This window comes from Melanerpes formicivorus, unplaced genomic scaffold (genome assembly GCF_026170545.1).
Source record: "Melanerpes formicivorus ecotype bairdi unplaced genomic scaffold, bMelFor1.0.p_v2 SCAF_40, whole genome shotgun sequence".
NCBI lineage: Eukaryota > Metazoa > Chordata > Aves > Piciformes > Picidae > Melanerpes > Melanerpes formicivorus.
The window spans coordinates 3,694,901-3,839,079 of NW_027142392.1; the positions used below are offsets into that span (position 1 = coordinate 3,694,901).

General features: G+C 44.7%; 1 protein-coding gene across 1 annotated transcript; it reads right to left on the reverse strand.

Moving 5' to 3' along the window:
• Window positions 1-15,603: 15,603 nt before the first annotated feature.
• STMN2 (stathmin 2) lies at window positions 15,604-62,677 on the reverse strand. Its single transcript, XM_068158603.1, has 5 exons — window positions 62,456-62,677; window positions 31,463-31,558; window positions 30,647-30,819; window positions 21,246-21,437; window positions 15,604-17,037 (listed from the first exon to the last, which is right to left on the reverse strand). The coding sequence occupies exons 1-5, from the start codon at window positions 62,472-62,474 to the stop codon at window positions 16,978-16,980; spliced, it is 540 nt and encodes a 179-aa protein (XP_068014704.1). The 5' UTR covers window positions 62,475-62,677; the 3' UTR covers window positions 15,604-16,977.
• Window positions 62,678-144,179: the final 81,502 nt, after the last annotated feature.

Sequence of the window (144,179 nt, forward strand, 5' to 3'; positions counted from 1 at the left end):
AGGTGTTCGAGAGGGGATTGAATGCAGCACTTGGTGCCATGGTCTAGTAGCCATGAGGTGCTGGGTGAGGGGTTGGACTTGATGATCTTTGAAGTCTTTTCCAACCTTGGCTGATTCTATGAAAATATGATCACCTATCAATTGAATGCCATCACAATACAAAGAATCTGTGTAGGTTCAGAATGAAACAGCAATTTCATTGTCATCCATTCTCTTTCAAGAATCCATGCAAATGGTCCATGTTTAAGTAAATGAAGTAAGTCAGATTGTGGTATCCTGAAGTAATTTTGCAGATCCACCTTTGGGTTCTGAGAGGCAAAGCTAACTCTGCACAAAGAACAGCACCTCTGCAGTTTGACAACAAGTGCTGGATTCTGTGCAGCTCCTCGTGTGTGACTGAAACAGGTTTCCACAGAGCCTGGTTTCAAGAGGCACAGATGAATTGATGAGGTCCAAACACTCAAAATGATGTGTTACCTTGCTAGTCATGTTCTTTCCTCCCCTTGTACAAATCCCAAAGAGTCACCTGTGTTTGCCATGAAACTCTTTTACCAGGACTTGTGAGCATCATCTTATTTTATGCTGTCATGGGCAAAATACATTAGATGGAATAAGCCAGACATACTTTAGGAACTGTCTGCCTTCTTCTTTACACATTGCTCTCTAAGATGGCCTCTGAGACCTCTTTGGCCAGAAAGTATTAAGCAGTGTGGGATAAGAGCGAGTGTCCCAAGATGTTCAATAGCACTTGAGAAGTTCATGGATTCACATTCTCCTGTGACTGCTGTACCAGGCTAAGCCCAGTGCCACACACCGGCTTGCTTAGAAGATAGGCAGCTTGGGATGGTACCTAGGGCAGTTGTCTAGAGGACCTGGGTGATGAGAGAGGCCCACTTAACTAAGGTAGGTGGCATGTGGATCACCCAAATTGCTGGTGAGAATATAATGAAGGAGCTGTAATGTCTGCTTTGAGTTGCCTTGAATGTATTACTGTTTATAGGAACAGTGTCTGTGCTGCCAGCAACTTGCCAAAGGAAGCTTTAAAATCTGCCAGTGGTGGCCTGGGTGATTGCAGCTGCCTGAATGCAGGACTTTTTCACACCTATCTTCCTGTTATTTGCAGGAGTGGATATTCTGTGTCATGTAGGAGGCCAGGGGCAATTTCTGGGCAGGACCACAGACAATTTGTGATCTGAGGAGAAGGCTGAGGACTCAACGACTTCTTTGCCTCAGTCTTCACCGGTGGAGTGACAGGACAAGGGGTAATGGCTTCACATGGGAAGAAGACAGATTTGGATTAGACATTAGGAAGAAATTCTTCTCCTTGAAGGTGGAACAGGCTGCCCAGAGCATTGTGGAGGCTCCAAGCCTGGATGTGTTGAAAGGCAGGTTGGATGGGGGCTTGAGCAACTTAGTCTAGCAGGAGGTGTCCATGGCAGAACTGACTAGGTGACTTTCCAACACAAAGCCTTCTATGATTTCTCCTCTTCTGCATGAAGAATCCTTGCTGGGCCCTCACCTAAAAGTGGCTTTTTTACCCCCTGCAGCTTTTTCTGGTAATTGTGTGAAAATCTGTTAGCCAGGAAGGGGTTGGTCTCTTCTCCCAGGCAACCAGCACCAGAACAAGGGGACACAGTCTCAAGCTGCACCAGGGGAAGCTTAGGCTGGAGGTGAGGAGAAAGTTCTTCACCAAGAGAGTCATTAGTCATTGGAATGTGCTGCCCAGGGAGGTGGTGGAGTCACCATCCCTGGAGGTGTTCAAGAGGAGATTGGATGTGGCACTTGGTGCCATGGTCTAGTCATGGGGTCTGTGGTGACAGGTTGGACTTGATGATCCTCGAGGTCTCTCCCAACCTTGGCAATACTGTGATACTGTGAAAATAATTTCCTGATTCCATACAGATTTGTTAATGCTTTGTAGACTGTGTTGCTTCAGTGGCACATCCTACCCAAAGCTCATGAATACACACAGTTAATGGTTTCTCCAGTCACAGGCTGATGGTTGCACTTAGAATCACAAAATTGGTTTTGGTTGGGGGAAAAAAACCCTACCCAATGTGAAGATCATCACATCCAACCATTCTCCACCTCTACCTCTTGCTGCTGAAAGTGTCATTTCATAGTGGACTTGTTCCTCAGCATGAAATGTAACAAAAATACAGGCAGTTACTGACATGGTTACCTCTGATGTGCAGCAGCTACCTCATGCAATGCCAAGACTACCATGAATATTCATAGCCTCCCCCACATACCCACTTGCTTTTGTCTTTCCCAGTCTGTTGCTCCATCCATTGATTTATCTCCATCTCCAGGCAGTTTCTCAGAAATGGCCCTCAAGATTCATGAGTCTTGCCCAACTTTGAGAAACCTGTGGAGTTGTTCCAATTCCTCTTGAGGCATTTTGATGTGTTTCCTTAATAGCCTTTCCCTAAGGCCAGCTGCTGAATAAAGCTGCAACTGCTCTAGCTGCTTGCAGCTGTCTTTTCAGCCAGCCCTTGTCTGCCCAAGTAGAATGGAGATAATTTCATATTTAATTTCTGTTTACTTTCTTTTAAGGCCACTGTAAACACAGTGGCCATTTGAAGAACAATTCAGCTTCACAGTGATGCAAGGATGCAAAAGCACATCTGAAGCCTTTTTCTTCGTGAAACAATGTGCCCTGTGCAAGAGTTTTTCTGTGCTTTCAGACAACTAAAGGGCTAGTGGAGGGGAAAAATGAGTCCCTGTTCACACCATAACAACAAATAAATCCCTGAGCAGAATAAGGAGAAAGATCATGGGTTCCCATGGTACACAAGCCCAGCTGAAGTTTATGGGTAGAGCTTTGCCAGAATTCAAGTCTCAGAGCATTTGTGTTTGAGGGCAAGCTCAGTTCTGTGTTCAGCAGAATTCAAGACACTACTCAGAAACCTGGTGTGCTGCTTTTTTAGTCATACCTTTGTGTTTACATTCCACATCATCCTGCTGTGGGTAGAGAGATTCAAAGCTACAAAATGCATACAGAGTTCTTTAGCAAGTTGGAATGGTACCATAGTACCAGTCAGGGTTGGAAGGGACCACAATACTTAGCTGATTTCTTGGGTTTTGTTCTTCTTTTAAGCCCATTGGAAAAACCATCTGAAATGTGGTGGGGAAAATCCAGAAGGAGAGATACAGGCTGCAGCTATGTGCTTTATTCACAGAGCCATAGAATCGTTTTGGTTAGAAAAGACCTTGAAGATCACCAAGTTCAACCTGGTCTACCCTCTCCTACCCTCTCCTACCCTCTCCTACCCTCTCCTACCCTCTCCTACCCTCTCCTACCCTCTCCTACCCTCTCCTACCCTCTCCTACCCTCTCCTACCCTCTCCTACCCTCTCCTACCCTCTCCTACCCTCTCCTACCCTCTCCTACCCTCTCCTACCCTCTCCTACCCTCTCCTACCCTCTCCTACCCTCTCCTACCCTCTCCTACCCTCTCCTACCCTCTCCTACCCTCTCCTACCCTCTCCTACCCTCTCCTACCCTCTCCTACCCTCTCCTACCCTCTCCTACCCTCTCCTACCCTCTCCTACCCTCTCCTACCCTCTCCTACCCTCTCCTACCCTCTCCTACCCTCTCCTACCCTCTCCTACCCTCTCCTACCCTCTCCTACCCTCTCCTACCCTCTCCTACCCTCTCCTACCCTCTCCTACCCTCTCCTACCCTCTCCTACCCTCTCCTACCCTCTCCTACCCTCTCCTACCTTCTCACTCTACCGAACCTGGTGCTAAACTGTGTCCCTCAGTACCACATTTCTGCCTCTTCTAAAAACAGGATAGGACTTGGGGGAATGGAATGAAGCTGGAGGTGGGGAGATTCAGGCTGGATGTGAGGAGGAAGTTCTTCACCATGAAAGTGGGGAAGCCCTGGAATGGGTTGCCCAGGGAGGTGGTTGGGGTGCTGTCCCTGGAGGTGTTTAAGAGCAGGCTGGATGAGGCTCTGGCCAGCCTGATCTAGTGTGGGGTGTCCCTGCCCATGGCATGGGGGTTGGAACTAGATGATCCTTGTGGTCCCTTCCAACCCTGACTGATACTATAATAACACCTGCAGGGATGGGGATTCAGTCCCTTCCCTAGGGAGCCTGTTCCAGTGGTTAGAATACAGAATAAACCAGGTTGGAAAAGATCTTCAAGATCATCGAGTCCAACTTATCACCCAACACCATCTAATCAACCAAACCATGGCTCTAAGTGCCTCATCCAGCCTCTTTTAAAACACTTCCAGTGATGGTGGCTCCACCACTTCCCTGGGCAGCATATTCCAATGGCCAATAACTCCTTCTGTGGAGAATTTCTTCCTAACATCCAGCCTAAACCTCCCCTGGCACACCTTGAGACTGTGTCCTCTGATTCCCCTGAGAAGCAGTTCTCTTTGATTTAGAAACCTCTGGTTTTCCTCTCTTTGCCTGGGCAATCCATGGAAGGCTACAGGTAAAATAATACCCCAAGGGCTACCTGGCTTTATCATAAAAAGCCAGGAGCAGCCAATCTGGCTGCAGGAAGTAGGGACCCACAGTATGAGCAGCCTTGACCAGAGAAGAGAGGAAAGCAGAGATCCCTTTCCTGTGTAAGGAATTGCTCTCCTCCAACTGAAGACAAAAAAATGCTAGTTTTTCTGAGAAAGGAGTAAAACAGGGAGATGAAAAAATGTTCCCTCTAGTCTGCTGGTCCCAATAAAAGGAGTATTAAAAAGTATGAAAACATAGACAGAAAACTGGAAGAAAAACTGTCTAATATAGGCAGTGCTCCATGCTTAGAGCAGGAAGCAGTAGCATCTCTGGGTGACCTGAGGAGGGTGTCCATGTGGCAGCTTTCAACTCCAGGCCAGAAGCTTTGAAAATATGAAGTGTGCTTTGGGTATCCACTTCCAGTGAGTGAAGAAGGAGAAGACCCCCTCCACTTCTCAGACCCTGGGTGGAGAGAGGCTTCCTCCTGAGGGGAAGGGCTATTTTTGGACTGATGGCAACCACCAAGAGCAGGAATTGGCTTGTGCACATCCATGGTGTGGGGAATGTCTGTTAACAGAGTGGTCCTCAGCAGTTAAGCTACAGTAGAAACAGAATAATGTGGGAGCATGTAGACAAGCAAACTCTACTTGAGGGATAACCCTGTCTCCCTGCTGGTGTTTGAGTAGGGGGTGGGTGACAGGATTCAGAGAGTTGGGGAGCTGGTGATCTGGAGAAACAGAAGAAGTTTGTCCAGGAAATTTCCTGGAATTTGTGACATCAAATTCAAACTTTCTTGCTCAGCTCTTTATTTTTGAAAGAGCTGATGAACTTGGAGATGCAGCAGGTAGACAACCACTACCAGCTGGAATCAAACATACATTTTTCACCTGGGGAGCTCACAGCTGTGGGGCATTATGGATACCAAAAGTGATTGGACATACTAACATCAGGGATGTTAAACTGGACAAAGTACTTCTTGCTCGGGCAGCTTCAGGAGTGCCTATTATTGGAGGCTGGAGAAGCATTGCCATGTGCCTGTACTGTTCTTATACTCATCTTTGACCAGAAGCAGCAGTGGCCAAGTACTGGTCCATCCAGCACAGCTCCACTTGCACGTTCAAAAGATGCAGGATTAATAAAACCTGCAAGACATCATTCCTGCAGTGAGGTGCTTGTTTAATTCAGAGGGAAACAACTGGAGGAGTCTGGAAAAGCTTGAAAAATGTGTTGAGGTGCCCTGTTCAGAGCTACAGGACAGGCCTGCAGGTCTTGGCCCCACCCTTCCCTTCCTGCCCACCTTTTGCAGGGGTGCAGTGAAGGGAGGGAGGTGGCTGAGCGTCTCTTGGAGTCAGCCTCACCATTGCAGCAGCCAGCTGGACTTGCCCAATGTCTCCCCCAGGAGAAAGGAAACCAAATCCCCCTTAGTGCCACATAAACCCCAGGGACTACCTGGCTTTATCATAAGAAGACAGGAGCAGCCCATCTGGCTGTAGAAAGTGGGGACCCACAGTATGAACAGCCTTGACCAGAGGAGCCTTAGCCAGAATTTGGTGGAGGATACAGTGACAGCTCTGCCTTGACTCCAGGGTCTACCTGCCTTCCAGACTGGCTGAGCTGAGTGGTAGTGAGCTGGAGACCACATAGCTGTGCTACAGCAGCTTAGTACTTGCCTTGGCACATCCTGGGTCTCCCAACATGGAGTTGCTGGGCTGGGGAGATCCTGTGTTCAAGCTGTTTGAGCTCAAGCAGCCCTGAGCCCAGGCCAGGGAGCTTAGGGCCATTTGGAGACATCCTTGCACACGGGCTGCAAGAGCCAGCAGATGCCTTGGGCAAGGCAAATCACTTTGTATAGCCAAGGCTGCTTGACTACATCTGTGAACATTAAACACGCCTCAGCTCGGAGACCAAATGGTGCACACAGCCTGTGCCTCAACAAACAATCCCAGTGTCCAAGCAGAGCAGCTGCATGCAGGCTGCTTGGTAGCAGTGTGGCACTCCCCATCCCTGCCTGGGACCTGCCAGGCACAGCAGCAGCTTGCACTGGTCAAAGGTGTGCCTGGCACCACTGGAAATGCTGCATGTTCCAGAGCTCTGCAGGGAGCTGCCTGAGTTACCAACTCCTTGGTAAAATGCCCAGGAAGGGGAGGATGGTATTAGGTGGCTTTTTAATCTGTGGGGTTTTTAAAGCTGTAGGTTACAGTTTTTTAGGCTTTTAAAGCCATGGCTTATATTTACATATGTATTGTAGGGTGGATTTTAGGATTCTCTGTCTTGTGCTCTGGTTCCAAGTGTTGGGGTGAAGGTGGAGAAGGAAATTCCTCAGAGTTATCCACAACTAGACAGCTTTGAAAGAAAGAGAATCCAAACATGTCTTTGGCCTTGATATGAAGAGACTGAACACCTTGGATAACCATGAAAGTGATGAGGAGAGTGTCTCTAATTTCAACCCTGCAAATTCCAGCTTGGTTTGCTGAGGAGCTGCAAAAGCTCCTCAAAAGCAGTGAGGGTTCCCTTCTCCCATCCTGCACTCAGGAAGGCTTGCTTGGACTCCCTGTGGGGGTAGGAGCCAGCCCCTAAACTCCAGACTGAGTGCATTTTAACCTGTTTATTCCTACAGCTACCTGATCCTTTGCCTTTTACACCTGCCCAGAGCTGAACTCCTAAGGAAATCTAGCCCAAGGAGTGAGTTTTACCCAAAGAAAAAGTACTCTGTTATATTGAATATGAACCCAAGTCCAGTTTTTAGAGCTGTGGTGGTTTTAGGCTATGCCTTTAAAATTTAGTTACAGATTTTGAGCAGATTTGAGATTTTCCTCTCCCCTCTTCCTCTCCCCTCTTCCTCTCCCCTCTTCCTCTCCCCTCTTCCTCTCCCCTCTTCCTCTCCCCTCTTCCTCTCCCCTCTTCCTCTCCCCTCTTCCTCTCCCCTCTTCCTCTCCCCTCTTCCTCTCCCCTCTTCCTCTCCCCTCTTCCTCTCCCCTCTTCCTCTCCCCTCTTCCTCTCCCCTCTTCCTCTCCCCTCTTCCTCTCCCCTCTTCCTCTCCCCTCTTCCTCTCCCCTCTTCCTCTCCCCTCTTCCTCTCCCCTCTTCCTCTCCCCTCTTCCTCTCCCCTCTTCCTCTCCCCTCTTCCTCTCCCCTCTTCCTCTCCCCTCTTCCTCTCCCCTCTTCCTCTCCCCTCTTCCTCTCCCCTCTTCCTCTCCCCTCTTCCTCTCCCCTCTTCCTCTCCCCTCTTCCTCTCCCCTCTTCCTCTCCCCTCTTCCTCTCCCCTCTTCCTCTCCCCTCTTCCTCTCCCCTCTTCCTCTCCCCTCTTCCTCTCCCCTCTTCCTCTCCCCTCTTCCTCTCCCCTCTTCCTCTCCCCTCTTCCTCTCCCCTCTTCCTCTCCCCTCTTCCTCTCCCCTCTTCCTCTCCCCTCTTCCTCTCCCCTCTTCCTCTCCCCTCTTCCTCTCCCCTCTTCCTCTCCCCTCTTCCTCTCCCCTCTTCCTCTCCCCTCTTCCTCTCCCCTCTTCCTCTCCCCTCTTCCTCTCCCCTCTTCCTCTCCCCTCTTCCTCTCCCCTCTTCCTCTCCCCTCTTCCTCTCCCCTCTTCCTCTCCCCTCTTCCTCTCCCCTCTTCCTCTCCCCTCTTCCTCTCCCCTCTTCCTCTCCCCTCTTCCTCTCCCCTCTTCCTCTCCCCTCTTCCTCTCCCCTCTTCTTTTTTTCTTTGCTCAGGAAGCAAAATGAAGCAGGTTTGGGTTTTGTGGCATTTGATATATTCTGCTCTGATGGTGATTCTATATAAATGGTACCTGGCTCCTAGATGAGCTGGGGAGATATTTGGCACATAAGATGTTTCTTTGGTTTAAATACAGCTTCATTTGCTTCTAACTGAGTTGGTCTGGCAAAGTTAATGCCGGGGGGGGAAACTTCAACTCACCACAAGAGCGAATCTACCACATCAATCTCCTGGATAGTGCACACCTTGGCAGGCTTTTAGAAACAGAAGTCGTTATCTAGAGCTTCTTAAACAACCAGAGCTTGCCCTCTTCTGGTCACAAGCAGTTGTACATGGGGCTTGCTTTTTTTATTCCTTCTCTCTCCTCCTTCTCTCCTCTCTCCTCCTTCTCTCCTCTCTCCTCCTTCTCTCCTCTCTCCTCCTTCTCTCCTCTCTCCTCCTTCTCTCCTCTCTCCTCCTTCTCTCCTCTCTCCTCCTTCTCTCCTCTCTCCTCCTTCTCTCCTCTCTCCTCCTTCTCTCCTCTCTCCTCCTTCTCTCCTCTCTCCTCCTTCTCTCCTCTCTCCTCCTTCTCTCCTCTCTCCTCCTTCTCTCCTCTCTCCTCCTTCTCTCCTCTCTCCTCCTTCTCTCCTCTCTCCTCCTTCTCTCCTCTCTCCTCCTTCTCTCCTCTCTCCTCCTTCTCTCCTCTCTCCTCCTTCTCTCCTCTCTCCTCCTTCTCTCCTCTCTCCTCCTTCTCTCCTCTCTCCTCCTTCTCTCCTCTCTCCTCCTTCTCTCCTCTCTCCTCCTTCTCTCCTCTCTCCTCCTTCTCTCCTCTCTCCTCCTTCTCTCCTCTCCTCTCTCCTCCTTCTCTCCTCTCCTCTCTCCTCCTTCTCTCCTCTCCTCTCTCCTCCTTCTCTCCTCTCCTCTCTCCTCCTTCTCTCCTCTCCTCTCTCCTCCTTCTCTCCTCTCCTCTCTCCTCCTTCTCTCCTCTCCTCTCTCCTCCTTCTCTCCTCTCCTCTCTCCTCCTTCTCTCCTCTCCTCTCTCCTCCTTCTCTCCTCTCCTCTCTCCTCCTTCTCTCCTCTCCTCTCTCCTCCTTCTCTCCTCTCCTCTCTCCTCCTTCTCTCCTCTCCTCTCTCCTCCTTCTCTCCTCTCCTCTCTCCTCCTTCTCTCCTCTCCTCTCTCCTCCTTCTCTCCTCTCCTCTCTCCTCCTTCTCTCCTCTCCTCTCTCCTCCTTCTCTCCTCTCCTCTCTCCTCCTTCTCTCCTCTCCTCTCTCCTCCTTCTCTCCTCTCCTCTCTCCTCCTTCTCTCCTCTCCTCTCTCCTCCTTCTCTCCTCTCCTCTCTCCTCCTTCTCTCCTCTCCTCTCTCCTCCTTCTCTCCTCTCCTCTCTCCTCCTTCTCTCCTCTCCTCTCTCCTCCTTCTCTCCTCTCCTCTCTCCTCCTTCTCTCCTCTCCTCTCTCCTCCTTCTCTCCTCTCCTCTCTCCTCCTTCTCTCCTCTCCTCTCTCCTCCTTCTCTCCTCTCCTCTCTCCTCCTTCTCTCCTCTCCTCTCTCCTCCTTCTCTCCTCTCCTCTCTCCTCCTTCTCTCCTCTCCTCTCTCCTCCTTCTCTCCTCTCCTCTCTCCTCCTTCTCTCCTCTCCTCTCTCCTCCTTCTCTCCTCTCCTCTCTCCTCCTTCTCTCCTCTCCTCTCTCCTCCTTCTCTCCTCTCCTCTCTCCTCCTTCTCTCCTCTCCTCTCTCCTCCTTCTCTCCTCTCCTCTCTCCTCCTTCTCTCCTCTCCTCTCTCCTCCTTCTCTCCTCTCCTCTCTCCTCCTTCTCTCCTCTCCTCTCTCCTCCTTCTCTCCTCTCCTCTCTCCTCCTTCTCTCCTCTCCTCTCTCCTCCTTCTCTCCTCTCCTCTCTCCTCCTTCTCTCCTCTCCTCTCTCCTCCTTCTCTCCTCTCCTCTCTCCTCCTTCTCTCCTCTCCTCTCTCCTCCTTCTCTCCTCTCCTCTCTCCTCCTTCTCTCCTCTCCTCTCTCCTCCTTCTCTCCTCTCCTCTCTCCTCCTTCTCTCCTCTCCTCTCTCCTCCTTCTCTCCTCTCCTCTCTCCTCCTTCTCTCCTCTCCTCTCTCCTCCTTCTCTCCTCTCCTCTCTCCTCCTTCTCTCCTCTCCTCTCTCCTCCTTCTCTCCCCTTCCTTTTCTGTGGTAAACTACTTGAGGGTTTATGGAAATTACTATCTAAACATCTGTGGCCAACTGCCTGTTGACAAGAATTGATGCCTTAAATGTGTATGATAGCATGGCATACTTGTGGCTGTTTTCAACTGTTGTTTGAAACTCTGTAGCAACTGTAACAGCTAAACCAGTTAATAGTTATACTAACTCAATTTAATGCATACCTCAGCTGCTTCCTTATCTCACACCAGCCTGGGCTGTAGCGTGGATAAAGCCTTCCCATTGTCCTCCATTCTTCAGGAGATGCCTAGTTCTGGGAGCTTCCTTGTTCTGGGATGCATCTGACCAAAGCCAGCCTGTAGCAGTAGGATGATGGTTTCTTCTCCCTGGTATCAGGTGGTAGAATGAGAGGAAGTAGCCTGGAATTGTGCCAAGGGAGGTTTAGGTTGGATAATAGGAAAAATGTCTTTACTGAGGGAGTAGCCAGGCAGGCTGTCTAGGGAGATGGTGGAGTCCCTGGAGGTGTTCAATAAATGCGTGGACATGGCACTTCAGGGCATGGTGTAGTGGCCATGGTGGTCCTACACTGACAGTTGGACTGGATGATCTTAGAGGCCTTTTCCAAATGAAACAATTGTGTGATTCTGTGACATTTTCCAGCAGCTATGTGCTGCCACTCAAAAGGGAGGCTGGCATTATTACATTGTGAACCTGAGGAAGGTGAACGTTTCCTCAGGCACATGGTCAATTACCTGCTTTCCCTTGGTCTTTGTGGACACTGAAACAGGAAAAAAGAACCATCACTAATTTCCTCAGAGGAAAAATTAAAGCTCAGATGCTGCCACAGAATCATACGATGCTAAGGTTGGAAGGGACCTCAGAGCAGCAGAAAAATGCTGATGTCATGAATGGCTGAAGAACAGCATTTTAGTGTAGGTTGGAGAGCCCCATAATCCATGGGGAGTCATCCATGGGGATTCCATAGCAGAGCCTTGTTTCAGGAACAGTGTGGCCAGCAGGAGCAGGGAGGTCATTCTGCCCCTGTACACTGCACTGGTTAGGCCACACCTCGAGTACTGTGTCCAGTTCTGGGCTCCTCAGTTTAGGAAGGAGGTTGACTTGCTGGAATGAGTCCAGAGAAGGGCAACAAAGTTGGTGAGGGGCTTGGAACACAAGCCCTATGAGGAGAGACTGAGGGAGCTGGGGTTGCTTAGCCTGGAGAGGAGGAGGCTCAGGAGAGACCTTATTGCTCTCTACAAATACCTGAAGAGGGGTTGTAGACAGGCAAAGGTTGGTCTCTTCTCCCAGGCAGCCAGCACCAGAACAAGAGGACACAGTCTCAGGCTGCGCCAGGGGAGGTTCAGGCTGGAGGTCAGGAGGAAGTTTTACACAGAGAGAGTGATTGCCCATTGGAATGGGCTGCCTGGGGAGGTGGTGGAGTCACCATCACTGGAGGTGTTCAGGAGGAGACTTGACAGGGTGCTTGGTTGCATGGGTTAGTTGGTTGGGTGGTGTTGGGTGATAGGTTGGACGCGATGATCTTGAAGGTCTTTTCCAACCTGGTCTGGTCTGGTCTATTCTATTCTCCTGCTCATAGAGCTGTAAGTTACATTTACATATGTATTGTAAGATGGATTTTAGGCTTCTCTGTCTTGTGCTCTACTTCCAAGAGTTGGGGTGAAGCTGGAGAAAGAGTTTAGTTTTTCCCAAGGGTGGCAGCTTCAAGGATTACCATCCTGTCTCCTCTGCTGGGAGTTAAAGCTTGCATTTAAAAAGGGAGAATTGCCTCATGGTTCATTTAGCCCTTGATCTACTTATGTTTTTTTGATGCTAGGTGTTCTTGCAGCTCCCTGTATATCTGACACAGCTTTTATCATCCCCCCCCCCCAGTCTCACGAGGTGGTGGCTGTGTATCTGCTGCTTTCCAGGCACGACTGGAGTTTCAGTCGTGCAGGTATTCTGAGTCATGAGAGCTTCTGATGGTAGCATTGCAACGGTTGTAATTCTGTTCCACCCAGGAATAGCAGCGTTCTACTTTCTTTCTTTCTTTAAGTTACAGCTGCTGGTCATCATGCCACTCATGTTACAGTGGAGTTAAACCTCCAAATGCCTGGGCTGGCTCTTCAGATTCAGAGCCCCCATCTACCCTCTCTGTAGATCTGTTGTAAACTCTGCAGCAGACTGCACGGATGTCCTCCCGAGGAAGTCCTGGCAATCGCTGCTGTAGTTAGGGGCAAGCCTGTTATTGAGACTGACCACTGCATGGCACTATTGTACCAGCGGCGCTGTGGCTCCAACCCTGAGGGATGGGGAACCTTCTCTGCAATTCTCCCATTATCTGCCTCTCAATATCCCTTCTGCTAAGTGAACAGCTGCCTCCTTCCACTCCTGGGATATGCTCAGAAGTGGGCATGTGCTGCAAGATGGAGTTAGGACCTGCCTCCTCCCGTGCAATTCTCCCCAACAACAACCTGATGAGAGGGGTTGGTTCAAAGAAGGGAAAAGGCTTACAGCCTACAGCCAAGCCTCCTGATTTGGAAAAGTTTGTTTGGAGCATAAATTTTCTGGCTTCACTAGGACCACGTGAAGTGTGACAGTCTTTACAGTCCTGTAGCAAACATTTCATAGCCCCAAGAAATGTGGGGGTGCCACCTTTACTTCATCTTCTAACTCAGGATGTTTCACTTTGTGCTCTGTTTGGCTCACTAAGAGCTCAGGTTCAAAGCAGGCTCCTGCTCCACCAGGGAAAGTGTCAGGAGCCAGTGAATTGTTCCCGTTTGAATGCTTGGATTGTCTTCTCAGAGCAGACTTGGCATAACTATGGGTTAGCTAATATGAAACTGAGCCCTTCCTACTCTCAGAGGGGAGTCCTGGGACCTGTGGAGGCCGCAGGTTGGCTATGCCTTTCTTGATGTGGTGCTGCTGCTAAACCTTCATTGTGTACCTCAGTGAGAGGAGGCAGCATCTGCAAGTTGACATGGCAGCATTCCAGGCTCCCTCCAGTCCTGCAGAAAAATGCTCTCCAGCTCAGCATCAGCTGCTCAAGGTGTGTTGCCTGGCATCTACAGTTCATCAAAGTAAAAGTCCTGAGCACTCCACTTGCCTTTGAAATGAGGACAAAATACATGGAGGTACTTCAAGCAGCCAGCATGGCAATACTCTAAAAAGGCATGTTTTGGATACCTTACTATTTTTCATGGAGGTCCTTGCTCTATAAGCCCACATGAGAGGCACATGCCACCAATAAGCTTTTGGTAGCTCAAGCAGGGAGAAGCTAGGAAGGCAATACTAAAGCAAAATAGAATGAACTGGGGAAACAGGAATAATGTAAGGAAACAACCATGCTGCAGCTCTGCAGGTATTTCCCTTTTTCTTTGCTATTGTAGATTAAATGTGCAGTGTGCTTGCAAACAAGATTTCAAAATGCATAGTCATACCTTGGGTTCATAACATGAACCCTAGAGCCACAACTCTTTGAAGGTCTGATGGAACCTGAATTTGCCAAGGGAGGTGGTGGAGTCACCATCCCTGGAGATAGTTAAAAGATGCATGGATGTGGTGCTTGAAGATGTGGCTTAGTGGTAGTAGCTTAGCAGTAGTGGTGGGATTGTGAGCTCTGGGTGAGTGGATGGACTTGATGCTCTCAAAGGAGTGAGCCTTGAAACAGGAGCAGAGCATAGGCTCTGGCATAAGTCAGCATTGTTCACACTGTCTTGCTCTTCACTCATTTCTCTGGTGCAGACTTGGAGCTTGCTGAGAAGCATTCCTCAGGCAATGCTCAGGTCTGTGCTGGGGTAGGTCTGTGCTGGGGGCCATTCCAATGGGCACTTTGGATGTGGACACTCTTGTTTGGGGGGGAAGAGAATTTAGCTTCACAAAGGTGAGGCAGGCTGCCCTGCTTGGTCTCAGCACCAAAGGTTTGTCCTTAGCCTGATCCCCAAGCAAGTGTAGCCAGCAGGACAAACAGGAGAAGGCCTTGAAGCATGACCAGAATGTTTTAAGGAAATGTACAGGGCAAAATGTAAGTGACTTGCTATTAGGAAATGAAACAAGAACACAAGAGCCCTCAAACCAAGATCTTGGACCTTAAATTGAAGTATAAGCTTGATTGAATGACCTTTTTCATTGGGACTTTTAGCAATACACAACTTTGAAAGCTTAGCAACACTGAAGTCCATGACATCCAGATTAAGTTTGCTCTTTGGCTTCTCTGCCAGGTTTGCTCCTGGTAATTTTGGGAGAAAGCCAAGGAATTTAGATAAGGAAACACAGATGCCATAACAAGTTGGAGTACTCCTGCAATTCCTCGAGCACAGAGCTTGCAGCCTTGCACCTGGATCAGCTTCTACTGTTTTCTGACCCCAAAGCAAAGTCTTCCAAGAACATAACATGGCTCTGAAATAATTTAGAGAGTTTGGCTTAGAAAATTGCTGTTGCAGATCTGGAGCTCTTGGCCCACCTCTCTGAAAGAGCAAATAAAAGATGCTACTTCTGTGGCTTTAACTTGGAAAACTAATCCTAGAGGTAATTCTTGATCACCCATCCAGTTCTAAATGGGCCTGATCCGGTGTTATAGCTCAGCTCAGCAGCTTTCCTAGTGATTTGGGTAAATCCTGTAAACCCTAAAAATCAGGGGGTTAACAGCCAGAGTCTTGTTGCAGATAGCTGAAAAGGAGGTTGTGTCAAGGTGGTCACTTCTCCCTGGTAACAAGTGATAGGATGAGAGAAAATGGCCTTAGATGCACCAGGGGAGGCTTAGGTTGGATGTTAGAAGAAACTTCTCCAATGAAAGAGGTAACTGACTCCCCATCCCTGAAGGTGTTTCAAAGAGGCAGAGATGTAGTGCTGAGGGACATGGTTTAACACCAGCCTTGGGAGAGTTAGAGAGTGGTTGGACTCAGTGTCCTTGAAGTCCTTTTCCAATCAAAATGATTCTATGATTCTATGTATGCACAGTTACATTATTCACTTTTCTTTCCCTAGATTCCTTTTTGTTGCCCCCTCAGCCCCCATACTGAGTCAGGATTAGGGGTGCATGTGTGTGTAGCTAATTCTCCTTTTAAAACAAACTCAGTGCCAGAGGCCACATTTTAAGGCTCAGTTGATACAGTAATCCTTAAAAACAACCAGCCCAAGCACCGCTGGGAGAGCACACAGCAGGGGTTAGTCCTGTGTTAACAGGGAAATAGGCTTGGTTTATTAACAGGTCTTATTCAAGTCTCATTTCCATGCTCTTATGACCACATTAGGTTTTCACCTCAGACGGGCACATGGCAGAGCAGTAATGGAGCAAGAGAAGAGACAAGCCCTTTTTCAGTTCACAGAACCCCAATTCTTTATTAATCACAGCTTGCTCACAATGACATACAGGAAAATAGCACTAATGAAGAGTAGAATATGCAGGCAGCAACCTCCAGGGGGGGCAGGGACAACTTCAAAACTGCAGCTATTTTGGGGACGATGTGTTAGGTTTGGTGATACTGTACTTGGCACAAGCACCCTGTCTAGTCATTCCTCCTGCTTCAGCCCTCTTAATCCTAGATGTCTGTCACTAGGTAGGGTTAGATAACACTGAAGAGTAAAGTTCATGATGAATGGAAGTCAGCAGTGTCAAAAAACCAAGAAGGTAGTAACTGGCTCATGGGTTCCAGGTGAAATATTTGGTAGCCTCTTGTACTATTACACACTTAATGTGGCAGCATCAGATAAGCATCATAGATCCTGGCACCTACAGATAAAGCCACTTGATGCTATCTATTGGTTGCTCCATCGATAAATTTTTCAAGTGGTGGAAGCAGCTCACTTTTACAATTAGCATTTGTATGGCTGTTTGGCATTGCCCAGGATTTGTCACAGCTGGATGGTTACAATGTGCCTCTTAAATTTGCCTCGAATGGGTCCCATTTGCTCGTGTTCTGTTGCACGGATGGATTGGTTGCACTGCCTGGGGCAACCCAGCCTCGACTTTGACAGCGCGCCGCAGGGTCCTGCAGCGCCTGAGTCGCCTTTGAGGAAACTACACTTTAAGAGCCTTTTGTCTCGGGCAGCAGAACATGAAGTCACGATTACCTGTGATCTAGTCACTGTTTCAACAAAGCTCATTGATGGCAAAGCAGCCGGGGTCGTTAGGCAATGACTGGTCTCTAGCACCATAGAACTACTACTGACCTCGTGGGTTGGGGAAGGGAAGGCGCAGGGGGATGGGGTTAGACGTGAAGTGCTTCGAATGAACAGACCCAGCAAATTCAACCCGGTGGAAGTAGACAACATCAGAAGCCTGTTACAGGACATGTAAGATTATGAAATAACTTGCATAATGCAATACTTGTATTTTTTAACAAAAATGTAAGTATTTACAAAATAAGATCCAAGTTTTTTGTTTTTTAAACATCAAGCAAATCATTCTGCAAAGAGACCACATTGGGTTTGTGTTTTCTTTTTTTTTTTTAATGGGTTTTGTTTCTTTCTTTCTTTCTTAAAGTTGGTTTTGTGGTTTTTGTGTTTGTTGTTTTTTTTCTTTCTTTCTTTGAGTTCTTGTTTTTGTTTTTTTTTTATTCATTCATTTATTTATTTATTTATTTTAAACCATGTCATACATTTCCCATACTGATATCTCATGATCCATAATATAGGCAGGGGGAGTTTACTAATGGTGGGGATGGGTCACATCCGCCATTGGTGCTTCAGCCAGACAGTTCCACCTGCAGCTCCTTGTTTCTACGGACCTCTGCGGCATGCCTCTCCTGGAAAACATCAAGAAGGAAGGAAAATAATGATCAAACCTCTGCCTCACTCTGCCTGCCCAGGGAGGCTCCTGATGACAAACAGGGAGCCTGCCCAGGGAGGCTCCTGGAGAGCTGCCAAACAGAAAGGGACCTGGGGGTACTGATTGACAGCTGCCTGAACATGAGCCAGCAGTGTGGCCGAGTGGCCAAGAAGGCCAATGGCATCCTGGCATGCATCAGGAACAGTGTGGCCAGCAGGAGCAGGGAAGTCATTGTGCCCCTGTACTCTGCACTGGTTAGGCCACACCTTGAGTACTGTGTCCAGTTCTGGGCCCCTCAGTTTAGGAAGGACATTGAGACACTTGAACATGTCCAGAGAAGGGCAATGAGGCTGGGGAGAGGCCTTGAGCACAAGCCCTACGAGGAGAGGCTGAGGGAGCTGGGATTGTTTAGCCTGGAGAAGAGGAGGCTCAGGGGTGACCTTATTGCTATCTACAACTACCTGAAGGGTGGTTGTAGCCAGGTGGAGGTTGGTCTCTTCTCCCAGGCAACCAGCACTAGAACAAGAGGACACAGTCTCAAGCTGCACCAGGAGAATTTTACGCTCAAGATGAGGAGAAAGTTCTTCACAGAGAGAGTTGTTAGCCATTGGAATGTGCTGCCCAGGGAGGTGGTAGAATCACCATCCCTGGAGGTGTTGAAGTGGGGATTGGACGTGGCACTTGGTGCCATGGTTCAGTCATGAGGTCTGTGGTGACAGGTTGGACTTGATGATATTTGAGGTCTCTTCCAACCTTGGTGATTCAATGTGACAACTCAGGTTGTGCATTTGATGCTCTTGCACAGCTTGTTCCACAGCACATCCATCTTTAAAGGGTGCAACTTGGGAGGGATGTCAGCCACCAGACCAACCTGAGGCCTGTTGGATGTTTATGTTCTGCTCTGGAACTCAGACTTTTCTTTGGTATGGCCTTATGGTCCTCAACACCTGACAGAGTAATTTCAAAGGCTAGCACAAAATGTCCCACATGCTCACGTCTGCCCTTTGTATTCTTAGCTGCTTGACTAAGCACAGGGAAGAAAGAGTGGGGTTGAATTAATTACTATATGCGGTAGAATAGAATAGAATAGAATAAACCAGGTTGGAAGAGACCTTCAAGATCATTGCGTCCAACCTATCACCCAACACCACCTAATCAACTAACCCATGTAACCAAGCACCCTGTCAAGTCTCCTCCTGAACACCTCCAGTGACGGCGACTCCACCACCTCCCCGGGCAGCCCATTCCAATGGGCAATCACTCCCTCTGTGTAAAGCTTCCTCCTGACCTCCAGCCTGAACCTCCCCTGGTGCAGCTTGAGACTGTGTCCTCTTGTTCTGGTGCTGGCTGCCTGGCAGAAGAGACCAACCTCTGCCTGTTTACAACCCTCCTTCCGGTAGTTGTAGAGAGCAATAAGGTCACCCCTGAGTCTCCTCCTCTCCAGACTAAGCAGCCCCAGCTCCCTCAGTCTCTCCTCATAGGGCTTGTGTTCCAAGCCCCTCACCAGCTTCGTTGCCCTTCTCTGGACTCGTTCCAGCAAGTCAACCTCCTTCCTAAACTGAGGGGCCCAGAACTGGACACAGGACTCGAGGTGTGGCCTTACCAGTGCAGTGTACAGGGGCAGAATGACCTCCCTGCTCCTGCTGGCCACACTGTTCTTAATGCAGGCCAGTATGCCATTGGCCCTCTTGGCTGCCTGGGCACACTGCAGGCTCATGTTCATCCTACCATCGACCAGCACCCCCAGGTCCCTCTCTGCCTGGCTGCTCTCCAGCCACTCTGACCCCAGCCTGTAGCACTGTATGGGGTTGTTGTGGCCAATGTGCAGAACCCGGCACTTGGATGCGTTAAATCTCATGCTGTTGGACTCTGCCCATCTGTCCAGCCTGTAGAAGTGTTACTTACTGTCTTACCTGAAGCACTTAGGAACCACAAAGACCAAAGAGTTCAGTTGCACCAAGGTGAGTTAGTAGGGACGTCTCAAACATCCCCATAGACCAGAAGGTGAAGCTGTTATTTGGTGATGGAGGAAGGACATGGTTGTCCTTCTGTCCACTTTCAGACAGGCTGTTCTTCCCTTTTACAAAAGCAGCCAGAACTAATTTAGAGTTGCTTGAGCCCATGTATATTCAGCTGCTTCTGTGGAATTGGGCCTGTGGTCAGGCTGACCAGCTGTCGAGTGGATTTAGCAATGTTCTACTTGGGGTGTTTATAAAACTATTTTTTGGCAGCTTCTGGATTTTAGAATTTTGGGTTTATGCCTCTCTCAACTGTCAGACAATCAGACTTTTACCTCTTTGTGTCTGAAAACAACCCCAGACAATCAAAAGACAAGCAGAAGGTGACTACAGAAGCAAACATCTATCCCTTTAATCTGATTTTCAGGCACTCCTGAGGTGTTCCCAGGCACTAAAGGGTCTTCTATGGTGAAATATTCATAGAAGGCAGGAGTTACCTTTTTTACTGTATGGGTTATACTCTGGGTCACAGACCAAGACAGTTTATTGCATCAGCTGAACCTGCAAATCTCAGATCTCACAAGATCCACCATTCTGGATGCTAGACTTTAGAAGGGACTTATTCTCCAAGGCTCCTTTTAACTGCTGGTTGTAGAAGTAGTCTGTGATTGCAGGAACTTCTAGCCACCAATACCTCAGGCCACCCACAGTTGAGTCACATTCTGGACCCAGCTATCTCACTCCTTTTCCTGCACATACAAGGTTTGCTCTTTTGTGTGGGCAGATCTGTAGGGTCATACAACTTTTAATTACTGGTCTGAACAAATGTTCCCAAATGAGTTACTGCCATCGTTGTTCAGGAGCCTCCTCTGGATTTCATGCATGTATGACATGGTACTGCTGTGGCTTTTGGACTTCAAGGATGGCTTATTGGCTTTTCCCTTTGCTTTCATAAGCTTTGGGATATATGCCTGCAAATTAATCTAATGCAGAAATGTGAAGGAATCTGAACATGGTTCTTAAGGTCAAGAACTATCCCATTTGCATGGTTACTTGTCATGTTATCCTTCGGTGCCTGCTGTTTCTTTCCTGCTCTCTGAGACGTTTGTTGCAGAGGTGCTTAAGGAGATCTCAGTGAACACCCCTGAGAACTGTCTTCTTTCTGCTAGGCAATTTACTAACATATTGGCATTCACCAACAAGTGGTGACTCATGCAGAACTAACTGATTTTTTCCTTAACACTCCTGAATCTTTATCTCCATGTTTTCCTCTGTTATATGGAAGGGTTATTATGGAGAAGGGTGTTCTTGGTCCTGCCTGGTGCTTATGATTTACCTGTTTCCTCTGGCTGTGTTAGCAATCTCCAAAAGAAAATACTCTCTCTTTTAGTTGCAAGACTTAGGGAAGAACAGACCTCCTTTGAGGTATAGAAAAGATTTTTGTTTCATTATTATTTCCCCTCCCCTCCGTCTATTTTCATCTTTTTCCTCCGAGAAACAAAGAGCATAGACACAGGGCAGGTTGTTTGATTTGATCCATGGCTTTTCTTAAAAGCTGATATCTAATCATAAGTGACCTTTCCCTTGTTCTCAGGACTTAAAAGCTAGAAAATCAAACTCCCTTTGGAGAGACTCTAGCAAAGGGCCGTGAAGATTAAAGAAATGGAGCATCCCTCAGTCTCTCCTTTGAGGAAAGGCTGAGAGAGCTGAAACTCTTCAGTCTGGAGAAGAAAAGGCTCCAGGGGATCTCATAAATGTGTATAAATACCTGGGGGCACAGATCCAGGATCTTTTCAGTGGTGCCCAATGACAAGTCCAGAGGCAGTGGGCACACACCGAAACACAACAGGTTCTGTCTGAACTTCAGGAAACAGATTCTTGCTGTGAGGATGATCAAGCTACTGGCACAGGTTGTCCAGAGAGGTTGTAGAGTCTCCATCCTTGGAGATATTTAAAAGCTTTCTGGACAAGGTCCTGGGCAACCAGCTCTAAATGGCCCTGTAGAGTTGTAGAACAGGAGGGTTGGACCAGATGATGTCCAGAGGTCCCTTCCAACTTCACCCATCCTGTGATTACAGAAGTTTTTTCAAAGGTGGTGGCTTAGATAGGTGTCAAGGGCTCTAACCTAAAAGTTACTCAAGGGCAGGAACAAACAGAGCTACCCACAACACCTCTGTTGATTAGATTTTCCTCTCTAGGCTAAGGTGAGGAGTGATGGTGTGGTTACCTTCTCTTGGAGACGTTCGATAAGAGCAGCTAAGTTAGCTTCACGGTTTTCTTTGATCTGTTCCATTTTCAGTATCAGCTTTTCCTCTGCCATTTTGCTGAAGTTATTGTTCTCCTCCAAAGCTTTCTGAAGCACTTCTCGCTCATGTTCTCTCTTCTCTGCCAGATGTTTCAGCACCTGGGCCTCCTGGGACTGCAAACAGAGAGACACGTGGCTGAAACGTAACCCTCGCAGGGCAATAGATCACTGAGTGTGGCAACTGCCTGCAGCTTGTTGCTTTGCTGTCACATGCACTGTTTGGGAAGATCACTTCTGTGTATAAACCAGATTAGCTTCAACCAGAGAGGCTTTGAGTCACTGCCCTAATGTGGGGTATGTGCCTGAGGTAGCAGCAGAGAGGAGTCCGAAGCACTTCTGCTAAGAACCACCTCTGCCATGTGTTACTGCCTTGGGTTGTTGGAATTACTGCAGTGCTTGCTCAACCTCTGACAGCTGCAGGCTTTTAGCTATGAGCATTTCATCTGCAGAGACAAGGGACTGGGGGCTGAGGGTAGGCACAGTGTTAAAAGGGAGCTTTTTCCATTTTTCACCCAGATTGCACTATTTAACATGCTTGGATAGTTACTAACAGACTTTGAAGCTTGCTGTTGTGAAAGAAGCAATTTAGGTAATGGTTTGGTTTGGCTTTTTTTTTTTGGTGGTTTTGTTTTTTCCCCCATGTTATTTATGTTTGGCTTCATCTCACTGATTAGAAAGGGAAAAATGGTTTTATTCTGTGGAAAATAATAAAACCTGATTTTTACTCAGAAGTTCAAGTTTCATTTTGCAAGGCAGATGAAAACTTCAGGTAGGAATTAGAGGTGCAACCCATCTGCAAGGCTGTGGTGTTCTTCTTTGCAAACTCAGTGCTCAGCAGCAGCAGCCTTGTTATTTATTTGACATCCCATTACTAGCACGAAACCACCGATCCTAGGAGAGAAGCCAAAGAGCTTGCAGCATTGGGGCCACCCTCTAGGCAAGCCTAGTCAAAAAAGACAATATGTTTCAGAGGGGTGATTTGGAAATGATAAACAAGCTGTATGCTTTGGGATACAACAAATTAGAGGGAGCATGAGAAGCAGACAGAAAACAGGGGATGAAAAATGGTTCCGGGAAGCTAAGTGCATTATTTCAGCACAGATCACAATGAGCTCTTGCCATTGTTATCTGTAAAAATGAATTCATTTAAAGCCTGAATTAAGGGCTTTAGCCAATAATTAAAATTAGCAGCAATGAATCCCATTAAATTCTATCATGTGGAGTCTATCTGACATGAGCAAGGTCCAATGAGGAGGAGAAAAATGGTATTTTAATGAAGGGTAAGATACACGCAGAGCCAAATGTACTGATGAGGCAAATGCAGCAGATTCTAGAAGAGGCTGAGAAAGCCAAGCAGGACATCTTGCAGCAGGGCACTGCAGTAAAACATATCTGGCCTTGAAAGACTGTAATGGCTTGCTTGAGATCAGAGGAAAGAGCTACTTTCATCCATCTTGGTCACTTAATGTATTTGCTTTTACCTCTAGCCTGGTTGCAGTTAAGGGCTTATTTCTCATAATTGTGGTCCCTGGAGCACTTCCTGATGGGAATGGTCTGCTGAAATGGTTGGTACCTTACAAAGGCTCTTTCTGACTCCCACCTCCATTATAGTGTATTAAAAGAGCAAGCAATTTTCAGGAAATAACTGTTGTGTAGGACAAAAGATGTTGCAAATGTGACCAGAGAGCTGAATCTGGGTCTGAGGCATCCCTGCCCATGGCAACAAGGTTGGAGTCGATGATCTCTAAGGTCCCTTCCAACCTAAAGTCTCAAGCTGTGCCAGGGGAGGTTTAGGCTGGATGTTAGGAAGAAGTTCTTCACAGAAAGAGAGACTGGCTATTGGAATGGGCTGCCCAGGGAGGTGGTGGAGTCACCATCACTGGAGGTGTATAGGAAGAGACTGGATGAGGCACTTGGTGCCATGGTTTAGTTGATTAGATAGTGTTGGGTGATAGATTGGACGTGATGATCTCAAAGGTCTTTTCCAACCTGGTCTGGTCTATTCCATTCCATTCCATATTCCATTCCATTCCATATTCTATTCCATTCCATTCTATATTCCATTCCATTCTATATTCTATTCCATTCCATTCCCTTCCATGATCACCAGTTCCAACCCCTCTGCCATGGGCCAGGACACCTCCTGCTAGAGCAAGCTGCTCAAGGCCCCATCTAGTCTGGCCCTGAACACTTTCAGTGTTGGAGCCTCCACAACTTCTTTAACTGTTATGTCCTTTTCCATGAAACATTTAAGTAGGGAATTCTTAATTTGACAGACTTCTTAATTTGAAACATTTAATGGTGTTTAAATCATAGGATCAGGATTGGAAGGGAGCACAAAGATTATCTAGTTCCAACCTCCCCCATGTCCCCACCATGGGCAGGGACACCCCACACTAGATGTGTATATAATGTGTTATACAATCAAGCCTTTTCAGAATTGGACACTTCCAAGGACATGTGCAGGGCCTGTGGAGATGCAATAAAAAAAAATAAGAAAAATGACAAGAAAAAGATTTGGAGCATGCCTGTAAGCAGTATTTTCTAAAAGAGCATTGGCTTTCAACAGGAGGTAGCAAAATGCCTTGGAGACTTTGGGGCCCTTGCCCATTTTTCAGCATTTGTTTACTTCTATTCGAATCCTTTGTCTTCTGGAACAGCTTCTTGTTATCATAAATCCAGGAGAACTGTGGAAAATTAGAGTTTTGCATCAAAGGACCCACGGCTCTGAAGGCTATGCTGGCAGATAATACATTAAAAAGTAATTTCTCCACTAACTCATGATGATGATGAAAATCCTTATACTCCAAATCCAGCGATTACTGGATGCAAATTGTGCTGGCGCCAGCAAGAGTCTGAATGGAAGCTAAAGCAGACCTCAGGAACTGACTTCACACCCCTAAAGTGGCTCTTCTTTGGAATATGCCTCAATAAGCATTCCTTTTCCTCCCTCAAAATGGTGAAGGTCTTGAACATATGGCACGTCCAAGGGTTCAAAACACAGGGACCCCCTTGCTCCCCACCACAAGACATCCACATGGCAGAGTCCCATTTAGATGGATGTCTCTCTTGTGATGCTGCTGCACCCCACCCAGATGGCAGTCTGCCTGTTTCCCTTACACAAATGGTGTTCACACCGTTTCTGAAAGCCCTTAGGACGAATTTGGAAGGCAGTTGATGTTTTTGGTACTGGATTGCCAAACCATTTTCTGTTTCCAACACATTTGGAAAAAGAACTTGGCCACCTATGTCTGTTCAACGTCTACTACACATCCAGAGATGTGTAAATGAATGACTCCAAATATCTGGTGGGGCTGGGACTAGCAGACTCCCTTTGTGGTTTGTGTTGGGTTTTAACTCCTGTGTTGGCACTCCAATGGTCTTGACACGGGACTCCAACATATGTAGGAAGCTTTTTCTTCCAGGTTTGTTTTCAAGATTGTGTTTGAAGTGCTAGAAAAGATATTTTCCAATCTTTGGTAGTCCATGTTCTTATACACTTTTAAATGGCTTATGGTAAGTGCATCTGGTGGGAGAAAATGAGTAAAAAGGGCTGGAAATGGGAGGAAAGATAAAGAAGGAGAGAAAAGTATGAAATGGTGGAGGAAAACCACCAATACTTCATAGCCCTTTGTTTTACCCTCTCAAGCAGCTCCTTGTCCTCCTTAAACCAGGGAGCCCAGAACTGGGCACAGTATCTTGCACCATTTCATAGTAATGATATCAAAAACTCCTGTAGCTATAAATGATATTAAAAACTCCTGTGGCTATAAATCATTATCCAACAACATGGAGGTTAGAAACCATGGCTGTTCTCTTGCTTGCATTGTAGCCCTAAGCATGAGGGTTGTGCTGGATTAAACTTCATTCCCATACAAAGCCATTAAAAGGATTTAATTACATGCAACTTGCCTCCCATAATCCAAAGTCTAGCAGAAATGTGCATCCCTTTAGTGCTTAGTTTTAATGCTAGTAAGCTGAACATGGGCAATAAAGATGTATAATTCAACGTGTGGCTCTCAAAGTCTGTACAATCAAAGGATATTAACTGCTGAACATTCAAGGGAATGGGTAAAAATTGATGGCTGTTAAAGATTCTGCAAGAAATAAACTTCTGCTGCTTACAATGTCACCATGCTCTAATTTCTGAAGTGGGAAGGATGAAAAGATTTTTCTGAGCATCCATCAAGGTGGGGAAAACACAGCTCACACGTGCCAAAAAAATAATGGGCTGCTAACGACATGCTGTAAAGGGGAGTCTATAAATGGCAAGGGCAGATCTGCAACCGGCCCAAATGGGTCTTGCTGTGTGGTGCAGAAGGAAAAGATGCCTCAGGTGAAACCCTGAGCTTGGTCTGGGAGCTTGAGGTCATGACTGCCAAGTGAAGTAGAGAAAAAAGGAGAAAAGGAATGAGTTTTGTAAAATCTGGTAAGGGAATAGACAAGAATGATGACCAGAAACCAGCATAAAGGCAATGAAGCCCTAGGTGTTCTTGTCAGTTTGAACATTTATTAATGAACACTACCTGGTTAGCAGAGTAGAAACTAATTCTTAAAGAGTGTGGGATCAATTAGTATTTTTTGTCCCCCCAAAAGGCAATTCTTCTCCATTCGCTATACTTGATTTTCATTAGAACAGTGCTGAAAGGACACGATCTAGAAATAGTCATGCCTGTCAGTTGTTGTGCACAGACTGAAAAGCATGGCAACAACTGCCACAGTGGATGTCAGAAAAAGTCCAGCTGGTTTGCCTGGCAGCAGAATGTGGAAGATGCTCAGGGAATGTGCAGATGCTCTGTACAACTGCCTGAGAGGAGGTTTTGGGGAGGTGGAGATGGGTCTCTTCTCCCTAGTAACAAGTGATTGGGTAAGGGAGAATGGCCTCCAGTTGTACTGGGGAGTTTTAGATTGGATATGAGAAGAAACCTCTTCACTGAAAGGTTTCTGGAACAGGCTGGTTGAACCCCCATCCCTGCAGGTGCTTTTAAAAGAAGCAGAGACGTGGTGCTGAGGGACATGGTTTAGCACCAGACTTGGTAGAGCTAGAGAATGGTTGGACTCAATGATCTTAAAGGTCTTTTGCAACCAATTCTATGAAGTTGAGCAAATCTGCCTGGTCCTTATCTATCTATTTACCTACCTCCCTCCCTCCTTACCTCCCTCCCTCCTTACCTCCCTCCCTCCTTACCTCCCTCCCTCCTTACCTCCCTCCCTCCTTCCCTCCTTCCCTCCTTCCCTCCCTCCCTCCCTCCCTCCTTACCTCCCTCCCTCCTTACCTACATCCCTACCTACCTCCCTACCTCTTCCTGTCTTTCAGCAGTCACCAAGCTACATATTTTCCAAGCCAGAGGCTGAATTAACCTAATCCCTTCCTACAAGACACTGCTCTATCGATTTTGCTATTATCTCATGGAAATGATATTTTAATAACCTCCAAACAGTCTGTGACAACAAATACAGCTTGATTAAGCAACACATGAAAAGGTGATTCCCTTCTCTGTTTTGAAATGGCTGTCTGATAATTTCATTGAGTGCTTTTTCCCCTTTGGATTGTGTGAAAGAGAATATAATTATTCCTACTAATCTCCTCATTACTATTCATGACTTTCCAGGCTTCTATCTTATCTTTCATCTGTTGTCTCTTTCCAAGCTGAAAAGTAGACTATTGAATTTATCTTATGTAAGGCTTGCTATTCCTCTGACTGCTTTTTTATCCTTCTTTGCACTAGACTCTCTATGTTTATTTTTTTCAGGCCAAAAAATGGAGGCAACAGTTGAGATGTGAGAGCAACAGGGATTTTAACATGGATGTATCACAGTATCACTAAGGTTGGAAGAGACCTCGAGGGTCGTCAAGTCCAACCTGTCACCACAGACCTCAAGACTAGACCATGGCACCAAGTGCCACGTCCAATCCCCTCTTGAACACCTCCAGGGATGGTGACTCCACCAATGAAGGTTTGTTTTTCCTCTTCTCTTTGTTCCTTCCTCAGCAATTTCTGCTGCAGTGCTAATGTGGAGGTTCTTGTCAGTTAAAAGAACTCAGTTATAGATTCATTCAAAATGAACAGAGTACCGAGGGGACGAGATGGGCAGGTGTCTGTGCTGCTGTCCCTGATTACCAGTTTATGGTGTAATGAGTTTTTCTTTAGGAAGAAATGAGCAGTAATGAAATCAATGCAATGAAATCTCTGGGACATTCAATTTCTATTTCCCACCAAGAGCATGCATAATGTCAGGCTTCTTAATTGCTGCCATTTCATTCTGTGTCCGTATCTCGACACGAGTATTTGCACTTGGTGCAGAGGCACTTCACAGATTGAGTCTTTGGGGTGTATCATCATTTGGGTGCGTGAGAGCTCGTATTTCTGGGCAGCTGCTTGTGCAAATGCCTATTCCTTTGTCATGTAGTCATGTCCTTTTGCAGAAATGAATACCTGATGTGGTAGTTTCAGGCTATGTCTAGGAAAATTTCCACAGACTTGAGCAGACAGTAGTAGAATGGAAATAAATCACCATTGGATGTGAAAGGGAAAATAATGATAAGTTCTAAACTTTTCATCTAAACATCAAGAATAGTGTGGCCAGCAGGAGCGTGGAAGTCATAGTGCCCCTGTACTCAGCACTGGTTAGGCCACACCTTGAGTACTGTGTCCAGTTCTGGGCCCCTCAGTTTAAGAAGGACTTTGAAACACTTGAACGTGTCCAGAGAAGGGGAACGAGGCTGGGGAGAGGCCTTGAGCACAAGCCCTATGAGGAGAGGCTGAGGGAGTTGGGGTTGTTTAGCCTGGAGAAGGGGAGGCTCAGGAGAGACCTTATTGCTGTCTACAACTACCTGAAGGGTGATTGTAGCCTGGAGGGAGTTGGTCTCTTCTCCCAGGCAACCAGCACCAGAAGAAGAGGACACAGTCTCAAGATGCACCAGGGGAGAGGTTTAGGCTGGAGGTGAGGAGAAAGTTCTTCACAGAGAGAGTGATTGCCCATTGGAATGGGCTGCCCAGGGAGGTGGTGGAGTCACCATCCCTGGAGGTGTTCGAGAGGGGATTGGATGTGGCACTTGGTGCCATGGTTTAATAGTCATGAGGTGTTGGGTGCCAGGTTGGACTTGATGATCTTTGAGGTCTGTTCCAACCTTATTAATTCTATGATTCTAAACGATCCCATTGGATGGATTACAAACATAAGCTGGCTGTACAGGCTAACTTTTTCTCTCTTTTTGGCTTCCTTGCTCTGGGAGACACTAACTTGCTTCTGCTTGGCTTTGCTGACCTTGGCTGTGTACTTTGTGGCTGGGTATCCTAACAAAAGCAACTCCCTGCTCTTTCTCTTCTCCCTTTGTGTCCAGGGGGTAAGGAGGGGGCAGGGAAAGAGAAGCTATTAACTCCCCTGGTTTTTGGTCCAAGGGGGTGGGGTTCTTGTGCTGTTTATACATTGCAAATGCCTATAAATATAGTAAATACTGTGTGTTTTGTACATAATCATTGCATTTCATTGTAGATTGTAGTTTTGCTTGTAAATATAGCTACATTTGCTTCCAGCTGGGCTGGCCTGGCAATTTAATGTTGGGGGAAATTTTCAACCCACCACACCTGAGGAGGATTGCTTTGAAAGAAGCAATAGTGCTGCTGATGTGTGTGCATTAGAAGCATAGTCTCCTGGTAGCGAGGCAGCAGGAACGGCAAAAGTGGCAATGCTTCAGCGCTCATCTTAGTGAGGTTCAGGCTAGTCAGACTTCACTGCAAATCAGAACTGAGGGCCAGGTTTTAAGGACCTGTCAGTAATCTAGATCTTCTGACTTCAATGGATTTACAGCTTGCTGTACACCAGTTTCCACTGCGTTTCTTGGAGGCAAGTCTGCCAGGAGTGAAAGCAGAATGGAACTCCTTTTGTTGGAGCTGCTCCATGTGCTGCCTGTGGTGTATTTGCTGCCTCTGGACTTCTGTATATGTTTTTGTCCCTATCTTGCACAGATTCTGTGAATGTCAGTTTTAGTAACAAGTCACATTGTTTAAGAGAGAAATGAAAGGCTTAGAGACATCTAAGCCTATTTCTTTTTCAGATACCCTCTGCTAGGGACTCCATGAACAGGTGGAAGGGGCTTCTAACTCCATTTTAACTGGTGCAAGTAGATTGGTCACAAAATAACATCAATCACCGGGCTGAAAGACACAGGAAGTCCTTCCATGGCTCCTGAAGCATCTCTGATGTCTGTGGCTCTCCTTGTGGGCCACAACAAAAGGAAACATGGGCTAACCAGGACAATATATTACCATACTTTGACTTTCCTGTGGCCATTGCAGCCAGAAATGGTGCAGCACAGCACCACAAACGCTGGGCCCTCACAAAACACTGCTCATTTTCAGGTTGGCAATGCAGGCTGCCTTTGGCAGTGTCTCACTGGCATTGCCTGTCATCCTACAATTTATCTGAGCTGGAATTCATCCTTTTGTCTTCTGAAAAAAAACCCTCCATCCAAATAAAAGCAAAGCAAACCAAACAAACAATCAAACAAAACCAAATAAATACCCACCCACCCCCAGCTTAGAGCAAATAAAGACCTCTTCAAACACATCAGTCACCACAAACCCCAAATAAAATAGTTAATGTGGACTTCCTGCTGTGCACACCTTGTGAAGAAGGTGTAACAACCCTTCTAAACCCTATGTGACCAACACTGGTTATGAAAAAGGGTTTTACCATTATGGGTAAGGTCATAAAGAAGGGAAGAATTAGTCTATAGATCACCCCACAAAGCCAACTTTCAGCACTGCTGAGACTGTCTGCTAGAAAAGCTTCTCCTGGTAGCTGCACCGTGCTAGCATCTTCAGTCAAGTGTGAGGTGAATAGTCCAGAAGGCTTTTTGTTCAGTGCTCACATGCCTCCATACTGCATAAATAGGACATTTTAGGCAACAGGCATGCTTTGTGGGCAATTTCCATGAGCACTACCAGCACTCAAGATCTGGTAGCCCAGACCATTTGAACTGCACATCCATCTCTTAGACACCAGAAGAGCTGCACTGGTTTTCAGAGGCTATGATAGATGCTCTGCATGACCACTCATTTACACAGTAAGCATTTATATTTGAACCTCCTGCCTGAAGCTATCTGTATTTTGTGATGCATGCTTCCTAAGCATCAAAACCAGTGAGGTTTTTTTGCAAGCTCCTGGAAGGAGATAAACTTTCAACCGTGTTAGTAATTTTTGTCCATGTGGGCCACTTTGTGTCAGCAATGGCAGACACAGAAATGGACTGAAAACTTGGCTGTTGTTCTGTGTGGTAAGTCAGGTTTAATTGCTAGTGTTATTTTAAGGAATGATACCTTTCTCCTCTCCTCTGCAGCCTCCAGCTTTTTCTGGATCTCCTCAAGAGAGAGCTCTTTCTTCTTTGGAGAAGCTAAAGTTCGTGGTGCTTCTGAGACCGGAGATGGAGGCTTTAAGATCAGTTCAAAGGCCTGGCCTGAGGCACGTTTGTTGATTTGTTTCACTTCCATGTCTGCAGAATAAAGTGAGAAATGGTAAGCCCTTCAGTATAATACTTCAGCAGTTTGCTGAGGAGAGCAGCAGCACAGACCTTAGCGTAGGATCAGAAGCACAAACAAAAGATTAAGCATCTTTGCCATGGGCGTTTGAAAAGCAGTGGTGGATTATGGCCTGAAAACTGTTCTCAGGAGAAGTGCATTCCATTTTATCTGTAATAGCTTAATTATACCTTAATCTCATAAAGATAAAAATTTACAGCAGTTTTGGGAGCTTATTGGGGGTTTTGTGCCGTTTCACACCCCCTGCGAGCAGTGCCCAAGCTGATTAATTTTTTAAGCGTGCTTTCATCTTGTCTTGGTTTCCTCGGGAGTTATGTCAGTTGTGAAGAGTTGGAATTCTCAGATGGGGAGTAGGAAAAGTACAGCTCAGTAGGAGAGGGACAGCTTTAAGAGTTGAGTCCTTAGGAGGAAAAAAATCCAGTATCATAAGTAATAACACAAACAGTAGAAAGTAATAGATAAAACCAGCAAATAAGAGGTTAAATCAGCAAAATATCCACTGCCTAACACCATGGCCTGGGGTGGTGAACTGAGTCATTTCCCAGCAGTAGCCCTGCTGCCTGACCTGCAGGATAATTTCCAGTGAAAGTCACTCACCATCATATTTATAGATGTTCATGTTGCGAGGTTCCGGGTAAAAACAGGAGCAGATCAGGGAGAGCATGGACAGCTCCTTCATCTTTTCCTTGTAAGCTGAAAGGAGAGATCCTGTTAGTATGTTTCACTTCCCCAACCCCTCCTTGGCTGCTCTAGCTGAGGTGACTGGCTGGGGACCAGCAAATCTGCTCTATCACCCAGCCTGGCAGATTCCTCTAGAATGCCTCTTGTGAGCATTGAGTGAGCCTTTATCAAATCACACACCAGACACTCAGCATTGCAGAGACCGCTTCTGATCTGCATGACCTCAGCCTCGCGTGTCGGGCAGAGAGTCCTCTCTGGTTTACAGAAAGTGAAGCTGGCTACCAGGAAATGGATTTAGTGTTGGAAGAGGGCCAAGACTCCACTCTCCCCTGGCAGGTGGAGAGACATGAGGCTCTTACAAATTCTCTGACGTATCCAAATGCAATTGAGAGCAGCTCTGAAACGCTGCCCATGTGTTGCCATGGGCAGATGCTAAAGACTTTATCTGTTACAAAGGAAAATGTCACCCAGATAATTAGAAAAGAAAAAAAAAAAAGGCAGAAATCAGGATACATTTATCAAATCCATTCCATGGTGTTCTTACTGTGCATAACCGCTTGAAGCAAAGCTTTTCCTTCCTCATTTAGTGGCTAAAATATATTGCTTCCATACTCAGGTCTGATGCATATGATGCAATATACAATAGCTGAGGCCATAAATACCCTTGTCATTGACCTTTACAGTCTTTATTGACTTTGTAATGCCTATAGAATCATAAAATTGTTAGGGCTGGAAGGGACCTCAAGGATCAAGATCCAACCTCCCCCACCCCATGGGCAGGGACACCTCACACTAGATCAGCTTGCTCAGAGCCACATCCAGCCTGGCCTTAAAAACCTTTAATGATGGGGTTTCTACCAGGCCCCAGACATGGCCTGAGGAAAGGTTGGTCTAGAAATGGTGACACCAGCACCTAAACACTACACAATGTTCTGCATTGACCCCTGCTAATTGCCATTATCCCAGCATGTAAACAGGACACTGGTCTTGCATCTGGTCACTTGGCAAGTCAGTGACAGAGCCCAGACTACAGGCTGCCTCCTGGGTCCTGGGACAATACCATAGCCACTGCCCACACATTTTTTGATGGGGGGTTTTGCTTCAGAATTCATTTTGGCAAACAGAAATCCCTTCTCTCCACCAAAATCAGATCTGCAGAGGCAGACACACATTTGCTGCCAGCATGTGAAAACGTGGCTTAAAATATAACTGCTGCTGAAAGATTTGTATCTAACAGAGTAAACCAAGTTAATTTTCATGTTACTAAAAGAAAATCAGACAGCCCTTTGATCTTCTAGTTGTGGATACACATGAGACTGTCATTCAGCCTTTCTCCTGTATGCTTTTGAGTTTCTTTAATTCATTTTTTTTTCCTAGCCAGAAAGGTCCCCAAGGTTTATGAGGGCTTGAGAGCCTTTGGGTACTGCTCAGCATGGTCATATTAGGAGGATCCATCAGCTCAGGAATGAATTTCTAGCAGCCAGTGGATGGTTGATCATGGACACTAAATAACCTACCAAAAGGACATACAGCCTTTCAAGGAACCATTGGTGAAAGGTAGCATCTCAGGTCAAGAATGTACTGAAGATTATGGTTTCTGTGAATTGAGGTTGTCAAGGAAGCTTGGTTTGAAGCTTGAGTGCCAGCTCACAAGGAATGACTTAGAAATCCTCTGAAGAGACAAATCAAGATGTCTGCTAAATAGTCAAACAAAATGGCATGTCCACCCAACACAGCATTTAACTCCAAGTCTATTTCTAAGCACACAGATGTGTTTGTCCAGACTGTCCTTTGAGGAGGGCACCACCAAAATCACATCCTTTTCAACAGAGAGGTTCTGGAGTGGCTGCACATGAGACTCTGCATGCTCCCTGGGGTCTGCTGAACATACAGAAAATGGACCCCAGGTTGCATGGTAATGACAAGGACACTGATGACACAAGCTGGAGGCTGATGGTTCTTGTGCAAGCTCTGCCCCAATGCCTACCTTGTAATATTTTTGGAAGAAGAGGCATGCAAAGCAGCTTCCTAGGAATCCTGCATTTTGGGAGCTTTGCTATTGTATTTTTAACTTTGCTTGACATTGACCATGTCTTGTTTTCTAACAGCATTTCAAACAGTCAGAAGGAAAGTGTTTGCTCTCCCAGCTCGTCGGCAAAACGTGACTGCAGAAAGATAAGGACGTGCTCAGCTCTCTTCCCTTTCAGTGCAATCACTGCACTGAAAGCACACTGGTGAAATCACTGTCCTGTTCCATTCTGGACACTGACAGAATTAGGGTGGCTCTCCACGCTTTACAAGCATTACATTCTATTTCTTCACGGTACTGATTTAGTCTCCGTTTGCCCTAGAAAGTCCTTCAACCGTGCCAGGAGCTCGACTTGAAGACTCACAGAAAGTTCTGCAGACTGCTGCAAACCTGGGAACCAAATGACCTGCCATGATGACAAATACTGTTTCTCCTGTTGGAAACATTAAAGGCTGAAGGCCTCAAAGGGACTGAAGATTTACACACCTCCTCAGGCATCTAACATCAGCCTTGTGATCACCTGGCCCCTTTGACCAGGCAAAGAACAGCTTATTTGGCAGCACTGAGTAGCAGGAGCCCTGCTCTGCTCAGATGTCCTTTCTTTGAACTGCCACACATGGAAAAAATAAGCAGTAATGTTAGCTCAGTTAGTGGCTTGAGGTGAGGAGAAAGTTCTTCACCAAGAGTGTCATTCGTCATTGGAATGTGCTGCCCAGGGAGGTGGTGGAGTCACCATCCCTGGAGGTGTTCAAGAGGGGATTGGATGTGGCACTTGGTGCCATGGTTTATAGTCATGAGGTCTGTGGTGACAGGTTGGACTTGATGGTCTTTGAGGTCTCTTCCAATCTTGGTGATACTGTCATCTAGTTAGAGTGGCTGTCCCATGTCAGCCAGGTTGAAGAAGAAGATAACTGCTTTCCCAAAGCTTGAGTGGATTTGGGATTAGCTATGGAGACCTGTTGTCTCGAAAAATATTGGTGCTTCAATTAAAAAGGCAACACTCAGGCCAGAAAGCACTGATGAAGTCTGCACAGGACCTCTCGTGTTAATTGAAATAGGCCTGTAATTACCTGCCTTATAGTGGAGCTTTTAAAACTCTTGAAGACAAGCAGTGACTGCAACAAAGTTGGCTTTCCAAATGTGTTTCAACTGCCTTGCTAATTACATGGCTCCTTGTGCAGCCAGGTAGGGTACACATCATCCTATTAAACGTGCAGGTTAAATGAGGGGAAGGAAATGATGGTAATTGGGAGATTCCAAAAGCTCTGAGAGGGAAATTGCCAGGAAAGAACAGTGCTGACAAAAGATGGCAAGAGAATCTGCTTAGTTCAACACAGCAAGGTTGAAAGGTTCATATACATTGAAAGATTCAAAGTTGAGCAAGAGCAGAACACTGGTTTTCGCTAAAACCAGAAGCGAGCTGCTGGAGCAGGTCCAGAAGAGGCCACAAAGATGATCAGAGGGCTGGAGCACCTCTGTTACAAAGACAGGATGAGAGAGTCGGAGTTGTTCAGCTTTGAGAAAAGAAGACTCCAGGAAGACCTAATGGCAGCGTTTCAATATCTGAAGGGGATCTACAGGAATGCTGGGGAGGGACTGTTTAGAAGAGCTCCTAAAGGCAGGATGAGGGGCAATGGTTTGAAACTGGAGCAGGGTAGATTTAGGCTGCACAGCAGGAGCAAGCTCATTACAACTCTTCATAGTCAGAGTTGTAGAGAAAGCTTTGGAAATATTATCTAATGCCTCTAAAAGCTTTGACAGCTTCAGAGGAGAGGAAACTCATGTAGCTTTGAAATTCAAGACTGCATTACTTCTAAGCAACCCCAGCTCCCTCAGCCTCTCCTGACAGGGCTGTGCTCCAGACCCCTCCTCAGCTTTGTTGCCCTTCTCTGGACACATTCCAGCAAGTCAACATCTTTCCTAAACTGAGGAGCCCAGAACTGGACACAGTACTCAAGGTGTGGCCTAACCAGTGCTGAGTACAGGGGCAGAATGACCTCCCTGCTCCTGCTGGCCACGCTGTTCCTGATCCAGGCCAGGATGCCATTGGCCCTCTTGGCTGCCTGGGCACACTGCAGGCTCATGTTCAGCCTACCATCAACCAGCACCCCCAGGTCCCTTTCTGCCTGGCCGCTCTCCAGCCACTCTGACCCCAGCCTGTAGCGCTGCATGGGGTTGTTGTGGCCAACGTATAGAACCCAGCACTTGGATGTGTTCAATCTCAGAAGAGTGCTATGGCTGTCATTAGAGATCAACAACCACTTCCTTGTTGCTGGGAGGAACAGGAAGAGTAGGGAAAAGATTGGTAAAACCGCCCTGTCTATTCTCATCTGCCACCCAATAGCTATTAGGATTTTTGTATTGTTTTTCACAGTTTGCACTGTAAAATGGAAATCTGTCCTGGCTGATGGACCATGGGCAATTTGGGTCACATTTCGTTCCTTGGCAAAGCACAGCTAGGACAGATTGCTGTGTCACAGCAGAGCCTGTTACTCATAACCAAAGGTATTTTTAACACATAAAACCAAAGAGATTAATGGTCAATGTTACTTATAATTAACACATGATGAAGGGAGATCTGTGGAGTCTTATTTTTTTTTTATGGCCTCACCAAATCCAGTTATAACAAAGTGTTCCTCATTTTTGATGCTTCAAGTCCCACCAGCCAACTAGTGCCTGAAATTCCACACAACTGGAAGGAAACAGAAACTGGCTTGTTACCTGTGGTCAAAATGTGCAACCCGTACGACACGTTCTCTTGCCAGCTACCTGTGTGACAGCTTTCTGAGACTGAACCAAAATCTTGTTTGTTTTCTGCTTTGGTAAAGCTTGCAGGAGCAAGAGGTAAGATTAAGTGAAGCATGAAATGCAAGGTAGAGAAGACCACCCATGGCTATCCTCTACAACCATTTTTTGTTGTCTGTCATTGACAAGGCAGTTTGTTATAGATTCCACTTTGTTAATGTTCTTTTTGAAGTGCTAGAGCTTTGGGCTTGTTGAGACAATGCTTGAGCTCATGAAAAGCCATGCCATTCTGTGAACATCAGCAAGCACACTCTGCTGGACAGCAGTGTTGGGGTGTTTTTGTACACAAGCAAGGTGTTTGCTCCTGCAAAGGCTGCCCAGTAATGATTTTCTTGCATTGGTGGTGTGTAGGCACAAACAGATGCAAACACACACACCAGAGGGTGACAAGTCTAACTAAAAAATTGCTCCCAAATTTGCAGCTTAATCACTGATGTGACTGTGGATTCTTGGACTACAATGGACTACACCACATGCCATGTCTGTGTCTCCCTCTCTACCTCCACACCCCATCTCTTTCCCCCCAATTTTCATTCCACAGAGCTTGCTTTGTAGGAAAGGATGTGAGCTACTAAAGCAAAGCTTGAAGAGTGAGGAATGAACAAGAGTGAGGCATGAACTCAAAAGACTACAGTACTCCTCAGACAGCTTTATTTCCTCCTGGTTAACTGAAAATGACTCCTTCATGTCTTGCAGTGACAAGTGCAACCTCTGTTCTTCAGAAGCTTTGACAGGATGCTGATGTTTAAGATGCTGAACTTATGCCTACCTTTACAAGAGGCCACCACAGCCACAGACAGCTCCTGATACACTATTATCTATCACTTAAGTGTGAAAGTCAGGTAAGCATCAATAGTTTGTAACTCCTTAAGGCAGCCCTATCCAGTAATCAATCTGCTGTCTCCTGTATCTGTGGAAGCACAAAAGACTGTGGAAATTATGTCTGGGATGATGTGACCAAAGAGATTTTCCTGAGAAAAGGGAATAAGCTGCAGCAGCTGCACCAGGAGGAACTAAACCTCCTGACTGGGCTCATCTTACCTGCTTGAGAACTGTTGCTGGTTTTCTTGCATACCTACACAAAGGGAAGAGTCTCTTTTGCTTGGTGTTGTAGCAAGCTTGGCTCTGTCATGTCTCATAGGAAAATCCTCAGCTTTCCTTTCATTCAGGACTACTGATAATGTAATAGCAGTGATTCTGGGTCTGATTCTATTGTTACTTTTCCTGTTCCTGAGCTTGTATGAATGATTTGAGAACCAAACCCTTGAGCTCTGGAATTTTTGAGTGGATGGATTTGCTTTCCATGATTTAATGGTCATTGTGTGCAATGCATTGCCTTCACATTGTGTGCCTGAAAGGTGGAGACAGAGCTTTTCCCAGCCCACAAAGGCTTTTTTCTCTTTTTCCTTCTGAGATAGGTTACAGATAAAAAGGCTTTGAAAGCCTCATATTTCACTCCAAAATACCCACTAACATGGCTCTGAACATGCCTCTGGTAAGCTACACTTGAGCTAGAACCTCAGCCTTCATGTAGGCTAAAAGCAGTGTTTTCAGGAATGCTGCTGTTCATGTGTGAAGGCCAGAGAAAAAGGCTTCTCAGAGACTATCCCCAGCACAGTCCTGCTGAACACAGATTGTCTTACCTCAGCATTTCTGAGACTGGGGCTGCCACCTCTACTGGCTTGCCATAACAGCAGTCTAGTAGAGTTTGGACTTCCTTGCATCAGGACAACCTCCAGATGTCTGATCCTTCCCTCTGAGTAGTGCTTAGGAGAACCTCTGAGCCAGGCTGTTTCCTGGGTTCAAAACCATAGTATTTGGCTTAGTCCTGGGTCCACACTAGTGGCTAAAGCACCAGGGAAGGACTTGCAAATTAAGTGGCACTTCTTCAGCGTTGTTTAAGTCTGGGGTGGATTGAGTTACAGCTTGGCAACCTCAGAGCCTGCAGTCAGCCTGCCTGCCCCCAATGGCCCTGGCATGCAGATATCAGTCACCAGAACATCAGCATGTCCACAGCTTGCTGCTGATTCAGGCATTCATGGAAAGTACAGTTTTGAGTCTGTGTTAAGCAAACCTCGAGCACCCAGCAGTCAGGGACTAGGCTATCAGAGATGGCTGCTGTTGCCCAGTACACTCTTAAGGTCATCTCATTACTGTAATGCAGGAGCATGCAGAGGCCCAGCAGAGAGCTGTGCTACTTTCTGTACAGACATATCAGATGTGAACACCTTATGCCAAAGAGCTTATGGAGCAAGTAACAAAGACAGGCAAGGGATGCTGGGGGAGCAATGACCTAGACATGAAAAAAACTACCTCAGGTCACTGATCTACTCTGTATGAATCATAGAATCATAGAATCAATAAGGTTAGAAAAGACCTCAGAGATCATCAAGTCCAACCTGTCACCCAACACCTCATGACTAACTAAACCATGGCTTCAAGTGCCACGTCCAATCCTTTTCTGAACACCTCCAGGGATGGTGACTCCACCCATCTGTCCAGCCTGTCAAGGTCCCTCTGCGGAGCCCTTCTACCCTCTAACAGATCAACACCTGCTCCCAACTTGGTGTCATCTGCAAACTTACTAATGGCAGACTCAATCCCCTCATCTAGATCATCAATAAAGATATTGAATAGGATTGGGCCCAGCACTGATCCCTGGGGGACACCACTAGTGCCTGGCTGCCAGCTGGATGTGGCACCATTCACCACCATTCTCTGGGCTCGGCCCTCCAGCCAGTTCCTGACACAGCACAGATTTAATATTGAAAACTCCCCTATCTCATGGTAGCTTATAGAGAGCAGGAGTGGCTGAGGGAACTGGGATTGCTTAGTCTGGAGAAAAGTAGGCTCAGAGGAGACCTTGCTTTTTGGTTGGAGTCAGGTGGGTGTTGGTCTCTTCTACCTAGTAACAAGTAATAAGATGAGAAGAAATGGCTTCAACTTGTACCAGAGGAGGTTTAGGTTGGATATTGAGGAAAATTTCCTCACTGAAAGGCTTATCAACCACTGGAACAAGCACCCCAGAGAAGTGGTTTTATCATTGTCCCTGGAGGTATTTAAAAGGTGTGGTGCTGAGGGACCAAGCAGACTGGATGGTGTTGGGTTAATGGTTGGGCTCAATAATCTTGAAAGTCTTTTCCAGCCTAAATGATTCTGTGGTTTCTATGTGAGAGATACCTCCATTGGCACAGGCTGTCTCTTTGAGAGCACTGCAGGCAATACTGGTGCTGGCTGGTGGAACAACCCCTAGAGGGAGGATGAAAATCAAGTGCAGTGAAATAGAATGGCCACGGTGTAGTTATGTAGTCTACTATGATCAGACAGCATCTTCTCAAGATAGGAATGATGCTGTGAGTTCTGTTTTAGCACAACAGGACCAGGTTACTAGAGCGCAGCGTGACAGAGCTGGCTGCCAGCATTGCTTTTATTTTCCTGAACTTCACCCTCAGCCCTGTGTGTTTGCATTGGTGGCATTTATTCACATTTTCCTATTGATCTCTTCAGATGTTGCTACTGACTTAATTTTGCATCACCCTGACCCCTTTATGTAGGCTTGACTAACCCTTTCCAGTCTTGCATCACTCACTGATGCTGGATGCCATTTCATTCGACAGTAGTTGTGTGTTATCACACCCAGAGAATAATGACATAGCCTTGGCATATTGTCAGTCTTCACAACTGAAATAAGAGTTCTGCAACTGTTTCTTTTCATCAGGACACAGTAGGGCAGAGAAAAGGAGGCTGAGGGGAGACCTTGTCGGTCTCTGCAACTCCCTGAAAGGAGGCTGAAGCCAGGTGGGAGTCTGTCTCTTCTCCCTAGTAACAAGTGACAGGACAAGAGGAAATGGCCTCAAGTAGCACCAGGAGTGGTTTAGGCTGGATAACAGAATAAACTTCTTCACTGAAAGGCTTCTCAAACACTGGAACGGGCTGTCCAGGGAGGTGGCTGTATCGCCATCCCTGGAGGAGTTTCAAAGAGTTTCAAAGATGAGGTGCTGAGAGACATGGTTTGGCAGCAGCCTTGGTAGAGTTAGATAATGGCTGGACTTGATGATCTTGTGATTCTATGCTTGTATGATTCACTTGTATTATGAAATCACTCCCCCCATCTTCAAACTGCAATTACAGTCAAATTGTTTTAAGAGCCATACTGAGCTTCTCAAGAGAGCAAATTTATAGCAGAATTACCCACATGTTCAGAATGCAAGCAACTGATAACAACACAGAGAAAAGGAATGGCCCAAAATGTTTCAGCAAAGCAGGCAAATTAAGGAAGAATGGGTAAAGGATCCAACTTTCTCTGTTTTCATCCTCAAGAGAGTCTAGGCTACTCCTCAATCAAGGACTCAGAGATGAACTACTAAAGTGGCAGTTTCCATTAACAGAGAGGATGGTCCTTGGCATTTTCCTGGAATCAGATAAACATGGTTATAACAGAACTGTATGTCAGATATAATATGTGACTGTTTTTTACAGCTTGCACAGGGCTTGTAACCACAGCCAGCATTGCTGCACACCCTGTGCCATTTCCAAGTGCAGATACCTCTGATAACTTCTGACATTTTAAAACCTGTGCTTTGAACTGGTGAAGGACAAAATATTAGCTAGTCATAACTTCAGGCTCAGAAAACAATCAGCAGATTCAACTGTAAGGTGCCTTTTGGGGGGGCGGGATTTGGCAAAGAAAATACAGGAGCAATCAGATGAGTAGAAATTTGTCTTCATGTTACATGGGATAAATGCAATTCTAATTTGCAGTGGGGGTGGTCTCTTGATCTTTACATTCCAGTAATTACATGTATTCCTTGCTTGCTGAGTCATTTCCCTGGGTGCAGAACCTGCTGCAATTATTTTCACACCATAATTACCAGGAGAATCCATTTTAGAGACAATGTGCTGCTGTGGGGGCTGTGGAAGGCACCCCTCAAACCACTAATTTCATGTAGATTAGAAACCCTATTTTATACTGTCTGAAGGGTAAACACAGAGAAGCATTCACGATTTAGTTCATAGAGATGTGTATGCACAAAGAAATGTCTACAGCTTTTCCTGCAGGTTTATTGGTTGATTTTGGGGCAATCTGCATGCATTTAATGTGCTTAACCCAAAGCCAAATATCTGCAACTGCATCTTTGTGCTACAGAATCACTCTTCCTGGCTGCCATGACTACCGACTAAAAGTCAAAATGCAAAAGACAATGAGAGAGTCTGAAAAATCCATTTTTTTTTTCTTTGGGCTTTTGAATGGAATTTTAATTCTCTGTGACATTAAAAAAACAAACCAAAACCCAGTCCCAGTCAGCTGTCTCATAATGAAGGTTTTGGTTTGCTTTCTGTCCACAATCACAAATGACTTATGGAAGGAGATTACTGAAAAACGAAGGGTTCCTATCCTTGTGATAACGCAGACAACATCATGCACTTTCATAGTTTCATAGTTTCATTCAGGGTTGGAAGGGACCACAAGGATCATCTAGTTCCAACCCCCCTCCCATGGGCAGGGACACCCCACACTAGATTAGGATGGCCAGAGCCTCATCCAGCCTGCTCTTAAACACCTCCAGGGACGGGGCCTCAACCACCTCCCTGGACAACACATTCTGGGGTTTCACCACTCTCATGGTGAAGAACCTCCTCCTCACATCTAGCCTGAATCTCCCCACCTCCAGCTTCATTCCATTCCCCCTAGTCCTATCACTACCTGAGATCCTGAGAAGTCCTTCCCCAGCCTTCCTGTAGGCCCCCTTCAGATACTGGAAGGCCACAATTAGGTCACCTCGGAGCCTTCTCTTCTGCAGACTGAACAGCCCCAACTCCTTCAGTCTGTCCTCATAGGAGAGGTGCTCCAGCCCTTATAACTGTGTTAATTAACAATAGTATTGAAAACCATAAAGCCAGAGCAAAACAAGCTCTGGAGTTTCTGTATGCATTTGAGATTAGAGTTTGCCTTTCGACATATTTGTGGAGGATCTTCTTTCTAAACTTAAGGAGATTGGACGTGGCACTTGGTGCCATGGTCTAGTCATGGGGGTCTGTGTTGATAGGTTGGACTCGATGATCCTCGAGGTCCTTTCCAACCTAAGTTATACTGTGATACTGTGTGAGATGTGGTCATGGAAATTATATGCAGATGCCCTGATACTCTGGTTTAAAACCCAGTGCTTTAATTCCCTTTTGATTTCACAACAAAGACCACAGAAATGTCAATGCTTTTATAGAATTTTAAGAGTCTGCTCAATCTGGTATATGTTGGAGCAAGGAGTTTATTTCATTACAAGGCATTCAAAAGGACTGAACTTCCGGCACATGCTGGAGCAAGGGGCTGTATTTATTTAACTGCAAGCTATTCCAAAGGAATGAATTTTTGGGTTTAGGGAAATATAGGTTCTAATTTAAGAAAGCCTCCTGTGTGGGAAGCCTGTCAAGGGAGTGTTTATCCGTGGTGAAATTCTTTCATGTAAAAAGAATGTCCTTAAGTTTTGAATGATTCTGAAAGCACTGCACAGGGTAAGGAAAAATCAGAGCAAATCCCTGATCAACCATGTTGATACAAAGCAGATCCTGTGAAACTCCTCCTTCCATTTGGTGTTGTCTTCTAACCAGTGGGCAGCAGAATGTCTAGGAAAAGTATCTTTTGGCAGGTCCCCATGTTTAGACTGGAGCTAATTCTAGACATTCCAATGTTCAGCATGTTCATTGTGAAAATCTATTTTCACAGCATTTAAAGACATAAAATAGTGATCTGCTTGCCTTCTGCACAAAGAGTACAAATGCCCAAGTGAGATCTCAGATGATGTCTCAGCATTTGGCTACATAAACTCTTCACCGTCGGTGCTGGAAGATGACGTTTGAGTGCCAAAATAGGAACAGATTCTGGGGCAGTGACTTCTTTTAAAGCATGAATGCACAGAAATAAATGCACATATGTAGGCTGGCTCTGAAAATCCCACAAGGAAGAGGTGTTTTTGCTATTTCTTCCACCTTCCTTTTGCAGGAAAATGGAGGAAGGAAGCAGGCCAGAAGCAGAGGTGTGTGTGAGTCAACGGGAGAGGAGGTTGGGCTCATCAGCGGTCGAAGGTATTTGGTGCTGCATTCAGTTTTGGGGCCACCCAATTTAAGAGGGATGAGGAGGAACAGGTCATGTGGAGGGCTACCAAGGGGGTAAGGGACCTGAAGCATATGGCCTGTGAAGAGTGGTGGAAAGGGCCAGGTTTTGTTCAGTTGGGTTAAAAAGAAGTGGCTAAGGGACAGTATACTAGCTGCTTACAACTACTTGAAGATAAGGTCAGTGACATGAGAGAGCCAAATTCTTCCAGGTAACAGAAAAAGGAAGAACAGTCTGTGGTAGTTTTAGGCTATACCTTCAAAATTTTCCATGGATCTTGAACAGAAAGTGGTAAAATGTAAACAAATCACCATTGGGTGTAAAAAGGAAAATAATAGAATAGAATAAACCAGGTTGGAAGAGACCTTCAAGATCATCGTGTCCAACCTATCATCCAACACCACCTAATCAACTAACCCATGCAACCAAGCACCCTGCAATCCCATTGCCCAAAAAATTAGACGTGTACACTAACTTTCTCTTTGGTTTCCTCGCTCCATGAGATACTAACTTGTGCTTCTACCTGGCTTTGCTGACCTTGGTTGTGTTCTTTGTTGTGGCTGAATATCCTAACAAAATAACTCTCTGCTCTTTTCTCTTGTACCTTTGTGTCCAGGGAGGTAAGGGGGGGCTGGGGAGCACAGAGTAGGAAGCTATTAGTAGCCACCCCTGGTTTTTGACCAGGGGGGTTCTTGTGATGTTTATACATTGTAAATACCTGTAAATACTGTTTATTTTGTACATATTCATTGCATTCCATTGTAGATTGTAGTTTTGCTTGTAAATACAGCTACATTTGCTTCCAGCTGGGCTGGTCTGGCAATTTAACGTTGGGGGGAATTTTCAAGCCACCACACAATCATAAACGGTGGCTTGGGAATTTGTGAGACCATCCATTCAGGAGCTGGCTAGACAAAGTGATCCTCACTGAAGCAGAAAGACAGGCCAGGTAACCTTGAGACATACTTCCAAGCAGTTTCTCCACAGTTCAATTCCCAGAGCAAGTTCAATTATATGTGTGCCTTTGTGAGAGGGAGGGCTTGCTAGCAACTCCCAGCCTCAGCTCCACTCCTCCTTGTCATTAAAATCTTCACAGAAAGAATCACAGATTTGTCAGGGTTGGAAGGGACCTCAAGGGTCATCTAGTTCCAACCCCTGCCATGGGCAGGGACACCTTCCACTAGATCAGGTTGCCCAGAGCCACATCCAGCTGTAAAAACTCGCTGGGATGGGGCTTCCACCACCTCCCTGGGCAACCTGTTCCAGTGCCTCATCATCACTCTATGGTGAAGAACTTCCTAACGTCTAATCTAAATTTTCCCTCCTCTAGCTTGGATCCATTCCCCCTAGTCCTATCACTACCTGGCACCCTAAAAAGTCCCTTTTAGTGCTTGCTGTGCCAACAAAAATGCATCTCATCTCACTGGACCTCACTGTTGCTACCGTTCAGGATTTGTGAGGCCTCTCAGTGAGCTCATCCCTAGCACATTATAGCCCCAAATCCCTTGGGCTTCTTTCCTGGCTCTATCCCCAACCACTCACTCACTTGCTGCCTTCCATATAACCTGTCCATCTGTTTAACTACTGGACTTCAGTTGTGGCCATCTCCATAGGCCACTTCTCCAGACATCCCACCTCTTCTCTGAAAAGCTCTCTTCCAAGTACCCTTTCAGATTTGGTTAAAACTCTCCCAGCAGTTAAGCTGGCTTGCAAGGTGTGGTGGGTTGAAATTTCCACCCCCATCCCCCCCCCCCCAACATTAAATTTTGCCAGACCAGGTCAGTTGGAAGCAAATGAAGGCTGTATTTACAGGCAAAACTACAATCTACAATGGAATGCAATGAATATGTACAAAATACACAGGATTTACAATATTTACAGGTATTGACAATTTATAAACATGACAAGGAGGGGAGCTACTAGCTTCTCCCTCCTTGCCTCCCCATTATCCCCCCTGTACAAAAGGGAAATGAGAAAGCAGCAGAGGGATGTTAGACTTAGCCAAGGTCAAGCAGAAGCAAGTTGGTATCTCTCCCAAAGCAAAGAGGTGAGAAGAGAAATTCTTTTGGTGCAACTAGTTTTAGTCCCTTATCTCTTCCAGTGGGATTGTTCAGGATGATCTTTCTTTTGCTTTTCACAGCCAGTGGTGATTTATTTACATTTTACTACTTTTCTGCTCAAGATCTGCGAAAAAAAAATGGTGAAGGCATCACCTGAAACTATCACACAAAGCAAGCAAAAAGCCACACAGAATAGACACAGACAATGTGTCTGTTTAGGAAGGAGGTTGACTTGCTGGAACGTGTCCAGAGAAGGGCAAAAAAGCTGGGGAGGGGTTTGGAACACAAGCCCTATGAGGAGAGGCTGAGGGAGCTGGGGTTGCTTAACCTGGAGAAGAGGAGACTCAGGGGTGACCTTATTGCTCTCTACAACTACCTGAAGGGAGGTTGTAGACAGGCAGATGTTGGTCTCTTCTCCCAGGCAGCCGATACCAGAACAAGAGGACACAGTCTCAGGCTGCACCAGGGGAGGTTTAGGTTGGATGTTAGGAAGAAGTTCTATACAGAGAGAGTGATTGCCCATTGGAATGGGCTGCCTGGGGAGGTGGTGGAGTCACCATCACTGGAGGTGTTCAGGAGGAGACTTGATGGGGTGCTTGGTGCCATGGGTTAGTTGTTTAGGTGGGTTGGATTGGTTGATGGGTTGGACACGATGATCTTGAAGGTCTCTTCCAACCTGGTCTGGTCTGGTCTATTCTATTCTATTCAAAAAAATATAACAACATCTAAGAAAGAGAATGATCATCACAGTTCTTTCAAATTTGGGCTTTTGCCTCACTGTGAAGATTTTGTATAGCTTGAGGAGTCTAACTCCTCATTTCACTCTTGGAACCCTTATAGATAAAGTAGCAGTCTGGTCATCAGTGGGCAGCATGGCAAACCTGGTGTCTCTGCAAGTTTTGTTACTGAGCAAAGCCATTAGGCTGTGGGAAGAGGGTTGGTTTTGGATAGCTTTGGAAGGCTATGAAGATTTACCTTTGCTCGAGTTAGAGAAAGCTATGCTTTGTCTTTGAGAATAGTGTAAACACCTTGTAACTGAAGGAGAGAAGCTGGGCAATATTGTTTTGTTATTTTGACCTCTTGTGTGCCTTAATTACACATATGCCAGTAGAAAATGACCAACTGAGAGGTGACACATGTGCCTTCTGACAGACTATATCACTTTGCTGTATAACGTAATAAACATCTTCACCTGCTTACATCCTGTCCTGAAAGCATTGGTCGAGGTAATTAAAGCATCTATACCATTGCATTAAGTGGTGCTGGAAATAGAGCATGTGGGTGTAAGTGTGACCATTTTAACCAGAAACTGGCCAACTGAAAGCATTCATAGAGGCCAAACTGAAGACTTGCTGCAGACCATAACAATAAATCTGAAAGATTTATTTAATTGGACGTGCTTTGAATACTGGTTTGGGCAGTGACTAGAGGCTATGTGGTGACTTGTGTGAAGTGATGGATGAGGTCCCCAGTAACCTTGACCCCTGCTATGTGACAAACATTTTCCCATTTGTCACATCCTTTCTTAGCCTGACAAAAAAGACAAGTAAAGCTCTGAGCTGTGACCATTTATCAGTGGTCCTCTGGAAGCCCATCTAGAAGATAAGGTCCATATACTGCATCATTCCACTGCCATGAACTTCTCCTAACTCCCAATATAATTAATTACAATAGAATCATAGAATTGTTTTGATTGGAAAAGACCTTTAAGCTCGTTAAGAGTAATCATTATCAAGCTCTACCACGGCCGGTGCTAAACCATGGCTCTCAGAACCATATCTCTGCCTCTTTGAAACACCTCCAGGGATGGGGATTCAGCCACCTCCCTGGATAGCCTATTCCAGTGTTTGTGAACCCCTTCAGTGAAGAAGTTTATTCTCTCATCCAACCTAAACCTCCACTAGTGCAACCTGAGGCCATTTCCTCTCCTCCTATCACTTGTTAGTAGGGAAAAGAGAGGAATGCCCACCTGCCTCCAGCCTCCTTTCAGGGAGTTACAGAGAGCAAGAAGGTTTCCTCTCAGCCTCCTTCTCTCCAGACTAAACAACCCCAGTTCCCTCAGCTGCTCCTCACATGACCTATTCTCCAGACCCTATAGTCTAATAGTTTGAAGGTTTTGATATCCCTGCTCTTGAGCTGCTTAATATTGTTTTTCTAACAATCAGATTATCTGTGCATGGATTCCTAACCCTGTTTCAAGTCAACCAAAAAGCTCTCTTTGACTTTGGTGTGCTTATGCTTCTTGATCTAACTGATGCTTTCCAGGTGGCTTTCTAAGCTGGAATTTTTGAGCTAATTGTCACATATTTGTTATTCTCTGGCTTTCAGATATTTCTGTATGCTATCTATGCAGTTATTACTACTAATTACCTGAGTTATACTTCTACTATTGTATCCTGCCATGTCTTTATGCATACATTGAAACTTTTGATTGCCTCCATTAAGAAAATAATGATACCACTCGACAGCACATTGCTAAAATTGATCATATTTAGGCATAGATTATAAATATTATTGAGTGCTGTAATCAGAGGATGTGTCGAATGAATGAGGGAAAAAAAAAAAGAGTAAGATAAATATGACAGCTTCTTCTTTGAATCACAGAATCACCAAGGTTGGAAGAGACCTCACAGATCATCAAGTCCAACCTGTCACCCAAAACGTCATGACTAAACTATGGCACCAAGTGCCACGTCCAATCCTCTCTTGAACACCTCCAGGGATGGTGACTCCACCACCTCCCTGGGCAGCACATTCCAATGGCTAGCAACTCTCTCTGTGAAGAACTTTCTCCTCACCTCCAGCCTAAACTTCCCCTGATGCAGCTTGAGACTGTGTCCTCTTGTTCTGGTACTGGTTGCCTGAGAGAAGAGACCAACCCCCACCTGGCTACAACCTCCCTTCAGGTAGTTGTAGAGAGCAATAAGGTCTCCCCTGAGCCTCCTCTTCTCTAGGCTAAACAATCCCAGAAATTGGTAGCTTATTCAGAACCGATTAACTGGGTGAGAAAGAACATTTGTTGGGATATTTTTGTTGGTGGATGCTACAATAAAACTAGAACAAGAGCTACTGTTCAGAGTGAAGTGAGCTGTGTTTTAGGTGGCTTAGCTGCTTAATAAAAGAACATTCACTTTCTAAAGAAGCAAAATTAATGATAAATGTTGGTGCTATAACAATTTATATCGACTTACAGTAATGTAACTGCTTCCAGTTAAGTCTTTCATGACTCACCTCTGTTTTTCATCTTTCTCCTCACCTTCCCTCTTTTATATTCTTTCTGACTGTGGTGATTTTCCTCCTGTTCTGAAATATTACTGAAGGTTTCTAGAATTCATTTGCTCTGACAGGATCTTCGTCTCTCTGTATCTATCTATCTATTCATCTATCTAATTATCTATCTATCTATTCATTCATCTATCTAATTATCTATCTATCTATCTATTCATTCATCTATCTAATCTATCTATCTGTCTATCTATCTATTAATTCATCTATCTAATTATCTATCTATCTATCTATCTACCTATTCATTCATCTAATTATCTATCCAACTATCTATGTATTCATTCATCTATCTATCTATCCATCTATCTATCCATCTATCTATCTATCTATCTATCTATCTATCTATCTATCTATCTATCTATCTATCTATCTATCCATTCATCTATCTATCTGTCTGTCTATCTATACATTCATTCATCTATCTGTCTATCTATCTATCCATTCATCTATCTGTCTGTCTGTCTATCTATCTATCTACCTATTCATTCATCTATCTATCTGTCTGTCTATCTGTCTATTCATTCATCTATCTGTCTGTCTATCTGTCTATTCATTCATCTATCTAATTATCTATCTATCTACCTATTCATTCATCTATCTATCTATCTATCTATCTATCTATCTATCTATCTATCTATCTATCTATCTATCTATCTCTGCAACACTTGCCTCCACTCACACAGAAGACTGAATTCTCTTGATGAATTCTGAGACACAACTCTGCTGCTAAATTAACCACATGAGGAGTTGATCCCTGCAGAGATTCTCCACTGATTTCTGTAGGGCGACTGTGAGGGTGCTTGGCCCACTTAGAATAAAAAAGGATCTTCACTTGGTATATATCTAGATTTTCAGGGCACTGTGCCTCAGCAAATCCCAGCCTCAACAGTGTGTCATTAAATGAAAATCAGGATTTCTTCTGTGTCACTCAACCTGCCCTTTATAGCACACTTATCAAAGTTCCAGGACTGGTTTGGCTGTCATATTTTTCAGTATGTTCTAAAATAAGAAGGTTCTGGAGATATCCAAATGTCAACTTACAACAGCTTGTTTTTTTCTCTTTTGTGGCATAATTGAATTGGGTTTCCTCTATGAAAAAGTCTCTTTTCCTGTATAATCAGATTCTCATTTATTAGTGTAGATGGCTTTTATATGACTTTTCAAAATAATAAAGGAGATATTTCCTTCCTAAGCTGATCCTTCAGGAGACTTACAGGGAGGGAAATGATTCATTAGACATACTGGATATTAGGAAAAAAATCCTTTACTAAAATAGTGTGCAAGCACTGGAACAGGCTGCCCAGGGAAGTGGTGGAGTCACCATCTGTGGAAGTATTCAAGTACTCAGGCACCTGGGGGTACTGGTTGACAGTAGGCTGAGCATAAGCCAGCAGAGTGCCCAGGTGGCCAAGAAGGCCAATGGCATCCTGGCATGCATCAGGAACAGTGTGGCCAGCAGGAGCAGGGAGGTCATTCTCCCCCTGTACACCACACTGGTTAGGCCACACCTTGAGTCCCATGTCCAGTTCTGGGCCCCTCAGTTTAGGAAAGATGTTGAGTTGCTGGAACGTGTCCAGAGAAGGGCAAAAAAGCTGGGGAGGGGTTTGGAGCACAAGCCCTATGAGGAGAGGCTGAGAGAACTGAGTTTGCTTAGCCTTGGAGAAGAGGAGGCTCAGGGGAGACCTTCTTGCTCTCTACAACTACCTGAAGGGAGATTGTAGACAGGTAGGGGCTGGTCTCTTCACCCAGGCAACCAGGACCAGAACAAGAGAACACAGTCTCAATCTGTGCCAGGGGAGGTTTAGACTGGATGTTAGGAAGCAATTCTTCATAGAGGGAATGATTGCCCTTTGAAATGTGCTGCCCAGGTAGGTGGTGGAGTTGCCATGACTGGAGGTGTTTAGGAGGAGGCTTGGTGCCATGGTTTAGTTGATTAGATGGTATTGAATGATAGGTTGGACACGACGATCTCGAAGGTCTCTTCCAACCTGGTCCATTCTATTCCATTCTATTCCATTCCATTCCATTCTATTCTAGTCTAGTCTAGTCTATTCCATTCCATTCCATTCCATTCCATATATGCAGATGTGGCTCTTTGGGACATGGTTCAGTGTGTGTGGTAGTGTTGGGTTGCTGGTTAGACTTGATGGTCTTAAAGGTCTTTTCCAACCAACATGGGTCTACTACCATAGATTTCTGCTGGTTTAGGATTTAATTCCATCAAGACTGGTGTTCCTGGCTGTTGCATATCTCAGCTACTTAAATGTGTGACTGCGGTGACCCATTGCTATTTCCCATCCAGTGCCACTATTTTTCCTTCCACTGCAGTAGAAAATATGGGAGTCCTCCTTCCACTGAACACCACTTTGTTAAATTACAACAACTTGGCCCACAGTATTCCTGGCTGGAGGGCTGCCTCTTGCTGATTTTTCGAGAAGCTTTTAGTGAAAAAAAATGATTTCACTATTTCTGGTAAGATGACTGGAGAAAAGCACATGCATGTGGCAGGCGAAACAAGTGCTTATTGTATTGGTTTGAAAGGCTTTAGTGCTTTGTGCTAGGAAATCATCCTTCATTTGAAAAATCTGCCCAGGCCTGGCCTCTGAAATTATAGGCTTCAACCATGGCTGGGAGGGACATGTCCAAGCTTCACAGAGAGTTTCTCTGAAGACACTTTGTGCTGGACATGACTGATTCCACATGGGCTGAGAGGGATGCTTCAAGCACTGGAGTGCTGTAAATTGGAAATAGTTGAAGAAACAACTCTCCTGTGGTCTTAATTTCTCCCTTCTGGCTCTGCAGAAGTGTGGAGGATTATGAGAAGGAATATGATGTGTGAAGGGACAAAAACTGAATCTGCCTGGTGGAAGAAATTGCTGACAGCAGATGAATTAAAAGAAAAAAGAAGAAGAAGAAGAAGAAGAAGAAGAAGAAGGGGAAAAAGCAAAGTCAGTCAGGGGAAGGGTTGATTGAAACTAGATCATGACTGAGGGTCACACTATGCCTGACTGGATAATGAGATTGGGTTAAGAAAAATGAAGGAAAGGCTACCAAGGAAATGGACTGGGACTGGAAATCAGTAAGTGGTGGGGATGGAGCAGATAGGAAACTCTGATTAGGATGGGAGATAGTTCACAATAAAGCTTGAGGTGATCTGAAATAGAAATGTTTCTGACTGCTAGCTCAGACTTTCATCTAGTATGTAAATGATGCTTCCAATACTACAAAAAATACTCAAGTAGCAGGTCAGGGACAGGCTGAGTTCCACCTGATAGAATATTCTGTTTCCAGGATACATTTTTAAACATTTTGTTTTAATCTAGAATGTTGCAAGCCTATAGCTACTTGGAAATGTATTAAATGGAATGTTGTAAGCTTTGTGTAATAGATTGCCTGTTTCCTTCTTTAAATGCCTTGAAATTTCTGTCAGGGTTCACTATTTATCATTATATCTTCATTTTTTGTTACCTTGGACAGTACCTGTCCACATCTTTTGTGCAGAAAGAAGGATGTGGGGAGAGCTGAGACCTCCAGAACAGCAGTGGCAAGCTACACAATCTGAGAACTACAATTTTGCAGAGCAGGTAAAAGCACCTCTGTCAAGTTTGACTGTGTTTTTCAGGCCTCCCTCCACTAGAAGGTGAAATTCTTTGCACTGTTAATCCAATGCAGTATGATTCTCTGTTGGGGATTGTTTTGAGCAAGGGGGGACATGGGTCCCAGGAACACCTATGCAATTCAGGCCTTGAAGAATTCTCTGTTGATAATATAGTGGTGGAATAGGAGCTGTGGGAGTGTTGATTTCTTGGTATGCTAAAGTCCAGCTGCCCCTGAGAAGGGAGGCAAGCAAGATAAGGAGGAGGCAAGATCTGGGAAAAAGAGCAATTAGACTGAGTAGAAAAATTCCACAGAGTTGTGAAAACAATGATGTAACCTTTTAGAGAGAAACCAATAGTATGTGTTAAATTAGAATAGAATTAACTATGCATAAGACTATAAATAATGAAGTGTGGAAGAATAAAGTTGGATGATTACTATCACTCTTATTGAGTGCTGTCATCCCTGTCTCCGTTCTCGTCAATTCTCTGAGCAGGATATTCTTCTTCTTAGTGTTGGGTTGGAAGGGACCTTAAAGATCATCTAGTTCCAACCCCCTTGCCATGGGCAGGGACATCTTCCACTAGACCAGGTTGCTCAAAGCCTCATCCAACCTCCCCTTGAACACCTCTAGGAAGGGTACATCCATGACCTCTTTGGGCAACCTGTTCCAGTGTCTTGACTTGTCACTGCAGAAAATGTGAATGTGCTTCTAAAGGGAATAATTTGAGTCCTCAATGCAGAGTAAAATAAGTATCTTGCTGTTACTTAAGAAGTCATTCTTGATATTTTACTTAGAAAATAAAGATGTTTGGAGGTAGAACACTGTTTCCCCAGCAATAAGCTGTTTGCCTTGAGAACAAGGGTTTTGTTGGGGACTATTAAACATGTTAGTTTTTAAACCACAGTTTCCTACCTACATCATAATATAATGAAAGCTCCCTGGCTGCAGTCTTGACAGCATCAAAAAAATGTATCTAAATACATAGAAAAGATATTAGCTTAGGAATGGTCTTTTGTATTGCATCTGCATAATAAATTGAATGCATGCCAGTACCTGGAGATGAAGGCTGTGTATTCAAGCCTCTGTAAACATGACTGCTGAGTGACATCAGTTGCCCTTTCTTTTCACAGGAGTGGTGTAAGAAACAAATATATCCAAAGAGTTAAATGAAATATTGAGTGGAGGCTAATAAGAGGGCTTGCAGAAATTAATTTCACTCCCAAAAAAGAGGTCTTTGAAAAATTATAAAGCTTGAAGGATGCATTCATTTGAAATTACAATATTTCCCAGGAGCATGCAAACATACATTTTTTTTTACAGCTCCATTCAGGTAAATGGATAATTTTCAGCACAAAAGTACTAATAAACCCCCAAATGTAGTCATTTAATTTTGTATGCAAATATAGGTAAAAAAAATTAACAATATTGGGCATATTTGACCTGGTTGTGGTCTTTACAGTCTTTTGAAAAGGGCAACAAGGCAGGTGAGAGGCACAAGCCCTATGAGGAGAGGCTGAGGGAGCTGGGATTGTTTAGCCTGGAGAAGAGGAGGCTCAGGGGAGACCTTGTTGCTGTCTCTAACTTGTAAGCCAGGGAGCTTGTAGCCAGGAGGGTTTGGTCTCTTCTCCCAGGCAACCAGCACCAGAACAAGAGGACACAGTCTCAAGCTGCACCAGGGGAGGTTTAGGCTGGATGTTAGGAAGAAGTTCTTCATAGAATGAGAGATTGGCCATTGGAATGGGCTGCCCAGGGAGGTGGTGGAGTTGCCATGACTGGAGGTGTTTAGGAGGAGACTTGATGGGGTGCTTGATGTCATGGTTTAGTTGATTAGGTGGTGTTGAATGATAGGTTGGACTTGATGATCTTGAAGGTCTCTTCCAACCTGGTCTATTCTATTCTATTCTATTCTATTCTATTCTATTCTATTCTATTCTATTCTATTCTATTCTATTCTATTCTATTCTATTCTATTCTATTCTATTCTATTCTATTCTATTCTATTCTATTCCATTCCATTCCATTCCATTCCATTCCATTCCATTCTGAAATATCCACATAATTGTTTTTTTTCTCTTTTCCTAAGAAATTCCCTAAGGATTATAAAATGTCCCTGAACAGTACAGAATGGTAATACAGCTTTAGCAGGTAAGTCACTGTCTTTTCTGATCTGATCAATATGGATTTTTGGCAGCTTCTGTAACATCAGAGCGTTGTTACAGTATAGAACATAACCTCCCATCACCACTCTGAGGTAAGTATGTAAGCTTATCCCCATCCTAATGAAGAGAAAGTCAGGTCATACAGTGATTAATAGACAAATCAAGTAAAGAAGTTAAGTGCTTAACATGATAATTGAGAAAAATCCAGACTTCTAAATGCCAAATGTGGATGCTGCAAATTCCTGCACGGCTGCAGAGAGGCAATGAAAATCCATAAATACATCAACTTGTGCTCTTCAAATCGGTGGTGCATTGTAGGGTGCTATTCTGTTTGTGCAAGCAAGGGTGCCTCAGAGTTGGAATGTTTCATTCCCTAACAGTGGGAATCGGGTGTTCTTTCAACCCAGACCTTGTCTTCTGAAGAAATTCCTGTATCCTAGCTCCTAAGAACATGTGGCACACACAGACAGAACAGGGCCCTTCATAAATGCAGAGGCAGCCACTGCTTGCTTTTAAAATGCAGCTGAGGGGAAATGTTGCTAGCTGGTTTACTTCTGCCTTTTGAGACAATATAGACTGGGAAATGCCAGAGCTGGGTGCAGTCTCTTTCAGACATGAGGGGATTCAAGCTGAAAGGTCCTAACTGCCACCCAACAAAAAGTCACATTTTATTTTCTGCTCCCATAATTGTTTCTGTTTTGCTGTATCATGCAAAATCCAGACATGGGTCTGTAAGTCAGGGCTTCCCAGTTACCAGGTGGAGTTAACCTTACTGTGTGTACTCCATCATGATGCTCTCCCCACAAAAGGGTGGGCAGTGGCCTCAGCTCAGTGGCTCTGGGGAGGGGGGACACAGGGACAAGGGTCACCATATCCCAGCACTGCATTTGGAGGCTCTCAGCTGTTTGGCTGAGGGGCAGCACTGCACCCATTGTCACTACAATGGAGAAGACCGTTGCTGATGCTGTGCATCAGTTTAACTGCACATCCTGGCAGAAAGAGCTTAAATTCACTTCATTTGTTAAATTATGTATTAAAAGACAGGTGTGGTGGGTTGAGGAACTGCCACAACAAGAGAAAGAACAAAAGGGGGAAAAAAACCCATAACAAATGGAAGAGAGAAGTCATTACAGAGCAGCTTTATATGCTGGTATTGTTCAGACACACAATGTCTTGAATATTTTGTTCCCAGGGGTCAGTGTTTCTCCACCTTCTTTCCTTTTTTCTCCTGAGGATGCAGGTATGTGCAGATTGAGCTCTCCAAAGCACTTCTTCCTGGATTGGAAAAGTGCTGAGCAACTAGACCAATAGATTCTGCATGTACTGTAGCTGTGAGCACCCAGCACCTTGCAGGATGGAGGTGAATGTCCCTGGTAGAACTGCTGGCTGATGTTGCCACTTCCAAGTGGGATCAACAGACTTTTTAAATTGAATGAAAATCAACACTGCCTCAGACTGCACCTACAGAATTCATAATTTGAAGATTGTGTCTAACCTAGAAAGAATTGTGAGTGGCAGCTGCCAATTTCTGTCCCCCCACGGGCTAAGGATTAGCTGACAGTGCTGAGGCCAGTGGCTGAACTCTGATGGCTTCAAGTGAGTCAAGATTCATTTACAAAGTTATTCCATCTATCATCCATTTTATGGACACTGATGAAGAAGACATGTTCTCTGCAGGCCACCTGATAACTGCACCAGCTTTTGTGGATGAAGGTGGCTCGTATGGAGAACTAAGATTGTATTTTTGAAGGCAGTTGCTGCAGAGGTAAGCAAGCACTGTTGGTTCATGTGTGACACCTGCTCCCTCCTTAAAGCATTGGGCAGAACTACTTAGAGTGCCAAGATAACAGGCTTTGAAGCCTGACAAGATAAGTTTAAAAGCAAATGTGTTTAATATATACACTGCCTGAGGGAGCACTCTCTATGAGAAGAACTTCCAGTTGTGTTGCTGTCCACTGGTTACAAACCCAGGAGTGAATCTCAGCCCCTTCAATTGTGGTGGCTTTCTTCCCTTAGCTAAGCTTTTAGTGAACTGATTTTCCAACTGCTCCAGTTAGTTGGAGTGACACCATTTTAGGATGCCTACTTGGAGATGCTGCAGGTTTGATGCTTTTCAGGAATGCTGAACATCCCATGTTCCTTTTGATTAGCTAATCAGATGATTAAATAAGACCTGCATGAAAATGCCACACAGGTCAAGTACTGCCTAGACCTACCTGTGTTGGGAACCCTCTGATCTCTGTTTCAGATGATCTAATAATGCCTACTTCTCATGGAAGGCTCTTAGGAGAATTAATTAGTTAATTTCATGTGGTTTTTGAAGGCTAAAATGCTATCTGAAGATCTTGCTGGGTAGAAGAGTCCAATCTCTCTTCTGTAATGATGTTTTTTGGGGGGGTTTATTGTTTGTTTGTTTGTTTAATTAATGCCATTAATTTGAAAATGGAGAATTCTGCTCTAAAGAAATGGATACAAATGTCACCTGAAATTGCTCTAACTATGAGGTTAGATTGCACCTATATTTATAGTAATAAAAGGGGGGCAAAATGTGCTCTAGAGAAATGGGATAGTGTAGTACAAAAATCAAAGACATTAAAACAAAACAACAAAAAACACAAAACACCAAAACCACAACAAAAAAAGACAACAAACCCACAAACCCCAGGCTTAATTAATTAATTAATGGGAAGTCAACTTGCCAAATCAATGTGAATGAATTACAGGAACACATTATTAAAGAGGGAAGCTTTTAGTCTCAATAGAGCTTATACTGGGACAAAGAAGTTGGGACTCTCAACAACTGCAGAAGGCATTTATGGATCTTGGAGGGAGTGGGATTTTCTTTCTGCACCAGCAGCCTGGAGGTAGTGACAGAGTGGTCTGAGGACCCTCTGGGATCTGTGTGTGGACTTGGCAGTGCTGGGTTAACAGCTGGACTTTAATATTAGACTTCTAAAGGTCTCTTCTAACAAAATGATTCCATGATTCTAAAGAGGCGATAGAAGTGGAGATGACAGAACATTTTGGAAGTTCTCAAGGTGAGGGAGTTTATTTTCACAGTGTGTTATGGAATCTTTTCCATAAACTGATGGAACAGATGAGGCCCCATCCTCCTGACTGTCCACTTCACAAGGTAAGTGAAGAAGAGCCATGGGGCAATAGAAATTCTTAGCCTTATAGAATTTATAAAGATCATTACTACCTCAATTCTCAACAGCAGGGAAAGTAACAGGCTTTTTAAAGCCAGGAAAGAACATGAATAGGTGTTAACCTTTAGTTCTTGAGTGAATTGCATTCATCAACAGCTGTGTTGTAGCTTAGCAATCAAAATGATCAGGAAAAAAAAATAAACCAATTGAAGTGTTTCTTCTGCTAGATCTTGGCAATAATGGTGTCTCTGTCAAGTCACATTTCTGTTAGCATTATGAGACAAGAAATGCTTTTTATGACTCTTATGTTAGCTTAGTAATCAAACTTATTAGCAAAAAATAAAGCAGTTGAAATGTTTCTTCTGCTAGATCATGGCAATAATAGTGTGTCAGTCAAATCACACTTCTGTTAGCATTATCAGACAATAAATTCTTCTTTGAATCTTGTCTGCATTCATTCTCATCTTAATTTCCCATTTGTCTGTTCAGACAGGTAATTTTCTGACAGTTTAAAATAACTCAGGGCTGACTTGTGTTCATTTATTTCTAAACCAGGATGAACTGTATTTGTTTGTAAAAAGGGGGGGGGGGGGGGAGGTTTCATCCTTTTGCTGAAACTGCATAATGGGGAAAGGAGCATGTTGAGTCCAAACTCAGCCTGGCGCTTAGTCGGCAGCGGTTTAACTTGAAGCCTCTCGCTGCCATTGATGTCCAGATGACTTCTTGTGTGCAGTTGCTGAAGATCAAGCAATTGTTTAAGTGTACTGGAAGATCAGAGGCAGAATGCTTATCCTTTTGCAGCAAAAAGAAAGCCTCATTATTAAAATACCCAGTTAAGCTTGACAACCATACACTTGCTTATGACTTCATGTCTATATTTACATACCAGATCAAACAGTAATGTAACACTCAGTTAATAAATTTAGCAGTAACATTGCATCCATCAAGCTAAGTCTGGAGGTCTGAGCATGCAACTAGAATGCAAATGACAAAGGAGAAGAGCAACTCTAAAACAGTTTTATAGCAGTTTCATCAGTCTTACTGAGGTACACAAAGGAGGCAGCATGGGGCTGCCTGAATTACCATTTGTCACCTCACAGAGCTCCTGACTAGCTCAAAAGGAGTCTGAATTAAAACACATCTGTAGCCCATGTCCTTCTGTTAAACAGCTTGCTAGAAATTAAGCAAGAACCTTAATCAGGATCTTGACTTCCTGTATGATAATTGCCTGAAGATGCTCTCATGATAAATTTTCTTTGAATGAAACACTGCATGGGAAGAACTTTCTGTGGTTCTGTGAATGAGATGATGGTTTCAGGCACCTTTCATAGTTTCAGTGGTATTAATGACTGCTTCACCCTCACACTGCCATGTACAGACCTCAAGAAAGTTTATCCAACCAGGTTTATCTATCAGGTTTGTAGTGACCACCACCTGCAAAAGCTGTTGCTTTATAGAACACCCATCCTGTATGGTATGGAGCATAAGGTATGAAGGAGAACAAGGTATATGAAGGAGCATAATTTATGTGGATGGAGTCCATTCACAATCCAGAGTTTATTTGGAAGGTGGCAGTGAGGGGAGGATGCAATTTAGAAGCCCCTAGAATTTCTCTACAGTCATATTCCATGGATTTTTCAAACTAAGACACACTTAACTATAAATAAAGAGTGAATAGATGTGAGTGTGTGTGTGTGTGTAGTGTGCATCAGTTGTACACAATGTAAACTATACAAAAAGAACCTGATGGGCATTGAGGGTTTACTGAGCTCCAGAAGTTCTTGCAGCTGTTGAAATCCCTGCATAAGTCAAAGCAGCTTTCCTTGGAAACCCTTTATTTAACAGAGCCTAAGAGAAAATGAGGCTTAATTTTGCTTTCTATAGCAGAATATAAACACAGGCTTATGAAGGTATTTAGCATCTGTGGATCCTGAGTTATGTGAAGATTTCTGTCCAAAGCCAGCAGGACTATTCACATGCTCAAACTCAGACACCTACTTAAGTGCCTTGCTGGAACAGGGCCAGAAACATAATAGCAGGCCAGCTTAAGCTGATTAGAAATGTTCTGCTGGCTCCAGTGGCAGCAGGATCTAGCCTTTATTGCCACTTTGCAAAATACAGTGCTCAACAGGGGGGAAAAAAAATCAGGCACTCTGTAGTTCTCTCAGTGGTCTATTGGGTAAATTTCGAGTACAAAACAAATGTAGCTTATTTAGCACTAACTGGAAATGTGTATGACAGAGAATGCATCAATTTTTCCACATGAAGATAATATTTGTTGCCTTGAAGAACCTCTTGAAACAGAGTGGCTTGTTCTAATAGGCTGTCCAGCTCCAGATTTCCTCTACAAATGACAAGGAAGAGTAAGATTGAGAGAAATGCTGAAGAGAATCCTTAACCTTTGTCAGTTTCAAGAGAGAAGATGCTTCAAATAATATCATCCTTCATTTTTTAGTTGACTGCTGTTGTAGTTAGTATCTTCAGACACCTGGAGTAGGTAGTTAGTGTATATAGCTTGTTAACCAGGTACTAATAGGCAAACTGGCATGATGGAGTCAACCCATCTGGGGCAAACCTAATGATTCCAGGCATCTCCCTTGCTGCAGAAACCTTTCCATTTGTGTGCTGTGAGGCAATTAACCAAAGGCTGCTGAGCCCTTTCCTCCCTGGAAGCAGAATACCTAACAGGGCCTTCTGCAGTGCTAAGTCTCTGACTGACTACAAATTATCAATACTGATTACCAGATTGCTGCAGTGGGGAGGGGACGGCGTGCTCGGCACTGCAGGGCTGGCCAGACTCCCACAGCCCTTGTCTCCTTCCTCTCTTTGCACCTACAGCTGCTTCATGCTTTGTTCCTAGCGGTGCCACAGCCAGGTTAAAATGCTTCCCATCCTCGGGAGTGGGACAGCAGCATTCAAATAAATAAACGTATACTGCCTTGGTTGCAGCCAGCACCAGGAAAAGATTCAGGATAACTTTGTGTAAGGTGATTAAGAGTGAGCACAGAGCCTGAACAGAATGGGAAATTGAATGGGATTTGCTTCTTGGAGAAGGATCTTAATTGTGTTGGAGCTCTCCACCCATATTTTGCGGGATTTGTGCATGTGTGACTTTAACGAGGAATGATTGGGGAAACTTGAATTGGAATGTGGCAGGCGTAGGTCCTGCCTCATTTCCACCCCTGCCTCGCCCCACCCACCCACCCCCCCCCCCCAAAAAAAAAAAGAAAGAAAAAATAATTTAAAAACAAAAGAAAAAGAAAAAAAAACGGAGAAAGGAAGAAAAAAAAAAAAAAAAAGGAAAAGAAAAATCAGGGAGCGATGCGGTCACTGGGATCTGGATGCTCTCAGCAGGATGACCCCACAGTTCTTCTCCCCCGGCTCCCACACCCTCCACTGCGACTTTCCGCTCCCCACCCACCCCAGCAGCCTCCCTCGAACAAAGGGGCCGGGCTGCTGCTACCGCTCGCTCCCACGGCTGGCTGGAGGACAGGAGCCCCGTCGCCAGACGGGACCCCCAGGGCAAAGTGCTCCCCGAGGAGACCCGGAGACTGCCCGGGGCCAGGGCTCTGGCGGCCGCTCCCGGGGGCCTTGCGGGGGAGATGGGTGGGTGGGCGGTGGCAGGGCGCAGGGTGCGGCTCCTGGCCGGGGGGCGGGGGGGAACAGGCGAGGGTGGGAGGATTCTTTCCTTGCAGCTGAAAAACGCAAGATAACAACAGCCTTGCAAGATACCCCCCCGGGAGAGAAAAACAGGGTGGGAACGGCTTAGAAGATACTAGCTCGCCATGATGCAGTGACCTACTTCAGCACACCCCACCTCCCGTCCCTCCATCCCCCCCTCCCCCTCCCGGCAGACTGCAGGTGCTGGCAGCAGGCAACCGGCGCATCCTCCTCCTCGCTCCCTGCAGCTCCTTGCGCCGGGCTGGGCGCGGCCCTCACCTCATTACGCGCTACCCCCCACCGCCCCTTCGAACCCCGGCACCGCGAGTACCATGCTGCCGACACGGCTTCCCCAGTACCGCCGCCCGATCCGCCCGCATCCCCTCGCTGCCCCGGTGCGGGATTTGGCAGTGCATTCCTCCCCTCTTTCCCTCTTTTCTTCTTCCCAAGGCGGTTCGGTTCCGAAGCTGAGAAGAGGGCTGGCTCTTGGCCGACGGGGGTAGGAAGGCGGTGGGAGGTGTATTTATAGCGAGGATAACTTCCCAAGTAATTTTCTTTATCCTCTTTTATTTTTTTCTTTCTTTTTTTTTTCCCCTCTCTCTCTCTTTTTTTTTTTTTTTTCTCTCCTTTCTTTCCATTAATTTCATAATATAGGTATTCATCCTTAAAATAATGGCTCACAGAATCACAGTGGTAGGGGTTGGAAAGGACCTTTGGAGATCATCTAGTGCAAATTCCCCCCCCCCCCATTTCAGAGAAGGCTGAAATGGCTGAAAGCCGTTTAAAATGATTCTGTGCCCATGTGCTGACCTCACCCATCAGTAAATCATTCCTCTGATCACAGGCTAAATCACTAAAAGAGCCTCGGCATCCCACACCCTCTCCTTTTTCTTTTCTCTTCCCCCCACCCCACCCCCCATCAGTTAAAGAAATTTAAAAGCTGCTTAGCATTGTCTTGATTTTTTCCTAAGCTTTGGGGATGCAGAGAAGAGCACCCATGTAGGCAGCAGTCCCCGTTGTACTGGCTGAAGAAAAAGAGATGCAGTTTCTTACCCATTGCTGTTTTAGCCATGGTGGGATGTGCAGCCTCTCAGAGGTGGTGAAGGCAAAGGGGTCCGGCTACAGCAGTGGAGAGAGGAAGAGAAGACTGAATAAGGCACTGAGTCAGCAGAGTGGGGCTGTGCAAGAGAAGGAGCAAGAGGCAGGAGCCCATGAATAATTATTGCTCCTCCACCCAAGCAGATTGGCTCTAGAGGTCCCCTGACATGACTCCTGCAGAGCCAGAATCTCCAGGCATTAAATATTGATCCACCAATGGTGCTTGGAGTACAAAGTGCCAGAATGCAGTTTGAAATGGAAATCAGTCCTAGGATGCCTCTCCCCCCTCGGTCTGGCTTGAATAGTACGTTCCATGTCAAATGTTTTATGTCTTACATGAAAAAAGCCTATTGGTGTTGAATGCTCTGCTGTTGCTACCTGTAAAACAGGCACAAATTAATTTCATTCCAAAGATATGACCACAAAATGGGCCAGTGCAAGGGGTTTTCTAAATCACTGCAGTAAAGCAGCTGCTCAGGTTATTTTTTTTTCCTCTGCATCCCATTTCCTACAAATGTACACAGCATATACAGTTGGTCTGTACCCAACGTTTCTGCATTATGGTGCTTGTTTTTGTCACCCCCAGACTGAACCCTGGACAACTTGAACTCTGTTCTAAAACTTGGGGACTGGCAGCTGGACCCACTCACACTCCGCAAGGGCTCTGGAAAGCCAAAACCAGGGTAAAAGTGAAGTCCATAATCACTTCCCTGATGTGCCATAACAAGTGCCACTGGGAATCTGCAAACTTAATTCACTTGATAACATGTGCAGAGCAGAACCTGAAATGATTACTACACCAAAGAGGATGGACACATTTTAAGGATTCTCTACAATAATCTGAAGGGTTCTCTGTCCCCAGCGAGAGGAAGACCAGTGAAGTGACTAACAGCCACTAAACAAATGTGGGTGGTTAAGGCTCTTGCTAGAAACATGGCAGTAATGGGACCCATTTGTACACCTCCAAGGGCTGGAAGCTGTTGCCAGCCTAGAGAAGACAGTGTCTGAGACTGTGTTAGAGGAGGACACTCCATCTTTAACTTCTCATCCTGCAGCTCATTTGCCTCTCCCAGGGGAAAAAGCAGCCTTATTGCCAAAAGCTTGCAGTGATAACAGACTCTTGCACTGCTGCAAGCACAAGGGGCATAGAGCAAGTTTTCAGCTTCAAGTCTCATTTCATGATGTATATGGGTGGGTGGAAAAAGTAGGATAGTGAGGGCAGAGGTCTGCAAGCTATGTTCTTCCAGAGGAGCCAGAACATTGGAACTGTCCTTCCTTCAGTGGTGCCATTTGCAGGTGTTCAAGAGGGGATTGGACGTGGCACTTGGTGCTGTGGTCTAGTCATGAGGTTGGTGGTGACAGGTTGGACTCGATGACCTTTGAGGTCTCTTCCAACCTTGGTGATACTGTGATACTGTGTGATACTGTGATACCATGTGGCAACACTGTCTCTGGTGCTCTTCTTCTTTGTGTACACTCTTAGACCAGTTAGTGCAGGATTCTGCTTTTCAAGGTTTTTTTTTTTTTCTGAGGTCAGGAAACAGCATTTTTTAGGGTTGCTCAGCTTTGACAAGAGAAGGCTCCAGGGACACCTTATAGCAGCCTTCCAGTACCTAAAGAGGGACTACAGGAAAGATGGGGAGGGACTGTTTATCAGGGAGTGTAGCGACAGGACAAGGAGTAATGGCTTTAAACTGAAAGAGGATAGATTTAGATTAGATGTAAAGAAGAAATTCTTCCCCATGAGGAGGATGAGGCACTGGAACAGGCTGCCCAAAGAAGTTGTGGAGGCTCCAAGCCTGGAAGTGTTCAGAGCCAGGACTGATGGGGCCTTGAGCAATCCAGTCTAATATGAAGTGTCCCTGTTCATGGTAGGGAAACTGGCATGAGATGTTCCTTCTGACCCAAACCATTCTATAATTCTGTGATCTTTGAGTAAAACAGGGCTGAGAGTAAGAGTCAGAGGTCAGTTTTCCCTTTTGAGTTACTATTGGTGATTTCTGAATTGAGGGAACTAGTGAGTTGCTTCAGTAAAGCCTGTAGTAAAGTTGTTTCAGTAAAGGCTGGAAGTGAGCCTGGGGAGAGAAACGCTACCAAACCATGCAGCATGCACAGTGAGATGCACGTGGCTCTCCATTGTGAGAGCTGCAGCACAGCAGAGGCAGTGATGGCTCTATGCTGAGGCAGCTTGCCTGTTCAGTGGGGGGAGCATGAGGCAGGGTACAAACCACCACGGGCACAAACTGGAACCCAGGAAGTCTGACCTAAACATAAAGAAAAACTTCTTTACTCGGGGTGCTGGAGCCGTGGATCATGGCTGCCCAAAGAGGTTGTTGAGTTTCCTTCGCTGGAGACTTTCGACCCACATGAACATGATCCTGTGCAACCTGCCCTGGGTGGTCCTGCTTTGGCAGGTGGGTTGGACTCGATGATCTTTAGAGACCCCTTCCAGTCCCCGCCATCCTGTGATTTCTGGAAGGACCTGCCCTCGCCGGGGAGCCCCGGGAGTTCTGCAGCCTATTTCTAGTGAAACCATTCTGGGTCTTCACCTGTGTGAGATCGAGATCTAATCATGCCAGGATGTCTGTAGTGAAAGGAACTTATCCTCGATAGCAACGGTGAGAACCCACCGTGCACTACTCGCAGAAGGGCGGAGCCCAGAGAACCTCGCCCTAATCCCCCAGACACAGCCCCGCAGCCCCCGGTCCTGCGGTAGGGACGTTGTACCCGGCCTTAACAGGGAGCACGCAGTGCGGGGCTGCGCGGCGCGGCTGGCGGCGGCGGGGCGCGGGAGGAGCCCGTCTGTGAGCTCTCCGTGGTGCTGGACCGGGCGGGCAGGGAAGGGACAGGACACCGGCGGAGAGGGAGGAGGACGGAGCAGGCAGCGTGGCGACAAGCAGGGGCTAGGCGCGGCAGCGGGGCGGTTCCTTTCCCGCGCCCCACGCCCCGCGGAGCAGATGAGGGGCGGTGGCTGGGAGGGAGTGGCCTGCGGCTCGGCTCTGCGGAGCTCAGCTGCCCCGGTCGTGGAGGGGGGTGAGGGAAGACACCAAGAGTGTGCTGCTATAAAGAGGCTCGGCTCGGCTCGGCTCGGCTCCCCCACCCCCGAGCCGCGGCAAGCGGCACGCCCAGCAGGCAGCAAACGCGCCCTGACATCTGTATTTTTTTCATTCAATTCCGGGGTTTTTTCCTCCCCCGAGCTGAGGCAGCAGCAGTGGGGTGATCCCCACGGCGATGGGTTCCCGCAGCCCCGGGCAGGAGGGAATTGCCTGTCGCCTTCGCTGCAGCCACCGCCGCAGTGACGGCAGCCTCTCCCCGCTCCCTTCCACGGCTCCGCCCGCCCTTGCCGCATCCCTGCCCGAACCACCAGGGTGCCCTCGGCTGGAACCGGAATCAGGACTTTCTGTAAGCCCCTTCCGAAGGAGCTGGGCGAGTTGTCAGACTGGGAGCTGCGGTGAGTGGCTCGGTTGTCTCTCAAGAATGGTGGACCAGACTCCTGGGGGAAGCAGCGCAAAAAATTGTGCGGCAATCACTGTCATGTCTAACTCTCGGCATGTACCAAAGCAGTTACCAGACACTCCACATAGCGCTTCCGATCCACTGCTGCCTCTCAGTGTTGTGTTTCACGCACATTTAAGAGGAACATTCACTAAGCTCCAGGACATCCTGGCAAGGCAAAGATTTGTTCTCTTTCACAAGCTGGGCCTTCTCTTAATTGACATTATAATGCACTTGCAGCCCAGGTGTGTGGATGCATGGGCTGTAAGGATGCACAGGCTGCTGAGCAAAGCACTCATTAACTTCTTCTGAATACCAGGGGAATATAATTGAGGCTTTCACCCTACTTGTTTGAGGATTCTTCTGGGGCCTTGGCCAGATCATTGAAAACTGTTCTTTTTCCCCCTTTCTATTTCTTCTTTTCTACATTTGTTGGAACCTTTTACCTGCCCCACCCATACCCCAAGCTTCCCCTGGTGCATTTGCAGCCATATCCTGACTGCATCAAAAGAATTGTGACCAGCAGGAAAAAATAAGATGATTCTCCCACTCTGCTCTGCTCTCATGAAACCTCACTTGGACTGTTGCATCCAGTTGTGGGGCCCTCAATGCGAGAAGGACATTGAACTGCTGGAATGGGTCCTGAGGAGACTGTAAAGATGATCAGATAGCTGGAGCACCTTCCCTGTGGAGACAGGGTATGAGCGTTCTTCAGCCTGGATAAGAGAAGGCTCTAGAGAGACCTTACAGCAGCCTTCTGGTACCTGAAGGGGACCAACAAGAAAGCTGGGGAGGGACTTTTTACAAGGGCTTGTAGTGATAGGATAAGACGAAATGGGTTGAAGCTTGAGGTTGGGAGGCTTAGACTGGATAACAGCAAGAAATTCTTTGCAGTGAGGGTGCTCAGACACAGGAACAGGTTGTTCAGGGAAGCTGTAGATGCCCCCACGCTAGAGGTGTTCAAGGCCAGGCTGGATGAGGCCTTGAGCAACCTGGGCTAGTGGAAGGTGTCCCTGCCCATGGCGGAGGGGTTGGAACTGGGTGATGTTTAAGATCCCTTCCAACACAAACCATTGTATCAGGGAAAGCAATCCTGGAAAGATCAATGTTTACACTCACTTTGAAGACTATTGTTGGTAGGTGAATTAACTACATTGGCACTGAAATAATACAAACTGCAGACGTGGGAGCAGGCTGTGAATCTCACGCTCTCCGCCTGTGCTTTGTTTCTCTGCTGCACAGGCTGGGAGTCTGTGCAGCCTTGTTTAACTTTCTTAAATACCTTGAGAAATTCAGTTTCTCTCATTGACTTTTGGGAGGCTGGTTTACACTTAACCTTTGTCATTAGCAAATATAATGGCCTTAATTAAAGCAGCTCTTTTCTTTCTTTCTTGCCCCTCCCTCCCCCCCTTTGGTCACTCTTACTTCTTTGGGCCTCCTGGAGCAATTTCTCTTTGTGTCTAGGTAATTTTAGAAAATTAATTAGTAATTAGTTCATGATTAGCTTGTCTTCATCCCTACTGCTTCCAACTCCTCTCCAAAACCTGTGGTAAAAGATACTATTCAGACTGTAGGATGAAATCCTCGAAAGTCAAAGAAAAATGGTGCCTGTATAATCTTAATTACCCTTCTTCTGCATACACACAATGAAACACTTTTAAATGATATACTCATATGCTGGCTTTTTTTCCCCCACCAGATTCTCCTTACATGCACAAGAAGATGGATGGTACTGCCTTGGTGAGTACTGCTTGATATTTTAGTTCCATTCTTTTCTCGTAAAAGCAGACCTTGACACAGTCCTCTGTGCCCCTGAAAGCATGGCTATACTGTATTTTTCTTGCAGGAATGTGTGCCAGAATGTTTTCCTGATGTGGGTGATAAAACCCCATCATGTCCAGCCTTATTCTTCAGAGCAGGTTAAGTGTAGACTGGAAAATGTTAGTGCAGTTTGTTGTTTCAGTAAGCAGCTAAACCCTAAGTATAGTGCTGTAACATTTAGAGGAGACCACAAACATATTCATGTGTGATTTTGTAGTATTTTGGCTTTCTTATATCCTCCCCCCTGCCCTGAAATTTCCTACAGGATGCTATAAATGTACCAAGCAGATGAAAAGACTGTGTGCTGAAAGCACCAGGAGAAAGAAAGAGCACTGATGCACTTGCATAGCTGTGTCTTGTATCTAAAGCTTTGTCACCATTTTCACCTCAAATTCATCTCTTCTCTTTCCTGTGTAACACTTGAGTTATAGACCAGTGTATGCCATTACATTGCTGTTAGCTTCTGAAATGGTGCCCTTTGTTGTTGTTTGATGGTTTTGTGTTTGTTTCTCCCTGGGCATGGCCTATCTAAAAGTCATCTTGTTAAAAGTCATCTTGTTAAAAGCTTGATAGTGGCTTGATAAGGCAGCTGCAAACAATGTCACCATTAGGGCTTTCAGCTGCTGCTCATTCCACACGCAGGGTGGAATAGTGCAGCTTTAGCGCTCGCCTGGTTTCACGCAGGCTTTCATACTTGCATGGCTGCACGTGGCGCTCCTTTCAGCAGCGTTCAGGATCTCTGTGGGGAAGCTGAATAATGGTATTAGGGTATTTGTGGGTATTTTTTTTTCCCCTGGAAATCTGTCAGCGATGGCTTAATGCTAACACAGGGATTGTACACAATGAGATCTCCCTCAGTACCCTTGACCATGACGTACGAGCTTGAGCTGTGCGAGGCTGCACAATGGGAGTGACTTAGGCGCATCTAGGCTGCCCTGTGCTGCAAATGCATAAACCACCAGAGGAACTGTGGGGGAACATGGGGCAAATTGAGGTGGAAAGCAGTTGTGTGATTATCAATGAGGACAGCATCTTCATGAGACCATGAGAACCTTTGTGTGGGATCAGACCAAGGGGGTAGCCAAGAGGGGTTGGTCTCTTCTTCCAGGCAATCAGCAGCAGTACAAGAGGATCCAGTCTCAAGCTGCACCAGGGAAAGTTTAGGCTCGAGGGGAGGAGAAAGTTCTTCACAGAGAGAGTTGTTAGCCATTGGAATGTGCTGCCCAGGGAGGTGGTGGAGTCACCGTCCATGGAGGTGTTCAAGATGGGATTGGACGTGGGACTTGGTGCCATGCTTTAGTAGTCATGAGGTGTTGGGTGACAGGTTGGACTTGATGATCTTTGAGTTCTCTTCCAACCTTGGTGATTGCATGATTCTATCTGTCCAGTAGCTTATAAATTATATATCCTCCCATGCCAAGACCACACCAGGTAAGAGGATTCTCTAGTCAGTGACATCTTGCCTAGGGTGAATGTTAACTAACATTAGTAGAAAAACGCTTGGAGAATGAAGTGTAGGAGAAATAATAATGATGATGATTCTAATAATAATATTTCTGGTCTTGCTCTTAGCCCATTGAAAGTTTACAGGAAATTTCATTTAATGACCATTTTTGCTCACAGTTTTGCCAGACTTCGTCTGCCGGTCTCACTGTTGCGTGCCCCTCGATTATTGTTTGTGTTTGAAAAACGTCAGCTGAGATGCTTTAGCTGGTTTTGAGGATACATTTTCTGCAGTATGACAATGTTTTGCTCATCCTGGTGATTCTTTACCCCCCCCCCCCCCCTTAGAAATGCAGTAGCTGTTTTGCAATAGGCAACTGAAATCTGGCAGGCAGTTTTGGTTGCAGAGAGATGGACTGTCTTTTCACTGCTTAAACCTGGTAACACTTTAATGCTTTAGGGGGGAAAAACCCAGCCCTGTGTTTATACTGCTTTTGGAGACACCTGCTAAAATCTTAAGAGCTAAAAATCTCTGAAGCATTCTCAGAGAGGAGAGAAACCTTTTTTTTTTTTTTAACACTGTCTGTCTCTTCTTTTGGGATTGACAGATGGTCAGAGAAGTAGGAAATGGGATGGACTAAATACTCATTATGAAGAACACAAAGACAGAATAACAACTGGAGTAATGAGGGAAAGCTGGTAGGGGCTGGACAAAAGAGCTGTAATGAAGAAGCCTTTGGGAGCACAGATAATTAGGGTCACAGAAGCAGACCAAGGGGAGAGTTGGGTTGCGAGACAGGACCTGCCTTTTGTTTGCTGAAAAGATGAGGGACAAGGATTTGAGGCATAACGTGGTGAGATGGTTGCTTGGCAACCTTAATTCTGTCCCCTCACCATACATGTGTGATCACATGTTGTTTTTATGCAGGGTTTCTGGCTCAGGCGTGGTGCAGGATTGACTTGCCCTAGGGATGTGCTAGGGCTGTGCAGGAGAGACAAGTTACGCCCAGGTGACTTCTGCTTCACTTGCTGCTTCAGCTGGGAAGCCATTCATGGATGAAGCAGAGAGTAAAGGAAGTCCTTGTCACTTTTGCCTTGGACTTTTCCTATCTAGTGCTGATACAGACACTTAAACTAGATCTGTTATCTCTTTATGTGGAACCTGTAATAGTCTAATAGCTTCTAATTATCTAATTTTCAATGACCACCTTTGGAATCTTAAATCCAACTTGCCCAGCAGTCACAGCTGCAGATGATGCTGCAACCTCTGTGCCTGAAATACTGTTAAATACTTCTAAATTCCATCTGGGATGCCTCAGGATGTCTAAAATCACTGAATATCTCTGCCTTTATTTTTTTTCCTGTGCCTCCACAGCCTGTGTTTCAGACATCAGTTCTACCTCTTCCTTACCGTTGTGAATTTTTGTGAAGCTAAATTAATTTGCATTTGTGCAGCACTCAGATATTGAAATGATAAGCACCACTGAGAAGCCCTGGAGGAAATTAATAATTCTGCCATCATAACACAATTGAAGAATGGGCAGTAAACAAATTGTGGGCCACACAGGGAGTTAGGAGGTGAAAGCAAAGTATTGATTAGCTGTTGGGTGAATGAAAGAGTGATCCTATGCAAAAGGAGAGATTAAAGACTGTGTCAAAATACACAGATACAGGATGTTATTATCACCCTTGTACAGGAGAGACTTCCAAGAGAAGGGTTAAGCAATGATTTGATGCCCCACCTGCTTTTTTGTGTCTCTAGGGCAGGGTGGGTTGTTTGGGTAGCTTGGAGTTTCAGGTTTGTGATGAGTACTTTCATGGTTATATTCCTATTTTCAATGTGTAAGGTTCACAAGTGAGACTAGAAGGTGATGGAGCTTTTGGAGGTTCTTTTCTCCTTGGGGACTTTGCTTCACACTCTGCCCCATGTAGTCACTGTCTCCAAATAGTATGGTTGGGTACACTAAGGGTAAACAGTTAATTGGCGCCAGGGAAGATAGTGGCAATGCTTAACAGCTTCTGCCTGGAGATTAGATAAACATCTTCAATGCTGCTGTTTGCAAGGAAAAAGGTGTTAATAGTAAGAGCTCCTGCAAATAGGGACCTACTGACTTACTAACAACAAAAATCATTTAAAGAGAATAAAGAATTGTTTCCTTTTGACTTTATTGGTTACTGATACAAAGTGGGGTTTGGTAGTGTCTGCTTGTAGATATTGTAGGTATGGGGATCAATAGCAATCAGCTGGGTCACATAACATTTCTCCCCATGTTTGTTGGTTTAGCTCTGAACTTGCACAGCTCCTGAGTTCCCACCTGAGCTGCTGCTCTGTGACATGGGTGATGGTTCTGCCAGCTGGCATGCATCTGTTCTGAGCCTTTTGGCCTTTTCTTGTTCTTATTATTTGTATGCAGCTCTGCAAGGCCTGTATAGTGCAGTCCCATATCATGAAGTGCCCCCTCAGTTTTTGTCCTGTGGCATAATTACAACAGACCTTTGTGTCTGCCATATGGAGAAGGTGGTACAAAACCAGTGTAATCAGCAGCCTACACTCTTTATGCTTTTTGCTCTGCATTGCTGTTTCTCTCCTTCCCCCCACCCCATGTCTGGAATTTGAGTGTAATCATTATGTCCACGAGGAATGAATCTTTTCCTGAAAATCTTCAGACAAAGAAGTAAAAGGGAATCTTATTAAGCCACAGAACTTGAAAAGACCGTGAGCTATTATTCATATGAGTTAATTCAACAGCCAATTAAAGCAGTAACACACTTTTATCTTTGCTCGGGCTCAAAAAATCCTGCCTGAGTTCTGATTTCCTATTCAGTCAAATGCTGTTAAGTCAAGGGCTCTAACTTTAGCCAGAACATTAAAAACCCCCAAAGAACAAAAGCTGCCTGCTTTTGTCGATGGCTCCATGGTATAGAGCCATTGTAATAAGCAAACAGGGAGAAATCACATTAGATTAAAACTTCCAGTTCGGCTTCTGAGTGAGCCTGCCTGGAAATGTGGTTTTATGCTTATTTTTAAACTGAACTTCAAATTGCTCAAAAGCCCTTTGAAGTGTGAGGGTTTTGGGTGGACTCACTGTGTTCCCCTGGAGCAGCTGATCGGTGGAGAAGTCTGGGTGGATCATAGTGTTGGTAACCTACACATGATACCTTCACTCAATACATGAAAGCTGTTTTTATCTGAAGGGTGAAAAGGAAAAATGATTGATGGAAGTTTCTGTGGAACAAATGATGCTGTAAGCTGAAGAATCTTCTGGGGCAGATTCAAGAATCTGTTGGCAGACCAGAATTTACTGCTGTTGCTAGCTACAGTTGTACTCCACAGACTTCTGTAGGATATCAGCTTCCATAGGCTGGTAGCTTTTGGAAGTCAATCTCAGGCAGAACTATTTCTCTTCTTTATGTGCAGTAGAAAAATCCAGCTTCTTGCTGTCCTCGACATTCTAACATATCTCTAAGGTTTAAGCAACATTTTGGTGCTGACTGAATCTCACAAAGCCAAGAAAGCTGAGGCTGTAAACTCATCTCCTTTTGAGGTTGTTACATTTATATTATGGCAGGGTAGCTGCGACATGAGATCATGCAGTGCGGGGAGGGTGCTACAGATGTAGCAAGGTGATTTAGAGGATGTCACCTCTGAGCTCTTGGATTTCCAGATTGAATAGCTGGGCAAGGATCAAACTGTGTCCTTTCAAAGGGTGGATAATCTGAAATTGCTTATTAGATGCCTGGTTTGCAGTGAAATTCCGGAAACAGGACTCACAGAGCCAGCAATCTTTGATCTCCTTTAGCTACAATCCTTACTCTGCTGACCTTTCTGTCTTTGCAGATGGGCAGAACAGAATAAGAAATTAGAAAGTCTCTTCATGTATTGAACAAACACTCAGTCACTCTTACATCTAACAACTATGTGGCAAAATGGCTCACATTTTCCTAAAACTTTTCTGGAAAGAATAGAATAGAACAGAATAGAATAGACCAGGTTGGAAGAGACCTTCAAGATCATTGCGTCCAACCCATCAACCAATCCAACCCACCTAAACAATCGTGTCCAACCTATCATCCAACACCATCTAATCAACTAACCCATGGCACCAAGCACCCCATCAAGTCTCCTCCTGAACACCTCCAATGATGGTGACTCCACCACCTCCCCAGGCAGCCCATTCCAATGGGCAATCACTCTCTCTGTACAGAACTTCTTCCTAACATCCAACCTAAACCTCCCCTGGCGCAGCCTGCAACTGTGTCCTCTTGTTCTGGTGCTGGCTGCCTGGGAGAAGAGACCAACCTCTGCCTGTCTACAACCTTCCTTCAGGTAGTTGTAAAGAGTAATAAAGTCACCCCTGAGCCTCCTCTTCTCCAGGCTAAGCAGCCCCAGCTCCCTCAGTCTCTCCTCATAGGGCTTGTGTTCCAAACCCCTCACCAACTTTGTTGCCCTTCACCTGAAGGGACTGAGATACAAAAGAAATCCACTAATCTTTGTGAAAAATGGCTATTTTTTAAATGTGAATTTCTCTGCCAGCTAAGTCCATCTTCTGTTTTCCATTGTGCCTTTTGCTCTTTTAGGTTCCAGTCTCTTCTCAGTCATTTTCTTGAGAAAACAAGAGGCTCTGGCCCCTGCAGTTTCTTGCTGTAAGGCATTATCTTAAGCTTGAGCTTTATGGCTCTTATTCCATTTCTGTCCTTTTTTTCACTCTTTTTTAATTTTATTTTTTATTTAAGGGATGTAGGCAGGAGCTGCCCAGGGAGGTGGTGGAGTCACCATCCCTGGAGGCGTTCAAGGGGGGATTGGATGTGGCATTTGGTGCCAGGGTTTAGTCATGAGGTCTATGGTGACAGGTTTAGACTTGATGGTCTTTGAGGTCTCATCCAACCTTGGTGATTCTGTGATTCTGTGAAAATAGGCTCATCACCAGGCAGAAGCTGCTTCTGCATTTGCTCATTTCTTTTCATGTGTTCAAAATGGTATTAACTTTTCTTGCCATAATAGAGTTGCTTAAAAGGTCATACCATGTCCCCACTGGGACTTCTAGATGCCTTCTAGACTGCCTTTCCAGGTTACTGTTTTCTGTTATGCTAGACTGCCTCTGTCTGGCTTTACACTTTTGTGTTGGAACATCTTTAAATGCAGATATTTATTATTTCCAAATATAACACACTTATTTTTTTCATATGTGACACACATTGGAACGGGTTGCCCAGGGCGGTGGTTGAGTCACCATCCCTGGAGGCGCTGAAGAGGGGGTTGGACGTGGCACTTGGTGCCATGGTCTAGTCATGAGGTCTGTGTTGATAGGTTGGACTCGATGATCCTCAAGGTCCTTTCCAACCTAAGTCATACTGTGATACTGGTACTGTGACTCTATCTTAGACACTACAGCAATGATTTAAAGCTAACTGATAAAAGCACAAACCAAGTATTACATTTTTAACAGATTTATTTCATCTAGTATCAGGCCCTGCGATTTACATGTCTCATAAGTAGTGTTGTGTCCACATGTAAATAAGCATAAGATCCCTAAGGTCATGAAAACACTCCCTGCCTTCACTAGGAGAGGAGGTAGGCTCCTCCTTAGGTAACTCTGTGAGCATGAAAATGTTTGACTGTGATGTTTGCAAAGTGCTGGGGCAGAGTGTCATCCTGCTAAGCACCACGTTTAATTCCGTGAGCAGTTTCATGAATTGGAGCTATTGCAGGTGCAGTAAATGCTCCAATCAATAGTGTGTCATCAGTTCATTAAGTTTTAAGGCTGGAAAGGACTATTGCTTTCTCTGAGTCATTCTGCAAATAATTATTTTTTGAAGTCACAAATTTTATTAGTATATTCATATTAGCTAGGATCAGTTTAATACTCCTGCTCAGATTGCTGCCAAATACTGCTTCACGTTGAGTTTGTGCTAGATCCTGCTTGGGGAATCTGCCTAGAAAGTACCTCTTTGGATAAGGATGCTGAGCTTTTTCTTGTTTTCTTTAATCTCCGTGGCTAATCAGCCTTTAGACATTTAATGTGATCACATTTAGGGCATTTCCAAAAGACCAAATGAGTTCAAGTGTATCTTGCAGAAATCTGTTACATGAATATAACAATTTTCTATCCCTCATGAGCTTTTCCATAAGCAAACACTAGGTATTATATGGATCAATGAAGTGTTCCTGTATTGCCAAACCAGTTCTGATTCCTGTCATTGGGTTTTACTTGCAGTCCTTTCTCTGGCAATAGATTTTACAAATGGAAGAAATTAATTTTTCTGAAAGGATGATAAGAATCCAGAGGGGCAAAAGGAATGCAGCATCCATCACTTCTGAGAAACTGTGTGTCTCTCTTGCTGAAAAGCAGTCATTTTCAAAGTAAATAGGGCACATGTTGGAGAGCTCAGCTTTTCAATTCAGTAATGCATTTAATTTGGCATTATTAAACATCAGCTATGGCAGCAGTGACCCTAAAGTGTGTCCAGTGCTGGGCCCCTCAGTTTAGGAAAGATGTTGAGTTGCTGGAACGTGTCCAGAGAAGGGCAACAAAGCTGGGGAGGGGTTTGGAGCACAAGCCCTGTGAGGAGAGGCTGAGGGAGCTGGGCTTGCTTAGCCTGGAGAAAAGGAGGCTCAGGGGTGACCTTATTGCTGTCTACAACTACCTGAAGGGAGGTTGTAGACAGGTGGGGGTTGGTCTCTTCTCCCAGGCAATCTGCGACAGAACAGGAGTACACAGTCTCAGGCTGCACCAGGGGAGGTTTAGACTGGATGTTAGGAAGAAATTCTTCATAGAGAGAGTGATTGGCCATTGGAATGTGCTGCCCAGGGAGGTGGTGGAGTCACCATCACTGGAGATGTTTAGGAAGAGACTGGATGGGGTGCTTGGTACCATAGTTTAGTTGATTAGATAGTGTTGGATGATAGGTTGTACTTGATGATCTCAAAGGTCTCTTTCAACTTGGTTAATATTCTATTCTATTCTATTCTATTCTATTCTATTCTATTCTATTCTATTCTATTCTATTCTATTCTATTCTATGCAAAATTCAGTAGGTTTGAAGTAATATAGTACTGTCCATACCCCTTTGTTATCTCAATAGTCATCTATCTCACCATTGGAGCAGTAGGATAGTAGTTTTTCCTACGTCTGCAGTGATTCTAGGGGCTAAGGATTTGCCCTGGGCAGCCCCATGAGAAGAAAGGACTGTAGCATAGCATCCATTTTTTAACACTAAGGTGACACAGTTACTTGAACATTTCAGTTGTGGTGACGAATGGAACTGCTCTGACAGTAATACCAGCAAGCTTTTTTAATGTGTTGGGTTTTTTTGCTTCTTTTTCCTGGTGTGTCAGGCTTAACAAGATTTTGTTCCCATTTTGTGGGCTTTTTTTTGGTAGTTATGGAAACTGAGGTAAGTTGGTAATGTGCCTTTTGAAAGGCCACAGCTTGCCAGTCAGCATGTTTCACTAAGAAATGTGTTTGCTTTACTCAGGAATCCAGGTGTTCAACTAAACCTTTGTATAGCAAAAAGGAAAAAATCCCCTCATACAGTAACTGTCAATCTTCTAATATGATTTCATTCCATCCAAAATAATCCAGTTTGCATGCTCCAGTCAATGGTAGGATGTCCATTGGTAAATGGATTCCTGATAGGAGTGTGGAAATCTGTTACTTCTCAGCACAGAAATGGAACATTGTGTCCACTTTATACACACATTTTAAACACTGTTCAAGGATTTGAGAGGGCAATGGAGAAAAAAAAAAAAAGAACTACCAAAATGATTCATGAGCTGCAAGAAATACCTCACCCCATGAGAAATAAAGGAATTGGTATGTTAGTGAATTAATAACAAGACTCAGAGGTGACCTCATTACGCTACGTGAGCGTAGTCACAGTAAGAAAATCGTGAGTCCTATAGAAGCGATGGTTGGAAGCTGTCACCAGGCAAATTCAGATTAGGAATTCTGTGCCTGTTTTTAACAGAGTGATTAATCATTGAAATACATGATGAAGGGAAGAGATGGATTCCCCATCCCTCATTTTCAAATTAAGATGGGGTGTCATTCTGAAAGATGTACTTAAATCAGACACAAAGTTATTGAGCCCAATACAAAGGTAATGGACTGTAGTAAGCAGATCAGATGAGGTGCTCACAGGTGGCCTTTCTGGGTTTGAACACTGTAGTTCCATGAGATCGTGTCCCTGCCAGGAGCTGGGTGAGGAAATAGTGGGTTTTTCATGTATCATAAGTTGCATCTCTTGGAAAACACAGGTTGCCCAGCCCCTACTCTGCTATTCAGGTGTGTGGAGTATCCTCTAGAAGAATTTGTTTGTGATAATCCTGGCAAAATGAGCTAGCCCAATTCACTGTCCAAAGAAAGCTATTGAAGACTGTTGGCTTTAATATATCATGGATCAGGTGACCCAGTTGTGTCTATTGACATAGTGTAAACACTTCTGTGCCAACTTAAGTGTTTGTGATGCCAGCTAGGATGCAAACAGTATAAGAAAAGAGTGTGTCAAGAGGGATGTAGCACAGCCCAGGGTGGAAGGCACCTGAGGACATGTCTGGACCACCCAACTGCCCACAATGAGAACAAACTTTGTGGAAAGACAAGGTTTCTCAGGACTTCCCAGCTTCTGGTGATCACTAGTCGGGAGGTTTCTTAAGCAGCACCTGGAACGCTGTGCTTAATGTCCTGCCCCCTGAATTGCCCTAGAGCTATTTGTGTTGTCTACTCTAAGATCCAGTGATAACAAGCCCTACAGTTTAATAGTACACTGTACAAAAAGCCTCACTTCACTTTAACCCAAACCTGCTCTTTACCCACAGTTTACCCAGTGAGAAATAATGAACGATCATTTTTCCTCTCCCACGGTCACTGTTTTACTAAAGATCTGGCATAGTTCTGTTCTTTTACCCCAGCAGTGAGATGCAAATATGTCTTTGTGCTCTTCCTGCTTTAAAGCATGAGATTAAAATGTGATGCTGATGACATTAAAAATAATGGAGCAAACACACGTTGCACCTAAAGGTCTTAGCTATAATGAGTTTTGGCTTCACTCAGTAAAGAAAACCCTTTGACAAAGCAGAGCCTATTCAGGCCTGAGCAAGCTGTGGAAAATCAATTTTCCATGGCTGCTTTGGCCCTGTGCAAAAGCTTAGCGGTTTTTATAGTGAACCAAGCCTTTTGTTTTATGATTTGTTCTGCTTATAAATTGGGGGGATTGAGCTACTAATTTGCAAAGGACAAACAAATCTTGTGTGACAGTTTAATCGCCTAATTAATATCTGAAGTCAGAAGTTTTATTGTGGCTTTGCGGCTTTTGGGGGACTTTGCATATTAACACCTGAGCAGGAGAGTGGGGCAAAACATATCATGAATCTATCAAATGTCAAAAGCTGTGACACAGCTTGAAGTGAGAATTTTTGCAAGGAAATGATACTTGAATAATTGCCACGGTGTTAAAACCGCAGCCCTGTGGAGGCTCATGGAAAAACTTCTTTTCAGCAGAGTTCCACAGCACTGCTCTCAATGCATTAATAAGGAAAATTACCACTGGCTCTGTTGGGATGAGGTTGGCTCCAGTTTCTTGGAACAACAGTCTGATTCTGTTATGCACACTCGTGTGCCATGAATCTTCTGCATGTTAGGGTTCTAACTTTCCAGTCAAAGTGTTGTACACCGTGAATAACCCAGGTTCAGTCTTGCAGGCTGTAGGTATTGGTACAGAGTCAAGGGCTGAGGAGAGAGCAGGTGTCTTTATCAATGATCTGGACAAAGGAATTGAAGGCATCCTCAGTCAGTTTGCAGATGATACCAAGCTGGGAGGGAGTGCTGATTTGCTTGTGGGTAGGAAGGCTCTGTGGAGGGGTCTGGACAGGCTGGATCAATAGGCTGAGGCCACTTGTATGAGATTCAAGAAGGTCAAGTGCTGGGTGCCATACCTGGGTGTTGTACCTGCATCAGAACAACCCCATGGATGCTCCAGATTTGGGACAGAGTGGCTGGAAACTGCCCAGCAGAGAAAGACCTGGAGCTGTCGGTAGACAGGTGGCTGAATATGAGACAGCATGTGCCCAGGTGGCTAAGAAGGCCAACAGCATCCTGGGATGCATTTGGAACAGTGTGGCCAGCAGGATCAGGGCAGGGATTGTACCCCTGTACTCAGCACTGGTGATGCCACACCTTGAGTGCTGGCTTCAGTTTTGAGGCCCTCACTACAAAGAAGAGCACTGAGGTGCTGGAGCATGTCCAGAGAAGAGCAATAAAGCTGGTGAAGGGTCTGGAGAACAGGGCTGGTGAGGAGCAGCTGAGGCAACTGGGATTGTTTAGCCTGGAGAAAAGAAGGCTGAGGGAAGACCTTCTCACTCTCTACCTCCATTTGGAGGTTGTAACCAGGTGAGTCTTGGACTCTTCTGCTTAGTAACAAGTGATAAGATGAGAGGAATTTGCCTCACGTTGCACCAGGGGAGGCTTTGGTTGGAGATTAGAAGAAACTTCTTCACTGAAAGGACTCTCAACCACTGGAAGAGGCTTCCTAGAGAGGTGGTTGAATCCCCATACTTGGAGGTGTTGAAGAGAGGCAGAGATGTGGTGCTGAAGGACATGATTTAGCACTGGCCTTGGGAGAGCTGGATAACGGTCAGACTCAATGATCTTGAAGGTCTTTTCTGACCAAAATGATTCTATGAGCATAGTTGTCAGCTGTTGGGGCTTGATCTGATTCCTAGTAAGAGGTGATTAGATGACCTGGCCTCCTTGGCTAAGGCCTGCAGAGCTAATCTCTGAAGAATTTGGTTTTAGAAGGATTTTGGCAACAGCATCCCAAAATGCCAGTTGTTGAACATCCCAAGGCAGATGCTAGGCTCAGCTGTCACAGGTCACCTGTGTTTGTTTCCCTCATTTTACTGAGCTGGAAACAATTAATTGTCATGCTCAGCAGCCCCACTGGTTTCTCAGCAGTTTTTTTAAAGTGAATTTGTTGACTCCCTGAATGACATAAAGTCCTGTACCATGACTGTGACCAGCTGCAGTTAGCAGATGGAGTTCCATAGCTTCCTCTGGCTTTATACCAAAGATTAGAGTGGTGGTTTAGGTTAGAGCAGTGATACCAGTGTTGCCAATGCTTACAGTGGTTTCTGAAATGAAAAGCTTGGCTAACACTGGTTTTCATTACCAACTTCTGTCAGCTTTTCTGAAAGCTCCACTCATGTTTAGGAAACTCTCATGTTTGTGCCTGAAGCATACCCAAGCTCAAAGCATACCCAGATGAAATTCAGTGCTTACCCCTGGGTATTGCTTTGAAATGTGGAGTTCATTTGAAGCTTCCTGCAGGTGCTTTGGAAAGTCACAGTATCACAGTATAACTTTGAGTCCAACCTATCAACACAGACCCCATGACTAGACCATGGCACCAAGTGCCACGTCCAATCTCCTCTTGAACACCTCCAGGGACAGTGACTCCACCACCTCCCTGGGCAGCACATTCCAATGATGAACGACTCACTTGGTGAAGAACTTTCTCCTCACCTCGAGTCTAAACCTAAAGTCTGCAGTGTGGAAACAACAGGAGTGACAAGCCTTCAAGTAATAGCAATGGGATCCATCCAAGATCCTTGTAGCTTTGGGTAGGGGTTATTACACCTTTCAGAAGAGCTTAGAAGGCATGCAGGTGCCAGTCTACTCCTGTTACTGCAGTGGTGCATTGATTCATTCCATAGTGTGTCTCAGAGCAGGATTTGTGCATGGCTGAGAGAAATAGAGGCTGAAAATGTCTGCTTTTACACCTTTTTACACCTAGACCTGTATTGTGTTATTCTTTTAATGGGATAAACCCAGATTACATATTAATACACACATATAACCTTAAGAGTGGAGGAAAACACAAATGCTTGGTTCAGTCAGTGTTTTGTCTCAGATGGTCTTGAATTTAGGATGGCAGACCATGATGTGTGTTTATACAGTCATCTTCCAGGTTTTCTTCTTGAGATTGTCAGTAAATGTGTTCTTCCCATTCACAGAGCAATGATTGCTGTAGTGCTGTCAGATCTCAGAAGTAATTGTGGGCCTGTTACCATGGTGTGCCCTGCTTCAGCTGCTGGAGTAATAAGTACAATTCAAGCGAGCTATTATGTAAATGTCCTTGAGGAAACATCAAGTGGTGAAAACATCAACAGCTGTAAGGGCAGGACCCACTTATTAAAAAAAATAAGGTCAACAAATCCACTGAGCTCCCTGAGGAGGATGAAAAATGACTTCAGGGTAGCTTTACCTGAGGAGCCCACAAAGTTTGATAATGGGACTTTCATTTTAGCAGGCCCAGGTCGCTAATAATCTCAGATGTTTCTCAAAGGCCCTGAAGGTTTTACTATCACTGGCAATTTTATGAGTCAGTGTTTTCTTAGCAATATGTTCTTAGCCAAACATAAATGAATAGGGGAAACATCTATAGCTGTAGAAAAACTTGTGCCACTTTGTCCCAGTAGTGTGCCACTTTATCCCAGTAGTGTGCCACTTTATCCCAGCACTCTTGGATTGCTTGGCAATTGCTGAATAACTCACAGGTTTTGACCACAAAGGACACAATGACTTGACGTGCACTGACTTGTGATTTTCTGCTTGCTTTTGCTCAGATGCATCCTGCACTTCAGGGTGGGCTTTAGTGCTCATGGTGGTCTTAGATTGGGGGCTGGACTTGATCTTAGAGGTCTTTTCCAACTGAAACAATTCTAGGATTCCTTTCTTAGTCACTAGTAATCATTCCAGTCACAAAGTGCAGTATTCCATCCATACAGCATGTACATGTTCTATGCACAGCAGAAAAGGTGAGATTTCAATGCCTGTGTGTTAGACCTTCATCTAAAAAGCTAACATAGGCTGAACAGACAGTCATTGTTCTATTTAAATTATCAACAGCAAGGAGAGATGGGAGTTAGTCCACAATTGACTTGATGGTACCCTGCAGAATATTCTTCTCTTACAAGCTCTCTTTGATCTGACATGATTGCTTTCTCTCTTTCTGTTCTGCAGGGACTCATCTCCAGGCCTGGTAGGTTTAGAATTAGTCCCATTAGTCTATTATTTTTTCCCTTTCAGCAATGACAGCATCTTTAAAACAGGCCCCTTTTGTAGAGATTGTAAAGGTTTTCTGTGGCTTTTACTGAAGCCTGACAATTACTATACCATCAGTAAATTAGCCCTGCTGCTCTCCTAGTAATTGTGCCATTCTCAGGTTTTTGCCTTCCCTTCAAGGTCTTTCAGGAATGACATCTCTTGCTGCCTTCCTCCCCAGCACTCCCAGGTCCTTCTCCACAGAGCTGCTTTCCAGCAAGTCAGGCTCTCACCTGCACTGGTGCACAGGGTTATTCCTCCCCAGGTACAGCACCCTACACATGACCTTGTTGAACTTAATGAGGGTTCCCTCCACCCAACTCTCCAGCCTGTGCAGCCTCACTGAATGACAGCACAGCCTGACAGGGTGTGAGCCATTCCTTCCAGTTCTGTATCATCAGCAAACCTGAAAGTACATTCTAGCCTTTCAACCATAGATGAAGGTGTTGAACAAGACTGGACCCAGTCCTGACCCCAGGGGAACATCACTAACTGCAGGCCTCCAGATAGACCCTGCACCATTGATTACACTCTGAGCTCTGTTTTTCAGCCAGTTCTCAATCTGCCTTGCTGGCCACGCATCTAATCCATGCTTCTTAAGCTTCCCTATGAGGATGTTAGGGGAGACAGTGTCAAAAGGCTTGCTGAAGTTGAGGTAGACAACATCCACTGCTCTGCTCTCATCCACCCAGCTGGTCATGCCATCATGAAAGGCTATCAGATTGGTCAAGCAAGCATGATTCCCCTTTGGGGAAGCTGTGCTGACTGCTCCTGATAATCTTTCTATTTTAAATTATTTCTCAGCATTTCCAGAGCACCACTTCCTTGTCGAGGGGAAATACATAATTTACAATAAAAATGAAATTGTTGTATCAAAACAACACTGAGCTTCTACAGTTATCTTGGGCAGTTTAGTTGGTTGGGTTACATTTGATTACATAAGAGAGCGATGCCCGCAAAGCGAGGGAAGAGAGATTACTTTTGCTGCCAGTTGCAGTAATGCTTTTAAGGTTTATTAGTTCCCACTGAGGATGGTGACTCTTTGTTAAAGTATAGCATGATAGGCAGTTGTCTTTTCATCCTGTAAGGTATTTTGGTGCTTTTTCTGCCAACTGTCTTGTTTCAGAGCAATTTGTACTGAACTGCGGTATGAAGTCCAATTCTGTGCCAGTGTGAGGTACAAGGTGCATCTTCACAGTATCACAGTATCATTTAGGTTGGAAAGGACCTCGAGGATCATCGAGTCCAACCTATCAACACAGACCCCATGACTAGACCATGGCACCAAGTGCCACGTCCAATCTCCTCTTGAACGCCTCCAGGGTCGATGACTCCACCACCTCCCTGGTCAACCCGTTCCAATGACGAACGACTCGCTCGGTGAAGAAATTCCTCCTCACCTCGAGTCTAAACCTCCCCTGGCGCAGCTTGAGACTGTGTCCCCTTGTTGTGGTGCTGGTTGCCTGGGGGAAGAGGCCAACCCCTTCCTGGCTACAACCACCTTTCAGGTAGTTGTAGAGGGCAATGAGAATCTTGTCACCATTGGTGCATCTCTGGAACATTGCCACAGCAGGACCCCATGGGTTTTCATTTAGGCATGTGCTTGAGAAGCACTCCTGTTTGGAGGGACAAAATGTTTCATTATTTAGATCACACACATCAGGGCAGTGCACGCTCCAGAGTCACTATGCTCAATCAACTAATGATGCTGGCAGCTGCAGCCTAACCTAGGATCCTCCTTGAGTCACATTAAAATGCAAAAGGACATTGCTAGGAATTCCTGCAAAAACAAAAGCACGTTTCTGGGAGTAAAACAGTAATCAATTTAAGCAAATAACTCTCTGCATTCAGCTGCATTTTGATAGAGAACAAGCATGTATCATAGTATTAGTCAGGGTTGGAAGGAGACCACAATCTTTGGATACCTCCCTTTGTGTCTCCCTAGGTTCTGCAGAACCCCAGGAAAAAGGAAACCATCCCTATAATTAAAATGTATTGTCTCATTTTTAGTGGTGTTCTAAGTCTCAACTCTAAGCAAAACCAAATCAGGGAATAAATCTCATTAGGAGTAATCCATCTTCCCCTGCATCTTTTCTGTAAGATAATCTTGTCACTCTTTCTCCTAATTTTGAGCATGCCAGCCATTTGTTAATAGGATCCCTTTCCTAAATAATTTTATATTGCCCATCCCATCTGTGCTATGCTGTCCTCAGTGCTTCACCACAGAAAACGTATTTCATGATAACAGCTCAAGTGGGAGACTGCTGTGAAAACATTAGGAGCAATTCTATTTGCAGTTGAAATGGAAATGACAATAAAAATTACTTACAGGAATTGCCTGTAGAATACTTTTGCAGTTGCACTTCTGTATACAATAAAGATTGATTGAATTCATTGTAATGAATATTCAGTGCTTTGTAATCTGATTGCAAGAGGCCTCAGACACTTAGGCGAAGCACCTGAGGGACTCCAAGGCTTTCTGTTTCCCTTGGCATGATAGCTAACATGTCTGCATTAGCCAGCTCTGCAGTCCAGAGGGACCAAGGTCTGTGTGGGGAAATGCTGTGAGACCTCACTGCATGTATTTCAAGAGTTTTGACTTTGGACTAGTTTTTATTTGGTTGTGAGCACTGAGATTACTGTTCTGCTCTCAGAAACATCACTATCTGGAGCCCCTATTATAAGAGGGATGTGGAGGTGCTGGAGTGTGTCCAGAGAAGGGCCACAAGGATGATCAGAGGGCTGGAGCACCTCTCCTATGAGGACAGACTGAAGGAGTTGGGGCTGTTCAGTCTGCAGAAGAGAAGGCTCCGAGGTGACCTAATTGTGGCCTTCCAGTATCTGAAGGGGGCCTACAGGAAGGCTGGGGAAGGATTTCTCAGGATCTCAGGTAGTGATAGGACTAGGGGGAATGGATTGAAGCTGGAGGTGGGGAGATTCAGGCTGGATGTGAGGAGGAGGTTCTTCCCCATGAGAGTGGTGAAACCCTGGAATGGGTTGTCCAGGGAGGTGGTTGGGGTGCTGTCCCTGGAGGTGTTTAAGACCAGGCTGGATGAGGCTCTGTCCAGCCTGATCTAGTGTGGGGTGTCCCTGCCCATGGCATGGGGGTTGGAACTAGATGATCCTTGTGGTCCCTTCCAACCCTGAATGATACTATGATACTAATTTCATTTGGCTGCTTTTCTGGAGTATGCCTTCTTGTTTAGCTTCAAACTCATTTCAGTTCAAACTTAGAATTTGTGTTCCAAAACCCTTCTGTGGTATCAGCCAAAGTGAGGTAGGTGGGGGATATTAAGACATTGACTATAAGAAGGACAGTCCTGAACTGAACTAAGGCTCACTTGGTGCCATGGTCTAGTCATGAGGTCTGTGTTGATAGGTTGGACTCGATGATCCTCGAGGTCTCTTCCAACCTTAGTGATACTGTGAAGGTTGATGTACCACTTCAGGTCTGCCATCACATCTAAAAGCAAGTCATGTAGAGGTGTGTGGCACAGGGGTGAGTGTCAGGCTGTAAGGGATTTTGTTCCTTGGTTGTCCTCCGTTGCCATATTTACTTTGGATCAATTCCCCATTACTGCTGATAGGTGCAGCCTCATTTGTATGACAGAGAAGCTTTCTCAAGGTTCAGATAAATATTTGCTCTATTATATGAGTTTTCTGAGCTATCCTACCTCCTATCACAGGCTGCAGTTCCCAAGAGTAATTTTGGGTTTTTTTCTTTACCAGGGCCTGGATTGGGTCAAGTGAGTTGCAGAAGCCCCCAGCTTGTTATTGAGGGTTCAGAACTGTGTGAATGTAGGGGTTTTGCATCCAGCCTTCCACACTGCCAGATAATCCAGGAAAACAGTGACAGCAAATAGATGTATTAGTGGAACTCATCTTTAGAGTCTCTATGTCTCCTTTAATGACACTTCCTAAGTTTGCTCAATGTCAAGATGTCAAATCTTATACGGTGAGGTTCATGCAATTGGCATATGTTTGTTGGCCAAGCCATCTGGGGTCAAATTCCAATCCCAGTGAGACTTCTGCACTATGACTGGAGGAAAAAAGTTAGTTTCTGGAATATTACTCTCAATTTTCTACTTTTATTTGCATTTAAGCTAAGGAAAAAGAGGACTGCAAGCTACTATAGATCTCTTCCAGTATGGCCCCTTTCCAGTACCCAAAGGGGGCCTACGAGAAAGCTAGGGAGGGACTGTTTACAAGGGCTTGTAGCACCAGGACAGGGGGCAATGGTTTTAAAATACAGCAGGGTAGATTTAGATTGGACATTAGGAAGAAGTTCTTTACAGTGACGGTGGTAGAACATTGGAACAGGTTGCCCAGGGAGGTGGTTGGAGGCTCCATGCCTGGAGACATTTGAGGTCAGGCTTCATGGGGCTCTGAGCAATATGCTGTAGTTGGGAATGTCCCTGCTTACTGCAGGGGTGTTGGACTAGATGATCTGTAGGGGTCCCTTCTAACCCAGTGTGTTCTATGATTCTTCTGGTGATTTTTTTAACCAAACTTCACTTTTTCACATGCTAACCATGTTGGAAGGAAAGGTCAGGCAAGTCCTTATTCTGCTCTAGGTTAAGGAAAACTGGATGTTAATCCCTCTTCTCTTTATGTCCTCTTCTGCCATAAACCCTAACCAGTGAAAATGGAACCTGTTGTTGAAGTGAGAGACATGTACCAGAACACGAGGACACAGTCTCAGGCTGCACAAGGGGAGGTTTAGGCTGGATGTTAGGAAGAAGTTCTATACAGAGAGAGTGATTGCCCATTGGAATGGGCTGCCTGGGGAGGTGGTGGAGTCACCGTCATTGGAGGTGTTCAGGAGGAGACTTGATGGGGTGCTTGGTGCCATGGGTTAGTTGTTTAGGTGGGTTGGATTGGTTGATGGGTTGGACGTGATGATCTTGAAGGTCTCTTCCAACCTGGTTTATTCTATGTATTCTATTCTATGTGTCTGGTCAAGCTTGGCATCCAGCCCGTCAGCAGAAGCTGGAGAAAGAGAGAGATCCCCATTCATATGTGGGGTGGGGCTTTTCCTTCACATCTAATGGATGATACAGGCAGGATGCTGCCTACCTTTTATCTTTATCTGAAGCTGCAGGAGATGCAGCTTCAGAATACTTTGAATACTTCCAGGTTTGGAGCCTCCACAACTTCTCTGGGCAATCTGTTTCAGTGCCTCAACGTCTTATGGGGAAGAATTTATTCTTAATACCTAATCCAAGCTGCAGGAGATGCAGCTTCTGGCTTTTTGAGGGATGTAGCACGTCTGTGCAAGCAATTGTGTTTAGTTGGTTTGTTGGTTTGTTTGGTTTTTCTCAAGTTCAGTCAAGTTGCCAAAAAATGGAAGTGTATGAGAAGGAACAGGTAATTAAGGTCATCCTCAAATGACAACATTAGAAACACAAAACAAAGCAGGTCAAATAAATCACACAGAACAGCTCAGCAAGGGATTTAGTTTTTAGCTCTTTTTATCCCCCCTTTTTTAAACACTGAAAAAAAGGACAATATTTTTGGCCTAAAACCCCTAAATTATCTCATTTAGGATTTTTGAGCAAAGTTATTTATCAAACTAATTCTTCACGTGGAAAACATTCCCTTAAAAAAAGCCAAGTCTGTATTAGTTGCTTCTCTTTCCACCTCTTTTTCTTTGATCTCCAGTCCCAACTATTGTTATAATTGGCAGGTGTCATAATTGTTTAAGCTTTTGTTGAAAGCTTAAAAATTAATTTAAAATGAAGTAATTGCATTGGGCAAAGATAGAATCCTAGAATGGTTTGAGTCAGAAGGGGCCTCAAAGATTATCTAGTCCCAACCCCTCCCCCCCTGCCATGGGCAGGGACACTTCTTACTAGACCAGGTTGCTCAAGGTCGCATCCAGCCTGGCTTGGAGTACTTCCAGGCTGGGAGCCTCCACATTTTTTCTGGGCAATCTGTTCCAGTGCTTCAATGCCTTATGGGGAAGAATTGATTCCTAATGCCTAATCCAAATCTAGTTTCATCCATTTTGAAGCCTTTACCTCTTATCCTATAGTTTTTTCATCTGTTCACAACATTGGTATCTTAATATGTTTTTTCATAAAGTAAGAAACTAAGTCATCGAAGACTTAGGAAGGACTTAGGAAGGAGGTTGACTTGCTGGAATGAGTCCAGAGAAGGGCAACAAAGTTGGTGAGGGGCTTGGAACACAAGCCCTATGAGGAGAGACTGAGGGAGCTGGGGCTGCTTAGCCTGGAGAGGAGGAGACTCAGGGGTGACCTTATTGCTCTCTACAACTACCTGAAGGGAGGTTGTAGACAGGCAGAGGTTGGTCTCTTCTCCCAGGCAGCCAGCACCAGAACAAGAGGACACAGTCTCAGGCTGTGCCAGGGGAAGTTCAGGCTGGATGTTAGGGAGAAATTCTTCACAGAGAGATTGCCCATTGGAATGGGCTGCCCGGGGAGCTGGTGGAGTCACCATCACTGGAGGTGTTCAGGAGGAGACTTGACAGGGTGCTTGGTTACATGGGTTAGTTGATTAGGTGGTGTTGGATGATAGGTTGGATGCGATCATCTTGAAGGTCTCTTCCAACCTCGTTTATTCTATTCTATTCTAAAGTGGCACTGAAGGACACTGAAAGTCTTCTGGTAAGGTGGTAAGGCTAGGGTTAAGTATGATCCAGGTGATCCCTGAGATCCCTCCCAGCCTTGTAGTCAATGATCCTAAATCGCTTTGGTACAATTCAAAATATTTGAATGTGGACCTTGATCTGCTCAGATCTGCTGCAATAAGTAAACTCCAAAGAAAGTGTATTGCACAAAGCTCCACAGGTGAAGTTGATGGAGGATGTCTTGGGCTCCAAAAACTGAAAAGATGAAGGAGATTTGGATGCCTCTCTGGTTAGGCAACAGCCAGGTGCAGTTCAGCTCTCCTTCCATTTCTGCTTTGCTTGCAGAGGTTAATTTGAGAACGTTTGGTCCAAAAGACAGCCAGGCAGCCATGCCCTGTTCTGAGGCTTTGTTACACTGGTCTTCATTTGTGAAACACAGATAATAGCATAAATCTTTGTATTGTTTGCTTTGACACATCAGGTAACACTTTGAGTTCAGTGTGGAAGGACCAGGCTTAGCAGCACCTCTGCCAGTGTTCAACATCTACAGGAGCAGGTTGTCCTGGGGACTGCCCAGCTCCCTGCTAAACAATAAAATACAAATTACAGCCATTCCCTAATGAGGACAACTTTCCAAAGCTTTGACCAAATAGTACCATCACTGTATTTTATCTCTTTTTGACATCCATTTTGGCATGTCTGCATTTCCTTTTAAGGAGCACAATGGTGGAAAGACAGACCAAGAGATTCTTGAACAGTGATCTGCTCTTAGTAGTCCTCCCCAGATACTATTCTATTTGCTTTACATATGAATGACTTTAATCACCTTAGGGATGGCTTCTTAGTGCATATTTCTATTTTGCATTAGGAAGGGGGGGGGGGGGGGGGGGGGGGGAAGTATAAATAAAACTCCCAAAGGTGGAGAAAGGCTTATCATTTGAATTGAGAAATGATGGAAGGAGCACTGTGGACAAGGAAGAATAAAAATACACACCAAAAAGAATATTAAATCAGGGATTATGACATGATAAAAACCCAAGACTTGTACCTTCTATTATTCATCACTTACTATTATGGAAATGTATGCAGTGGCTCCACCACTATGCATGCAAATCCTTGACCCATTCTTCTGACATTCACCATCTGCATGATTTTCATTAACCCCACCTTTAAGGTCAGCTTCAAGTGCTTCTGTGCTCTTGCTTAAACTCAAAAAAATACCAACAAAAAGAGAGAGTGAGAGAGAAGAAAAGTGTGCCCAGTGTGATGTAGCATCATGGTAGCTGTTACCAGAAAAGCCTGTATGCAGGAACTGAAACCTGCTTATGTATGCCTGAAGTGCCAAGGCTCAAACAATAGGCTCCAAACCAAAGCTGACCTCTAAGTCAGCATCACATCCCATCTAAATGTCTCCTAGAGAGGGATTTTGGAACTCCTACTGTGTCCAGCTCTGAAGTCCTCAATACAGGATGGATGTGAACCTGATGGTGCGGGTCCAGAGGAGTGCCATAAAAATGATCATGGGTTTGGAGCATCTCTGCTATGAGGACAGGATGAGGGAGATGGGCTTGTTCAGCCTGGAGAAGAGAAGGCTCCAGGGAGACCTAATAACAGCTTGCCAATGCCTGAATGGGGCTTACAAGAAGGATGGAGTGAAACAGTTTACAAAGACCTGTAGTGATAGGATGTGGGACAATGCCTTCAAACTAGAGAAGAGCAGAGTTAGATTGGAAGTTAGGAACAGGTTCTTTAATATGAGGGTGGTGGAACACTGGAACAGGTTGCCTAGGGAGGTGGTTGGGGCCTCAGCTTGAATATCTCCAGGGATAAGGTTCAACAGGGCTCTGGGCAACCTGATCTGGTTGAGGATGCCCCTGCTGACTGCAGAGGGACTGGACTGGATGACCTTTGAAGGTCCCTTCCAACTCAGAACATGCTATGATTCTATGAATGACCACTAGCCAGTGGGAAATATATTCTTAATATATAACCATTAGCTCATTAGTAAAAGATGTGGCTCAGGCGAAATACAACATGCATTTAATTTCTTTCTTTAGTAGAGTATCAAGGAAAGTAGTTGTTGCTTACAATTTATTACTAGTATCTGGTCATTAACAAAATATGTGTGCTTATTAGTGAAAAATGTAGCTTAGACAGAATGTAGTCATGAGAAATCTGAAGAATGTATCCAGCTTTCCTATTTAGAGACAGACCATCAAGGCCATGCAGTCAGATGTCCAGCCTTGTGTGGAGGGGAGTGATCAAAGCCAAATAGATAAGAACACTCCCTTGATTTCTCCTTGGGCCCCAGCCAGGCTCTGGGAAAATTCAAGGGGAGGATGGAGTCAGAGGTTTCTGCATTTAGAACCACATAAACTTGTTTATTCAACAGTATAAAAGCTGGACCCTCTTACAGTGACTTTGGAGGCCTCACCTATGAGTGGATGCACTGCATAAGATTTCCCAATTACCAGGAAAGGTTCTCCAAATCCTCTCTGTGACTGTGGGTCTGGATGATGGTAAAGAATTGGGGCAACTGGTGTTCATCACAGTGGCTTCATCACTGCAGCTGACCTTACATAGTAATGATTAGGTGAATTACCTTGATATATTTTGCCTTTGTTATATAATCACTACTAATCCTGGTTGTACTATCACTCTTCTACTTGCTTTCTTTTGTTTTATATGTAAGTGGAATATAGATTTACCTCTTTCACTCAGTGTCTCTGTCCCTTGTGCTAATCCCATCAATCAGCAATGCATAAACTGGCATCATGGACAGGACCCAAAAGATAAATGTGTCGTGTGAAGGTTGGGGTTTGTGCTTCAGCAGAGATAAAATCTCTTGATGTTTTCTTTGCAGAGGAGACTCTTGATGTTTAGCAGAGGCAGAACTTCTTAGAAAATCCCAAGTGAGATTTTTTTTTCTATGTTTTCCTTGGAATCCCACCATTCAGCAATACAATGTCCAAGTCTCCCAGTGGCATGGTGAGAAGGCATGAACCTGATGCTGTGTGCAATCAGTTTTTAACTTCATTTCTTTGCTATTCTGTCTCCCAGCTCCCTGATCACATAGCTGCTTGTATTGGAGGGGTTGGTGGGAGGGAGGGGGAGGTGGGAGGGATGGTGTAGTGGGGAGGTAGCAGGTAAGCACCAGCAGTTTCCATCTCCACAGTTTTTCTGAGTGTCTTGTTTAGAAGGGCAGACCTCCCTTCATCACCTTGCTTTGTGGATCAGGGACTTTAATCTGTCAACCCCAGGGACTTTACCGAGAAATAGGATTCATAACTTTTCTGCTGAGGTCCTGGTAATATCATTTCCCCCCCTTCCCCTCAATTCAGGCATGTTGGGATCCTAAATGGTTTAAGTTTTATACACGATTTTGAACAAAATTTATATAACTGCCCTGTGCTGAGCTTTTCTTTCTTGAATCAGTACAATGGAAAGGGACACTGCATGAAAATTACTCTCAGGCTCAATTACAAGCATCCCTAAAGTAATTTCCTCTAGTCTTACAGGAAGAAGAGATCCACACCCACCTCACTGCAACCTCCTTTCAGAGAGTTGTAGAAAGCAAGAAGGTGTCCCCTCAGCCTCCTCTTCTCCAGACCAAACAACCCCAGTTCCCTCAGCCACTCGTCACAAGACCTCCTCTCCTGACCCTTCACCAGCTTTGTTGCCACTCTGTGGACCTGCTCCAGTAGCTCAGTGTCTTTCTTGGCCCCAAAACTGAACCCAGTGCTTAAGAAGTGTGACCTCACTAGAATTTTGAGCAGGAACATTCTAGCTGTGTCTTACAGGAACAATGACACTTCCCAAATGCACCCACAGGCTTGTTTCTGAGAAATGTCATTAAAGTGGCACTGAATTCCTACCCTATAGGAGTTGCTGAGATGTCATTAATTTTGCCCCACAATGAACTGGGCAAAAAAGCAGCCTTTTGAAACTTCACAAATCTGAGTATTCTGCAGCCTTGCTCTGCTTAGCCACCCACTTTGGTCACTCCCACATGTAATCAAAAGGCTCTGCTGATCAAGTCCAAGTGGAGCATTCCAGTAATGTCCTTAGAAAATATCTGGGTTTTGCACAGATTCCTGCAGGTTACTTTATCTGAGAACTTGGGGTAAACACTCACATTGGTGCTAAATACTGTGTCCAGTTCTGGGCCCCTCACTTTAGGAAAGATGTTGACTTGCTGGAACATGTCCAGACAAGGGCAACAAAGTTGGGGAGGAGTTTGGAGCACAGCCCTGTGAGGAGAGTCTGAGGGAGCTGGGGTTACTTAGCCTGGAGAAGAGGAGGCTCAGGGGAGACCTTATTGCTGTCTACAACTACCTGAAGTGGGGTTGTAGCCAGGTGGGGGTTGGTCTCTTCTCCCAGGTGGCCAGCACCAGAACAAGAGGACACAGTCTCAAGCTGCACCAGGGGAGGTTTAGGCAGGATGTTAGGAAGAAGTTCTTCACAGGAAGAAAGATTGGCCATTGGAGTGGGCTGCCTAGGGAGGTGGTGGAGTCACCATCACTGGAGATGTTTAGGAAGAGACTGGATGGGGTGCTTGGTGCCATGGTTTAATTGATTAGATGGTGTTGGATGATGGGTTAGACTTGATGATCTCAAAGGTCTCTTCCAACCTGATTTGATCTATTCTATTCTATTCTATTCTATTCTATTCTATTCTATTCTATTCTATTCTATTCTATTCTATTCTGATGGCTCTTTTAAACTGGAGAATTCTGGGGGGTGGGTTGGTTTGTTAGTTTTGTGGGTTGGTTGGTTTGTTTGTGGTGGGTTTTTTTTTTGGTAAATTACATGGTGGTTGGTGTTTTGTTTTGTTTGGTGATGAATTGTGATGTACTGTGAGTGATAGAAATCTGAGCAGTCCAGAGTGCACCTGAATACTTCAAATCCTAATTATTCAATATGAATTTAATTCTAGGGAAATTGTATAGGCATTGGTGCTTGGTGCCATGGTTTAGTTGATTAGGTGGTGTTGGATGACAGGTTGGACACGATGGTCTTGAAGGCCTCTTCCAACCTGGTCTATTCTATTCTATTCTATTCTATTCTATTCTAGCCTGTAAGAATGCCCTTAGGAATGGAATGTACCTTTATTTATCTTCCCAGCAGTGCTGTTGGGGGGAAAAATAATAGAATGTGAGAGACTTGATCATATAATCAGCAAAATTGGAAATTCTTGTAATGACGTGAAGCATTTCCTAGAAATAAACCTCTGAGGGTGTGTGGCTGCCTGGGTGATGCTATAGGAGGGAGTCAGAGGTGCATCACCAGTTACTTTATGTGGATGTCTGTATCTACATACTGCTGAGTCCCCATGTGTGAGGTACCTTTCTGAAGCATATTTCTGTTTGTATTGGCTGGCAACTCTTCAGAGGAGGCTGAGGCTGAAGAGATTCTCAAGACTGAGATTCTCAACTCCCTCAGAAAGCCCTCAGTGTTTCAGGGAAGTCTTGGATCCCATCCAATCTGCAGTACAGGGCATGCTGCTGATGCAGTCCCATGAGTACCAGCTCATGATGGTTTGTTTGGGAGCACATTTCCAGCAGACCAGGGCTGCAAGGGGACAACCTGCTTCGCCATGGTTTCCCCCAGAGGCTGCAGGAGAATCTCTGCTCAGGTGCCTAGAGCACCTCTTGCTCTTCCTTCTTCTCTGTGCCTGGAGTCTGCAGGGCTGTTTCTCTCTTGTGTACATAAATGTGCTTATATATAATGAGACTGAGATAAGGGAGCAATGCTTTGCCATCAACATCTCTCACAAACAGCTTTAGGAGCATGTGAAAACCAGCTAATGCCTCAGGGAAAGATCTCTAACTTAACATTTAGAGCACTGGATGAGTGGACTGGAAAAACTGTAATTTTCATTTGAAGGGAATGTTTGAAGAAGTCAAAGAGCCAAAATCCTTTCAAGAGTGTTTCTGGATGTCTGCAGGTATGATTAGCTAATGAGTGGGTTTCTGTGGAGCAATATATCAAAACAGGCACAACATGGTGCCTCTGTGAGTGGCATGGGCAAGAAGATAGTGTGGTTAGCACATTCACAGCAACACAGAAATACAGAGTATAGAGCACTAGACCCATTTTAGAAATGAGGAAACTAAACTTTCAAGTCCCTTTATGGACCTTGCTTTTGTTCTTTTCCCTTTAGTTCCCTCAATGAGTCAGAACATGCTTCATAAACAGAATTGAAGGCCTAAGGGGATACTCATCACCTACATCCAAAGTTCTTAGTGGTCCTCATAAAATTGCAGTCCTGTTTCTGAGTTTCCAGGAGAAATCAGATTCTTTGGACACAGCACATTTTCCTGGTTAAAAGCAAGCTGGAGCTCCTGTGCTAGCACCATTGGTGACTTAGAATAGATTTGAATAGAATTAAGCAGGTTGGAAGAGACTTTTGAGATCAAGTCCAACCTATCATCCAACACTGTCTAATAAACTAAACCATGGCACCAAGCACCCCATCCAGTCTCTTCCCACTTGTGTGTTTTATTTACTGGCTATTTAATGTTAAATCCTTAAATGGTGCATTTTGGTTTGATCTTAAGTAAAACTACCTACAGAAGATGTAGGCTTGAGAACCCTGACTAAATGGATCCACCTCACAGCACTTTAGTTGCTCTGCAGTCCATGGGGAGTGGTAGGGTTTGGAATTCACCCAGCTTTGCCTCCTCTTAGCTAGTCTTCACAAATGCCAACCCTTTGCTGTCTTCACACCTGACCCAGAACAGGTGGAGTGCTGAGGGCTGCCAATGCCCCTGCAGGGAGCAAGTGCACGAGCAGCATGACTAAAACCACAGCTGGAAGAGTTGCCAAGAACTCAGGCAAGAAGGCAGGATCCCAGATGGGCCATTTCCCTGTCTTAAACACAGAAGCATCTTCACAGAATCACCAAGATTGGAAGAGACCTCAAAGATCATCAAGTCCAACCTGTCACCACAGACCCCATGACTAAACCATGACACCAAGTGCCACGTCCAATCACCTCTTGAACCCCTCCAGGGATGGTGATTATTTTTACTTCTTTTTTGAAATAATACTTTCTTCATGACCTTTGTTTTTGTTGTTGTTGTGCTTGTTTCTGGTTTTTAGGTATAAATATTTAAGAGATCCTTTCTCTTTTACCTCTAGTTGTTTCCTGATGCATAAAATCATTCCAAGTAACAAGCCGGCTGACAAATTGTTGCAAGAGCAAAGTTTAGATCAGGGGAAATTTTGAAACACTTTAGGACCTGACAAGCAAGCAGATTTCCTTCCTTAAGCTAGGAAATACTTTGCAATGAGAGCAGTGAAACCAAGGAAGACCAAATTTTAGTTTTGCTCTGAACCACGTGGGATCAGCTTTGTGCTGTCCTCTGTACAGGAGCAAAGGCATCCTTCACTGACTCTCACACTGGCTGTGTAGCAGTAGGAGGAATGAAATTTGAGCAGTAAGGCAAAGCTAGCCCAAGATAGCCATTATGTGCAAAGAATCTGACAAACTTGGTTAAAGCAAAGCAGGTGTTCTGAGTTTTGGAACACGATGGAAATACAGCTGTGAAGCCATCTGCCATTTTAGCCTCAAACAATGCTGCAGGCCATGACAAAATTGGGAAGATGTCCCCTGGAAAAGCAAACTTGTTGAACAACCTAGCAAGGTGTCCTTTGATCCTGGTAGATTGACTGTCATTTCCATTAAGAGCCTTGAAGAAAGAGAATTTGGAGGAAACTGGACAGTGACATCCTGGCTCCCTGTTTTGCTCCTGTGTTTTGGCATGGAGCAAACTCTGTTTCTTTATCATGTACCTTTAAAATAAAAAAGGTCAAAGCATGTAGTATTTCATGCTACTAAATATGCCTACAGTCTGCACTCTAAAATGGGTTGTGACACTGATGCCTGTTATGTTGGTAAGGGTGTTGCCAGTCTTGTTGGTTTCGTCAGACTAAAGGACAAATCTCCCAGTTGTAGGCTGGCAAGGCCTGTTAGGAACTTGATTTTCCCTGGCTCAGTACCACTGAGAGTTGTCCAGCTACTTTTAGAACCAAGTGGTGTTTTCAGATGGATTGGCTGAGTCTGCTTATCTGTGAAACCAAAAAGTGATGAGATTGGCTTACAGTTGTCATCACCTTTGAAGAGGAAGGTATGCCCTTATGGAATCTGCTCTGGATGCCAGTCTTTCATGCTTTGGCTTTTCACTCTTTTTCACTCTTTTGTACCTGAAGGTGGTCCTTGGCAAAGTTTAATGTTGCCTCTGTGCCTCTCTAACTTTTGCTGAATAGAATAAATTTAACCAGGTTGAAAAAGACCTTTGAGATTATCGAGTCCAACCTATCATCCAACACTATCTAATCAACTAAACCATAACACCAAGCGCCCCATCCAGTCTCTTCCTAAACACTTCCAGTGGTGGTGACTCCACCACCTCCCCAGGCTGCCCATTCCAATGGCCAATCTCTCTTTCTGTGAAGATTTTCTTCCTAACATCCAGCCTAAACCTCCCCTGGCACAGCTTGAGACTGTGTCCTCTTGTTCTGGTGCTGGCTGCCTGGGAGAAGAGACCAACTCCCACCTGTCTACAACCTCCTTTCAGGTAGTTGTAGAGAGCAATGTCTCCCCTGAGCCTCCTCTTCTCCAGACTAAGCATCCCCAACTCTCTCATCCTCTCCCTTACCAGAGCAGAGAGGTAAAAAGAAAACAAAGCTGTTGCAGGTGATGAATGCAGCTGCCAAAAGATCTATGTTTGTACTTGAGGTGTCAGCACAAGTTGCTCAGTTATAGACCATACCTGATGAAATGTTAGGCTAGTGGATTTGAGTTCTGACAAATTTGCCTTTGTTAGCTACTCAAATACAGCTTGTTGGCAAAGGGGAATGCAACAAAAGGGGGCAAAAGGGAATGCAGCACAAGGGGGTCTTTACACTGAAAGAGTTCTGCTTCTAGCTCCCAGGGCCCAGTTTGCATTTCCCTTCTCATGAATGGCAGTTTTCACTGTGTTCTTTTGTGCTGCCTACAGGGAATGTATTGGGGACAAATAATCATCCCAGTGAAGAATTACAGTTAGAATCTCACTAAACACTGTAGTATAGATGTCATGTAAGGTTAATTTTCCTTCTGCTAGTAGTTTTTAATGCTATTCTGCACAGTTGAGGGGGACAGCAGAGGTATGTGTGAAGGACTCATTGCTGAAAGTGGTTGTCAGCCACTGTACACAGCCAAATCAAGGCCCCTGGCATGTATGTTGATCTGCTGGAGGGTAGAGAGGCTCTGCAGAGGGACCTCGACAGGCTGGACAGATGGGCAGAGTCCAACGGCATGAGATTGAACACATCCAAGTGCCAGGTTCTGCACATTGGCCACAACAACCCCATGCAGTGCTACAGGCTGGGGTCAGAGTGGCTGAGAGCAGCCAGGCAGAGAGGGACCTGGGGGTACTGGTTGATGGTAGGCTGAACATGAGCCTGCAGTGTGCCCAGGCAGCCAGGAGGGCCAATGGCACCCAGGCAGCCAGGAGGTCCAATGGCATCCTGGCCTGCATCAGGAACAGTGTGGCCAGCAGGAGCAGGGAGGTCATTCTGCCCCTGTACACTGCACTGGTTAGGCCACACCTCGAGTACTGTGTCCAGTTCTGGGCCCCTCAGTTTAGGAAGGATGTTGACTTGCTGGAACGAGTCCAGAGAAGGGCAACAAAGTTGGTGAGGGGTTTGGAACACAAGCCCTATGAGGAAAGGCTGAGGGAGCTGGGATTGCTCAGCCTGGAGAAGAGGAGACTCAGGGGTGACCTTATTGCTCTCTACAACTACCTGAAGGGAGGTTGTAGACAGGTGGATGATGGTCTCTTCTCCCAGGCAGCCAGTACCAGAACAAGGGGACACAGTCTCAGGCTGTGCCAGGGGAGGTTCAGGTTGGATGTTAGGAAGAAGTTCTATACAGAGAGAGTGATTGCCCATTGGAATGGGCTGCCCAGGGAGGTGGTGGAGTCATCATCATTGGAGGTGTTCAGGAGGAGACTTGATGGGGTGCTTGGTGCCATGGGTTAGTTGTTTAGGTGGGTTGGATTGGTTGATAGGTTGGACGTGATGATCTTGAAGGTCTCTTCCAACCTGGTTTGGTTTATTCTAAATAAAGGTTTATTATTCTAAATGTTATATACCTGGCAGGATGTGAACTCTGTATTCTAGTGGGTGCTGTTGATAAACATACTGTTGATCAAGTTATACCTAATTCTGTATATTTAGGTACTAACCACTCAGCTCCTTCTGTTATGGTTGGTTTCTCAATCAATTTAATTTATTTTTGCTGTGAAATGCAGGCTTGTAGTTAATTTTGTAGAATTATGACTGGCTTCAAACTGGAAGAAGCTGGATTGGCATTAGACATTAGGAAGAAATTCTTCCCCGTGAGGGTGGTGAGGCATTGGAACAGGTTGCACAAAGCAATGGCAGAGGCTCTAAACCTGGCAGTGCTCCTCCCCACTGCTGTGGCTGGCTCCAGTGTTGCATCAGGTGTCCTGTGTTTCTAAAAGTGATGGAATAAAAAACCCTCACATCAATTGTCCTGACATTTTAAGGAGAAATGACTCTTCTGGCTTGGCTCCCTAATGCTGACTGTATGAACAAGAAGCAGGAGGGGATTAGCAACTTCAGCTTTTGGCTGCAGTGAAGCAGAAGTGAGAAACCATGAAACAGATTGTAGAATCAAACTAATGGAGAGTTTGTTGGAAGAGTAAGAGCACAGATAAGGACTGGAGAAGTAGAGAGCTAAAGTTACACAGATGTGGTTGAAATGTTGTAAAATCATAGAAGGGTTTAAGTTGAATGGGACCTTGAAGATCATCTAGCTCTAAACCTGCTGCCATGGGGGGGTCATAATCATGAAGCAGAGCGTTAAAAAAGACTCCCAGAGAGCTGCTCTTCCCTAGCAGTATGATGGCTTTTAGTTGTCTGCCTCCATGATAGAAAAAAAGCTGGGGCTTGAAAACTGTGACAGTTCCAGACAGTGACTTCAGTTTTGATCAAGGCTAAGTGAAAGCAGATGGAAATACAAATGATTCTTCTACGATGACAAAGAGAAATGCAGCTGGTGACACAGGCTCAGATCTACTGACATGAGAGTGGGGCCAAAGTGATAGGAAGACAAGTCCATGAATAAACATCCTTAAGGTGTCAGGGGAACAGTAACAAGACAGCTAGTGGTGATTATCTTTAGGTGCATATTGAGGGGTTCAGAGGTGCGAATCAGTTGTCACATATATGACCATGAATGCAGGTGCTGATAAATTATGCTGCATGCTATCCCAGCATGTGAACAGCAAAGCCAAGCTATTTCCTGAGTCTGATTGCATAAAGAAATGTCTACTGATTGATGCACTAACTGTGCATCATGCCTAGGATAAGAGGTATCTGCTCTTCTGAAGAGCAGACTCCTCTTTATGTGCCAAGGATATCAACCTACCATGCACAATTGATGAGTAGGTTAGAGTGTATTAATCAGATGTCAGAGGAAATGACAGAGCACTTATTAATTAGACCACAGCCATTGGGTCATTTACTGAGACTCTTTGTCAAGGAGGTGGAGGCAAGGTTGCAGCCAACAACGTTTGGGTTGGAAGACTGGGGTGAAGAGAAAGAGGAGGAATTTCCAGGTGGACTTGCTGTACAGGGTCTGTACCTTGAGAGCACACTCAAAGAACAGGGGACAGAATTCCAACAAAATTCATGTATCACAGGCAGGTTTGGAGTACAAGGTGTTTGCAAAATGGATCCATGTGAAATACTTTGAAATAGAGGCTGGCTGGGCTAGGTGCAAGAAATAGTTTTGCATGGGCAGGGGGGAATAGCAAAGCTTTTAAGCAGTGCCTTATCTCTGTAAACCCAAGCTGAGCCTAATCACCTAAGTTATCAGGGGAAGTGCAAATAGGAAATCAAAGGACAGTACAACACTGTAAACCTGTAGATTACATGCTACAGAAGTTGGAGGATGTGTTTTCTCAAGGATGAAGGAAATGCATCTGTTATCACATCTAAACACTGCCATTAAAAAAAAGGAGGAAAGGAAAAAAAAGTCCTTGAATTAAGGTCAAAACCCAGAGAAGCTGCTAGCTACAAACAAGAGCTAAGTGAGATGTGAAAACAGGAAATGACAAAGGAGTCTCATATCCTGAGGGAAAGGCAGGTAGTGATGTCCTAACCCAGGTGGCTTTCTGGTAGGTAAATGTGAATCCAACCTAATGCATATTTGATGAAGGGCTAAATTTGCTCATTTGCCACATCTGTGTCCTCACTGTTTTTAACCAAGGAACCTTTAGTGTTCCCCTCTGACCAGAAGGGTTAACGTGGGGCAGCAGGGAATCTGGGCTTTCCACACCTGGAGTTCAGAATCATGCCATCAAGTCAGGGGACCGAGTTGTCTTTCAGCACGCAGTTCCTCTGGACCCACCAGGAATGTAGAAAGACATACTGAGATGGCACTGACTTTTGGTGAATGATGAGAAGACCAGCCACATGTGATCAGCACTTTGCTTATTAATTTTTTCCCCTCCTCTGAGTTTAGAATTTGATTAGGAAAAAAGATTAGAGCAACCCCTGGGTAGTTCTTGCAGGCTGTAAGTGAGTTTTGTCCTTCGGACTTAAAGGGAAGAGGCATATAAAACATAGGATGGGACAATGTCCAGATGCAAGGCCAGACAGATTATCACAAATGGAGAAAGAAGACAGATGTATGCATTCTATTTTTCCTCTCCCTGTCTGTCCAGCTCTATTGGGCAGTTTGTATCTAGGTTCTTGGAAGCAGTATCACTGCTTCCAGAATCAACAGAGAGATCAGCACTGCTGCTGATGGTGCCAGATTTTCCAAGCCATTTGTACTCTAGACAGATGCCTCCAGCAAGGTGAAGGAACTGCATTATATTGATAGAATGTTTGAGTATACTTTTAAATACAATATTAGCCTTAAGAACAAAGCTATCAGCATGAGAGGAAGCATATTTAGCCATTGAGAGGGTGTCCTTGCCAGCTGGTGGGAAATTAGGAGCCTGACTCAGTATCTACTAAGCACATGCTTGTCTTTGATGAATTCTATGTACCCTATCAAGGGCTGCAATTATAAATTACTGCCATCATTCCTCATTCCACAGCTCTTTTCCTTTTTCATTTGGGCATGGCCTTGGGAAGCTACAAATACAGATGTCTTTTCCTCACAAAGAGGACCCTCATCATGTGTTTGGGACATGGGGGGAGGTTGCAGGAGGAGATGAAGAAGCCTATATTAATGCTCCCAATACTTCCAGCAGACCTGAGTGTGTCTTTGGTCTGTCCCCTGGGGAGCACTGCCCACTGAAGTAGCCCCTCCAGCTAGGGGAAGGAAAGCTCTGGTTTGAAGTGGAAAAGGTCCTCTAGGAGAAGAGGGAAGTAGAGATCTCCTAAAAGCTGGACATGGCCAAGAATAAACGGACAGAGATGGCAGGGCAGGTGTGACAACAGCAGGTACAAGATGCAGCCTCATGGGGTAAGAAAGCATGGAAAAGACAACCTGTCATGGGCTCAGCTGTGTGTGATGTTAAGAAAACATTAATAGTGGCATGAAGCTGAGTCCCACAGAGACAGTCCTGGTGATACAAAGCCCATGTGCTCTCAGAGGCCTTCTACAATGGGCAATCTACAATGCTGATGCTCTTAAGGTGATAAACAGCAGTAATATCTCTGCTTACTCCATGCTGTCTGTAAGGCAGATGCCCAGATGTTGGCACAGAGCATTTGGGCAAGGCTGTGTGGGCCTCATTTTCAAATGTGCTCATTCACTTACAGCTGAGACTAAAGTGAAAGCAAAGAGCAGCTGGAAATTTGGTGGTGGCATGTAGTAAATTTACGAAGGTAAAAATAACTCCCACCCTTGGCCATGGGAATGACAAGGCATTCCTCATAGCCAGTAGCAGTGTCACAGAGAAAGGTAAAGTCAAGGCACAGATGGAAAGACAAAATCTGGTGTCTTGAGAAGTGAAAAAGAAGCCACATGTGTCCCAGAATGTGATAAGTGATGGGAAGAGATTATAAAAGGAGAAGTAACAGCAATGGCAGCAAAATGCTGCTACAAAGCAACAGATCTACTGTTCCTTTAAAAACAATCTGCTGTCTCATCTCCCAGGCTTCATGCTTCTCAGAGCTATTTACAGGCTTAGAATTTGCAGTGGGGATCCAGGATCCAATAGTGCCACCTTAACATTAAAACTGTGTGACACAACCCTGGAGAACCCTGTCTCTGTAACACTCCTTAAAACACTAGATACAGGTGTTGGTCACTGCAGAGTTAAGGCTACTTTGGCATCTACCCATGCTTTTTGCTCTTGAACCATCAGGCTTAGTAAGAGAAGTTCAGCCACAAATCAGCATTTTTCTTGCAGAGGTCTGCTATTTGCTACTACTTAATTCCCTTACTCCTAGTTCTTCTGCCTTGCATAGCTTTCTCTTTGCCATTTGTCTCAGTTCTTTCTGCAGCAGTAGCTTTGATTGTCAATATGGTCGTGTCTGGGACACTCATAGTTATTTATTTCTGGGTTCAGAACACCAGGTTTTAGGGTCTTGGCGTATAGATTTTCTGCTTCAAACAAATGCATGACATCTCCTGCTGGGATATGTTTCTGTCCTAGATGTACAGGGTTCAAAAGGATAAATATCACAGCCTACTTTCCTTTTCTTTGAATGTCATTTCAAAGGCTAAGTATTTAAGGTCATGGACAGCATAGTTTCCCTTACAACCACCATGCCATCATTTTGCAGCAGCAGAAAGAGTAAATGTGCTACATTCTACTACACTTGTAAGTTACATAAAACCCCAATCACGAAGATGTCCAAGGGACCCAAGATAAACTCTTGGCAAATTGAGTGTTGCTCTTGGAAGAAGGTAAATTATGGGGATGGGAATCTGGACCTTGATGGAAGAATTCTCTAAAGGAGAGAGTAGCCTTGTGATTACCGAGGCATTTGTATGAAGTAAAACATCCTACTTAATTTCCACCCTTTATTTTTACCATGAGGGTGGTGGAGCACTGGAACGGTTTGCCCACGGAGGTAGTTGAGGCCCTGTCCCTTGAGATATTCGAGCTGAGGCTCTGGGCAACCTGATCTAGTTGAGGATGTCCCTGCTGACTGCAGAGGGGGTTGGACTAGATGAGCTTTGGAGGTCCCTTGCAACCCAAACCATCCTATGATTTTGCTCTCAGATGATACCATTCATCTGCTCTTTCTTTTACTTGCCCCCTCCTTGGCTCCAGGGGTGGCATTCCATTCCCCATGCAATTTAGGTGAAAATTAACCTTTACACACTGGAATGAATCCATGTGGTTGGAAATTATGAGGTCTATATATTGCCCAGTAATGAGAGGCTTTTGAGCAGGCCCTGGAAGACATTCAGGAAAAACTAATTTACTGTGCTCTCTGTAATAGCAGATCCCTTCCTAAGGCTCTTCTCCTGCCAGGTGTTGCTGTACTGAGTCAGTGTGGATTTTAAGGTTTTTATGAACTGTTACCCCTGCATCCAGAAAATATTTTCTCTAAACCAACAACAAAATCTAAAAGAAATCAATAATTAAGCCCCTCCCCCCACCCCAACTTTTCGGAAAGAGGTAAAGCATGGAAGAAAACCCAAGGCCTTAATCCATATCCGTAGAGGAGACAAGAATATCTGCAGCAGGTAGCAGCTTCCTGAGGGATTGCTCTCGCTTATTTGCATTCTTCCACCAAGCAGTGAGTTTAATGGATAGGATCCTTCCAGGTGGGCAGTCACAAAACTATTGTTTTTATTTTCCTGACAGAAAACCGCAATTTTTTTTCCTAGCAGAAAATTTGCCTTAGGAAATTCTGATGCCTCCGCATCAGATTTTCCTTGTCAGAGTCTCTCTCAGAAGCAACATTTCCCACTGGTTTTACAATCTAGGTAAATTCTTGAGCAAATTGCTCTTCTTCACTCATTTATTTTTAGTTAGCATGCTGCTCTGGCAGCACAGCCTCTCCTCAGGTAGCCTGGGGAACAGGTGGAGACCATAATTCCTCTGTCTTCAGTGCTACCAGATTGTTCTGAGGGTAAGAGAGATGACTTACAGATGCCTTTGTTCTGTGTTTGACTGATTAGGAAAAGTGTCCAACAATTCATTAGGAAGAGTAAACCCCTTCTCTGCTTAGAGTAATGACTAAAGATGCTGGAAGTGGTGAGGTTGTAGTAGTCTGGTCCCCGTTTCATGGATGCAACCGTCTATTCTTACTGATAGAAGAACAGCTCAACTAACTAAAGATTAGTTTGTTGTAACTGTCTTTCCATACCACAGCTGTAACAGCTCTTCATTAGGCTTTGTCCTGCCCAGCCACCAAAGCTCATCCATGCTTTATGAAATGCTTTGTCTCTTACTAGCAACTTTCCTCCCTTAAAATGTGGGTATCAGCAGCATTTACCCAGTGCAATTAAGACTCTGTTTTACTTTGGGTGTTTCAGAGAGACATATTTCCTAAGGTATCTTTAAAAAGAGCTGTTCAAAGGAGATTCCTCTCCCTCCTGTAATGCTGCAGTGGTGGAGTCACCACTCTGCTTCAGGTGGAGATTTGATAGGGTGCTTGGTTGCATGGTTTAGTTGATTAGGTGGTGTTGGATGCCAGGTTGGACACGATGATCTTGAAGGTCTCTTCCAACCTGTTCTGTTCTATCCTATCCTATCCTATCCTATCCTATCCTATCCTATCCTATCCTATCCTATCCTATCCTATCCTATCCTATCCTATCCTATCCTATCCTATCCTATCCTATCCTATCCTATCCTATCCTATCCTATCCTATCCTATCCTATCCTATCCTATCCTATCCTATCCTACCCTACCCTACCCTACCCTACCCTACCTCACCGGTGCTGAACCACATGCTGACTGCTGCTCCTCATCATTCTTATGGATACACTCTCTGAGTAGAGGCTGACAGTTGGTCACAATCCTCCCTTTGTAGTGAGAGGGCAGCTTCAAAAAAAAGACTGTTCAAACCTGAAAACTACAGTACAGCAGAGCATTGGTCTGTTTTTGTTTACACCACTGCAAATGGTGGCAGTCATAGCTACAGCTACAACCTTAGATTTTACTCTGTTTCCAGCCCTCAGAATCTTTGTTCTTAAATTCCTAGTCATAAAAAGGTGGCAGAACTGAATGTGGATGTCAGTGAGGAACAGCATCAAGGTCCTAACTTCATTACTATTTACTTTTCACAATCAAGTTTCTATCAGACTCTTGGTATTGCTTAAGTAGATTATTTTTTCCCTTTTAATGTTTAATGCTCTTATGCACAGGTTTTATATTTAACAGGTCTGTGCTCAATGGACCTTGAAATTAATTAAAGACCATCATTCATCTACATCATTTCAGACAACCTCTTTTGCGCCTTACTCTCTTTGATTCTTTAAACATTATCCTTTTGTCAAGACAAGTTGTTGTGAAGTCTGAATTCATTAATAAGGAAAATCCTCTCAGCCATCTGTGAAATACTCAGGGGTGAGCATTTCACTGTCCTCTGGAAAATCTTACCAGTGTGATGGTTTGGGGTGCGCAGATGTTTCCAGTCCCCTCAGGTTGCAGGTGATAGGTGACTCCATTTGCTTGTGCTAATCGAATTGCACTTGCATTTCCCCTGGGTTTGGCAGGGAAAGCATCTCTGGTAAGGACTCATGAGAAGGATAAAGCTCACATGCTGCTATCAGCTGTTCTGCTAGAAGAGAGAGGAAGAAAGAGGCATTTCCTGCACAGGTCCAGAACCCGGAGCTAGGCAGTGAGGTTTACTATTTATGGCCCTGATGTACAGAACTTTTAACTGAAATCCAGCCCAGGCTGCCCTGGCCTCTCTCTTAGAATTTAATCTTTCTTTGAGAGCTGGAGCCTGGAGAAGAGGAGGCTCAGGGGAGACCTTATTGCTGTCTACAACTCCCTGAAGGGAGGTTGTAGACAGGTGGGGGCTGGTCTCTTCTTCCAGGCAACCAGCACCAGAACAAGAGGACACAGTCTCAAGTTGTGCCAGGGGAAGTTTAGGCTGGATGTTAGGAAGAAGTTCTTCATAGAGGGAAAGAAAGAGAGATTGGCCATCGGAATGGGCTGCCCAGGGAGGTGGTGGAGTCACCGTCACTGGAGGTGTTTAGGAAGAGACTGAATGGGGCATTTGGTGCCATGGTTTAGTTGATGGTGTTGGATGATAGGTTGGACTCGATAATTTCAAAGGTCTCTTCCAACCTGGTCTGGTCTATTCTATTCTATTCTATTCTATTCTATTCTATTCTATTCTATTCTATTCTATTCAATACCAACCTCTCTACAGCATCCTTTCAGGTAGTTTTAGAGTGCAATGAGGTTCCCCCATAGCTTTCCTATCTTCAAACTAAACAGCTCCAGCTCCTTCATATGTTGCTCTTCATGAAGTTTATTCTCCAGGCCCTTCACCAGCTTCCTTGTGCTCTTCTGTAACTGCTTCAAATTTCATGAGGGTATGACATTTATCTTGGCACTGCTGAATACATGTGGGTTTGTTTAGTCCTTTCTTACATAGTTCTCTCTTCTTTTAACCTTATAGATATTTATTTTGTAGTTCCTAGTTTGTTAGCTGCAGAAGAGGTAGATAACTATTTGCTGCATTGCTGGGAACTGCTTCCTGTGATGCGTTCTGAGCTTTGGGAAAAAAGAAAAACATTTTGTTTGAGGGAAGCTGGATACCTCTGAGTGTTCTTGGGCTTCTCCATGGAGAGCAGATTGATTTGTAGAGAAACGTTGTGCATTTTAGAATGATCCTCACCAGCAGTGCTTGATTTTCAAAGACTTCAAAAAACTGAATCAGTAAATGACCTGTTTAGAATATGCTAGGAAGTCAGAGAGCCAGAACTGTCAAGTCCTGGAAATTCTGAGATGTGCAAAAGTTAGAGACTTTCACTGCTGGAAAAAGTGGCTCTTACTCTCACAGCAATTGGCCCTTTTTATCTGGCAAGTATATATTACCTGAGAGAACTCTTGTGTGCTTCTGTGCTCAATGCACAGTTACAGTGATCAGGGAGAACAGAGCTGCGGATGCTGTTAATAACTGGCTTGGAGTTTCACTTCAAGGTAGGAATGATAATCCAACCTTTTCTGAGTTGCATACAAGTTCAACTATTTTTAGTTCTCTTTTGTCTTACCAAAAAGTCATTGCTGCACAGGGGACTGTTAATGTTATGGGTAATTTGAAGTATTTGGTTACATCAGCCCAACAGCTCAGAATTATGCAACCCTTCAATTTTGGGACAGGTATTCAGATGGGGATTTCTTCAGAAACTCCCTTCTGATCTCATCTTTCATGTCACCTGTCAATCTGCTGAAACAAGCTTAAGATCAACTTCAGTCATTCAAATAACCTCAAAGAACACATGTCTTTTCACAGAATTAAACACATTAATGAGAAATAAGACAAAGTCTATTCTGGATTTTCCTCTTGGAAGTGTGTTCCCAGAACAAGAGGACACAGTCTCAAGCTGCACCAGGGGAGGTTTAGGCTAGGTGAATGGAATGGAATGGAATGGAATGGAATGGAATGGAATGGAATGGAATGGAATGGAATGGAATGGAATGGAATGGAATGGAATGGAATGGAATGGAATGGAATAGACCAGACCAGGTTGGAAGAGGTGTTAGGAAGAAATTCTTCATAGAAAGAGTGATTAGCTATTGGAATGGGCTGCCCAGGGAGGTGGTTGAGGTTTAGGAAGAGACTGGATGGGACACTTGTTAGTAGAATAGTGTTGGGTGATGGGTTGGACTTGATGATCTCAAAGGCCTCTTCCAACCTGGTTAATTCTGTTCTGTTCTGTTCTGTTCTATTCTATTCTATCCTATTCTATTCTATTCTATTCTATTCTATTCTATTCTATTCTATTCTATTCTATTCTATTCATTCATGCCTGTTTTAAATGGTTGTGTGTAATGCCTGGATCCTGCTTTGAGGCTGAAGATTAGTTAGAGAGCCTTTGGGGATCCTGGCTCTCTCCTCTATTCTATGGTCTTTGTGCTAGAAAGCTTTCCTGGTACACAGCTTCATCTGTTTTACCAACCTCATCTTTCCATACCTTTCCTGTTTTCATAAAGAAGACAACTCTTGTGCTTTAGCTTGTGCTTTACCCAGTGCATAATTGGTTGGATTCAATGGTCTTAAAGATCTTTTACAACCAAAATAATTATATGATTCTGGTTTTGACCTGTTTCTTTGTCTTTGCATCCCTCTGATCCAAGTTGGTTGATCCTTTAACATGTTGCATTTCATGCTTTCCCATCCTAAGCATTGCTAGACCTTGTATCCTGTCCAGTTGCCTTTACAGTTCTGCTTTCCAAAACTGTGTCAGTAAAATCACCAACCTGGAAAGCTGTCAGGGAATCCATACCAAAAGTCACCTCTACTGAAGGATTAAGTACAAGATTTAGTAAGGTGCTATGGACCTGCTGATATTTTTTCCATATTGGTCAGTAAGTGTAAATTCTTGTGAATGAAGCAGAGACCACCTGCATTTTGACACAGTTTGTTATTCTTATGGAGTGACAGTCTGGTAAACCCCATAGAATTAATTAGTTTGCCTATAGCTGGAGAACCATTTGGTCCCTTGAACTGCTTATTTAAATATCCCTGCATCACTGGACCTAGGAGAAAGAAGTCATGGAGTCATGGAATGAATCATAGAATGGTTTGGGTTGGAAGGGACCTTAAAGATCATCTAGCTTCAACCCCCCTGCCATGGTCAGGGACATCTTCCACTGGACCAGGTTGCTATGAAACAATTCCTACCAGGGAGGGTTATGGGACAGTGAGCAATAACTGTTCCCTTTGGATGGCTTTATTTCTTTATCAACCAAGTTAGAGATATAGCCAGGAGTAAAACAGAAAAGGACAACTAAAGTCTATTGAGAGGACACAAGGATCCATTAGAAAAGATTTAGATCAGTTCAGGATTAAAGAATAAACATTTAATGAGTCATATCTGCAAGCAGTGTAGCTCCTGAGTTAAGTGCAAATATGGAAATACACACTAGAGCAGATCTGACCCTCAGTGATACCCAAAGCATATTCCTTATTCACAGAATGCCCTCTAAAGGATGAATGTAATACCTAAGCTTCTTGGATAACATACATTCACATCTCAGAAGAAGCTGGGAGATTACAAAAGAGCTGGGGAGGGACTGTTAACAAGGGCTTGTAGGGACAGGACAAGGGGGAATGACTTTAAGCTGGAACAGGGTAGATTTAGACTGGCTGTTAAGAAGAAATTATTTAGTGAGGGTGGTGAGACACTGGAACATGTTGCCCAGAGAAGTTGTGGATGCTCCCCCTGAACGTGTTCAAGGCTAGATTGGCTGGGCCCTTGAGCACCCTGGTCTTTTGGAAAGTGTCCCTTCCAACCCAACCCATTCTATGATTATTAGCAGATTTCCTTTCTGCTTTAGCAATTAGCAGGAATGAAATTCCTTAAGACAAATGGATCCTGTGGACCATGTGTAATCCGAAGACTTTTTCTATAACCCCATAAAGCACTGAAGGAAGCCAAGCACTGAATTTGCAAATAATTGTTCAGCAATTTAGCCAGCTCCTGTTAAAGCTGTTCAGACTATGAAAATGATCTATAGGAAGAGGCAATTCATGGCCTCAAGAGCCCCTTTGAAAAGTATGCCCTCTTTCCCCAGCATCTGAAAATAGCATGTGAACATAGGGAGCAGTTGAAGATGGAGAGGGGGAGCAGGGTTTGTGGCATTGTTTAAATTATTGCCCACATATGTTTTGAGTTAGATGGAAAATATTCTCACCATGAAGGAAATAGCATTCCTTTAGTGTTGGAACGTGAAATTGCTGTACAATGCAGTGCTGAAGCCTTTCAGAGGAATGGCAGGGGACTGTGTCTTATTAACCAAGCTTATTGATGCAGGTAAATGGAATGAAAGTCAGTAAATTGCTGATGAAATGGAGTTCAGTGGATTGTTTAGTCCATTCCATGCTGGAATGGTCTACCCTCCACCCTGCCTGGCTCAGTTTTAAATAACGAGACTCCTGACGCTTTCCTTGTTACATTTACAAAAGTAATGGCTTCCTCTTTCTGTTCACTTGACAGGCTAAAACATGGCAGTGCAAAAAAACTGATGGTAGGCCAGTATTTGTTTGAATTGCACAGAGTTCATTAAAGCCACAGCCACCGGTGAAAGGTTATTAATGTATGAAAGTACCTGCAGATTGGTCTGGATCTGGGGTGAAAGCAGAGCTGAAGTAGCCATTGTGGGAGGAATTTGATGAAGCTGCAGCTTCTCACAGTTACAGCATTGGATGTAACAGGCACAGGAAAGTACTTGCTCTTATTCATCAACAAATAGCTTATTTCTATCACACAGCAGGAAGAAACTTTGGGGGAAAAATGAAGCAGAACTGAAGGCCTGTGTTGGAAATTATTGCCTGAAGTCAATTGAGTCTAAGAAATCCTCCTATGATTCTAGGAAGTAGGAGCTAGCTAGGGAGAGACATAAGTTCCTCTCCTGGAATAGTTTGGGAGTATTTTCATTTCAGTCCAGACAGGAAAGTCTTGACTGATGCTGCAACCTCTGGAGGACTATCTAAATTCTTAAGTGCTATGAGGCAGGTCCAGAGGAGAAGAAGGCTTATCTGAAGAAACATGTTTTGCAGTTCAAAAGATTCTTGGGCTACACACATTCCAGGCACTGGGTCACCAGTACAGGCTGGATTTCAACCACAGTGAGATAGAAAGCTCAGCATTATCCACCAGTTATTACCCAGATCTAGGCATGCAGCCTGACAGCAGACCCTCGCCCCTCGCCAGACTCATTCGCAGCACCACACTTCATCAGCCCTTCCCCTGCGCCTCCGAGAGGGGCTCCCTGAGCCGGTGTGTTGGCAGCCTGGTTAATCGAACAGAGCCATTCCTTCTTTTGTGTGCCTCTCTTTTCTGTCTGGGATTCCCAGCGTTAGGATTCTTCCCTGGCAGAGATAGGAAGAGCAGTGTGTGTGTGAGCAAGCACTGCCTGCTTGTAGGACATGCCAAAGCACATTCCTGCTGAACACAAGCAATCAAAGAGCTTAGGAAAGTACATCGTTTGCTGCCTCAGCTCAGGGAGAGCCAAGGAGGCTATGGTTACTTAGACATCAACACAGAGAAGGGCAGGGAATTTGGGTTAGCATTTTTCTAATTAATCTTTTTATCACGTTTTTTTTTCCCCACCAGTTCAGAATAAATCTATTTGAGGTTCCCTGCTGGTTTCTAAGAAGAAAAGAAAAAGGGTTTTAATTAGAGCTGTACGGTTCATGTACCTAATGAATCAATAGTAATTGAATACAGGGGAAGCTTCTTCAAAGCACACCCATGGAGTATAGTAAATCCTTCCTTTAACAGATTTGGTTCCATGGCAAAGGATCTTTTAAGACTATTCCCTATCTTATATTAGCCTGAATGTATGGGTTTTTTTTCATGTATTCTCTAGAGTTCATCCAGGTACTGTATATCTGTGCCTGGATATCCACTGGCATTAATTGTAGCAGTCTTTAAAGATAGAATAGGATAGAATAGAATAGGATAGGATAGGATAGAATAGGATAGAATTAACCATGTTGGAAAAGGCCTTCAAGATCATTGAGTCCAACCTATCACCCAACACCTAATCAACTAACCCATGGCACCAAGCACCCCATCCAGTCTCTTCCTAAACACCTCCAATGATGGTGACTCCACCACCTCCCTGGGCAGCCCATTCCAATGGGCAATCACTCTTTCTGTGAAGAACTTCTTCGTAACATCCAGCCTAAACCTCCCCTGGTGCAGCTTGAGACTGTGTCCTCTTGTTCTGGTGCTGGTTGCCTGGGTATTAGACACAGTCACAGACATACCTGTCAGTTGATAGCTTCCTAAAATTACAATATTATCTGTACCTCATTTTGAGAAGTGCTAAATGGGTTATCCCTGCAGACACCTGAAAATGCCCTAAACATTTTCATTTGAATTAATTTAATCACTACTTTAATTGAAAAGTTAAGACTGCAAAGTATCTTCAATCAACAGATGAGTAAAAGAAAGAACAATTCTTATGAGGAGCTGCTGAGGGAACTGGAGTTGTTCAGGCTGGAGAAAAGGAGGCTGAGGGGTGACATTCTTGCTCTCTGCAACTCTCAGAAAGCAGGCTGTAGTGAGGTGGGGCTTGGTCTTTCCTCCCTGGTACCCTGCTACTGAAGGGAGGTTGTAGACAGGTGGATGATGGTCTCTTCTCGCAGGCAGCCAGTACCAGAACAAGAGGACACAGTCTCAGGCTGCGCCAGGGGAGGTTTAGGTTGGATGTTATGAAGAAGTTCTATACAGAGAGAGTGATTGCCCATTGGAATGGGCTGCCCGGGGAGGTGGTGGAGTCACCACCATTGCAGGTGTTCAGGAGGAGACTTGATGGGGTGCTCGGTGCCATGGGTTAGTTGTTTAGGTGGGTTGGATTGGTTGAAGGGTTGGACACGATGATCTTGAAGGTCTCTTCCAACCTGGTTTATTCTATACCTGGTGATAGAATGAGAGGAAATGGCCTCAAGTTGCACCAGGGAAGGTTCAGGTTGGATATTAAGAAAAAATGTCTTTACTGAAGGAGTGTTCAGGAATTGGAACAGGCTGCCCAGGGAAGTGGTGAAGTCACCATTCCCAAAGGCATTCAAAGAATGTGTGGACATAGCACTTCAGGACATGGATTGCTGGCCATGGTGCTGTTGAGTCAACATTTGGACTCGGTGATCTTAAGGATCTTTTCCAGCTGAAGTGATTCTGTGAAAATTCAGGCAGGCAGAAGGAGAGGCCCTTTTGAATAAGCGATGCCTTAGTACTTGTGGCCATTGCTGGAGACAGAACATTGATCGCAACAGACCCTTGCTCTGAGCAGGTGTTGTGGTCTGTCTTGTGTTGCATTGTGTTCCTATGTGACCTTTTTTTGTTGTTTGTTTGTTTTGAAGAAGTGCTGTAAAAATGATCTTTGAATAGACTTTGACCTTTGTGACTGGTGCTGATGATTTCCCTGCTGGAAACATTTCTCAGAAGCCTGTGCAAGTTAAATTCAAGTGTGTTTTTCTGCACAAGTTTTAAATGAGTCATTTAGATGATTTTCAGCATCACAGACTACCCAGCTTGAGTACTGTGTCCAGTTCTGGGCCCCTCAAATTAAGAAGGACATTGAGACTCTTGAACGTGTCCACAGAAGGACAATGAGGCTGGGGAGAGGTCTTGAGCACAAGCCCTGTGAGGAGAGGCTGAGGGAGCTGGGGTTGTTTAGCCTGGAGAAGAGGAGGCTCAGGGGAGACCTTATTGTTTTCTACAACTACCTGAAGGGAGGTTGTAGACAGGTGGGGGTCTTCTCCCAGGCAACCAGCACCAGAAGAAGAGGACACAGTCTCAAGCTGTGGCAGGGGAAGTTTAGGCTCAAGGTGAGGAGAAAGTTCTTCCCAGCAAGAGTAACTGGCCACTGGAATGGGCTGCCCAAGGAGGTGGTGGTGTTACCATCCCTGAAGGTGTTCAAAAAGGGATTGGATGTGGCACTTGGAGCCATGGTTTAGTTATCCATGAGGTGTTGGGTGACAGGTTGGACTTGATGATCTCTGAGGTCTTTCCAACCTTATTGATTCTATGAACAAAGGGCGTTTGTCTGAAGCAGCCACAATTCCCTCTTAACATTTTATGTTAATTTTGATATAAGCTTTTTATCATTGCAACACTGCATAGTTTTCACACCAGAAAAGTGGGGTGTGTAAGATGTACAGTTGGAAAGGAGGAGGGGAGATAGCTGAGGGCTGACACCCCAAATCTTCATATTTTCAGTGTTTATGCAATTCATGGCTGAAAGAAAAAAATATTTCTTATGTATGTGCATGTCTGTGTGTAGTAGGGAAATAAATCTGTCTTTGGGTTGAACATGACATTTTTTAACAGTAAACATCAACAGCATATTTGACATTTATGACCCAAGGAATGCAATGTTTGATTGTGATGGTAGAAGATTTGAGATGCTAGAGAAACGCTACGCCAAAGCCATGGGAGGATTGACCAACTCTGAGTCCAAAACCAGAGCAATTGGTTTAGAGTGATGAATTAAAGCTCTGTGCTTTGGGAGAGAAAAGAGCTTAATAGTCAGAAATAGTCAGAACCTCTTGTTTATTCCTTTCACCCCGAGCACAATGCTTCCAGCTACACTATTTTCCCAACTGCTTTTCTTGGAGGAGGTGTTGGTTATGGAGTGGCAGGTGTGCCCGGTGTTGGATGCCTGTGCTTGCCATGCCTCTTAAATTGTACCTGGGGAGGGTGAGTTAGGTTGGATATTAGGAAAAATGTCTTTCCTGAGAGAGTGGTCAGACATTGAAACAGATTGCCCAGGGAGATAGAGACACCATCCTTGTAGGTGTTCAAGAAATGTGTGGACATGGCACTCTGGGACATGGTTTAAGGGCCATGGCAGTCTTAGGTTTGCAATTGGACTCAATGAGGTCTTTTCCAAGCAAAACAATTCTGTGATCCTTTGGAAATGGCAGGAGACAGGGTCTCCTGGCTGGCTGGTATGGCCTTGGGTGCAGAGTGTGGTTAGATCACAGCCTGGGGTGGCATGGCTGCAGGGAATACTTTTTATTACAGCTGAATGACTAAAGTAACCAATAACAGTAAATATTTAATGTGAGTCAGTCCAGCCTTATGAGCCAACACTTCACAGTATTACAAGATATAATTTCTTAGCAGTTGAGGACCTTGAATTCCTGTAACTGTACTCTGCTGGTAATGACCTCAGACTATATGATGGCAAGATGTGCCTGTATAGCTCTGTCACAGACCAGGTCATTTGGGTGGCAGGCATCACTCTGGATCCCAATTGCTTGTGTGGTTTGAACTGTGCTTAACTGGAGAGCAAAGAACAATGAGAGACAGAAAAAGTTGTCAAAAAAGAACACACCTCTGCTGTGGCCTCTGGCTTAGTATGCTGCAAAGACTTGTCATTTAAGAGATATGTAATCATTAAGAGATCTGTAATATGCTTTTGAAAGATAGATGGGCTGTAACTTATTTTTAGGTCCAATTTAACATATAGTGGGGAAAGCATTTTTACAGATATTAGTTATCAGCACTGTGCAGTTGTCAGCTTTAAAACTTGCAGCGGGGAGGGAGACTCCCAGAACTTTCTGTGGGTGACTTAAAAAGAGCTGAGCCTCAAGAGGTTGATGTATTCCTGTTGTTCAAGTTACCTTTTGATTGTGATAAGAATGACTTCTTCATCAGCGTTCCGCTCATGTAGCTGTAAAAACTTGCTTTGCCCTAGGTAAAATCTGTGCCAGAGTTATTATCAATGCACAGGGTACCATGCACCAGGTGCTTGCAGTATGAAAGATATCCTCACAATGGCTCAGTAGGAGCATAATTTCTGAGGTTCTTTGGTTCGTTCTCAATGCACCTTGTGTGTATGCAAGCACTTTGATGTAGGCAGCTAAAAGCTGGGGAAACTGCTAAAATGCCAGAAAAGCTGGAGTAGAGCACCTGTGCAAAGACAGCGCAGAGAAATCAAGACTGGGGAACACATCACTCTTTCCCCCAGAAGTTTTTAAAACTGGGAAATAGAAAATGGAGAAAACTAACCTTTGACTCCACTTTGTTCAGAGATTTGATTTTTATTTGGCTTTTCCTTCTGATATGACAAAGATTTTTTTTTCCCCCCTTTGATTGTGGGATGTTTCCATCACCAAAGGGAGGAAAGAGTTAAGGCTACACCAATATATCACTAATTCCTCTCCACTGTGGCTGGGGTAATATATGGGAAGGTCTATAAGCACAGCATTTTTGTATTTTAATCCTCTTCCATTAAATTCTAATGACTGGTTGCTAAACTCTATCATGCATTTCCTGGTCCTTTTATGGGGAGCTGTTTTATAAAGCAGCAGCTTGGAAGCGTGCAGGAAGCAGTCATCTCTGGAATTGATTGCATTTCTGATGGAGCACTTTTGTACTGTATCCCTGGAGAAACCCTGCAGGTCATAATGGCTTATGTTCTCCTTGTAGCTGCAGCATAATAATTTACAGAAGTAGAGGAAAGATGGGAACAAGATCTGCCATCTTTAAACCTCTTGCTACACTCAGTTTCTCTCTCTCTTTTTTAAAGTTCTTTTTAAAGCAAGCAGGCCTTTATTATTAATGTATGTACAGTGCAGTGTAAACCTCTGGCTCTGAAACAGCTGGTGTTTATAAATTGGTTGGGAGTATGATCTGCAAGGAACACATCCAATTTGATCAAGTGATGTGGAAAGGGTGGTTGAACAAAAGCAATATTTGCATGCACTGGGGCGGCAGTAATGATTGTGTCCCTTCTGTCTGTCACACAGATTCATTAGGAATGGGTGTCAGGCATTCAGCTTTGATTTTCAGCACAGATAAGTAATGAACAAGCAAAGCACGGAAACAAAGGCTGGCCATGCTGCAGAGCAGCATGATGATCTGATTATGCTGAGAGGCTGGCTGCTACTTTCTCATCTGGCTGCTCAGCCTAAGAGGATTCTTCCCATTATTTCTGTTTCCATCTCTGTCCTCAGACACATATGTGTGGCTCTTATATGTGTCTTCCCTGGAAAATTGCTTTCCTTGGTTCCTGCTTGAAATCAGCAAGGCAATCCCCTGGGTGAATTCCTCCTGATGTGCCAGATCTACTAAGTGCCCCAGTGTGCAGAAAGCATCTAGGTAAAAAGCTTCTGACATCTATCAAACACATGGCATTTGCTGTGGTTTCTTTCTCTCCCCTTTGCAAGTGTGTTGGTCTTGAAGAACACATGTAAATAGAGATGGGTTTTAGTCTTCTGCAGATGCTTGGAATTGTGGGTCCTGAGAAAGATAATAAAGCTGGTGAAGGGTCTGGAGAACAGATCTTATGAGGAGCAGTTGAGGGAACTAGAGTTTTTTAGTCTGGAGAAAGGGAGGCTGAGGAGAGACCTTCTCACTCTCTACAACTCCCTGAGAGGAGCTTGGAGCCAGGTGGGTGTTGGTCTCTTCTTCCTGGTAACAAGTAATTGGATGTGCAGAAATGGCCTCAAGTTGCACCAGGGGAGGTTTAGGTTGGAGATTGCCACCATCACTGGAGGTATTCAGTATTCAGTATCACTAAGGTTGGAAGAGACCTCAAAGATCATCGAGTCCAACCTGTCACCACAGACCTCATGACTAGAGTAGGGAGGACACTACGGCCCACTGCAGGCTTGAACTCACGACCTTCCCATTAAGGGTCTTATGCACTACCAATTGAGCCACATTTCATAGGCCATGATATTTAGGAAGAGACTGGATGGGGTGCTTGGTGCCATGGTTTAGTTGATTAGATGGTGTTGGGTGATAGGTTTTACTAGATGATCTCGAAGGTCCCTTCCAACCTGGTTAATTCTATTCTAGTCTAGTCTAGTCTAGTCTAGGGGAGGTGCTCCAGCATTCAGAGTTGAGACCTTTTCTTCTCCTTTATTTGTTCATTTTTGTGCTGAGTAGCACTCAGCACTGTGTGTAAACCCAAGGGTTTCCAAGCATCTCATGTAGCAGCGCCTAGCCTGTCAGTTTCCTAGAACTATCAAAATAAGCATATAATAGCGATGGCAGAAGGGAATGTGCAGAACATGACTCATGGAAACTTACAATAATTGATATGATTTTCACTAATGATGTCACTAGCTGCTCTTGATGCATAACCATCTTCAACATGAAGGGAGGAAAATGAAGAAAAACAAAATACAGTTCTCTTATGCTGCAATTCATCCTCTGTTAAACCATCTCTCACAAGCCCTAGTGCAGCAGTGGATTAGGTATAAACAAGCAGAAAAGCAGTTTACATTTTCAGTTGTCCTTTTAAACAAGATTATTTGAAAATCCATGGACAGTTCTTCCCCATGAGAGTGGTGAAGCCCTGGAATGGGTTGTCCAGGGAGGTGGTTGAGGCCCCGTCCCTGGAGGTGTTTAAGCCCAGGCTGGATGAGGCTCTGTCCAGCCTGATCTAGTGTGGGGTGTCCCTGCCCATGGCAGGGGGGTTGGAACTAGATGATCCTTGTGGTCCCTTCCAACCCTGACTGATACTTTGATACTATGACATTATTTATATCATAGTCTTCTGTTGGATACTTTAATTCTTGCTGTGGGCACTGGGCTATGAAGAAAAGGGCTTGAAGAAAGTTTAGCTTGGAATTCTTGACAGAATTGAACAGTATGGACCTTGTCCTTTGTTTTTGTTTTCTGTTTTGTTTATTTTTCTGATGCTCCTTCTTGAATAGTTTTAGGCATTTTGAATTTTATAGCTGTCGTAGTTTGGGCTGGGTGCCCTCTGCTACAGGGCTGCTTCCTGTGTCCAGAAGTCCAGCCCAGTGGGTGGACACAGGAAATTAGGTTATTTCCTACCATGATCCCTTGCACCACTATAAGTTTTGTGGCGGGGTCTGGCACTTCCTCTTTTCTTCCTCCTCCGTCAGTCGGTAACATGGGGGAGAGATCTCCTGGCCTTGGGCCTAGCAAGGCCCAAGGCCACGGGGGGATGGGCAGTCTCAGATCTGGCCAGCTGAGACTAGCCTAGCAATGGGAGGGGGAAGAGGGAGCCCTGGGGGTCTCGGGTGTACCCCCAGGTAGGGATGGGTTTCTCTGGGTCTGTTTTGGGTTCTTTTCTCTCGTCACTGTATCTCTAGTTCTCTGCACGCACTCACTGTTCTATTTAAACTTTCCATCACCTTTGCAATCCGTTTGTCTGAGTCATTATTTTTTGCGCGTGGTGGGGAGGGGGTCTGCCCCAACCCATTACATTTTGGCGCCCAACGTGGGGCTGGCTGTTGTGCCCACTCTGCAGATCGATTGCAAAGGATGGAGAGTTTAAATTCAGTTCTGGGCGTCGGTTTGGGTTTGGCAGTTGGGGGCTCAAGTGATGTTGTCGGGGCGGCCGTGTGAGCTCTTGTGGATTGTGGGGGGATGACTGGTGCGCTGCCGGTGGCACGGACCTCCTGCTATTTCAGGCAGGATGGTTCTCGACCATCGGCATCGGGGTACCGCTTGAGAACGCGGAACCTGCCCCTCCTCCGCGGCGGGCAGTGAAGTGGGGGAGGGGCAGCGGCGAGCAGATCAGAGTCAGGTCCGTTCTCGCTGCGGGGATAGAGCCAGCCGCTGCGAGCGGGCGAGCCAGCTCCCGAAGCCCCGGGGGGCCGACGGGGACTCCAGCTGGAAAGCCGTTTTCAAGGGCTCTGAGAACGCGCGCATGGCTTTCGCTGGAGAAGCCGTTTGAGTGTCCGAGGGGTGGAGGTGATTTTGATTCTGCGCCGCGGCGGCAGAGGTGGGCGGAGCCCTGCTGCGGGCGAGCGGCGCCGGCGGACCCGGCAGTACGCTCGGGCTGCGGCGGGCCCGGCCCTAGTCTCTTCCCCGACTTTTTCGGACGAGTTCCGAAACTGGCGCCGAGCACCTGGCTCCACCTCCCTTCTTCTCAGTGAGCTGTGGTGCAGCCCCTCCCTTTCTGGTGGGGGGGGGTGTGCAGCCGGTTGCTGTCTTGCTTTGGTACGGGTACGCCTAGTGGGGGGGCAGAGTACCTCGGACAAGCATCCGTGTAGTGGGACCGCAGTTGGAAGCGGTTGGTTGCGGCACCCTGGATGGATTGAAAAAGGCAGTCGTGGGTTGGATGATTTCGACTGGCCTGCCCCAGGGGTGGAGAATATGCCGCCGAGTGATGATCTGTGAAAAGTAGAGGCTTGGCTGAGAAGTCGTGAGGCTGTTCCAGGTGACCAGGATGCCCAACAGATCCATGGAGAACTTGCACCACAGGAGAATGAGTTCTGCATCGCTGGGAGGTTCCACTGGATGAAGGAAGAAGAACTGGAATGGACAGACACTAGAGCCTGACTGAGAGACTGTTGGAGTGGACGCCCAGATGAAGACACGGACTTCGCCGGACATGTCATCAGTTTTCTGATTTGATGATGTGTTTGGGTGCAGGCATCATGGTTTGAAATAAAGGGGTGGATCCTGTCGTAGTTTGGGCTGGGTGCCCTCTGCTACAGGGCTGCTTCCTGTGTCCAGAAGTCCAGCCCAGTGGGTGGACACAGGAAATTAGGTTATTTCCTACCATGATCCCTTGCACCACTATAAGTTTTGTGGCGGGGTCTGGCACTTCCTCTTTTCTTCCTCCTCCGTCAGTCGGTAACATGGGGGAGAGATCTCCTGGCCTTGGGCCTAGCAAGGCCCAAGGCCACGGGGGGATGGGCAGTCTCAGATCTGGCCAGCTGAGACTAGCCTAGCAATGGGAGGGGGAAGAGGGAGCCCTGGGGGTCTCGGGTGTACCCCCAGGTAGGGATGGGTTTCTCTGGGTCTGTTTTGGGTTCTTTTCTCTCGTCACTGTATCTCTAGTTCTCTGCACGCACTCACTGTTCTATTTAAACTTTCCATCACCTTTGCAATCCGTTTGTCTGAGTCATTATTTTTTTTGCGCGTGGTGGGGAGGGGGTCTGCCCCAACCCATTACAATAGCATGTTCTTTAGAGCCAGCTAATCAAACAATGCACCAGGAGTAAGTGGTAATGCCAGGAGGAGGCATGGGAAGAACTGGAAAATGATGGACACCTCAGAAGGAAGGCTGAAGGTCAAGTCTGAAAGCATAGTGCTAAGTGTGGAAGGAATATGAGTGACAATGGTGGATTAGTGGCATCCATCCTGACTGCCTTTTCTCTGTACTGGAATAAAAGTAATTTCTTGAGGAGCTTGTTTCTGATTTTCTATTAAAGTTTGTATGTGAGAAAGGAATGATGTCAGAAAACCAATATTCGTGCATCATTAATCTTAGTCATAACACCACCTCAGATTTTGGTTGCAAAACAATCAGAAAAGGGCTACTTGGTCTTAAGTTTTGAATTTCACAGAATCCCAGAATACATCAATTTGGAGGAGACCTCAAAGATCACTCAGTCCAACCCTCAACCCAGCACTGAAGGGTCAACACTAAGCCATATCCCTAAGTGCCAGGTCCACATGCTGCTTAAACACCTCCAGGAACAGTGACTCCACACCTGCCCTGGGCAGACCATTCCAATGTTTGAGAACCCTTTCAGTTAAGAAATATTTCCCAATATATAGCCTGAAACACCCCTGGCACAGCCTGAAACCATTCCCTCTAGTCCTGTTGCTTGACACCAAGGAGAAAAGGCTGCCTCCTCCTAACTGCAACTTCACTTGGGGTAGTCGTAGAGAGTGATGAGGTCTCCCCTCAGCCTCCTTTGCTCCAGACTGAACCCCAGCTCCCTCAGACTCTCCTCACAGGTCATGTGCCCTTCACGAGCATCCTTTGTTCTCACTGGAAAATTTTTGTGTGGCAAACATGCAGTCCCAGAGAGGCACCACCCTTCCTTGGTGCTGTTCCTTCTTGGGTCTCTGGGTTATTAGGAAATGGAATTTTATCGTATCCCCTCACATTTGAATAAAGCTGGGCTAGCTTTCCTTGCAAGGCATGAAGGAGGAGTGAGTTGTCACTATGAATATATTTTCCAGGGGTCAATTAGAAGGGTCTTTTATCATCTTTATAGAAGCAAAATGACAACATGATGGTTGTGAGGACTCTGGAATAGAGTAATAACCTTTTTTCATGTGGAGACTGAAGAAAAGTGTGGACTATAGAAGTAGGTTTTTGCCTGTGAAGATCAGGGAGGAGACTGCTTTTCCCATGATCATCTCTCTCCTAGATGAGGGACTTTATCTGCAAGTTAAGGAGAGGTAATAAGAAGGAATAGCTGAGTTTGGAGTAGACAAATTAATGCTCCCTTATTTCCAGAAGGCTTAGTCTTTAGTGACATGGTGATGATTTGCTTATCTTGCACTCATAAGTAGCAGACCCTCCCCAGAGGAATAGCCCTAGATGCAAGTTCTGGCAGAAAGACATATCCAGGAGTCTGAATGCAATCCTTCTGGCAATCTGATTTAATTCTTCCCACCATTGCTGAGAAAATCCAGCAGTACATTTACAATTCTTCTCAAGCTACTACTATCTGTTCCTGAATATGTGTTTGGCATTAACACTCAGTGTTTGCAATGAGTGTCTGTACATTAAAAAACATAGGTAGTGTCCCTAAGGAAATCAAAGCATTAGGATCGGGCAGCAAGATCTTTGTAAATATGGTCACAGAGCGAGAGAGCAGAGTGGCAGTGTTTAATGAAATGCCTCCACAGCAATCTCATCTCTTGAAATAGTGACAGATTTCACAGCCTCATACCCTAAGCACTATAGGGTGCAGCTAATGTGTTGGGTGAGGACTCAAAATCCCTAGAACCAGACCAGTTCCCTAGTTAGAGTCGCCTACTCAGTGCCCAGGGGAAGATATTGGTCACAATGGAGTGAAAATGAGGTGTTAATAATTGTTTTGTAAACATGGGATCTCCTTGATCTGTATTTCCTATCTCATTTCAAAAAGCCATTTTGATTTACATACTAAGAAACAGGCCACTCAGTGCCTTACCAGCTGAACTATTTAAGTAGCTGTCAACAAAATGCTGTCATTTTTCATAGTTTTTGTCTCTCCATGGTCCATTTTCCACCTTTGGGATGTCATGGTGAGTTTGTGTTGCTCCATTAATATGTGGTGTGTCATCAGAAATCTCTTATATCACAGAATAGTGGGGACTGGAAGGGACCTTTGGAAGTTGTCTAGTTCAGACCTCCTGCTAAAGATCCCCCCTCAGTCTTCTGCAGGCTGAACAGCCCAAGGACTCTTAGCCTCTCCTCATAAGAGGGATGCTCTGGTCACTTCAGCACCTTTGTAGCCCTCTTTTGTAGCCCTCTCCAGTAATTCCTTGTCTCTTTTGAACTGGCAAGCCCAGAACTGAACATAATCTTGCAGGTATAACCTCACTAGGGCAGAGTAGAGGGGGAGGAGAATCTCTCTCAACCTTCTGGCCAGCCTTTGTTTAGGGTGCCCCAAGATACTCTTGGTCTTCTTGGCCACAAGAGCATATTGCTGGCTCATGATTAATTTGCTGTCCACCAGCACTCCCATGTCCTTCTTCATGGAGCTGCTTTCCAGCAGGTCAACTCCTCATCTGTACTGGTGCAGGGGGTATTCATCCCCAGGTGCAGGACTCTACACCTGCCCTTGCTGACCTTCATGAGGTTCCCCTCCACCTAGTTCTCCAGCCTGTGTAAACCTCTCTGAATGGCAGCACAGCCTGACAGGGTGTCAGCTACTCTTCCCAGTTTGGTATCAGCAAACTTGCTGAGGGTCCATTCTGTCCCTTCATTCAGGTCACTGGTGAAGATGTTGAACAAGACCAGACCTAGTCCTGACCCCTGGGGAACACTATAGACTCTCTGCTGCTGATTACAACCCTCTGAGCTCTGTCCTTCAGCTAGTTCTCAATCCACCTCAGTGCCCACTCATCTAACTCATGCTTCCTAAGCTTCCCTATGAGCATGTTAAGGGAGACAGTGTCAAAAGCCTTGCTGAAATTGAGGTGGACAACATTAATTGCTTAGTCCTCATCTGCCCAGCTTGTCACACTATCATAGAAGGCTATCAGATTGGTCAAGCATGATTTCCCTTTGGTGAATCAATGCTGACCCCTCCCAATAAGAGGATACAGATACAACCAGTCTAACTGATGATGCACTGGGATACTAAGATCCTTATTGTCTCTGCTTTCATGAATTCTTTAGGTGAGATTCATAAATGTGTGACCTTCCATCTGGTTATATTAAAATGTGGTGTTAGGATATATTTTGTTGCCTTTATTTATCACAGTACCAATTCTAATGGCCTCTGTCACTCTATAACTACGGCAAGTGGGTCATGCCAGAAGGCTTTCTTCTGAAGATAATATGATTTGAATTGTTTCATTCTCTCCACCAAAATTCTGCTTGCAATTTTACATCTCCAACCCAGTCATCTAAGACTGTGTCAGAGTGGTGCTCCTGTATTTTGCTCCACACTGCTACTAGTTTCTTATGTATCTTGTATCCATCCACCATGTGATTTTCTGTTGTCTATGCCATGTTACTGAAATCCACTAGAAGGAAGAAGAATGAACTAGAAATTAGCCTGTTTCCTGGAAGGGGAAGGAGGTTGTACATTATCCCATTATTCCTGCTGCAGCCTTTCTTGCACATTGATCTGTTTCTCTCTTCCCAGTCATCATTTCTCTTCCCAGTCACTATATGTCTCTACCTCAACGGCATCAACAAATCAAAGGCTGTAGTTGCCCAGTTTAATGTAACTCTAACCTCTGCAATTAAATCTTGAGCAGTGATTTTTGTCAAAGCCTTTTTCCATATAACATGTTTCAGAGCACTTTTTCTTTCTAAAACAGGCCTGATCCTTTCCATCTAGTGTGAATTTTGGCTGCACTTTCCCCGTTGTAAACAACGTGCCCATTAAGCTGTATGCTTAACATTGCTCAGCTTCCTGTTAGTGTTTACCCTTCAGCAACAGAACAGTGACAGGTTCTGTTTATCATTTGCTGTTCATTCATTATTAATCTAAGATTTGACAGACTCCAAGAGCGTGGTGGTGTTTTATTGTGGTGCATGAGTGAGCTAGAGGAACAGACAGATATTTTGGGTTTGTTTTCCTGAACACACTGTGTGCTAAAGGAGATCATTTTGGTGGCCTTTCCTGCTGCTTGTGATTTAAAAATGCTTCATTGTAAGGTCAGTTAAAATCCTCTTCCAAGAGTAAAAAGGAGAGGGAAATGCAGTAAGAAGCACACCATAAAAACATCTGTGATCTACTGGCACAAACTGATTCTTGGGGAAAAAATGAATAAAGGCTTTGTAGTAGCCAATAAATTTTTCATGCCAATATGTTTTTCATGCTCTCTAACTCTAAGCACAGCAAATCAACCCCAAATCTGTTAGTTTTGGTGCATTCATAACCTCCTCCTATTTTGCTTGTGTTGGAATTCTTCTTAAGGAGATTATATTTCCAATGATTAGCCCCAGTGTGATACTTAACTTACTCAAAAGAAAGCTGAGCTCCTAAATTTGAGTCCAGCTACAACTGTTAATCTGGAGGAAGCTAAAATAGAGGAAAATGCCTACACAACAAATGACAACATTTAGCTGCTGGTGGGAGTGGGTATGCAGATCCTGAATGCTACCAGATACAACTACTGCATCCACATTGTGTCCTCCCTCAGTATACTGTCTCTGGTGTAAGCTCTTCTGTTGTTTCAGACTGCTGTCATCCTTCTGCTGTTCCATTCTCAAGTTGTCTTAGCTGCGTCTTATCCATACAGATAATAACCATTTGCCAGACATCCCTGAAATTGCTTGGAATCTTTCAGTCTTTAATCAAAGCTGTGATCTGCTCTTGACTCCCTTACTCAGGCTTGTCTTTAGGTTTATTTGACCTTTTGAGGCAGCAATGTCTGGTCTGAAAAGCTTTCCTTCTATTTAGTGCCTAATATCTAGCAATACACACGGAGAGAAAATCTATAATTTGACAGGTGGTGAGGAAAGTCAGAGTAGTAAACATGGATCAATCCCTGGTTTACATTCTTGGAAATGGTTGTAGCCTTCAGTGGGGTTGAAACTGATGCAAAGCAGTTGCCAAAGCAAATGTAAGGATTTATCTTTTCCTAGTTAAATATAGCAGCAGTACTCAGGGAGGTGTGTACCCAGAGGGCATTGGGCTAATCACTTTTAGTTTGAAGCAGTTGTGGAATTGCTAGTTGAGGTTATGTGTATTATGAATAGCACATAAATCAAGAGATACCTGAGAAATTCTGTAGATGGATAGTAAAACCTTATTGAAGCTTTCTCACATGGCTATAGACAGGCAGGTGGACAGGCATGAACGTGTAATTATGTGCCCCCCACACGTACTTGTGCAGTTATTCACATGGGCACACACTTTTGTTCCCAGTCCAGCCTGGGATTTGAAATGAGGGATGAAATTGTGGGATGAGCAGCCATAGTTGGACTCTGATCTTAAAGGTCTTTTTCAACCAAAATGATACTACTTAGAATAGAATAAACCTTTATTTAGAATAGAATAAACCAAACCAGGTTGGAAGAGACCTTCAAGATCATCGCATCCAACCCATCAAACCAATCCAACCCACCCAAACAGCTAACCCATGGCACCAAGTACCCCATCAAGTCTCCTCCTGAACACCTATGGTTCTATGATTGCTGCCAGCAGTGCTATGACAGGGGAGAAGAAGGACATTGGAATTTGGGGCACAGGGCAGTGCATCCTGATGGTTATTCTCACAATCCTAGCAATGTTAGCCAGTCTCCATAACAGATTTTGATTATGGGGGAGCCCAAGATCACCCTGTGCATGGCCACAATCTCTTAGCCTCCAAATAAAGCAGTGGAGAGAGCACAACATTAAAGGCCCAATACTTTTCCTAAATCAGTTTTGTCTTTCAGTTTCATTGTCATAATTTCCAAGGTTAAGTGTGGTCCCTGGGTTAGAAGCACATGAGCAAGAGTTGTGTCTGGAGTAGGTTGCTTTGATACTATTTTGTATTCCTCAGGGAATTCCATATGAGTCCCAGGCACCAGCTGAAGGGGCAGATGCTTTGCTTCAGGGATGATCATGTCTGCCATCCTCTTTGTCCTGGGTGCTCCAGTGATGCTAGCTGCTGCTGATTAGGCCACTAAATTTCACCATGGGCCTGAAATCCCCCTATCTTTGCTGCCACTGTAAGACACTGCTTTATGGACATTAGCAGACAAATTATGCTGTGAGGTTTGATAACTTGTCAGGAGAAATCTGTCACCACTGTGAAGGTGCATTTCATGGGATCCATATGAGGACATGTGTAGCAAGTAGATGCCCCTTGCAGATGGTAAAATGATGAACAATTTCTCTAAACTGTTTCTGCTGTAAAACTGTTGGCTGGTGTCTTTCTGGCAGATTCACACCACATCTGATAAGCCACTCACTTTATTCTTTGGGAAGCACAGTGTTTACACTAAACAACTGAACAGTTACTGAATCTTCCATACGATTGTCCACTCCTCGCATCTTTTAGCATCCTCGTTAATTTTTACTCCAGAAAGTGATAATTTGGCAGCCTGTGGAGCATAACCATTTGGCTGGGCTTTTGTTTTTCTCCCCTGGAACAAGAAGAGTGCAGCTTGAGGTGTGCTCTCTGTTGGGTTGCACCTGTGATGTGAGTCAGTTTTGCCTGACTTGACCACAAACTAGTTGGCTTCCTACTGCAAGGCTGCATCAAGACTTCACAGTAATTAAATCATTAAACTTAGAGAACACAGGTTGCTTATTTCCAATCCCACATGACACGAGGCTGCGTGGCACCTGTAATGCAGAGACGAGTCACTAACTGCACATCTGTGCTCCTGGTGTTTACAAAGTTGATAAATCCACCATCTGACACTTCCAGGAAATGCTGGTGCATGCAACGGGGAGGAGATCAATACCTTGTTGGTAGGAGATTGCTTTTCTGTTAGTCTGGGGGATTGGTCTATTCAGAATACTCACTGTTGATGTTTTCTGTCTGAAAAACCCTCTTGTTTCCCAATATTTTTTTTCCTGGTAGTGTCAGCTATTTCTGGGTTTGTTTTGTTTGATATAAAGCTTAAGCAGAACCTCCTAAAATAAAAGCAATAGTGGTCTGGTTTGCCACCTGTACAGATTTCCTCTCTGTCAAGAAACCAAAGCAGAAAAAAAATCCCATTCTAGTGGATCTGCATTGAATCTGCAAGTGATTTGCAGGGAATCAGACAACAAAAAAGAGATGCTAGGGACATGCACCATCACTGGAGGTGTTTAGGAAGAGACTGGATAGGGCACTTGGTGCCATGGTTTAGTTGCTTAGAATAGAATGGACTTTCAAGATCATTGAGTCCAATCTATCATCCAACACTATCTAATCAACTAAACCATGGCACCAAGCACCCATCCAGTCTCTTTCTAAACATCTCCAGTGACGGTGACTCCACCACCTCCCTGGGAAGCCCATTCCAATGGCCAATCACTCTTTCTGTGAAGAACTTCTTCCTAACATCCAGCCTAAACCTCCCCTGGCACAGCTTGAGACTGTGTCCTCTTGTTCTGGTGCTGGTTGCCTGGGAGGAGAGACCAGCCCCCACCTGGCTACAACCTCCCTTCAGGTAGTTGTAGACAGCAATAAGGTCTGCCCTGAGCCTACTCTTCTCCAGGCTAAGCAACCCCAGCTCCCTCAGCCTCTCCTCATAGGGCTTGTGCTCCAAACTCCTCCCCAGCTTTGTTGCCCTTCTCTGGACATGTTCTAGCAAGTCAACATCCTTCCTAAACTGAGGGGCCCAGAACCGGACATAGGACTCAAGGTGTGGCCTAACCAGTGCTGAGTACAGGAGCAGAATGACCTCCCTGCTCTTGCTGGCCACACTCTTTCTGATACGGGCCAGGATGCCACTGGCCTTCTTGGCTGCTTGGGCACACTGCTGGCTCATGTTCAACCTACTATCAACCAGTAGATAGTGTTGGGTGATAGGCTGGATTCAATGATCTCAAAGGTCTATTCTATTCTATTCTATTCTATTCTATTCTATTCTATTCTATTCTATTCTATTCTATTCTATTCTATTCTATTCTGACATCTGAAACTATGAAATTTGACTCTGTGTGTAGTGAAGGCAATGGTAAGGGTTTGAGACATTAGTGTTACTAATACATTGCTGGATTTATCTAGGATACTTAGGTTACAGGGGTCTACCCTCGTCTAATATGTGACACAGAGCAAGGTGTAATCCCTCTCTGTGCTTCTGTTTGCCAATCTTTAAAATACGCTTAAAGTTGCTGTTTTCCTTGGTGGAGAGACGGAGGGACAGTTTTTGACTTCTCAGAGGAGTAAAAACCACTCTGATGCACATAAAGGCATTCTAGACCTGTAAGGAGAGGGCAGAAGGCAGCATCATTTGACAGAAGTGATGATTTAGGAAGAGACTGGATGGGGTGTTTGGTGACATGGTTTAGTTGATTAGACAGTGCTGGATGATAGGTTGGACTCGATGATCTCAACGGCCTCTTCCAACCTGATCTATTCTATTCTGTTCTGCTCTATTCTTCTATTGTATTCTATTTTGTTTCTGTCAAGATGAGAGCCAACTTGTTAGTCAAAAATTATAGAGATGCAAGGTGGGATGCTCTGAAAAGGTGATACCACAGAACTACGCTGACCAGAATTAGATTTTCCTCTCCCCAGGATCCTTCCTTCTTGACAAGTCTTCACAGCAGAGAGTTTATCGAGAGGAATATAAAGAAGGGACTTGATTACATCAATATCTAAATGTTCTCCTGGGTTGAAAATATCCTAAAGGAAAGAAGAACAAATGGCTGGAAGTCAAACCCTCAGAAACTGCAATGAAGTATAGCACACACATTCAGTGCTCTAATGGTTTCTTTGGCTTTAACGTGGGAAGCTATGGCAACAAATGACTGCAGTAATAAGACTCTTTCCTTTCATTAAATGTAGTAGCTGCTATTGTAGAATCTGCCACTGTCTTCTTCCCCTGAAAGTCTGCAACACAAAACTAGCTCCCAAAGTGAGGCAGGTTGCCAGGGCTGAGCTGAATGAATGGCCTCTTCCTCACCGCAAGTGAAGATGGCTGTAATCAAACTTTCAAAATCGTAGCCATCAAGGACAGAGTTGAGGTCATTTGTGCTCCTTACTTCCTTGAAATGTCAGACTTTGCCATGCTTTAAAATAATATTGATGTTATCTGATTCCTCAACACCTTTAAACCACAGTCTGCTTTCTCTTCTCGAGTACTGTGTCCAGCTCTGGGCCCCTCACTTTAGGAAGGATGTTGACTTGCTGGAACGAGTCCAGAGACAGGCAACGAAGTTGGTGAGGGGTTTGGAGCACAAGTCCTATGAGGAGAGACTGAGGGAAATGGGGTTGCTTAGCCTGGAGAGGAGGAGACTCAGGGGTGACCTTATTGCTGGCTACAACTACCTGAAGGGAGGTTGTAGACAGGCAGATGCTGGTCTCTTCTCCCAGGCAGCCAGTACCAGAACAAGAGGACACAGCCTCAAGCTGCTCCAGGGGAGGTTCAGTTTGGATGTTAGGAAGAAGTTCTATACAGAGAGAGTGATTGCCCATTGGAATGGGCTGCCTGGGGAGGTGGTGGAGTCACCATCATTGGAGGTGTTCAGGAGGAGACTTGATGGGGTGCTTGATGCCATGGGTTAGTTGTTTAGGTGGGTTGGATTGGTTGGTGGGTTGGACACGATGATCTTGAAGGTCTCTTCCAACCTGGTCTGGTCCATTCCATTCCGGTCCATTCCATCTATTCTATTCTATTCTATTCTATTCTATTCTATTCTATTCTATTCTATTCTATTCTATTCTATTCTATTCTATTCTATTCTATTCTATTTGGTTTTTGTTTACTGAGTTCACAACAGTGAATGCGTTTCTTTAGTGTGCACATAGTACAAAATATGAGAAAGTGGACAACATTCAAGAGAGAAAAATCACTCTGGAAAGCTTTCAGTGTAGAAAGATGCCATACACATCAATCATGCTGTGTTTTCATGTGTCTAAGTTCTGGTTATGAGATGCATTGCACTACTTACAGAAATATTTCCTGCAAATATGCACTAAAAAAATCCTGCATTTAGGTTTGTGCACACATCACTGCATGAATTTATGGGTGAAAAGCATCCTAGTCCCAAGCCATATACATACAGAATTTGTGCCAAAATCGCTGGATTCTGCATCAGAGCTGGGAATTTAGGCATTTCTGCAGTAACTTCAGGTATGCTTAAATGAAGATTGAGATTTTTATAGGGGCTTGATGGTCTTAGAGGTCATTTCCAACGTTTAATGATTCTATGATTCTGTTACTCCTACTGTATTATTTTGTGGTGTTCCCATACTTTGTGGTTATCATTTCTCAGCTCTTGAGTTATCACCCTCTAAGATAACTGATGCCGCTGAGATCTCTGTTTTGGTCTGCTTGCTAGTGCAGGAAGACACGGCTGTGGCAGTTGATATTCAGCTCACATTCTCAGGCTTTTCCTTGCACCACAAAGGCTTTGCTAGAGCTGCTTTTGTGTGTGAGGAAAGCTGAGTACCTGGACCGTATTTTGCAGCAAGGGATAAACTGCAGAGTCACCAAATCGTGTAGCGTATAGGACCCTGCCTGTAGCAACACATCTGGCTCCGTGAGCTCACACGGATACTTAAGTACCCATGTGGATGTAATGGATGCAAATAAATTAACTGTGCATAATTATGTGCTTGCTAGCACTGAGGGAGGCAAGTTACAATTCCAGTTTTCATGCTGAACCATGAGTATTTGCAAGCTGAAGGAGCAAGGCTGGGATTGTTTTTTTTGTTTCTTCTAGCAAGTGAGTAAATTCTTTCCTGATCTTTGTCGTAAATCATATCACCACTCACCCTCTAATGAGTCAAGCAGGTCTTTGTGCATGGGCAGGTACATTTGCACATTTCAACTCATTGGCAATTTACATTGTGAGTAATGGAGCCCAGATGAACCTGTTGTCACAGGGTTATCTTCATTTGGTTAGGGATTTTGCTCCATTTATGCACTGTCTCTGCAGATAAACAGGTAGCAAAATGCCCAGGAAAATGATGATTCAGTATTCTGTTTCACACAGGACTCTCCCTCAGGTGAATGCAGAGGCTGTGAATCCCTGTGCCTGGCAGTGCATTGGAATCATTAATTATGAGCATGAGGCAGAAGGTTTCATCTTCATTTGAAATCTGCCTCAGGGTGACAGGGCGGAATCAAACCCTTGTCTCTGGCTTCTGGGCATCTTTAATTACTTGCCTCCAAGTTTCTAATCACAGGGGCTCCCTCTCTGTTTCCATGACAACATCCCTGCTCTCAGCATCCTGCACCTTTCTGTCTACACTCTGGTCACTTGGTAATCCATCCAGGTAGTTTAAACAGTATGGGAAAAAAGCAAGCATATAAAATGTGAATGCAGAAAGGGTGTTCATTTTCTCCCTTCCCTTCATGGCTTCTGGGAGGTGGGTGGGTAGGGAGAAGCCTGCTGCTTGCTCATGCATGGAAATCTGAATGGTTGTCTTGGTTGTCTTCCTGGTTGATAAAACCTTCTTTCTCTCTATGACTTGTTAAATCTGTCAGGTTTCTAGTGAAGTGTTGCATGGGGAGAGAGGAAAAAGGAAAACAAACAAACAAACAAAAGACAGTGGAAGGTGGGGGGAGAGATGAAGAATAGAGGAAGCTGGGAAGCACATGTCTGGCTGCTGCCAGCTGAGATCTGACTGAATCACCCGAGGCTCTGGGCTCCCTGATGCTGAGGCTCTGACCTCTGCCTGAGACCACGCAGGGCAAGGATACAGTAGGAGGAGAGCAGCCAGGACTGCAGTCCCAATAGAGTGTTCTGGACCCCTTGGGCAGTCTGCTGGTTCTGAATGGCTCCTCCTGGATTCTCCAGACCAGAGTGCAAGCCTGGGTTTGGATCTCTCTTCCTCCCAGGGCTGTGCTGTTAAAACTTGTGGGTTATAATATTTCAAAGGCATGGCAAATAGTATGAAGGATCGCTCCCTCCTGCTGCCTGTTGCTGCACCTGAATATGCTGCCCTTTGCTAGTGTGCAGCCTGCCTGTCTCAGCTGGCCACAACACACGTTGTTTCTCAGCTCTCAATAGATTCACGAGATTCCTCACATCTGTCAATTCCTGTGCACATAATTGCAGTTACACTGAGAAATTTGCACTGTGATTTTTATGGACCCCTTAGAAACAGATGTGGTTGGAGTAAGACTTTTCTGTTGGTGCTCCTGTCACACCCCCATGACACCCCCTAAATAGGAGCTGTTATCAAACATGGGTTAGTTGATTAGGTGGTGTTGGATGATAGGTTGGACGCGATGATCTTGAAGGTCTCTTCCAACCTGGTCTGGTCTATTCTATTCTATTCTATTCTATTCTATTCTATTCTATTCTATTCTATCATTTTGCACCTGGTCACCCAAAGTCTTTCTGGTTTGCCTTTTTTTTTGCCAGTGCAGGAATGATGTACATCTCTATATTGGTAATGGGCTTGGCACAGGATGCCATTTCTTGGTAGAATATGCTAGAGAGTAGACCAGCAGATTTATGGATATCCAGCTGACCATTAAAGAGCATGCTAAGTCTTGCAGAAGATGACTTAAGGAAGAAAGAGGGAGTAAACAGACTATTGATATTGACCTGTTGGCAATTCTTTATGGCTTCCAGCTAGAGATGAAGGCCATCTTTTTATTTTCCTTTTTTTTTTCATCTCCTAAGTTGTTGAACTCTTTATCTTCCAAACTTCACTTCTTTGATTGAAACAGAGGGGAAAATAGGGGCAGAACCACAAAGATTTGGTTTTGAAGGGGTAATGCCGCATAGCTTTGTCAGGATGAAAGCGGGGAGATAAGAAGTCTTTCTTCCTGAAAGCTGTGGGAGAAGGGCAGAAAAATCACCTCTCATGTGGCTGGATCTATAGCACTGAGTGTACATAAAGCAACAAAAAAAATTGGACTCCAAAAATGTGACTTCAGTAAGGATCATCTCCTACACATCATGAAAATGTTGAGGTTCCCATCTGATTATGGCTCTAGTGTGGGTATCTTAGTGGATTCCAGGTCTGTCATTTGAAAAAGTTGTTCCTCTATTAATCTTTCTACCTCCTGGCAGCCAATTAGCCCAACAGACACAGACAAACCCAAGCATGCATCTTCTGTAGGTGAATCAAAGAGAAGTGCCAAGAGAAAAATCTGCTTCTGCCTGCTCATTTCTATAGTTCTGTGCATTACCCCATTGGAAGCAACCAAACCCATGTCACTAATAATTTCTCCATGTACATGCTTTTTAAATACATTGCAGTGGCATTTTAATCCTTGCCTGAGATTCTTGCATCCAGCCAGGAATTTGCTATTGATTTGATTCACAGTATCACGGTATGACAGTATAACTAAGGTTGCAAAGCACCACGAGGACCATCGAGTCCAACCTATCAACACAGACCCCATGACTAGACCATGGCACCAAGTGCCACGTCCAATCCCCTCTTGAACACCTCCAGGGACGGTGACTCCACCACCTCCCTGGGCAGCACATTCCAATGACGAACGACTCGCTCGGTGAAGAACTTTCTTCTCACCTCAAGTCTAAACCTCCCCTGGCACAGCTTGAGACTGTGTCCTCTTGTTCTGGTGCTGGTTGCCTGGGAGAAGAGACCAACCCCTTCCTGGCTACAACCACCTTTCAGGTAGTTGTAGAGGGCAATGAGGTCACCCCTGAGCCTCCTCTTCTCCAGTGTTTTAGGGAACACCAGGTGGAGAACAAAGAGCAGCTGAGGCAGGGGCTGCTGTTGAGCTCTCAGGATCATTCACAGACTCACTAGAACAAAATGCTGAGATTCCTCAGGTAGGACCTGGGGTAGGTGTGGAGGACTGCAGCTGCTCTACGCTGGCTCTGTGCACCCCAGGACTTTGTCTTCTTACCAAATTTGGATCAATGCCTAAGCCCTGCAAAATTCTCTTGCAGGACCTGAGGCAATAGCCTGCTTTGAACACTGAACCTAAGTATTTAAAAATTAATAAAGGCTGTGCCTACTCTTCCAAACCTATATTTAGGTACCTGAACAAGTGACCTATTTCTGAAGCACGGAAGTCAACCTCTGTATTACAGGGTTTGCCGACATCTGTGGCAGTTGTTATGGGTAAGGACTTCTGAAAATCAGACCATTCATTTTGCAGTCCTGAATTTAGAGTAGGAGGCTAATTCTGTGCTCATAATTTGGGGTTTTTTCAATCAGAGTGTGGTTGTCAGCCTGTGCACCCAAGCTGAAAAAAATAGCCTGTGGAAAGCTGAAAAAAAGACCCCAGCAATATAACCTCTGTGATCATTTTAGGGGAGAGAGACCTTGAAATTAGAATGTTAGTATTGTGATGAAAGGTGGTTAAGTTACAGGGTGGCTAAAAGAAAGAAATGCAGGACACCCTGCAGTCAGCCTCCTTTCTCTGCTTAGCCAAGGTGTAGGCTTTAGCAGTTTACATCACCTGCATTATTGAGGCTTTTTCCTGTGTTGCTTTACACAGGGCAAAACCAGGGAGGAGATCACAGAAACATAGACTTGTCTTGAGTAGAAAAGACTTTTAAGATCATTGAGTCCAATCTGCCAAGTCTAAATCTTCCAAGTCTGGTGCTGAACCATGTCCCACAGCACCATACCTCTGCATCTTTGAAACAGCTCCACCTCTTTGAAACTCCTCCAGGGATGGGGATACAAATATTTCCTTGGGGAGTCTGTTCCAGTGGTTGAGAACCCTTTCAGTGAAGGGTTTCAGGTCTTCTTATATCCAACCTAAACCTCCCCTGGTGTGATTTGAGGCCATGTCATCTCACCCTTTCACTTTTTACTAGGGAGATGAGACCAGCCCCCACCTGGCTCCACCCTCATCTCAGGGAGTTGGATGGAGTGAGAAGGTCTCCCCTCAGCCTCATTTTCTCCACACTAAACAACCCCAGTTTCCTCAGCTGTTCCTCACCAGACCTGTTCTTCAGACCCTTCACCAGCTTTGCTGTCCTTCTCTGGACCCAACCTAGCACCTCAAGGTCTTTCCTGTAGCCAGGGCCCCAAAACTGAACCCAATCCTCAAGGAGTGTGCTCACCAGTGCTCAGCACAGGGGCACAATCACTTCCCCGGTCCAGGTGGCCACACTATTCCTGATCCAGAACAGGAAACTATTAGCCTTCTTGGCCACCTGGGCAACATCTTGCATGCCCTGTGAGATGCTAGCTTACTTGAGGCAACATGAAATCTGTCCCACTATCAGCATAGTGGCTGTCATGTGTCACTGTCCCACTAGTGACAAGTTCCCCTCTGCTGGCTTGTTGGCCCACCAGTCTGCAGCTGTGCTGCCACAGTTCAGGACTGGGACTCAGTCATAAATCTGCCTTGAGCCTCCAGCTTGCTGGTCCAGTCTACTGCTCCGCTCTACCTCGGACTGCCTGCTGGCTCAGCACTCAGATCTTCATCATAGCAGCCTCAGATGCTAAACATGAGGAAAACAGATCCATGTTCTGCTCACACTAGTGGTAGATATTGTCTCTGATGTGTAGGACCAGGAGATGTTTGTTCAGAAGGCACGCAACCTGTAAGGAAGGAAAACAGACTGAGATTACTCTCAAAAAATGTAATGCTTCTCCTTGTTTATGATTTATTACTTTTACACTGCCTTTGTTAATGTGAGAAGACTGTGAAGAGCTATTTGGAAAAGAGAATTACTGCAAGCTTAGCAAATCAGATCTGTTTATGTGCAACTGTCAAGGCAGATGTGATGGGGGTTTAAGACTAATGCATTTTACGTAACAAGTAGTACACTCAGGGTTCAATTGCCAAGGATCATGCCATGAGCTATGACAACAGTACTCATTATCAGTACATTTGCTGCCTGCTCATCTGTTGCTGATACATGGCAGGTTAAGGCAAGAATCTTCCTTAACTAATTATGTGAGTTGCAAGAGCTTGTAATAGCAAAGAGAGTAGGCATTCAGATGTTGTAACAACTCATATCCTCTGTGGATTAATGTGGCCAGGGGATGCTAACAGACATCCACTGGAGGGCTGTGTGTGCATTCAAGCATAGGAAACTGTCTTTCCTATCTTCATCAGTTAATATCAACTTGACAATATTGATCAAACTTATTAACTTTCTCACCTCTTTTATTATCTTATTTATTTGGGTCGTAAGTGCTTTGGTCCATGGAAAGTCTCAGGTCTTCAGCTAAAAGTGTTTGACCTGGCCTCAGATGCATCTTTAGGTGACATTGCCATATGATATTATAAAGTAGTTATTACCAGTGACTGGTGGGATGATTCCTCTTCCACAGAAGTAGCTATGTAAAACCATGTATGTGCTGGCATAAAGAAAACAGCTAAGGCCTGGTCATGTCCTGATACAGAGCACACCTGGACTTCCGTTGGGGTGGTGGTGGAGTTGCTATCACTGGAGGTCTTTAGGAAGAGACTTGATGGGGTGCTTGATGCCATGGTTTAGTTGATTAGCTGGTGTTAGATGATGGGTTGGACACGATGATCTCAGAGGTCTCTTCCAACCTGGTCTGGTCTGGCCTGGTCTGGTCTATTCTATTCTATTCTATTCTATTCTATTCTATTCTATTCTATTCTATTCTATTCTATTCTATCAATACTATGATTCAGTGATTTATAGGAAGTTAGTAAGGACATAAGGAAGTTTATCCTAGAAACCCTAATTAATCCTTCTGCTTGGATCCTATGAGACCTCTCCAGGTATTTCAAGGGTGCACAGTAGTCTGTGACTGACTTCACAGTGGGAGCTAGTCACTGCTCTTCAGCTTCAAAGAAATATCCAAACCAACTGAAATGTGAGAATACCTTTCAAAAATCTGCTTTGAGATCTTCCTCAGTTTCCCCAAGTATCTTCACTACCCTGCGTGGTGCAATTCTTGATTGGTTTAGTGTGTTGCCACCTCTAGTAAACGTTTAAGTAGTGGTCTTACCCTTGCATGTCATCCTTAATTGTTTGTTAACAGACGGCTAGCCATGTGAGAATGAAGTGCTTCACCTTTGGTGTTGGTGCACTGCTTAAATATTGTGCACATGTGCATTGATTAGTGAAATCAGAATTGGAAGTACTAGTACCTCCAACACTTTCTCTAAGTCCTTGTTAAAACTGACAAACCTGGGCAGGACATATTGCAAGATCCAGTTTGATCACATTTGGAGAACTGATGGTTGTGTTTGCATGCTGACTCTCTCTTTGCCCCATGGGAGGTGAGCAGCTGATGCAAACACTTAGAGCCCTGGATCAAAATGCATTTATTCAGGAAAGGCTGTTCTTTGGGTTGTCCATTCTTCCCAAGATGGTGATTAGATCATGCACTTTGCATACTGGAACACAGTGCTCTTGTGAAAAGATGCATACAATTTAACTATTGAACGCAACAAAAGCTCTAGCTGGTATGTTCTATGAGCTTGAATTTACATGTGGTTGAGATATATCTATATATATGAATAGAATAGAATAGAATAGAATAGACCAAGTTGGAAGAGACCTTCAAGATCACCGCATCCAACCCATCAACCAATCCAACCCATTAACCAATCCAACCCACCTAAACAACTAAACCATGGCACCAAGCACACCATCACGTCTCCTCCTGAACACCTCCAGTGGTGGTGACTCCACCATCTCTATAAATAATAATCTCTATAAATAGAAAAAACAGAAGAGATGGGTTTTGTCTTACCTAGTAAACTGAACAGAGCTTTCTAGAGTATGACACCTGAGTGCAAGTTACCATAGTAGAATTTATATCCACATGACTGAAATTTCTGGAAGTTGTAAGGAAAATCTGTCTTGACAGTCTCACCTCTGTCTTCTTTTAGATATATTTCCTCCACTAATTAATAGCTAACCCTTTGCAATTTATGTCTCTGTTTCCTGTAGCAACTGTAGTTAACTAAGCTCTTCCTTGAAGAGGAAGATGGATGTTCTATGTGCTTTTCTTATATCAAGAGCAGGGAAAAAGCTCCTTTCCTGGCATCAGGGAGGCGATGCTCTCATGAATTGTAATCACAACGTTTCTCTTGTTTTAAGCACACTTCTCCATTCCATCTTTTTGTTTGTTTGTTTTTTTTTCCCAGTATGAAATGCAATGATGAAAACAGTCAGCTCTGTGAAAAGGTCAGCCCTGTCACTCATGTGCTCATCAATTCTTTGAAATTGAAGGAGTCTTAGTACTTGGCCCAAGAGTAGGATTGTAATTTCATTGCAGTGCAGATTGATTAGAGCTTTTTTTCCACAGTTGTTTTCCCTTGCAAATGACATTCAGTTTTCTGGCTGATGGACAGAGATGCTCCAAAAAATTTATATCAAAGTTGTGCTTTAATGGATCCATTGGCTTTTAACAAAGAAAGTGTTTTTTTGGTGGGGAAGTTCTGAGTTCTCCCAAATAAATTTAGTGCAGAGGATTTGAAAATACCAACAAAAGCCATTCACAGTTCCAATAATAGAAGTGTTGCTGTTCTTTCTCCTAGGCAATGTTAAATTGGTTGGTTGATAGCCCAGATATACTCTGTGGTTCAAGTTCCCAAGCTAACTTGTCCCTCAGTGCATTTCAGTGGTCATTTTTTGGTTCCAATAACTGTAGTGGTGTGATGCTTTAGCCCACACACACTAACAATAAAGCACAGCTAAACACAGCCAGAGAAGCGAATGGAAAGCTGTATTTTACAAGCAAAACTACACTCTACAATGGAATGCAATGAATATGTACAAAATATACAGGATTTACAATATCATACAAGAAGGACATCGAGACACTTGGATGTGTCCAGAGAAAGGCAACAAGGCTGGGGAGAGGCCTTGAACGCAAGCCCTACGAGGAGAGGCTGAGGGAGCTGGGATTGTTTAGCCTGGAGAAGAGGAGGCTCAGGTGAGACCTTATTGCTGTCTACGACTACCTGAAGGGAGGTTGTAGACAGGCAGAGGTTGGTCTCTTCTCCCAGGCAGCCAGCACCAGAACAAGAGGACACAGTCTTAAGCTGCGCCAGGGGAAGTTTAGGCTCGAGGTGAGGAGAACTTCACCGAGAGAGTTGTTAGCCATTGGAATGTGCTGCCCAGGGAGGTGGTGGAGTCGCTGTCCCTGGAGGTGTTGAAGAGGGGATTGGACGTGGCACTTGGTGCCATGGTCTAATCATGAGGTCTGTGGTGACAGGTTGGACTTGATGATCTTTGAGGTCTCTTCCAACCTTGGTGATTCTGTGATTCTGAATACAGAATCACAGAATGATTTGGGTTGAAGGAATGCCTCAACCATTCAGAAATTCATATTGAATTCAAATAAGAAAGAAGGAAAGAAAAAGAACAAAATAAGGCAAATTTTCCAGATTTAAACCAAGTAAAATTTTCAATACTTTTAAAATGTGCAACATGTTTATACATCTTAAATTCAGTAAAATTGTCCATCCTTAAACTTAAAAAAAAAAAAGACAGACCTCCAGTAAATGAAAACTTTTCATTCCTGGGAACACAAACTTGTTTTATTCCCCCTGAGTTGTTTGTGAAACAAAAGAATTTTTTTTCCCCACAGTCCTAAATATCAGCTGTAGATCTGAAGTGATTGAAATGTAATATATAATAGAATAGAATAGAATAGAATAGAATAGAATAGAATAGAATAGAATAGAATAGAATAGAATAGAATAGAATAGGACAGAACAGGTTGGAAGAGACCTTCAAGGTCATCACGTCCAACCTATCATCCAACACCATCTAAGCAACAAAACCATGGCACCAAGCACCCCATCAAGTCTCCAATTTGTTCATGTGGATGAATGTGTGGTTACTTATTTATTAATGCTGGGGAATGTGTGGTTAAAACGAATATTTCTGGTAATTGAAGTATTGTTTAAAGCCTTCCACTAGCAGAATCAAAATAATTCCGGGTTAGTTTTAGCAGAATGTGTTTGTCAAGAAATAGAAGTGAACTTTATTCTGAGCAGTGAAAGTAGAAGGATGTCTCTAACCTTTTCTAACCTTTGCATCCTCTTATGCTGCTTCTGCTCCTGGGAGCTAGGCTATAGCGTGGCTCTATGCTCCAGCAGCAGCATTCCCACCTCACCACTCCTGTTGTGTAGTGCCGTGTCAGATGAGTGTGGCTTCTTTGCAGCAGCTCTGAGTTAGGTGTCAATTGGTTTTAGTACCTGCCTGATTTCTTTCTCATTTCAAAAGGAATTTCTCTGCAGGAGGGGCTGTAGCATCTTTGTGGGGAAAGTTATCTTTCTTCCATAGATTCATAGAATTCTTTTGTTTGAAAGAACTTTAAGAACATCAAGTCCAACCATTTATCATAAGCCTTTCTTGTTTTATTCTCAGGTGCGGAGCTGAATGGGCATTAAACAGTCTCAAGCTGTGCCAGGGGAGGTTTAGGCTGGGTATTAGGAAGAAATTCTTCACAGAAAGAGTGATTTGCCATTGGAATGTGCTGCCCAGTGAAGTGGTGGAGTCACCATTACTAGAGGTGTTTAGGAAGAGACTGGATGGGGTGCTTGGTGCCCTGGTTTAGCTGACAGTGTTGGATGATAGATTGGACTCGATGATCTTGAAGGTCTTTTCCAACCTGGTCTATTCTATTCTATTCTATTCTATTCTATTCTATTCTATTCTATTCTATTCTATTCTATTCTATTCTATTCTATTCTATTCTATTCTATTCTATTCTATATCATATCCTCTTGATATGGCAAGTTCAGTTATTTGCAGGAATAAAGCCGTTTGGTCACACACACCATTCATACCTGACCAGTCGTGAATCCCTCTGTCCTGAGAACAGACAAGATTATTTCTGATGACTTGAGTTAAAGACTTTCCACACCTAGATATAAATTTATTAATGATTTGTTATTTCTCAGTCGTCTTTTTGGGATTAATGTTACTCTTTGATGTTTGCTTTAATCTTCCAGTATAAACAGTCGTGCTGAAAGCACATAGACCAAAGCCCAGAACAGCTAGAATGCCATTTGCTCTCCTTAGATAAAGACAGCATGAATTCCATTTGTTTTATTTATGTTTGTATAATTTAAACCTCCTAAGAGGTAATTGAACTGCTCTGTTTCCTTTGTTTCAGTTAAAACCACAAAGCAGGGATGTTCAGCCAAAATGTAAAATACCCTACTCCTGCATGTGGAACACTGGGCTGTAGATGTGTAGGTGCTGATAAATCAGATTGGATCTAAAGATTGGAGGGGGGGTTGTTGTTGTTGTTTTAAGAATTGGAAAAGATTCCTCCTTATTCTGCTTTTAGCACACCACTCCTTTTCTTCCTGGGCTCATTAACTATGTGCACACAGTTCAAGTTGTAGATTCAAGAAACCTATTTGAAATACAGACACAGAACCCTAAGAACTCCTGTCTTGGAACTTGGGATAGAAATGAAGACGGCCAAATTGCCAGTAAAATTGATTTCAGACCCTTAATTTCCATCCATTCTTAATCCAAAGGTCTGTCTTTCCTCAGCTGTCACTGGTGGGTTTCCAAGAAACAATGCTGCTTTTTTTTTTTGGGGGGGGGGGAGGGGGGAATATCTTGACATTTGTTCTTCATTTTGCTGAGTTTCATTGTGCCTATAACACAAATCAAGGATTAATACTGGGAGTGGAGTCACCTTGGTATATTTGTAGGAATGCAAATTTTGCTAGAGAGTGTAACCAGAACTTTCAGTGATAGCCCTTTTTCATAAGATGAAAGTGAACATTTATGAACACAGGAGACATCAAAGTCCCAGGCAACCAGCACCAGAACAAGACGACACAGTTTCAAGCTGTGCCAGGGGAGGTTTAGGCTGGAGGTTAGGAAGAAGTTCTGCACAGAGAGAGTGATTTCCCATTGGAATGGGCTGCCTGGGGTGGTGGTGGAGTCACCATCATTGGAGGTGTTCAGGAGGAGACTTGATAGGGTGCTTGGTTGCATGGTTTAGTTGATTAGGTGGTGTTGGATGATTGGTTGGACACAATGATCTTGAAGGTCTTTTCCGGTCTGGTCTGGTCTATTCCATTCCATTCCATTCCATTCCATTCCATTCCATTCCATTCCATTCCATTCCATTCCATTCCATTCCATTCCATTCCATTCCATTCCATTCCATTGTAAAGTAAGGACCTTAAACAGTCACCTGGAAATGCCAAGGGAGGTATATTCTGTGCTGTGTTTCATCTATATCCACAGCTGGTTTAGCAGTCAAAATGCAGAAGTATTCAATCTGCCATATGTTTGTCTGCTCAGAACTTCCCAAATGTCTGGGGTTTTTGATAATTTTTTTTAAACACTTGATTAATATGAAAGTGCTTTCTTCTAACTGTGAGGTCTTACAAGGACACTGTTTGCTCGTTCAGAGTTATGCATGAATAGTTATTGCTTCTAAATATAGAACCACAGAATCATTTTAGTTGGAAAGAACCTTTTAAATCATCAAGTCCAACCATTATCTAGCTCTGCCAAGTGTGGTGCTAAACCACATCCCTCAGCAACACATCTCTGCCTCTTTGAAGCACCTGCTTCTTTCAACCATCTCCCTGGTGAGCCTGTGCCAGGGCTTGACAACTCTCTCAGTGAAGAATTTTCTCCTAATACTCACCCTAAACCTCCCCTATTGCGACCTGAGGGCATTTTCTCTCATTCTATCACTTTTTACAAGGGAGAAGAGACCAACACTCACCTTGC

What these genes read in the sequence shown, in the direction of transcription:
- STMN2 (XM_068158603.1), bottom strand. An exon ending in GAACATCTATAAATATGATG is followed by an intron (nt 30,820 to 31,462) that starts GTGAGTGACTTT and finishes TTTATTCTGCAG; the next exon opens with ACATGGAAGTGAAACAAATC. An exon ending in TCGAACGTCTCCAAGAGAAG is followed by an intron (nt 17,038 to 21,245) that starts GTAACCACACCA and finishes GATGTTTTCCAG; the next exon opens with GAGAGGCATGCCGCAGAGGT.